This window comes from Anopheles marshallii, chromosome 3, assembly GCF_943734725.1.
Source record: "Anopheles marshallii chromosome 3, idAnoMarsDA_429_01, whole genome shotgun sequence".
Classification (NCBI taxonomy): domain Eukaryota; kingdom Metazoa; phylum Arthropoda; class Insecta; order Diptera; family Culicidae; genus Anopheles; species Anopheles marshallii.
The window spans coordinates 25,272,604-25,415,826 of NC_071327.1; the positions used below are offsets into that span (position 1 = coordinate 25,272,604).

General features: G+C 44.2%; 10 protein-coding genes and 1 pseudogene across 10 annotated transcripts; 8 read left to right on the plus strand and 3 right to left on the minus strand.

The window, feature by feature from the left end:
• The first annotated feature begins 17,588 nt into the window (after window positions 1–17,588).
• Window positions 17,589–48,460, plus strand: LOC128712402 (zinc finger protein 236). The gene is made up of 7 exons (XM_053807295.1): window positions 17,589–19,753; window positions 20,112–20,620; window positions 21,743–22,079; window positions 22,961–23,362; window positions 37,470–37,673; window positions 48,032–48,191; window positions 48,275–48,460. The coding sequence occupies exons 1-7, from the start codon at window positions 17,589–17,591 to the stop codon at window positions 48,458–48,460; spliced, it is 3,963 nt and encodes a 1,320-aa protein (XP_053663270.1).
• Window positions 48,461–49,114: 654 nt separating this feature from the next.
• Window positions 49,115–51,037, minus strand: LOC128714375 (RNA polymerase I-specific transcription initiation factor RRN3). Its single transcript, XM_053809249.1, has 3 exons — window positions 50,837–51,037; window positions 49,845–50,764; window positions 49,115–49,781 (listed from the first exon to the last, which is right to left on the minus strand). Exons 1-3 carry the CDS (start codon window positions 51,035–51,037, stop codon window positions 49,115–49,117), a joined length of 1,788 nt encoding a protein of 595 aa, XP_053665224.1.
• A 476-nt stretch (window positions 51,038–51,513) lies between these two features.
• LOC128712021 (probable cytosolic Fe-S cluster assembly factor AGAP009023) lies at window positions 51,514–53,240 on the plus strand. The gene is made up of 5 exons (XM_053806914.1): window positions 51,514–51,576; window positions 51,649–51,744; window positions 51,813–52,080; window positions 52,169–52,561; window positions 52,624–53,240. The coding sequence occupies exons 1-5, from the start codon at window positions 51,514–51,516 to the stop codon at window positions 53,238–53,240; spliced, it is 1,437 nt and encodes a 478-aa protein (XP_053662889.1).
• A 3,224-nt stretch (window positions 53,241–56,464) lies between these two features.
• Window positions 56,465–65,488, plus strand: LOC128712404 (probable chitinase 10). Its single transcript, XM_053807296.1, is given in 10 exon segments — window positions 56,465–56,573; window positions 57,669–57,811; window positions 57,890–58,092; window positions 58,157–58,668; window positions 58,742–61,653; window positions 61,717–61,902; window positions 61,977–62,256; window positions 62,330–63,324; window positions 63,391–64,004; window positions 64,075–65,488. Coding segments are annotated over 10 exon segments (7,368 nt in total).
• Window positions 65,489–66,900: 1,412 nt separating this feature from the next.
• On the plus strand, window positions 66,901–76,723 carry LOC128711703 (uncharacterized). Its single transcript, XM_053806585.1, has 6 exons — window positions 66,901–67,270; window positions 69,535–69,663; window positions 72,962–73,003; window positions 75,881–75,948; window positions 76,087–76,290; window positions 76,580–76,723. The coding sequence occupies exons 1-6, from the start codon at window positions 66,901–66,903 to the stop codon at window positions 76,721–76,723; spliced, it is 957 nt and encodes a 318-aa protein (XP_053662560.1).
• A 2,990-nt stretch (window positions 76,724–79,713) lies between these two features.
• Window positions 79,714–81,414, minus strand: LOC128713424 (uncharacterized). Its single transcript, XM_053808284.1, has 4 exons — window positions 81,376–81,414; window positions 80,987–81,277; window positions 80,640–80,762; window positions 79,714–80,565 (listed from the first exon to the last, which is right to left on the minus strand). The coding sequence occupies exons 1-4, from the start codon at window positions 81,412–81,414 to the stop codon at window positions 79,714–79,716; spliced, it is 1,305 nt and encodes a 434-aa protein (XP_053664259.1).
• A 312-nt stretch (window positions 81,415–81,726) lies between these two features.
• LOC128711926 (ATP-dependent Clp protease proteolytic subunit, mitochondrial) lies at window positions 81,727–82,472 on the plus strand. Its single transcript, XM_053806818.1, has 2 exons — window positions 81,727–81,768; window positions 81,837–82,472. The coding sequence occupies exons 1-2, from the start codon at window positions 81,727–81,729 to the stop codon at window positions 82,470–82,472; spliced, it is 678 nt and encodes a 225-aa protein (XP_053662793.1).
• A 556-nt stretch (window positions 82,473–83,028) lies between these two features.
• Window positions 83,029–83,824, plus strand: LOC128714405 (uncharacterized). The gene is made up of 4 exons (XM_053809280.1): window positions 83,029–83,106; window positions 83,185–83,349; window positions 83,418–83,579; window positions 83,651–83,824. The coding sequence occupies exons 1-4, from the start codon at window positions 83,029–83,031 to the stop codon at window positions 83,822–83,824; spliced, it is 579 nt and encodes a 192-aa protein (XP_053665255.1).
• Window positions 83,825–87,962: 4,138 nt separating this feature from the next.
• LOC128712405 (uncharacterized) lies at window positions 87,963–88,500 on the plus strand (annotated as a pseudogene).
• Window positions 88,501–90,601: 2,101 nt separating this feature from the next.
• LOC128711195 (protein limb expression 1 homolog) lies at window positions 90,602–92,025 on the minus strand. Its single transcript, XM_053806061.1, has 4 exons — window positions 91,953–92,025; window positions 91,580–91,743; window positions 91,081–91,274; window positions 90,602–90,968 (listed from the first exon to the last, which is right to left on the minus strand). Exons 1-4 carry the CDS (start codon window positions 92,023–92,025, stop codon window positions 90,602–90,604), a joined length of 798 nt encoding a protein of 265 aa, XP_053662036.1.
• A 44,088-nt stretch (window positions 92,026–136,113) lies between these two features.
• Window positions 136,114–141,020, plus strand: LOC128712406 (ionotropic receptor 75a-like). Its single transcript, XM_053807297.1, has 14 exons — window positions 136,114–136,419; window positions 136,489–136,622; window positions 136,703–136,873; window positions 136,951–137,398; window positions 137,523–137,729; window positions 137,808–137,893; window positions 137,965–138,104; window positions 138,253–138,271; window positions 139,386–139,565; window positions 139,643–139,777; window positions 139,839–140,268; window positions 140,594–140,676; window positions 140,737–140,876; window positions 140,935–141,020. Exons 1-14 carry the CDS (start codon window positions 136,114–136,116, stop codon window positions 141,018–141,020), a joined length of 2,565 nt encoding a protein of 854 aa, XP_053663272.1.
• Window positions 141,021–143,223: the final 2,203 nt, after the last annotated feature.

Sequence of the window (143,223 nt, forward strand, 5' to 3'; positions counted from 1 at the left end):
ATGAACCTTTACACGACCAATCACCAGCGACATTATCTCCGTTTCACCCATCGCTGATTGCATCAAGCTTGGCAAAACTTGTGCTCCATTAATATATTATGGATAATTTTCCCTACCAAAAACAAAGACGCCCAGCCAAGATTAAGCTCAGCTCAATTTCGCATCATGTCGTAACTTCTCTTACCACTCTTCGAATGACACCAATGGAAATGACATTCACGTTCTAACATCTTGCAGCTACTTACGGCATGTACTACGTATTTTTGGTCTCGTCTTAATGGGGCACCGAAAATGCGCACGAGTAGTAGATCACTTCCACTCAAGTACAGATATGATACTTTTATGTAAATACACGCCAATCCTTTTTACCCTTCAACGTTTATCGGCGCTGCCGAACGTTCAGTGCTTTATTTGCTTTGCCGTGGTACGTCGAAAGGCTGAGTCGTGGCGGAGATGTGCTCTGAATGATAATGGTAGAATCAGGAAAATTTAATTTACGGAATTAAAATCAATAATTTTTCTCGCTTGTGCATTGTTTGGAAAGAATGGTTCGGATTGTCGTTAGAAGTTATGTGCCTTTGTTTATAGGTTTTTTTTTCATCTTGAGTAAACAAAGAAGTGTATGAACTTTGGATAAAGACAATATTGTATCCGATACACAAAGAAGCGAGAGTGTTTGTAATACTTTGGCTATGTTTGGTCTTCTTTATTTGTTGTTTAATGTAATTTAGACAAGTTAAACCATGATTTTCAAGAGTTGCTAATAAATATATGTTTTTGTCGTAATATGTTTTTGTCATAAATTTTTATATTGAATTTGATCACTGGTAACTGTATGGATTTTATAGAACTTCATTTTTTATTTAATTTTAAACAATTTCCGTATTAAAATTCAAATCTTACTCCAACAGCAACTGTTGTACAATTAATTACATAATTAATTTCGCTGTTAATTTAACCTTATTTTTAAACTTGGCATATTAACAAATAGTTAATACACAAAAAATAATTTTAACGCAAGTCTATTTATAAAGCAACAATATAGATATGTATTTTTAATGAATATTTTACTACATCATCTCGGGCAACCATTGCCGAATTGCGAAACCTGCCTGTCAATTCGTCAGTCTCTCGTCAGGGCCAACCGTCGCCATTCGAATGCTACACCACTACCACAGCATCCTTAGCGCCCGTTTATACGCTGCCACACGGAAAAAGGGACTTACCAGCATCACCGAAACATCTACCATCGCACAACATTCCGTTCGGTGTGCGCGCCACACAAGGATATAAGGGCCGCTGTTCAGCAGAAAATTCCTTACACAAACATATCACGCAAACAGTCTCAATCGCAATCGTCATCCTTCGCTCATCATCTATACGTTTTTTTCCTTTCCTACAGAGCTCAGGGTTTTTTCATTCGTCCTTCGGTGCGCTTTCTTTTTCGGTATGTACAATTTCGCCTCGATGCGCTCCGTAGTGCTATCTTGTTCTCTCCTTTTTGTTCGACGTCAAATACTCCGCTAAGTTGATGAAGAAAATGCGCACACATACACACACACAAAGTCTACGGTCGACACAATTGGTGCTGTTTCGCCGGGGCAGTGCCATTTCATCTTTCCTACGGATTGCTTCCATCACTCTTGGGCTTCCATCCATCCACATTCACAATGCCCCGGTGTCACGGAGTGTGGCAACATCATCATCCCTTTGCTCTAATCTCGCTCGCGCTTGTGCTCTCATGGCCATGCCATCTCGGTGGAAAACCCTCGCAACAGCCCTTCGGGCATATCAACATATCAACGTGACGAATGCCAGAAGCGCTTCCATCTGGCGTTTCTAGCCATTTTCCCCCGATTTTGTGTCCTGTTTTTTCCCCCAACCAGCAGGACAGCTCTTCCTTCGCACTCGCGCACACGTTCACCCCTAAATCTTCTCGAACCTCGAATCTCTTCATCCCTCGGTGGGAATAAACGGTAAAGGTGATTTTTATACAGCTTCCGTGCTGTCAACTGGCAAGTGTGCGTGTGTGAGCACCGTGGTAAGACACACGGACGTAGGATGAAGAAGAAAACGACAACAGCAACACACAAAAAAAATACCCTCACCGACGTGAAAAACGACGGCTGTCATAGGGAAAAAGTTTAGCGCAAAGAGTTCAGAAATGATGCTGTTTTTTTTGTCCGCACGTGTTTCGTACTTTTGCTTGCCACACTTGCCATGCAGAATGGCGACAAATCCTGTCCTGCAACTTTGGGAATCGCTATCGAGCTCAAGGTATTCGGCGTCCTACTCGTGCTGATTTGTATTTCCGGTTCTCTGGTTTCTACCCCATTTCCATCAGCATGCCACTTGCTTGCCAAGATGGATTTGATGAGAAACGTTTGGCTCTAAGTTCTTTTGTCACTAGAATGGTAGTTCAGTGGCAACAAGGATAAAAAACGGAGCACGAATTTGCAAAAGAGATCTACGCAAAAAAAACCTACGAATAGGAGGACATTGCACTGCCGAGGAGTGATGAACCAAAAATGGTGAAGCGTGATGCCAACGTCGAGGACATTGTCCTGACAACCTTTTGCCTCTTGGGGGAGGTGGATATTCGGAGTTTAAACTTGGGATGGGTCGGAGCACGTGACAAAAAGCGAAGAGGATTTCTGAAGAAGCGAAGCAAAAACACAACACAAACACTGCCACATTGGGTTGAAATCTTTGCCATTGCTGACGATGATAATGGTGATCATCGGGGCTGTCTGAAAAGTAGCAAAATGGAGTTAAAGAAAAAAACTAACATTAAACTAAACAAACACAACACGGTGGTGCGTGCAGATGCCTTTATCCTTTCACCATGTTTTTTATGTGTGCATTTGAATCGTGTTTTTGTGTTCAAAAATCTGGAAATGATGTCTGGAAACTTGTGTATTTTATTTATTTTTGCGTAATGTTTCTCAAACATTTTTTGGTTGAATTTCATTTTTAAAATTAGTTAAATATAATTCAATATCTTAAAATTTTGAACTGATTCTGCCACAGTTAATTTATACAGTTCCAGCTCCATCCTGCGAGGTGGATTATCTGACTAAAATCCCGACGAGTAAATCCTCAACAACCAAAAGAAGGACACTCAAAGCTACGTCCCTGGTCCAGGACCAACAAACAGGAACATTATCATTTCAAAAGTATCTACCCCAAAACAGGACGAAAATCGATCCACTCGCCCAGGCTTCCCGGGAAGATTGAGACGAAGTCCGCAAATCCGAATTCGAAACACTGCCCAAAGCGTACGTGTCAGTTCGGAAGAAATAAGTTAGACGGAGCCGAACGGAAAGACGCGCGATGCGAGTGACGACAGTGTAAGGCAGTTTGGAAGTTCCTCAAATGGAGTTGAAGCATCGACGAAGAAAACCGGACCGAGACACTTTGAGGGGTAAATAGTACATTTCGTCTATTTTCAGACATAATTCAAACTCCGAGACAGGCCGAATGTAATAAATCTGTCAGAAAATGTTCCCCTCTGCACCGCCAGGTCACCACCACCCCTTTCCGGGTGCCCATTCGATCCGCCGGTTTCCCCCTCGCATCGACATCATTCACGGAACGGTTCGCTTCGCGTCCCTGTGGCCTTTCGACGGTGCAGGATTCGACACCGAGTCCTGGTGCGATTTCAGCAGGGGCCAACTGGTTTGGACTGCTACGTCAATACGATTCCATTTTCTCTTTCGCTTTTATCACCGCGTTAAGGTCGGTCCGGCACTTTCTTTTCCTTTCGCCGTGTGCATCTATCAAACCGTCCCGTATTGGCCATGATCCCGGCACTGCACTGTTTCCTCCTTCTTTTCTATCATCTCCTTCTGTTAGATTCTTTTGAGACGCTGTGTCTTTCAAACTCGCGGAAAAGCTCACTTTCCGGAGCAGTAGCAGCCGGAATTGCATCACAGTTCACTGAACGCTTTTGTTATTAGACACATCAGTAAATTATGTGCCAACGCCGTGCCGGTTGGCCGCCATGCGGTTTGATGCGAAATGTGTTTCAAATGTGTTCGCCGAACGGGCGAACTGGCGGGGCGGGCGGGGAAAAGGGGGACTCCCGGACGTCGCAGGATGCGGTGGGCTCAAGGTTTTCCCTTACCCGAGAACGCATAACAATCTCTAAGGAGCAAGTGTTGTGTGCGCGCCGGAACCGAACGGGGGATAAGATGAAAATAAAATTCTTCAAGTCCATCGGGAGCGATGTGGAGTGTACGCGGAGCGCGAGCCATTGCACAGTTGAAATGGCATTGATAATGTGGTTTGGGCTAAGCAAAGACGGAAACCGTTCGATCCGATTTGTTCTTCGTCGCATTCCGTGGCCCGCTGGAGCTGCTCCGAGGTGATCGATTTATGCCGCTGCACGGTGAAAACTTTCTTACCTTTTTTTTTGTTGCTTCAATTCGCTTCAACTGCGCAGCGGAAGATTGAACGTCCGTGCGAGAGTAATTAAGGAGAAAGATGCGCAAAGAGCCAAAATGGTGGTGACATAAATTTTAAAACCGACGTGGCACCGATAGGTATTCTTGCACGGCCAGCACGAAAAGTGGCAGCCTTTGGTATGGAATGCATTCTTCTTGCATTATCCACCGAATGGACACCTTAGGAACGCTGGCAAAATTTTCGCCAAAGTTTATGGAACATTAACTGGGCCCATCCCTGGACCGGTCGGTCGCAGCCGAAAACTAAAACGGGTTGTTTGAATGATGGGAGCTTTAAAACATTTGGTGAAACATATTCCATTATTTTATCACTTTACTTCTTACCCGTGATAAATTGTAATTGTTTAATTGGCGCGTAATATTCAAATGTTCAATTAACATCCTTCAGAAAAAGTAAAACTATCGTCGCATTCTAAATATTTGTACTTCAATTTAATTATTGTTTCACAAACTAAGACTAAATTATAAAACTGCATTGTTCGTAAATGATGTATCCAACTGTATCACTGCAAAAGTTTTGCAACCCAAAAATGATTTAAATTATTGTCCTGTCTAGATGTCCCAGAATTGGACCACCAAAAACCCGATGGGAGTGGAAAATTTATATTCGCCATATTTTGTTGGTCCTTTCCATTTTTTGTTTGCCACGGACAGTGTTGGTGGGTCCCAAGGCATCCATCCCATTCCTCATAGAACGCCAGCAAATATTCTCACACGCACGCACAACTTATTCAAAAACACTCGCACGGTGTTCTGAAATCTTCATCGAGCGCAACCCGTATCAACCCGATTCCGGTTTGCTGTGTGCTTCCTGCAATGTGAACCCATCGTACTGTAACGGCATCCAATCAAACGGAACTCGTTATCGTAGATAACATAGTCGTAACATAAATATGAAAGGAAGGATACCACCCCAAGAGCCCCCCACCTGTTTCTTCCACCTCCTCCACAAGCGACCTCCGTCTCGCAACTGGGTATGTGGCACACATTTTCCATCTATTTTCCATCACTCTCGCCGGTCGCTATCTTGCCGGTGCCATATTCGACATTGAAGGAAAAACGTTTTCTCCATCATGTCGACTCTGTCCTTCAGTTCTGGGGGGAGAAGGGGGAGGAGGTTTGCTTTTTTGTTGCTATTCTTACTCTTCCTTTTGTTCGAGTACAATCCTTTCATGTGGCGTGTTTTTCTTACACCCCAAACGCCTCATAAGGCGTTCCGACAAAAGGTCCTGTTTGTGCCCGTCCCGTCACATTTCAAACAGTGGAATATTTCCAATCGACCATCGGCACCATCCCATCCCGGGGGTTCCGGCAATGCAGCTGAAGCAGCGAGTGGTTACCATCAGTTGTGTCAGTATGAACCCAGCCACCGCACATACACACACCATCGTGGGACGCAAACAGAAAGACAGAGATGTACAGTCGTGCATATGGACACTCATAGTCGTAACATAACTCGATCGTGATCGGATGCCTCGACGAACGCTTTGTTTTGCAGCATCCGTGCGGCAATAACACGTACAAGACTTATGAGGGTTATCTTAAGTTATTGTTTATATTTACTAGCATCTCATTTCTTCTCCGTGGATGATATTGAAGCATAAATGTGCTGCTCGTTACGCTCGCTTTTTCCCCATGTGCGCTCGAGATTCATTCACACAGTTGAGCAATTTCGGATGATGTGTATTGAAAAGTTTCTGTAAATGGTGTGTGCTTTGTTGTGGTACATAACAGTAAAACTTGCTTATATTTCTATGTACCACTTCGAAGAAAGGATGTACGAATTTCAATGTCGTCGAAAATTCTTCCCTTTTTTTTTAAATTCGGAAACAACAATCTTGTAAGCTTTTCCGAATTTCTTGCTCTCACCATCAACATTAATCGCAAATCAATGTTTTCCAATCAACCCTTACGGGGATACATGGTCTCAATTCATAATACATTTCATCTCCATGATTTTCTTGATAACTTTTCAACCACCACGTCGATACATTTGCCCACCTATCGAGACTACAGAGGTGAATCAAACCGTTCCACCTACATCCTTAACCACACATTATTCACCGACATTCGTCCTTTACGCCGTTGCCAAATCTACACCGATAGTGGTTCATTCCGCTTTCCCAAACGTACGCTTTGACGAGCTTCCGTCTATATTTTCACGCCTTGATTGGCAGCAGATATGGAATCTTCCAATTTGTTTCCCAGCAAAACGATCGCACGGGACGCCGTTGGCCCACCGCAACGATTCCTGCCTTGGTTGCTCCGAGCGCCGATGAAATCAGAAGCATATCACATCGACAAGAAAAATACGGTTACGATTATGGAAATAGATGAAACGAAGATAGACACAGCGAACGCCACAAAATGGCCAAATCGTGTCGGCAAAGACATTGAGCCGTTGTGCAGCCCCCAACTGGAATGGCCTCCCACTGATTTTTGGGGCAAAGCCTACACGTTTCAAATATTTTTGATCAGCTTTTCCATCAAAATAAAATGGAACTCAATTCTATCGTTTACGAAGCGAACGAAACGGTTTTTAGGGGCGAGTTTTTCTTCCTGTCCGCTCATCTTTTTCCTACGTTTAAACATTGCGCGGCCAGGAATCGATAAAAAGAAAAACAATTTCCAAACGTGACTGAGCGTTTGCTATTTACCGATTTATAGTGTCGATCCGGAAAACGAACGAAGTGACATCGTAGACATTTTTTTTTCGGGCCTAATTTTGTGTTTGGTTCCGATTTGATGGTTGCTCTCAGACTTCCAGGGCCGCTTGACCCGGGATGTTCAACTTCAGTTCCAAAAAGCGTTCGTCTTGCATTTCGTCCAAACACATTTTTTCTCATTACGGATAGTGTGGTTCGTATCGATTTTGGACCATCATTTGGTTCGTCATCATCATTTCGTTGGCCTAATAAATATTAGTGTCCACCCAAAACCCACATCAAACTGGCACTTGGATGTCCCCGGACGCGATAAGCAACCATCGTGAATTGTTGTCATTGGTGGTGTTGCTCTGTCAGTCTGCCACCAAATTTTTGCACCTTCGCCGATTGATAGCCCTACTCGGATATAACTTGCCTGAGCCTGAGGGAAAACTTCGTTTTCAATCAAGCAAATGTTTCTTATTTCTCGCGCCCAAATCCATCCTATTCCCGGTTGTAATCATGGCACAAGGTTCGGTGTAATATTCATCACCGCTTGTAAGGTTTTGTTTTGTTTAGACGAACACAATTTTTCTTGATTGCTGTGTACGAAGCTGCGTCTTACGGTAAGTGTTTCCAGCTCGTCTATGGCCGTCCTTGGATGAACCAAAAAGTCCCATTATGGCGGTGGTGACATCTTTGCAGATCGCACACACGGTAATATGTGCGACTCAACGACTATTTGTGTTCCATCCAATCAACACAATGTACGATGTTTACCATCCCGTTTATCGTTACACACAGCCCGTGCACCGCATGCATCCGTCAGGCGTCATATGGCGGACGAAAGTTCCAAATAACACGCTGACTGTTGGGCTGTGTCATTTGTGCTATGTTTTGTCGCTAGATGAATATTTGACCCTGGCGATAAAGATACATATATATGCTTGATTGCAGGATAATACAACGCATGAAATATAATTTGCTGGGATGGATGTCTTATCTGGGAATTTCGTGCTCCGTTAGCTGATGATTCGATTTGTTTATATAGAAGTACTATATTTTAATCAAAACTTCTTTCGTTATTTTGTCACATATTTTTGAACCAATGTAAAATTTGGGTTCCAGGAATACCTGGTAAAAAAATCATATCATTATGTCGACGAATAACATAATTACAGCCAATTCAAGCAACGTTTTGTAAATTGATACTCAGTATTTTTCGTAGACCTGAGAGATCCGAATGACTTGAATATTTTCATACAAATTGCTAGTACTTGTCGTACGGTTTTAGTTCTAAATAATTTCCTCTAGATTCCTATGTAAAATGAGGACAACATTTTGTCCATATATCTCCTATTTGTGATAAACTTAATGTTGAAAATTCGCTTAGAGAAATATTATTTTTAAACATGTTCATTCCAAAGCATAGAAATTTCTTGAACTTCCATGTTTTTTTCCATGTATCTTTGAGCTTCTGAATGTATATTCAGCCTGAAAACTTTTACCCAAAATCTTTTATTTTGATACCCCTTTCCATTTTTGTTAGTAAAACTCAACTTAAAATACAATTAAATAGTTCTGTATTTCGGTTCTTTTGCTAATTAGAAACAATGTAGCTAGCGGCATCTTGCGGTGGGTATCGAAAGCTCATCCACCATCTTCAGGCTCATAAATCTTCCGAATCCCCGTTATCCCTGACAGCCCGGTATACTATCCCTTCATCCCTTTCATAATCTTCCTACGTGGAAAGATTCTTTTTTTGCACATTACTCACACCGAGTCCTCGTCTGAACCCGGGCGTCTAACTCGACGGACCTGTTACGACCCCGTCAAAAACGAACCGTACTTGATCAATCCGAGAGAATCAACCTCGAAACATGACGCCCAGCTTCCGAAATGCGAAAATCCATCGGTTACATGTACACGCATCAAAAAGCCAGTGTTGCGATAGCGGCTAGGGTGGTTTTTTGTTCATCCTGTTGTGAGTTATGCGTTTTATGTATGTTTCATTTCGGGGATGGTAGAAAGTCGAAGCGAGATAGATAGAGAAAAAGAGGAGCGACAGGACAGGACAGGATGGTGACGAGACCATGGAACGTGAGGCTGTGGTTGGAAAATTCAAGATAGTAATAAGAGAAACATGCAGCCAAAACATTCAACCCGAAGTTATGGCAAGATGGAAAGTAACACGGGCCATTAAAAATATGACATACGGTGAATGGCGCCATAAAACCAGCGGAAAGATGGCAAACGGTGGTGGCCCGGGTGCTGATGTACGCTTCGGTGTGATAACAGAAATCTAATGAGCATCATTTCTTATTTATTTCGCCCGACAAGGTTTGACTTTGTTTTGACAGTGTGATGAGATAGCCAGTTTAACTATTCAGGATTGTGTTGTAAAATTTGCTACAAAATGTTCGCGTTTTCCAGATTTTAATACGGAAAGATGACACTTTTTAGTGAAAGTGAAATCAATTTAATGTAATTTCATCGCAATTACTGTTTGAACCACACGTCTTATCCCTCAACTATGTGGCAATTTAGTAATATAAATGTATATTGTTTTCAGTCAGTCAAATTTTCCACAACAATATGATGGGTAGAAATACGTAACAATAAATTACCTTTCGTTGAATGTGTGGCTGTGTAGCAGTTTTCCGCATCGTCTCCGGAAAATACGGCTGATGAGAAATTCCCCCGAGAAGCATCATTTACACAAATCCAGCCTGTGGGGAGAAAAATAGGGAAAACTCCACTGCCAGGAAAATCAAACAAATGAAAGCAAATCGCAAACGTATTTCGTTTCGGTGCGGCCCTCATCACATCCTGCGAGTAGAATGAAATAGCAAAACGGAGAAAAAAAAGTACAGATCTCCCAACTCATTTCACTGCCAAAAGCTAGAAAGAGTCCGATTGATATTGAGCTAGTGTTTGTATAAAGGGACGAATAGCGTTTTGTGCTGTGTGTCCTGTGTGCTGCTGTCCTACGGTATGCCGAGCCCGATGGACTGATAGCAGTCAGCGGCGATAGCGATGGTGAGGCTTTTTGTTGCTCCTGCCGGCGCATGCCATCGCTTTGACGAGCAACGGACAGAATCGAAGACAGGCCGAGCTGGTAAAGGTATGTACGTTTCCTGCGCACCAGCACCATCAAAAGCGCCCCAGCTACGTGGAGAAATTTGAAGCACGAAGGGTTGTGTAGCGCTATAGGAAACAAGCGCCGGAAAAAGGGAACGAAAGATTTGGCACCGGAGCGAACCAGAGCGAATAAGGACGACTCTGCCGTAAAGGTGCGTAATGACGTTCGCCGTCAAGTCGACGGAGCGCATCCTGACATCGATTAGACATAAACGTGTCACTGTGAAGGCTGGCACGGACGCCTTTTTTGACGTGCCGCAGGGCTTCCGGCGCACCAGCCCGCCCCCACCGCCTTGTTGCCATTGAGGCTGAAATTAACGCAAAGGCGAACAACGAAGCGCACAGACACACCGAAAAAAGGGAGTTCGAGTTCGAGTTCGAGATACAACTACAGATATAGTTTCCGGTACGGTACCGAGAGGCGAAGGCTCTCGATTCAAAGACGACCGGTGACGACGCGCACGATGAGGACAGCGATACACTGACTGCTTATGTACTACTTTTGAAAACGCGACCGAAAAACCGTTGGCAGAGAGGGACATTTGATAAGATGCCAAAAGCTGTGAGGTTGTGAAACGGGCAGAAAGACGGACCAGCGGGGAAAACTGTTGGGAAAACTTTTGAACACTTGCGCGAACCCACACACACACACACCCAGAAACACATTACGCGGCGCAAGGACTTTGATCGAATGAAATGGATTTTCTTAAATTTTCTTCTATTTTGCTTACAAGTTTTATCAAATTTGGCTGAGTTATTTTTTGTGTGCTTTCATTTTTGAACATGTTCTTTCTCGACACCGTGCAGCGTAAACTCCATTAGTTTCAAGCACAGCAAAAAGTAGCATTACGGGATGGTGGAGAAGTGATGTAAAATTTTCACGCAAGCCAAAATGGATCGTTCCGACGGTTTCGGTTTGATTGAAAGTTGGTACAGATGGAAGGCTGCCATGCAAAAGGTTAACGGTTCCGTGAACCACTTACCGGGGGGTTTCCCGTTTTCGTGTCGAATGAGAGTTTGAATGATGTTAACGCACGTCATCTTCTATTAGCATAAATTCCACAGCACTACTCGGACTATAATTTAAACTTTTCTCTATTGATGATAGTTTGCTTGTTTAGTTTTTATTAACCATCTCAAGAGGAATATTTCACAAAACTTTGAAAACAACTGATTTAAAATGTTTTTTCAGACTTTTAAAACATTTTGATGAAGTTTTATGGGAGACAACCTTTTTCAGTTTTAGCTATTCAGCATAAACGGTACCATCAAACAATAACAGCAAGGGATGATTTTTTATATGAACGTGCTGTATTTTCATTTCCTTGATTATTTCACGAAACACCCAACGATTGCAGAAAGAACCAACGATCCCATTTTCCTGTTTGGCTCATGAAAATATTTGGCAAAACGATTGATGAATCCCACGGGTGCCAAAATTATTCATTACTCCCGATATTATATCGTCAATTTGTCAGTACCGGTGTGTCATATGCTGTTCGTACACTATCCGCTTAGCATGGCCAAAAATCCTTTTCGATACAGTGGCATCTCTTGGCGAATGTAACGCTAGCTACACGCCCGACATGCACACTGCCGCAACAAAGATATGCGAAGGGATGCAAAGGAGGACAGCACAGGAAATAGGCAGTTCTCCGGTGTTTTGATTTAAATCTGCCGTTAAATGGCGTAAATTGGTTGGCTCATACCGGCACGAAACGACAGAACTTCACTGTGCATTGCAAGCGAACCTTGCGAACCGTTGAAGGGATGACTATGTTTGAGGAACAGTGCGTTTAGCAAACGACGATGAGTGTCCACTTCTCCAGAGATTTGGTTATTCTTCCTGGCAAGTTTAGGACAATGGCACGCACTATGTGCTTCATCAATGGTCAAAATATCGTGCTTGGATCTTGCAATGATTTTATGTAATGAAGATTTAAGATGCGTTTTGGAAACATTTTTTTTGAGACAAAGTTTAGGAGTTCTATTATGTCCAGTTGAAACCAGTTTGTTATTTTAAAATGGTGAAGCTTGATAAAAACCACATTTACACGTCTTGTAAAAATTTATGTTAAATTTGTCGGTTTAAAATTGTACTTTTATTGTAAATGTTCATTCAATATTTAATATTCCAATAAAATTAAATAGAGAAAGCTGTAGCTCCGACAGAGCTATAGTTCCCTCATCAAAATGTGTTAAACGTTCGCCTGTAGTTCATATTTTGCCCGACGCATCTTGTTGCTTAAAAGCCTGAACATCCTCTCAGTAATGTTCTACTTAACACTTGTTCACGTGCTTCGCGTACCGTTTCGGCATAGCCCACACCACAAATAATGCGCCAAGTGTATCCGGACGCATAAACAATCAGCTCGCTAGTGTACGCAAATATCTTTCAAACTAACCAGCAGAGCCTTACCGTACGCGGTCCGGTTGTCCGCCAATGGCAAACCATAGCCAAAGTGAGAACCGAGTAGGACAGACCTGAAGTCAATCTCAACCAATGAGTGTGTGTGTTAGTGTGTAGACCGGTAACAGGCGTTAGAGCAATATGCAATTGCTTCACATCGTCTCATCATGCCCACTGTAGACCCGTGTGTACACCACCCACGTTGACCAACGTTCGCATCAGCTTCGAAAGCTCGTGAGACCGTTCCGCAATGAGCAGGAGGAAGCATTTATCTTCGGCTAAACACGCTAATACGACGACAAAACATACATGTCCTTCCGGCCTTGAAGCGTACCACCATCGGGCAGGTATGATGGTAGTATCGTTTTCGACTTGCGTGAACCGTATACGGTAGGCGCACCGTGTGCGAACAGTACCTAATGTTCGAAGCTGTTGGAGAAAATCGCTTGAACTTTCGCTGCTCCAAAGCCTCCAACTCCATGGTTTTGGCCTCGGTCAGTAATTTTTGGAGAACGAGCGGAACAGTCATTTTTGGCGCTAGAGCTCGCACCGTTTGCACCGTACGACGGGGTTCGCGCATTCCGTCGCGCTACGGGCATTACGTGTGCACGTTACGGCTTGCGGTATTTGTGGCTAATAACCGCAGGAATTTGAAGCGCGAAACGTTAAATCAGAGCGAGTTATGAGAGTACTTTAAATGGCAATTGTTATATCCTGTATTTATTGGGTACCTTCACCGGGTGCCCAGGCTGTCAGAAAAGGTGTTGCGTTGTTATTTTTTTAAATTATTCATACCTTGACTTTGAACTACAGATTTGAATATACTAAACCGGGAACAGTGAGTTTGTTAAGCCTTCGAAATTAATATAAACAGCAATCGAAGTTTACTTGAGCAATTTCGCTATATAACACCCAATTTTACCCTTACAGCGCCATCTGTGAACTAGTTGGCACACTGGTATACTTATCTGTGAAATAGCTGGTACAGCTGGGTTTTTTTTTCCTAAAGAATATCTCCAGGTCCATGTTCCAGTCGCAGGAAATGGTTTGTTCTATTCTCGCGCTATCACGCATGAACGTTTCTCCCGTCGATAAGAAACGCACAATGGTTACAACCTTGAATGCTGTATGCTGATGACTTCGTCCCTTGGGTCAATTAGGTTCGAACCGGCCAATCTGGAACCTGGTACCGGTCAGGATTCGCCATACAACCGGCGAGATTCGTGGTTATCAAGACAAGTCCTTGGTTGTAAGTAGCGTGTACGGGTGCAACTATTCCTATTGGTTTGGAGCGAATGAAAACTTCCTGTCCATGAGTGCTTGACGCAAGGTCCGGTATCGTCAAGTTAGTTAGACCAACAACGATATCAGTTCTCCAGTGGCATCCCCCATCCTTTCACCTAACCGGCACACCCCCACCCAACCTTTCGGACGCACATGCCGCACAAGATTGTCAACCGAACGCCGGACACTATTTGCGGAAAATAGCGTAGAAACGTCCAGCACGGTTCGCCAGAGCGCATGTTAGCCAAAGTTTTACTACCCAGTCCTGTCCGGAAAGAGTCCCTGGGACGAAATTTAAGAGACCTCAGGGACAATTTTATTGTTTTCAATATCCTGCAAATCAGGACCTGCATCCTGTGTGTGAGTGTGACCGCTCGTGTCTAGCAGAACGCACCATTGCCAACTCCAACGAGTTGGACACAAACGTGTTGGAGGCGTGCAGATTTTGAAAGATTTTTAATCTCATTTTAATCACCAGTTCAGAGACTGATTGATTGTTGATTAATGCATTTACTTTATGTTAGCAAACCGTTACAAGTTCTAACAGTGTGGCTGCATGTAATCAACATTTTGCAATAAAAAGTATCAATTTTTTTAGCGCTTGTTTTGCATAGAATTGTTTCATTGCCATGGAAAAAAAGAACTTGGTAAACTAATAAATTCAACTCTATTGAGGACTTTTTCTAACATTGTTTAGGTCCTTTTGACTGATTCTTTTCACTTACCCATACAAAGTGGCTGAATGTCGAAAGTGTTCCAATTTTCTGGCACATTAAGCGTAGCCATTTTTCTTCCACATTCCACCGACGTATTGTGCTGTGTTAACAACAGCTCAGACGCCGTAATACTGAAGCCACAATTGTAAAACATTATGCATGCAGAGATCTTTTCGGTGCAAAACTTTGTGCCGAAAAGCAGTTAAAAGCGTGTGTAGAATTGCACCAGTCCTTCCGCTTCTACGACTTAATCATGAGTTATTAACAGCTTATGAAATTTATGATCTTTTACAATCTTTTACCCACTCCACTGGAACCGTTCGCAGCAGCGGCAGTAGAACATACTGCTAAATTATCACGGTCGTGTTGTGTTCCGACCATTTCCCGACCAGCATCATACCAGCGGCGTTTGCTTGGCCGTTACTATTTGCATGATGAATTTTCACTCATGAAACCATTCGGCACTCGGGCGGGGATGTGTTTTTGCGTCATTTGTAGTTTTTGATATGTTTGCTGGAGATGCAACGAAATGGTTTGGCCTGACTCAATAGGAAAATTACATTCCCGAAACCATTATTGGGCAAGCAAAAGAGATCATCATCCGAAACGGCCGATATGCCGATCGTACATTTGTTCGTTCATTACCGACAAAATGGACTCTCGGAACAGTAGTTTGATCGAGTGTGGAGCTACCAACCTCCATCACCGTAACCTCGCTAGCGTAATTAGATATATTTATTAATGTTTCTGCAGGAGTGTAGCTTTCGTGGTACAGTTCCCAACTCCCTGGTAAACGGGGCTCGGAAAGTTACACGCTCCGGCTGTTCGGAGCGCATAAAACTCTGGCGTGCTGGACCTAAGAGACTTGGCCGGTCCGAATGTTGCGCCCCGTGGAAGAAAACTTCCATGCACGATGTCGTTCACTGATGAGGGATGGCCATTTCTCGCTCTCGACGCTCGTCTCGCTGCCAGCCACTCCGCCAGGGGACGACTGATGCGACCTTACACAAAGACAACCGAACGAAATGGAAAACGTGCAAACGGCCGGTCTCTGGCTGACCCGAAAAGAGTTACTACCGATGTTTCAATGTAACCTGTTTGATAACAGTAGTACGCGGTTAGATATCATTAGACGTAAAATATGTTCTTAAAAATCTTGCGCGATTAGTTGTCGAACTTCTTGAGGGTTCTTTTATTTTATGTTGGAAAGGTATCTCTATAAAAGTATTGAAGGTTATTTTCTGAGTAATTCTATTTGTGACTTCTAAGAGCTTTGCTTATCATTAAGCGAAAACTGTGTACACCACTGTACACCCCATGATATGGGATGGTAAGTTTTGCCTATAGGTTTCGGTTGGTCATGTCTATGTGTACATAAATTTGTGTAATAACCATGTGATATATCAAACAGAATTTATTCCAACAATTAGACAACAACTTTGCCCATTCATCAAAATAAGGATTTCAGTTTTATGACCGTAACAAGCTCTAGATGGCAGTATAATCATCCTCCTCAGGGATCATAACATTCAGCAAAGCTTCCTCCGAGTCGCTCAGCCGGGTGCGGCAGGTGGTCAGTCCTGAAGGTGGTTGCTCTTTGCACCGTACATATAGACAACCGGAGGAATGTTACGAAAGGCCCTACTCCCTCCCACCGAACAGCTAGCCGATATGGCAGTATGTTAAAAGATATCGCCTGTACGGCACTGTCCCTTCCAGTAGTGGTCACAGCGCCACACGTGAACGTTTCCTACTGTTCCGGGTGAACAATGTTTTAGCGTGTAACCGGTGGCTTCTTTGTCAGTTACCGCCCCGGAGACCCCGGTAGCTCCCGTACAATCCTTTAATGTGTTAGTCCTTTTGTTGTTCTGCCATAACCGTGCATGTCCCGGTCGCGCTACAGTAAGTGCTGGAATGTGTGGAGCCTCCAGAGGAACAATTCCTTCCTGTGTCTAAAATTTTCGAACCCGGTCAGCTCAGCCGGGTAATGGATTCGTTTCCCCATAAGTGTTCCAGCAGCGGGCACTGCCACAGTCCCCTTAATTCTTCTCGCTCATAATCACCCCACTGCCGGCACTACCACCCCGGGATAAGCGGGGCACTGAACCACTCGGGCTGCCATCGATTCAACTTCTATCCTATCATCTTCTACCGTCATCGTCATGTTTTCTCAACCCGGACGGAGACTGATATTTTATCTCTGTAAAACAACGAACCGAACTTGTCCGAAATGCAGTGACGTTGTTCGGTGAAACTGGTGAAGTATTTTGTAGCATGAAGCTGGCCAATGTTTCCCCCAAGAAAACATGCAGTGAGAGGGGTAGGGATCAGAGCCGTGCGCTGTGCGACGAGGGGAGACAATAAATGTTTTCACATGATATATTTATCAGAAAGTTCTTTATCACCTTCTCGGGAGCTACATATATACACACACACACATTAGCTTCGATGCAGAATGATTCGCCCGGGCATTGTGACCCTCACGAGGGACTTGTTCTACAAACCGTTCCAAACCGCACATCGGATGCACATCGTTCGTTTCTTCATCATAATGAACCTCCTTTTCCACCCATGTTGCTATGCAAAGCGACCGTAATGGCGTAGGACACACCTATGATGCATCTCTCAAGGTACCACGGTGCGATCCGTTGGACCGATGGTCGTCGTCGTCGCCGTCGTCGTTCGACTGTCACCATGCACCATGGTCGACCACGGTGAACCTGATCCGTACGAACCCCTTGCGGGCACTCGGGACCGCTTCTTAAATGTTCGCTTATGTCTAAAGTTTGATTTACTTCCTGTTTTCGCAGGTCGTGGCTCGTAACGCTGTGCCGTGTCAAAGGCGCGACCGCAAACTTCACAGCACGCATCCAGTACCGTCGCTACCCGTTATTACACCGCGAACGCACCGATCCACTGCGGCAGTATGCTCAACGAAGAGGACACCGAGCTGGATGACACTCATCTCTGCATTAAGTGTGGCAGTACCGTGGAGGGAATTGAAAATTACATCAAGCACCGTAAGGTAAATTGCACACAGCCGGCCAAATCTTCAGGTGGCACCGGTGAGGCCGGGTCCGGTGCGATTGGCAATGCCGATCAACCGACCGTAACACTGCGCGTTGAAGCGGCATCGGCGGCGGAACCGGCGCCCTATGGGACGTTTGACTTTACCGAAACAATCAAGGAACCGGAGCACCATAAGAAAGTGCCGAGCTATGACTATCATAACTACGAGCTGGAACCTCATCATCATCATGACCATCATCACCACACTGACCCGGACCATCATCGGTCGGATGGTTCGAAAGCGACCGACTACAAGAATGAAGTGAATTACGAGTACGAGCTGGGAGCGGATCTGTTCTTTTCGTCGCTTGAGCTGCAGAGCAGCAGCAAGCAGAAGACAACAGCCACCACCCTACCGAGTGCCGCCCAGTCCAGCGGTGTCACACCCGGGATGATCGGTGGTGGTTGCAGTCCTGCAGCAAAGATAGCCCTGTCGCAGTCTAGACCGAAGACCCGCAAATACACCACATCCCTCGTCACGCAGCTCGAATCAGATCAGCAGCCACAGCACCATCCGCTACCGGACGACTGGCTGGCGACACCGAACGAGTCCGATAAGCTTATGAAAGCTGTCAGCGATATCAGTGGCCACAAAAAGGTGGAACTGTATCCGATATTCCATCAGGAATCTCCCGACCCGTCGGACGACGACAGCGAGGACGAAGACGACTATAATGCGCCACCGCGCACCCATACCGGCGGCAAGTGGAAACCGGAAAATCGTCCATCACCGAACGTACTGCGCAGTACGTCCCACTGGCGCCACTGGCCACCGGAGTCACCGCTGGACAAATCCATCGAACACGACGAGGAAGACGATAGCTTCAAGAGCTTCTCGCCACCGCCCGGCCACACCAAGGGGAAGTGGGTGCCCGGCTCCAAGATTGCGCGCCTCGAGTACAAACCAACCCACGAGCCGGTGAAAAGCTACGAGGACAATTACTGGTGCAGTATTTGCAACCGCCGGCTGGCCTCTCGGTTTGTGTACGAGCGACATCTTAAATCAAATCTGCACCTTAAACGGGCCCAGGAGGAATTTGAGCTGGAACGTGCCATCAAGCCGCCGCTCTACGCTAATGAACTATCGAAGCAGCTAACGGACCAGCCGGGCACCGAGCGCATCAGTTCCGTGGTGCGAACGGCTGAGCAAGTGACCAACACGGGTCAATTAACGAAGTCACCGGAAAAGGTGAAACGCAAACGCAAATGCTACTACACCAAGTGTGTCGTCTGTCAGACGCGTCTGCCGACGCATCTGCTCGGGAAGCACTTGATATCCCGTTACCATTACCGTCGGATGCTGAACCACCCGGAGCAGTGCTTTGACGTAGTGCTGAAAAATATGCACCGCATCGTGCTACAGTCTCCGTTCCAGTGTCAACCGTGCCGGTTTTACGCAAATAATGAGCACTACTTTATGGACCATTGGCGCTCGCCGGACCACGAGGCCCGGGTGGCGTCGAGCGGTAAGTTTTGGTGCAGTTTCTGCAAGTTTGAGTGTGAGGGAAACTTTCAGATGACCGAACACCTGCTCGGTGCGAACCATCGTGAAGTGATCGCGGTCATCAATCGTTCGGTACCGATCATCATCCGCAAGATCACACGCATCCGGTGTAATGCCTGCGAGCAGGAGTTTCGCTACAACGCCGAGCTGCGGCACCATCAGCGACACTGTACGGTGGTCAGCGACGAAGCAATTGCGGCGGTCCGGGCAAAGGTACAGAACACCTTCCCCTGCGAGCTATGCGGTGCAACCTTCCCGAACAGGATGCGATTGCTGCAGCATGGTCAGAAACTGCACAGGTTGGCAAACTATTACTGCTCAATTTGTGAGTGTTCGTTCGAAACGGCCCACGAATCGATGCAACATCGTCGTACCTCGAGGCACAAGATTATGTCAGCAAGAAAAAATCGAAAATCGAACCTGGTGCCGAAGATGTGCTCCGTTTGTAAGGAAAAATTACCGGATGTGCTGGAGCTGAAGCAACACATTGCCACCAATCATCCGGATGTGAAGTATAGGTAAGGAAGTGGACGGAAAATTAATTTAATGGGATTTGGAAATTGGAAAACGATTGATACATTAATATTTCGTGCAGTAGTTTGATCTTCAATTCAACTTGTTAAGATACCCCAATATGTCACAATATTTTTGAGATGTAAGAAATGTTTCATTTAAAGACTTCATGCCAAACATTCCGAACGTTCGTTCATAGTTTAATGTCTACCGATATATCTCAGATACTTCTCTAGAATGACCAATTTCTCGGCTCATTTCCTAAACTCTTCACCAAAACTCCAACGTACATATTTTTTCCGTTCCTTCCTTCCCAATTCCACAACCATTCACTCATCTATTAATTTCTCCCTGTTCTTTCAGCTGTCCTCAATGTGGCGAATGTTTCGTCCTGGCACAAGAACTCGGCAGACACGTACGTGACAAAAATTGTACATTTTTCAATTCCTCCTCCGCGCTAGAACCACCGGGATCGTCCTCGGCGTTCTTTGTGCCGTACCCGACAACGGAAGTGCTCTCGATACCGGCACCGTCCACATCCACGTCGACACCGCCGCCGACGACGACGACGACGACGACACATCAGCTCGCTGGTGCACTCCCGGCGATAGTCCCACAGGCGGAAACTTCACCATCGTCATCATCAGCAACCCGGCCGCATCTTTCGAGCACAAATTCAATTATCTCAAATGATTCAATTAAAGTAAATATGAATGATCGTAAACTAGGCAAGGAGACACATCTGTATTCTTCCACGGTGGCACCGTTTTTGGAGACGTCGACGGACCGGGAATCGGATGCCGAACCCGAATCGTCCACGGATGATGCGGATGTACCCGGGCCAACGGGCCCAGCTGATCAGCCCCGAAAAGGTTGGTGTACATATTTCACCAGTTTTTATTTTCCCGTCCCCTCCCTAGGAGCCTCCGCCAATGCGTTTTGAACACCCACTTATCATGGAAATCAGCTTTATTGGGAGGCGCTGGCGCTCAGACTGGGTTTTAAGGGGTGAGGCTGGAGAAAGAACAACTTTTCCTGTTAAATCTGGCCTCTGTGACCCGATGCTAACCCGTTTCGCTTTGAGGACACACGTTTGGATGACTAATCCGTTGCATCTGGCCGCTAGTAAAGAGCGGTGATGGGCAGCTAAATAATTGTACTGTCAAAAGTTTGGTGCAACGACGCAACGAGTTGTGGGTCAGGGTTGAGATCTGCAAAGTTATTCGAAGTGAAACGAGGGTTTTTGTTTTCATTTAAATTACACAAAACGAAATATTGTCCGTCTATGCACGTGGCTAAATATGATCAGAATTTTTGTTTGTACTAAGGCCTGAATATCGTCAGAATAGTTTGATCAAAAACATGAGCAGAAATACGAGGCACAGGCCACTGTAGTTAACACTGTATGTTTGAGCATTGACAAATCTTTTTCTTCAATTCTCAAGATTTTAAAATAAACAAAACCATTACATCGAGAAATGACAGAGTAAATGTGGATTCATATTAATCAATTTTGTTTATTGGTAACCGAGAATTCTCAAAAACCCATCGATTGATTAACTTTTAACACGTTTCTTTTGACAAAATATAACCAGATCTTTACTTTGAAATCGTTAAAGTCACATAATTTATAGAAAATGTTTTATTTGATGTGATGTAATGTGTTTTTTCTCAGCTATTTCTAGGGGTAGGGTATAAATACTGCCTTTAGCTGACAGTACTGACGTAATTTCAAACTGACAAAATTTCATACAAACGGACGTAATTTCAAATTATGGATCACTCAAAATTTAACACACTACCCTAATATATTTATACATGATTCTTGCCCTACAATGTTGGAACCGAATTGATCTGTTTTCACGGAACAAATCACGCACCACGGCTAATACCTTTTCCCCGCGCCATCTTTATTTCTTTTCATGACCATCACGATGGAAAACGGTGAAATCTCATCAAATCACGTCACAATTGGCTGCCCGCTGTACAAACAGTTGATATGATGGAAAATTATTCACACACCAACGTGCAACCGTGTGCCACCGAGCCGTCTGCGACCACATCGACCTATCGGATTAAATTGGAATCGTTCAGTTCGGCACTTTCGGGCGGTACTGGGACGGTCCACCTACCGTCACAATCGCCGGCGGCATCAAATACGGATTGCGATAATATTGTTGCCGCACGGAGCCCGCAAGCGTCAGCAGAAATCTTTTTCGCCATGGCTAATAATGCGTCCGAAAATAATACTGTTTACGTTGATGAAATTGTTGGCACCATCGGCGAGGACGGTTCGGTCGTTTGCTGGCAGTGTAAAATATGCCCATTCAGGTATTTGTTACGGGCACTCACACACACACGCACAGACTGCCTGTGTGCCCTGTGTGAAAAACCCAACTACTCCCCCGTTCTGGTTCATCGTTAAGTCGCCCCCCGCAGCAGCATCATCATGGCCCGACGCAACGGTTTTGGAGAGGAAAATTTGAACCGGGCTCACAGCTCAGTTTGGAAAATGTATTTTGGAAGCACGCAGCTTTCTAGGGAAAACCTCTGCTCAGCTTCCTGATTATGGCTTAGTGTTCTGTTCGTTGTTCTTTTGCCTGCCTTTTTTTTATTCTGGTTCATGCCCATGGACGCTAGACATTGGGGTCCGGAGAGCCATCCGAACCGCCTCGGTGATTGTCCTTTCGGTGTACCAAATGAGCCGGATGGGTATCCGGAGTGTGTTTACCTGTTTGCTTATTTGTTGCTGTCCTTGCTAATTTTCCATTTTCCATCCAGTCCCTCACCGATACGATTCCCACACAATTTCCCACCATCCCCCGTGCACCGCGCAAACCCGTCACGATCGCTGGTGTTTGTGCGTTTTAGATGTGCGAACATTTCCATTCCAGTACCCACCCTCTCTGTATGTGTGTGGGTGTGTGTGTGTACATATCGGTCGGCAGGATCGAGGAAACTTAAAACATTCACACGCACCCCCTCACACTGACCAATTCCGTCGGACAGTTCGATGCAGGGGCAGCATGACCAAGGACCAGTGCGGGAGGGGTTGGAAGGGGTGGGGAGGGAGGGTGTGTAAATGGCGCTTTTTCAACCTTCATTAAAATTTTCTCATTTCATTTATTTCGTCCCTTTCCCCTCATCACACGCCTGCCGTTCTGTTTTATATGTACTTGGGGGTGAAAAAAAACCTCACACACAAACCCCAGAACCTCATCGCAAGCCGAATTTCTGTTTCACGAAATTTTGCACTCATCAAAGTTGGATGACAAAGCAAAGTCATCCCCATCGGGGTTGGGTCGGTGTCCCAAAATCACCTGCCCGCTGTGTGGGAAAGCATTCTCCAAGGCGTCCCTACGCTGCCACCTGCGCCAGCACACCGACGAACGGTTGTTCCCGTGCCCGCACTGTCCGATGGCATTTACGCGCAAGGCCAATCTCAAAAATCACATTGATAACATTCACCGCCAGCGCGAGCGGAAGCACCATAGTGGGGTGATGGGCACGAGTGAAGGAAACCGTTCGACCGACGATGCCAGTCCGACGGCCACCGAAGCAGGACCATCCCGCAGGGCTATCTGTACTAGTTGCGGCAAATCGTTCGCCAATCGGTGAGTATAGTGTTTCGTTGTAATTGTTGTTGGCCTGTATGCTCTTGGGCGCTCCGGTATCCCTCGTGCCTCCCAGTGCCGAACCGGACGCATTCTGATCTAATTTATGACCCGCTGGGAAATATCGAAATAGTTAAATATTTAGCAACTTTTTTCTCTGATCCTGCGCGATTTTCATATTGTTTGGTTCTAATGTTTGCTGGACAGCATGGGTATAGGTCGCCGTCGGAATGTGGTGCTTTTCAGTGAATCTACCTCCCGGGATGCTAATGTGTTCCGCCAGCGTGTCGTTGTCTTGAGATAGGTGAATTTATAGAAAACGTTCTTCCTGTTTCTGGTCCGAAACAACCCAGCTCTTCCGATGCCGCTTCGGCTAAGCATTTATGAAATTAATTCGCCATCAATTAGGCTGGCCCTGCTACTGTAGGCTGGCGAAACATTGCCGTTAAGTCGGTATAAAAATGTAAATAAAATCTCATCCCATACAACACGGCCTTATTAAACTTGGTACCAGCAAACTCTCGACGAGCCAGGGCAAGACATCTTCCCAACCAATAAAATGATACCCCTTTTCTGCGTGGTACGTAGATTCGGCGAAATATGATATCACCCTTGTAAATGCATATTTTGTCCTGGAAAATGATGCCTGGCGGAAAGGATGAATAGCCCGAGACCCGGAGACGACTCCGAACCCTCGAAAGTGGGTGCAATTAAGTCTCAGATGGGATGCGAAAATGACACCACCTTCCGTCACTAAGGGACAGACAGGGCTTATATCCCCCGGTAAACCACCACGGAGGGAGTTCCCTGGGCAGCACATGTTCCGTTTGACAAATGTTTACATAAGCAGGGCGCGATGGTGATGGCGCCTTCGGAATAATTATGTGGAGAGGGTGGAAAAGAAGTGTAAGGACGATAAAACTGATAACTTTATGTGACCAACGCCCGACACTGTGACGGTTGACGATGACGTTGGTTTTTGGGTTAGTTGAAGAACCAGGAACTGTGCTGACATTGAGCCAACCAGCAAACCACCCTCTATACCGAACGCGTGAAGATAACAGCTACTCCTGTGGGTATGGGCATTCAGTCAGCCGACAAAACACACACAACTGGTGTCACAAATTCAGTCGGTAGTCGCTCCAACTCCGCACAACACCGGGAACTCCGGGGCATGTAAATTCTTGCAGAAACTCTGGATGTCTCCCGTGCTAAACATGCCTTCCATTGTGCAAACATCACATCGCTCCTCACACTTTCGATGTATATAATTAAATATTTTTATATCCTTGCACCGTACTTTATGAGCGTTTAGATAAGCCGTCTCTGTTGAAGAGCGGAGGGCGGCCGCTTGCCGGGTCGCTTGGGATGTTTTATAGCAACACATCCCATCTGCATTGGTGCCCATCTCATGTTTTCCAATGGGAAAATGGCCAGAAAACCACATACACACAAGATGCATGTCGTCGTGTGACAGATTCCGTCGTCCTCCGGTAGGTAAAACTCAACCTTGAATGACAGTGCTGTCGTCTGTTTACGATGCTTCTTAAAAGCTAACAGTAGTGCGGTCACAAAACCCGACAACCTTACAGCTCCGCCTTGAAGCATGATGGGTCAGGTGCGAGTACTACAGCGCCAAGATTCGGACGGTCAACCCGTACCGTTTCTGCGGGGTCGTCCTTCCAGAATTTCAACGAGATAATTCAGCAATTATAGCCTCCCTCCCGAAATGGTGCATAAGGAGAGACAAACGTAAAGCAAATGAGCTGGATTGGTCCTACTTTTTCCTGTTTTGACCATTCCGACCATTCCTATAGAAACGCTAGAAATGGAGGTTTTTGGGCTGGAGATGGGAACCTAATTCATGAATCCGGACATCAAGATCACTTAACCGTGTGAGGATTTTCCGACCACGCTCGCTCCTACGATACGGCTCCACGTATTGGCGTAACGGTCCGTTGAATCGGTCGACATAAGAACAAATCGGTTAAAGATTCATTGTGGATGGTGTACCGGGTTGTGGATGTTCACCCTGTCGATTACAGGGTCCCCCACCCATGGTACAAGAGGCATAAAGACTCTACAGCTAATCCGTGTCGCATTGCACGGAACGACACTACAACAGGAGGAGAAAAAAAATCCCGCTAGCGTAAAGCAATGAGCAAAAGCAAAACGATGCCTGACCAGGTACGGTTGCCGCTTGCCAGAAGCGCATCTTTCGCGCCCATTATTGCACACCCGGCCACATTAACGTACCGGAGGTTCGCGATTAGTGACCGGTCGTGATTGGTAACTGCGAGCGGGTAAATGGGCATATCGGGGACAGTCAAATGAACCAGAAAAGTCCACCTCAATCTACACACACAGACACACACGCAGCCACACAGTGTGGAGCGATAAAATGCAAAGTTAATTACAGAAATCCTAACGTAATTTGTGAAAATAGCTACTTGACTTGATAGATTTATACGTAGCAACAAAACATAGGAAAACGAAAACAAAAAACGCACACATACTCATACCGGGGTTTCTCGGCTCTTCGGTTCTTTGGTTCCATCTTTGTTCCAACAATTTAAGGGATGCTGATTTTTTTGTTTTCGTTGCCTGCTTTGGAGCAGTGTTCTTGCGCCGTACGAGCAAGTGCCTCACACGGGCGGCTTAGTGAATATAGTACCAATTAATGTCATGTGTAATCTAAAGACGAAACAAACAAATAAGGTACACCGCTGCTATCGGTAATTGGCGTTACCATCGACATCGTTTTGTTGTGAACCAGTTAAGCACGACCGTGCTGTAGCGAATGTAAGCGCATTTTCACGAAAACTCGGTCTTTTCGGTGTGTGTGTGTGTGTTCTGCTGATTCAATTGTCATTATCATTTATAAATGTGTGTTTTTTTCATTCTAATTACCAAACAAATATAATGAGCAAAACGAAAGTCCATGCGCACGGAAATAATCCTTAACGTTAAAACACTATAAAATACTACTTAAGTACATCACCAGTTTACCCGGGACTTGGTTGGGAATGCAGATAAATTTCCAACACCCCAGAAAAAAAACGTGCTGCCTTCCATTTCGGGTCGTTTTGGGTCGACACCGTCCAATGCTCACACTAACCAGGCGAAACTATGGCGCGAATGTCCTTGTCATTTGTGACTGCCCCAAAAACCGATGACGACAGTGACGCCGAAAGCACCGTGGATTACACCATTACACCGAAGTTCATCACGCGAGGCCCCTTCTTAATTGGTGCGATGTTACCGAGTGGACAAATAACTCCGCTCCGTTTACACACAGCGGCCCGGTGTGGCCCCAATTGGCACATAAACATGGCATGCACATAAACTGATGGGCGACCCGACCAACCACTTTTAGCCGGTCGTTTCCAAACCCATTTCCAAGCGCCCGGCACACTAAACAGGGCGCATCATTTTTGTGTGACGCAGCTACGGGTACGCACTCGTCGGCATAAACTTCCCCGACACACTCTGGGACGATGGTAGTGGCCAGACTTTCGTTCCGGACGATACGAGCGCGCACGGCAAAACCATAACATCGTAACAGATGGGATATGCCCGGCTCGGGCACTTAGCCACGTACGCCACGGACAGTGGATGTACGGTATTAATATGACAAGCCTCGGCGTAATATACACGGTCCCGGGCACATATATTTAGAAACGGCCTTGTACCGTTGTCAATATGGTTAGTTTTAAGATTTACTATTCACTTTCCCACATTTTCCCGCGAGAGCTAATCGTGTACCGTAAGTACATGCACGGGACTTTGCGAGGTTCATCAAATTGTGCCATAATTGTACATTACCACACGCTTCCGGGTAGTTCCCGCTGCCCATTATGGGTGATACGCTTATTCGAAGCTGGAGGTTGGAAGTTTCAGTGAGATTAAAATGAAATTTATAAGAGTGCAGAGTGGTTCTGCCTAAATCTGTTAAGGTCTTGTATTTGCGAGCACCCATCAACCCAAATGTTGGAGTTCACGTCAGGGGACTATTACTTCACAGTGTTCTGAATGATACCAGCAAATTTAACGAACAAATTTCTGGCAACACATGCCTCGCTGCCAATGTACACTTTCCGCCAACAAGGTAATTTACCTCTTCTGCATCTTGCGTACAGCGCACGCGATGAGAAGATTTAATTACGTATTCATACACCGTCCCGTTTTCACGCGCTTTTCACCCCGTGGAGAAAGGATCCATTCCTTTCCCAGCCCAGAAATAATATTGTCGAAACGCCATGCGAGCCACGACCGGAACTCGTTGCCCGGTCCCCAAAAAAAGGGGATAATTCGATTGAGTTTTGATGATTTGCCTGTGCAGTATGCAAAACCGTGCAACCCGTAAAGTTTCACCCTGTTGTGGCTGGCTAGAATTCTACCAAATGGTACACAGCACATAATGGTAGGAAATGAGCTTAAGTCCCTAGAAACATTTCGAGGTAATTTATGAGTAGAACACCGCCACTGAAAAGGGATCTTTGCGGATGAGAGTAACAGGAAAAAATAATACCGGCCACACACGTTCGCAAAAGTCGTGCTACAGCAAACCGCCTAGTGTGGACATCCTTCGCCACTCTTCGCCACTCTGTCTCAAGGCTCAATAGGTAGGCGAGAGAACGGTTTACAACATCCCTGCACCGACGACGACGACGACGACAACAACAAAGTGGAGGCCTCGTTTCGCAGCCTGAACAGATCCAGCAGTAACCGCTACAATGCCAATTCATCTAAATACCGATGCTCGTTTTACATTACCGGCCGGCGAAAATACTACAAATATACTTTTGTCCCCGTAATGGGGACCGCCGCGCCGCCTACCAGTGTCAGGTTGCACTGTCCGGCATCTCGGATTCCGGTCGCACATCCGGGAACACATGTACGAAAAAGATTAAAATTATTTCCAGAGGACAAACCTCGGAATAATGGAGGAGTTCTTACCTTGCGATCCCGACTGCCCCGATTCCGGATCGTCACCACTTTACCAATGTGCGCTCGCTGCGCTAACAGCTTTCCGTTCGTATTTCCTATGTATCAGACCCTTCCGGTGGCGAAACAATCCGGCTTCGCTGTTGACCCGCGCCGAATACCCCATTAAGCATAAGTATAAATCTAAATAGCAAATAAATTATGAAGATTTTCGTTTTATTTGCTCGCTTTTTTTTTCGGTGAAATTGTAGACTCCCGGTTTTGTACTGTGCCACAATGTACAATGGACAAAACAGGCAAAACAATGCGGACGCAGGGCTAGCGAAGACATTGCGGCAATAATGGTGTGTGTGGAGAAGAAGGAAATGTACACTACTTTTGGGTGTTTGTTCGCTTACCTTTGTGTTGTGGCTGAATGTTGGTGGTACCAATGTTCGATCAGGTGGAAAAGGTCTGTGTGAGGATTTTTTTATTGATAATTCATTCATTTGACATTTTTCAAGCTTTTGAAGATTAACTATTGATTTAATTAAAGGAAATTTTAAATTTAGTAATTACTTCTACAACTCTTTATATTAGTTCTCCAAATCTATTAAATTAGGAGCTTCTTCAATTCTTCGATTCTATCAACGATTCAATCCAACTCTTTGTATACTGTGTCCGGTCATTCAAGCATTTGAAGTTAATATTTTAATCAAATTACACTTCAAGAATCATTTCCTTCATCAGACAAAGCAACAACTAAAATTGCATGTGGTTTTTTTTTACGATCGTCCCGTAACACAATTAACATCCCGTTGTAACAGGAAATTAGGTGCAAAAAAACACATCCATAGTGTGGGTACTAAAACTCAAAATGCCACCTCCAATGTCCTTTCCCACATATATTGTTGTTTGGATTGTTTTGTTTTTGTGTATATTTTCCTGCCTGTATGGATAATGTTTGTCGCCTGTTTGCTTTGCTGTTATTTTTTTAACTCCCTCTCCCACTCCCAACTCTTCAGTAGTTTCTGGACGGGAAATTCTTTTCTCTATAATTACAGTGAGCAGACAATAAACAAGTTGTAGGCATGCCCATTTGCCTCGGTTGCCTCGCAACGGACATCTATGCGGAAAATAAAACACTTTACTATCGCTTTAGCTTTAGCTCTCCAACTGCCCCTCTGAACATCCCATCAACATCCTCTTCCAGCCCTCAACTCGCTAAGGGCCAGTGTTGTTGTGACTGGGGAAAAACTTTGGACCCTTCCGAAACCGTGTCTGTCCCAGGTTTGCCCACAAAAACCTCAACGCTTTGTACTGTCGGACATATAAACCCACCGCTGCCGTAACGAGTACGGCACTTTGTTTTATTTTCCCCGAGGTTTCCGTTGAATATTTGCAATATAATCCCCCATCGAAGGCGGCAAGAGTGTATCGAGCGCCGCGTGTCACCTTTATCCTACGTAAACGGGACCGGTTTCAACCAACCCAAAAATGACCAAAAATGATTCCAAGACCCATTATACGGTGGACAGGCTTAAGGTTTTTGGTCAAGCATACGTATATGTGTGTGTATATCGGTTTGGTAAATCGTTCGCCATGTCTTCCCCATCTTGCCACGTACAACGATCTCCAGCGCAGGTGAACGAAACATAAGGGTTAACGGTTCGAGAAAAGTCATCCACGGAATGCAAGAATCCATCCGAAAGATCAGACATGTGGATTTAAATGCATCCTTTTTTTGTGTGTCCCATTATGATCCTTTTCCTTGGCCTGGACACGGAGCAGACATGAAAGTGTCGCTGGAATGTTGGACATACAGTACGCCAGGTGAAACATTTTTGGTCAACCAAATAGCGAAGCATTTCTGTTCAATCCAAAACAGATTAAATAGCAAAATAGACCGCGGTTTGCAAAAGGATTCGCTCGCCACATTTGCTATAAACTCTCATTTTGTTTTCATCCAAACAAAAAACCGCTTCAGCACGTTGGATATTCCTTAGAACGCTTAGCCCTCAGGTTAGGGAATGTGTTTCGTGTAAAGGAAAATCTGTCTGCAAATGGTACCGTCCGCAATGCATTCCTTCCACAAGCATGATGTGATTGGTCATTTGATGTCCAGCAGTTTTAAGCACCAGAGAAGTTGATAATGGCGAGAAATTCGTTTACTCTGCGCTCAAATGTTGCAACCAAACCGTCAAAAACGATCGAACCGTAGCCATATCTATTACTTTTAATTTCTTTCGTCCGAATACACTCATCTTGCTGTCTGTATTTATTTCTTTTTATTATCTTCTCTTGAAAAAAAAATCTGCGCCCGGAATCCCGGAACTCGCGTCTTAGAGGATTTGGGAACTTTTTTATTGGCACCGTTCGGGACTATCATGGTTGGCTTGTTTTATGGCGCACTTTACCTTCATTCAAAGGTAGCAGTAAATGGTGCACATATCTACAACGCTTACAAACGGCAACGGGAACCGGGCACCGGGTAAAGTGCTGTGCAATTATTTCTAGGTCCAAACGCGATGTCACAAAAAGGGAAAAGGCATTTTGCAGACCACCGGCCTTGCATCCATTGTGCGGGTTTTGCTGCCGCGCCATTTTGATAGGCGAAAAAATATTCCTTATTTCGGTTGACCAGAACATAAATGTCTATAAATATTTGCTCCACCAAAATCCAACCTATTCGTAGGTCATCTCGGTTGTCTTGGCTATTTGTGGGAGCCTCAGCACTAGTCCTTTCTTTTGCAGGTGATAATAATATATTTTCTACAGTGGACGACACCGGCTTCAATTTTTATCGTAGGAGCGAAGGAACAAAAAAAAAACAGCAGCGTACTCACCTTTCTGCAAACACAGTCCGAAAGTCGAAAGGGATCCGTTAAGACTATTGCGAATTCCAGAAATTCGAGAGAAATCCAGCAGCATGGTATTCGTTGCTCACCAGCATAGTAGCAGACCGGCCCCGGCTTGCGTAAACGGACGATCGCTGTTTTATGAACTGCCCGGCCCGAAGCCAAGACTGCATTTTGTACTTTATGGCGCACTTTGTCGGCGGCCTCGCAACGATTGAATACTTTTATCTACCCGTGCAACGGTACCGTTACATGATTTACGATCATGGGCGTCTAAACATCCTTCTCTGCGGGCGGTGGTCAAAGATCCCCAGTTTAGACCCGACTTTTCCGAAATAGATTTCTTCCTTTGCCAAAGGGTGTGAAAAATGTGACCGCATACAGATACAACGAGAGAGAGAAAAAAAACCGTAGCAAACCTCCATCGAAAGTGCAGAAGTATTTTAACGTGCATTCCTGCTACGTACACGTCCGAATCGTTTGACGTTTCCTTCGTTGGACGTTTGTGAATTGAGGTTCCTTCGTTGAAATCCTTTTACATTAAAAAAAAAAACTCCCGGCATATCGTCCGTTCTCTCACACGGTGCGTGTGTGTGTCTGCCCGAAAGGTCTGATGTGCGATGAGACCATAAATTCCATCTCGCATATCATCGTACCGCACACGACGCATCGCGGGAACGGGAGTTTGAGCTTTATCGAAAAACGATTTATAAACGACAATCCACCGAGAATCCGTTCGACGGGTGGCCCAAAAGCACTAGCTGAAATGATGACGATCCCATCTACAAACTGTGCCGATCGCCGAAGGAAGGGTTCTCCCATCGCAGACTAAACTACCTTTATAAATCTTCCCGATATCCTGGCCAAACGTGCCAACACTTGCCCATGCCCGAAAAACGCATCACATCTTTCCAAAACATTGGTGCAGCCGTCTGTCAGCGGTGCCAAACATCCTTGACTTTGTCTCACTCACCAAAAGCACCTCCAACCGGCTGGGAAGGTTTGTCACCATGATGATGATGATGGTGGCACTCCAACGAGTCGGAAACGAGCCACCATGCACGGAACATGGCGTTCGCTCGAATGCGGCCCGTGTGCGCCATTCCTTGTCGGAAGTGGTAATGAAGTGTGCACGGAAGTATTTACCACGCTCGGTGTGTGGTCGTGGTGCGCATTTCCGAGTGATTGGCGCTCGGTTCGATGATCTATGGTAAAAGTGTGTCCCCATTCACGGGGGAAACAAATCATTCTTATCGTTACCTTGCCAAAGAAATGGCATCGCAATGTAAGCACCACACAGCCCAACAGTCGTGGTCCGCTGGGGTTTGGAGTTTGAATCGTTGGGGGATTTTATGGTGGAACGATCGCTATTGATGTCTGATTTTGACATCGTGAGGTTGATTTAAGACACCCGCTTGATGGTGCTTCGTTGCGACGCGATAACGATTGATTAAGGGTACCATGGTACTACTGCGAACCGTTGTCAATAGGATTCGTCAGTAGGAGTGTACCAGTAGACTTGTTACACAGGCAACTTTGTGCGGTTGCCGACACGGTTTGTTGCGGGAAATGGTTTTTTGAATGTGATGTTTGTGTACATTACAGTTTTACCACCCTCAAGCAGATATGTGAATTTGTTACAATCTATTACATCACTATATGAGTACATGTTTTGTAGAGAGAAAAACTTTTGCTAATTGATTAAACAATGTATTATCAACTTTTAAATGTTTATTCGTATTTTAGGACAAGATTTATATTTAAAAAAAAGAGACAGAGTCACGTACACTTTTAAATATTGTTTCGCCTAATCACGGATTCTTCGATGTTATGAAACATATACTCATTTGTAAATTCGTAAACTAGCTTGAAGTCAACTTTGACTATTGCAGGTATAACTTTGAATAGCTGCCCTGAAATCTCTGATAATTACTTCTGTGCGCAAATCAGGTACCCGAAATTAATGTTTGTGCATTTGGATTTTTCGTATTTATTTAATCACAAGTTTTATGTTCAAATTGGTGTTATAATTCTACTTGATATCAAACAATTTACAACACGCTCACTTTATCCTTCTCCTGAGATGCGTCTCAACAATGGCTTGGCACCCTCGCAAAGCCAAAACCGTTCTCTGCCCACACCTTTGCCGTGTATGCTACCGGGGATAATGAAACACCGTGCCTCGCTACATGGATTTACAACGTTCTTATTGCGTACACGCCTGTTCCGAACATTCCGCATTTGACTTTGCTGATGTACGCGCGAACATACTACCTATTTACATATCCTTTTGTTGGAGGCGTGAAATATTCGTCCCAAAATCATTCTTTCATAATTTTTACAGATCAAGGTTAATTTTATAAGACAAAAGGGGGTTGCGCCGTAACGTTTACACAACGGATTCATTTCGCATCTCTCTTACCTTACCGCACCCCAATCCCAACACCCCACCGTGAAGTGGAAAAGTTAGCGAAAAATTAAGGATCACAAGAAGAGTAACTTTACCTACGGATTGGGAAAGCTCTGGGTGCGGATTCTGCAAGACAGTGGAAGATTCGCAACCACACGAAGTGCCATAAATATGAAAAACAAACACACGTGAAGCCGGCAGCTCGCAAGGATTAATGGAAATGAAAATCGTAAAATGCGCCACCACCTGGCGCATCCATGGACTCCCCCCGGCACACCAAACGCCGCCGCCCAAGCACCAATGCATGCCACCGCCAGCCGAGATGAGTTAATGGGCGCCCTCAAGTTCCTAACCATCGTAAAGAAGTGTTACTTTTGTTTGTTGTAGCTGTAGCTACAACTACCGCTCACGTGTGCTACGATGAATTCGAGGAGTTCAGGGAGTTCATCGGGTGGTACTTCTTCACGTACGATTTTCTTACGACTTTTCATCTCCAACTCTCCGACACCGCGCCCATTTGCACTTGGTTGCTGGTAGTTTCTCTTCTCTACCGGTTAATTACCGGTGCTATTGTCTTTTGAATTTTAAAACGCTCCTTTTGCCACGTTTCTCACCTTTTCTCACTTATGCTGTCTGCTTGTACCTCTGCATGTTAAAAGACACATTTTGGCGCTTCCGAGTACTTTCGGCAAGTAGCAAAAAGGAAAAACTCACACCTTTTACCGAGCTGGGGACCGTTCCATTTCACATTCAGCGCGTAGATACGAACCATATCTCATGGTTTTTGCATGTATTTACACCATTATGCATCGCTTTGAACCTCACGATGAATACCTAATGTTGCGGAGTTGGCAATTTGCTAAGTGTTTTCTTAAGAAAGGCACCGCAACGGGTCCGTTCGGTCAAACTCGGGAAATGGCCAAGCGGAATAGGTTAGCAAATTACGGTGCAGCACATTTGGCGTAATTGATTGTGGGGACAAACTGTACCAAACGGTTGCACCCGGTGCATAAGAAGTAGAGATGCAGTTTGGTTAATAGCACGAGCGGTTCGCAAAATAGTTTGCCTTCGCTGTGCACGGTTATTGAAAATTATGCTCGATCAAAGATGACATTTTCATTACAATTTGTAGTCGTGTTTTTTTTTCGTTTTGTACGGCAACCATGGTAAAAGTGTTTCCTCCATTCAAAGTAATCGTCATCCATTAACCGTCATTCGATGGGAAATTAGGATCGGACCGAAAGTGCAAACCAGTCCATCGTCGTAAAGTATTCTTAACGCGACAGAAAAAGAACCTTCGCGAAAAAGTGTCATCACACGACAAAAACGAACAAACATGAGCACTGCAGCAAAGTTGGGAAAATGAAAAAAAACACCACGACCAAAAAAAAACACCTCAGGTCCATGAAGCACAAAACACTTCTGCCGAGTTCTACTGCAGTTGATGAGTTTGAGTGTAAGTGAACCAAAAAAAACACACACAACCCTATACAGTTCTCTTCTGGGATGGCATCACCAACTTTCCCGAAATGGCACCGCATTCTTGCCAGAGTTTCGATATCTGCTTCGCTTTGCTGATGCAGCAGCTGATGCCTGGTGATGAGAAAACTGCAAGGATCATTTCACCGACACCGAAGACAGGCGGTGACGAACGCCCTACACTCTCTACACGTAACGATTTCGATGCATCAGCCAATTGCAACCCCATCGGATTGGGAAGCCCCCCATCCAAACTCTCGTGGTCGCTCGTGGTCTGCACAGTGAATTGGTAATGCTCCGGAGTGCACTGGTGGAAAATGGTGAGAAAAACTCATCAAGCATGGACGGTAGGACGAAAGGAGCCGAAAAAAAAAATGGACGAAGAGACCGTTCTTTCCAACCGAGAAGTTGTTCAGTGCAGTGCGCCAGTGAACAATCGGCCAGGATGCAAATTGGCCATCGAACACTTGACAGTGAGCGCTGCAAATTCACTCGTTCTCTCGACGGGACCCGCCCGAACCCCGGGCAGCTATCATTCTGGCGGAAATGCACCGCACGGCCATAAGAAAAACTACACTTGATTATAATAATAAACATAAAAATTTATCGCATCATCCATTTCAGTCCAGCGACAGGGGGGGTGAGAAAAGGCGGGGAAGGAAAAGGACAACAAAGGAAATGAACCAAAAAGATGAGCTTCGGGACAGCATGCTGCCTCGTCCTTGAGGAAGCCATAAAAGGAAGGCACCGCTGTGAAAAGCGACCGGAAAAAATATATATATCTCTTTCCCGAACGCAACTCAAACGAACGGAACGAACGGATCTCCAAGATGTCATTTGCATTTCGAACGTAAAATGTCACATCATGCAAAGCAAGGAAGCGATCGTCTAGTACGGCGACCAGTCTATTTGATGGGAATCGTCGCGATAGAGCAACCGAGCGGTCCCCGGAGGTTGACGAGCCGGGGGGAAACAGTTTTCGAAGGAAAAACCGACGGCCACCCGTGTGGCCCGGCTTATAGATATATATGATAATTGCATTCCGCTTTTGGGATGAATGGTTTTTAGTGCACGATAGTCGTAAGTTTGAGTTTTGCATACGAGGACACACGGATCGGTACTGACCGCTTTCTTTGTTCGGAGCAGTCAGAAAATTCACTGCAAAAGTATTGCCGACTGCCGACCGACGATATGGGCCACCGTGAACTCTCGCACATAACAATCACTGGCAGAAGGAAGATAATGTATAGTTTAATATAAATTTTGTTAGAATGAACGAATGGTGTAACGGGCATTTATAATTATTTTCCCATTTCATGCCATTCTTGATATGTTGTCGCTTGCTATTGTCAGAATTTGGTTTTAGTATATACCCACCTGCCTCAGTGAAGATCGCATCGAGGATTCGCGGACTCGATGAATTCCGGATCACTATTTGGTGATGAGTAATCGTGATACTCTCTCAGAAGTTTTGAATCAGAACTCTAATATATCTGCTAGTTGCTCAATGGAATCTATCCTGGAGAAAGGGACAATTCGTTACTGTCAGGGTACTTCAGATACTAGTATATTAAACGTCGAAGATCTATTACCAATCTATTATCGTTACCCCAGCGGTGAATCTGTCGGTACGCGGAGTAGACGGCCGTCTACGGACCTGCCGTGTGGACCTCTAAAAAAGCTTGAACCACCACTGCGTTACCCGCCCAAAAAATTCGCTTCTATGCGTTCGGTCTCAACACCAACTTACTGGAAATGTGTTCTTTGTGTGATCAAACTTTTTCTCTTACCCAACGCATCTTAGCAAACCTAACGAAGGCGTTTAATCGCGAACGTCTTATAATACTTAATGCGAAGGTTGAGCAGATTGCAATTCCTTTCGGCTTGATTAATCCTGCATCTACTCAATATGAAGTATTAGGTCAATACCAATTGCTGGAACCTTTAACTGCCTTCAACATCAACGACCTCGTTTATTTCTACACGATTGCCATCAGATTATACTGAACTTCAGAAACAGATTGGATGTTGTGTATGAACAACTCTACATTCATGTTTACTACAAGACATTGAGACTTGCTTTATGAAATTCATTCAAAGAATGCTTAGCTTAGCTTAGAATGCTGGCTGTTTTAATTCGTCCTGTTTGTAGTTTGATTATATTATGTTTCATAAAATTCCGATTTGTTGAGAAATATAATTTTATTTATTAATGAAAGTGCACAAGTTCACTACATGATGAGCCTAATTGATGCATTGGAAATAGATGCTGATAAACATGAATAATAATACAGGTAATTCAGGGGAAAAACCAAACATATGTGCCCCTGAGACTGTCCGAACCATTTCAACACCTTGGAATCCGCAGTGATTGATCGTTCCCACAGACGTTTGGTTGCAGCGCACACACTAATACGCCTTTCTCCCTCCACAGTCACATCATGCTGCAACATACCCGCGTCCATCATGACCAACGATCCGTCAAGGAGTTTTCCTGCCAGCACGAAGGATGTCACTATCTGGCCCGTTCCGCTGCCGATGCCCGGCGCCACTTGGTGTCCCATACGAGCGAACGAAACTTTGCCTGTGGTGATGATGGCTGTGACTATCGGGGGAAATCTCTCGCCCAGTTGCGTAGGTGAGTAAAGCCGAATTTTTGGTGCTATCGTAATTAAGCAATAATTTCAGACATAATTAGGCTACATCTTGAAAGTATCCGGCATGCAAGACGATGACGGATGGTTGTTTGTTGGGCATTGGTTTTTTTTTTCCTCCCGCTTTTTCATATCATTTTGATTAATAAATTACCATTCGCTGGGGAAATAGGGCCGAATTGTTCGCAAGAAAGCTATCAATTAATTTGTACATCCCGTTTCGGTGGCATGATGTACGGCTGCCGGTGGGATTATCTCATCAATATCTGCAAATCCTGCGGCTGGTTCGCGGTAATGTGTGCTAGCTACGGATGGGATTTAAGTACATTAGCATTATCGGGCATTGCGTGCATTTTTCTCGCACTCCACTGCCACTACGCGGTGAATCGCTATCGGACCGGTGTATTAGCATTGAATTCAAAGTATTGTGTGTTAACGCATGCTTCCATAAATGGAGAATCACGCCTAGAACCTTACATCAGATAGATTACGTACGTACGTACATATGTCCTGCACTTTCATCGAAGGTTCCGTTGAAGAAGAATTTTCTTGTAACCGACAACAACAACAGCGCTAAGGCGGCTGAACACGCAGTAAACATAATGCGACAAAAAATGCCTCTACATAAATGCATAACATGTTACCCCGTGCGCCCTATCTCGCGGGAATGGGAAGATAATTTATCAAGGATGGGATACCATTTCGTTTTCGTCCTCCGGCCGCGTCAAGCGTCTTCGGACGCGCGTAACAAGCGTGCCGATAAACGATCTGCATGAATCTTACGCATGAAGGATTTCCACCTTTGTTGCCGAGTGCTCACTGGTAACGCTCGACGTACTGCTCTGCATTATGCGTTTTCGTCGAAGCTAAAAATATTTCCGCAGTTAAAACAGACACTGCTCCCAACGTAAGCTTTGCGAAACAAAACAAAAACCGTGCAATCGCCACACCAAACAAAACTACAAGGCAATGGAGAATAATTAAATTAAATTAATACCGCATTCCTTTGATATCGAAGCACTTTTTTATTGTTTTTAATTTTCAATCTTACACATGGTCACTACCGTCGCTGCTACCGACGGAGTTGCACCGCCACCTACAGTCCGATCCGTCCGTTTCGTCATATTAAGATCGGCCTTACGCACCCGGGGTACATGGGAAGGTTTTTCCCCGATCCGAGGATATCAGCTGCCCGGGCCCGCCAGGGACATAAATAAGCGGTGGAATGGCAGACGAGTGAGAATGACGTGCTTGGCCCACAATCTTCTCACAAGCCCATGCATCGGGGTTGCGGAAAAGATGCGTTGGTTAAAGGATATCGAAATAATTGGACACACGAGTATCGAGCTGGGTGAGCTGTGCTTGTGTGCGTGTGGGGAGTGTCGTGCATCGATCGCGGTGTGGGATATTGGATGGAAATTGACGTGTGCACGGGTGCAATTTCTGTCCGGGAACGTACGTAAATTCAATAGACGCGAATACCTGATCACTGATCGGTATATTTTTGTGTTTTCTTTTCTCTTTCTGCTGCACCGAAGCATGCAATTTAGTGGTCTTTTGAAACATGCCTTCTGGTATTTGACGGAGAATGGTTAGAAAAAACTTACTTCTGAAGGAAAAAAATCTTACAAATGTGTAAAATTAAGAACATCACATATGTAATTATGGATATGTTATGTAAGATATGATTGAAATAATAACGAAAAGCGCTCATTGGAGGGATGAAAACGAATATTTGAGAGGATTTAATTCTACTACAACAGATTTTGAACCGCAAGGACCTATAATTTGGAGACCAATAATGTACTTAAAATAATCATTTTATAACAGTTTGATACATAGACGTTACCAATTAATGTAATTTTACATCAACATCTGACAAAGAGACGCCCATCGCACATCGATGTCGCATCAAAACCACCAACAAAAATGAAGCTTCTGCTCCATGTCATCTGACGAACCGAAAACGATGCAACAACATGAATTCTGCAAATCCAAAGAAAACGCCCAGGAATGTACATTGTGTCAAATGCAATCGGTACTGCATCTCACTGCAACGGTAGCAGCCACTGCATCGCAAAGGAGGGCGGTTTCTAGCGAAACTAACAATACGAGGACATGCTGATGGGGCGAAAGGCACGCAAAAGATTATACATGCCACGGTTTTAGCGATCTCGATGATGGGACCAAAGGGAGTCAAAAAGCAAATCCGAATAATTCGACGCCGTGTGAGTCACTAAACAATCGAACCAGCAGAAGGATCGGGGAAATGAATGTGCACAAAAAAACGGCAACCTTCTTGAGCGCAATTCTTTTTCCAACAAGAATGCACCTTATCGCCGTATAGGGAAAGGATTGTGTAAGAAACCATTGAACCTTTGTTCAATGAGGACAAAAAAGCTGTCTGTCATGCTCTTAATATTGTCAAAATCTAGATCAAATAAGATATCGTACGGGCAGACAGAGGCAATGTCACGACTCCAGTAGTTTGGTTTCATTGTACATTTGTTTAGCGCTTAACAATCAATTTCTGCTCATGATTCAATCAATCGAGAAAAAGTGGCATTCCGATGGATGTCCCTTAGGCGTATGTCCAAGTGTTAATCTCTCTCTTTTCTTGGCCTTTTAGGTCATGTCTGCCATTTCTGGCTAACTAGACTTATTTTACTACGTAGCAGTATAGTCAGTCTTTGCTACGGGAGATTGTTCCGGAAGGAATTTTGAACCGGCCCGTTCGTGTGAAGACCGGCGCCGCTACCATCATGCCAACGGATGGCCCCAGTTAAAAATATTTGAATGTATTGCACTTTTAAAAATATTTGAATGTATTGCAGCAATTATTATCTTTGAATTATATTACCAATAATGCCAATTCTTGAAGTCCACAATACCAATTCAAGCTTATTGAGAAGTAAGTCCAGTCTGTCATCCCTATAAGAATGAATAGAAAGACATTTAATTCGAATGAATGAAATTATTTGGAGCTCATGGGCAGCTACACTTTATGCAAAATGCGTCAAACTGATAGATTAAATGTCGAATAGAAGATCAATTCTTTCATCCATTGAAGAATCTATAGGAAAACTTGAAATTTGCAGTGTCTTAGAATTGAGATACAGTTAAACGCCAGAAATTAACTCATCGGCATCCATCCCTTACACTGATAAACACTGATTGCTTTAATTCCGAGTAGATGATCAACTGATTTTGGTCTCCAATTTTACAACATGTGATTAGTCAATATCGCCGTCTAGACTATTTCAGAGACTGTTAAGTTTAGTTAATTAATAAAATCAAGCAAAGCAATTGGTTCGATCGTCAAACGTTAAACAAAGCATACTGAACCATAGCATACCCATCATTACATTTATTATCCCTTTGAACTTAATACCATTTTAATCACATATGCAACGTAAAACATTATGTCACTTGTCAAAATATTCTCCATTAAACAGTGCATTGTCTTTCCGGATCACCATTTAAAGCCGGCGTTATCATTTACCTTAAACATTGTATGAAAACACGGGTCGCTTTATACACCTTAACCGGCCGGCTACACTATTTCATGAATAATGCATAATTATTGCACGGTCTGCCATCATGGTGTATCATAAATTAAGTTACTCTTCTTTACACGCTTGCAAAAAACAATACGATTGTGGGTCGACTCCCGAACCACCACTAACGCCACTTATACCTTTTACATTGCTCCCCCCCTCAAGTCACCCAAGTTATTCCCGCCCGTGATTCCTACTTCATCAAGATCAACTCGCCGAATCGGTCACGAATTTATCAACCATTTCGATATAAATTCTTTCTCGCTCCAAAACATCGAACCGGAAGCGTTTCACCCTCGCCAGGAATGTGCATGTACGGTTAATATTCCACCAAGCCAGCCCATTGTTTGGCGCGACGGTGAGTTTTGCACCAGTTTTTCGTCGCTGTTGCATCCCCGGGACACCAGCCTGTTAATCGGTTGCATATGCATATTTTCGTGTATCTTGTGGTACATCATCTACTGCTGCTGTTTCTGCTTTCTTTTGCTTGCCAGCTAGTAAGTACCAAGCGGCTAGTTATTTTTATTAAGCGTAAACGGGGCCCCGCGAACGTTAGTACCCACAGTACGATTCCATAATCTGCCAGTTGCAAAACTCGGCATGGTTCGGACAATTCTACACTACTTCTCGGGGCCTTTTTTTCGCAAGAACGCCCAAGCGGAAAAAAAAGAATTCCAACCAGCATTCGAACGAAATGGTACGGGCGGACGTTGAACGCAGAAAGGGCACTTTTTCCCTACGCTCAGATAATTCTTTATGTTATTATTTCATTTTATTATCATTTGCATTATTATGCATTCCCCCCCTGGCAGGGATGCAAATGCATAATAATGCATAATGGGCAGTATGCGAAGGCAGTAGCGGCGGAGTACTGCCTACATTACGTGGATGACGATGTTAATGACGCTGTTGGATGTGTCATCAATATCTTGCGCGGAAGCGCAACCACACCAGGAGATCCCTGGGTGGGTAAACAGATTTTACAGCCAGCCGGCTACGCCGTCGTGTCCTTCTACGGTGTCCGGGATGGCCGGTACAGTAACACCGCTGCATTGCAGACGATCAGCACAACTCGACCGGGGCTCGAGGTGCAGTCTTAATCAAAACAGACAATCCTCACGATACGCACATTAAGAAGCTGTGCTCGGTTAGTTTGGCTCCGTTTTTGCCAAGCAGAAGAAAGAGATCCCATTTACATGAGCTTTTTCCTGTAGCACAACGGGCAATGATAACCCGCACCCAGCTTCACAGCAGCACCAAACGATCGGACGATGGAACCGCGCGGGAAATGTTGTGCAAACCGAACACAAAAGACAATAGTGTGAAGGAAATGAGGATCAGGAAAAACTGTGCCCACCAGCCACGCCCGTCGTCCAGCCGGAGCGAATGAACCATCATCCCCGAAGCAGCATCCGACAATCCGGAACGATTTGTTTACTTCCGTAACGTCCGACTGCAATGGATTAGCTTCGGCACCGCGCATTTCCGTTTGGTGCGCACACCGATTGGTGGGGCACTGCCGTTATGGTTATGACGAACGGCGACGACGACGTTCCCAGCTGCACAAATGGGTTTATTAGACCACCGGCAACCGACCGAATCCGGCCAATCCGGCCAACTATGCAGTGTGTAAATAGGAAGCAATACGGCGATGACTGCAAACTGTGCTTCCGACTGCCGTTGCCACACGTTCGTTGGGGAACTTTTGACCTTCCCAGCTACTACACCAACGCGAAGCGTGTATTTCTTTTTCTTTGGGTCCCTTAACCCTCCACCCCGCTTGGTTCAGCGACCCCCAACGAAGCTCATCGTTATTGCGCATAAAAGTGTCTTCATATATTTCGTGGTTATGGCTGATTTACACTGCGTTCGGGGTAGTTTTTTTCCGTTGTCTAACAACACAGCACATTAGGGCAAAAGGATGGGGCAACGTTCGCCGATTGAGTTGCTTTCAAATTGTTCAATATCATCTAATCAAACCATCTCATATAAAGAGGCAGTTTGGTTAATAGTTGAGTAGGCACCTTGCAGTATGAAGTCGTATAGAATAATCCTTGTGCAGTCGTTACAGCGTACATGAAACGATGTGATAGACGAGTTCTAATTTCTTTATTCTGTGGGTATGGTATCGCATATCACTTCCACTGAACACATACAATACACTGAAGGTCTTGGATAGAACCTTTTCTGGTCTAACCGATTGTAACTAAGACTTCCAGCTATCAACGGATTTCTAGAGTTCAGAATAATAGATTTTCGATTATATTGCATTATAATATCCAAAAATTAAACATCAGTTAACGTCTTCTGAAAATTATTATCAAGAAAAAACTAAAACGTTGCTGCTGATATTCAGTGGTTCATTGTGGGCTTCCACATGATTTTATTTCATTTTTTTAATAAACGTAGAGTTCTGGCAGGACTGGCCATCTAGCCAATAGGTACTTTTAAAAGTCAAGCAAAGTTAGAATTTGAAGACCAATATTCACTAAGAACACTTTTAAAAGGTAGTAGACGTATAAAATATTTAAAATATCATAGAATTGATTAGAAAACTCATATTCATGAAGGACAGGTATTTTATTTCCTGAACCACAACTTCAATTAATCAAAAACTGTGACAAGTGAAAAAGTTGGTGGGATATTTAAAAAAATTGTCCATTATGAGCTACTTTAGTGGAAAACTTCAATGATTTAAGTAAAATTCAATGGATTAGTAATTAGTTTTTGCTTCTCTATTTATAATGTTTGGTTCAATATAATCTTGAAATATTGCAATTAAATCACATGCACCTTCATAGCAAAATACATAAATAGTCTCGAGCGAATCTTCGTGGATCGCGCACTATTTCTTATCGTACTGATTATTCTGTTACGCAGGTTAAATTACATCATTAGGTCTTGTGACTTAGAAGAAGATAACTAAAGAAAACATATATAACTAGTAGAACATTTTATTAATGGAATACAAATATATTCGATATAGAAATCTTGATATTAACGATGTTTATAAGGTTTGGGCATATCAACAGAAGGAGAAAAGATTTAGACACTCAAAATTATCACAAATTTTGGAGAAGTTTTTTTATCAGTTCCTTAAATAAATGTATACATTCGCTTCCACCCTGAGTTCCTCTACCTCATGTAGTATCCTTTCCGTATCTTACAATTAACGTTCGGTGTGATCGGAATATTTCCTACCATTTTCTACCCAATACATTCGCAAACTGTGGAATGGCTGTTGACAGTTGTGACCGCAAACAAACCTTCATAAGAAGCAAAAAATAAACGCTGCTACACATATTGAAGTAATGTTCTTTTTTTTCACCCCGTCTTCTTCCATTGTGTCGATCCGAGTGGCGATCGACCATCGCTGATCGGTGGCTTCGCATTCTGAAACATAATACCAAAAATGCGAGCAAATCAAGCCCTGCCCCAAGTACATTCGACGTACTACTGCAGCAGTAGAAGCACATCTACTCAGCCCAACATTTTGCACCCAGTCGCTTCCTGCTGTCACATGCAAAAACCACACAACACCACCAACGGCTTCCGAAGCGAATGTCGCTTTGAATCCGAATGCCGATTGTCGCATAGTGATCGCAATTTACATAAACCGCCATCGTACGGGACGCGCAGAAAAATGCCGCCCTACCGCCGCTAGGCACTGGCCTTTCTCACTCTTCCAGCGGTAATGTTTGCTGGGTTTGCACGTGCGCTGCACTGGTGGAGATGTGAGAACAAAAATGTAACGATACACACAAACACACAACTGTCCCCTTTTTTGTAGGGACGCAGGACGAAGAACGATCGATGCACGCCATCGTAACCCGCCACCGATCGCGAACATGCGCTTCTTCTCACCTATTTCGCGCGTATGTTTCGCTCGCCCGTCGAGGGCTCTCCGTTACCGGTGCTGTGTTTGGTGCATATTTACACTCTCCACCCCCAGCCCCAAGGGCGCGCTTTCCAATCATCCGTCCACTCCCTCGGCGAGCGAATATTTCACTGCACAACAGAAACCGGGACTGATATTCGATCAAGATGTGCGCTCCATGCCGGGACAGCGAAACACGATCGAATTCGGATTCGGAAACGGAGGTGGAGGGAGTTGAAAATCAAATCGCTCGTTTCTCGCTGCATGGTGCTTTGTTGCCTTGATCCTTGGGGTCTGGTTTCGGTTGGCACTCTTGGGCGCACGGTATGCGTAACCGTTTTCGATCGACCGGTCGGCGTCGGACCGGGAGTTTGGACTGCACCGTCGCATTGTATTGTAATACGATAGGACAGGCACAGGCTGTAAGTGGAGTGAAATTGTTACAGTTTAAAGCTGATCTGCTTGTCGCAATCGTGCTTTATAGCGCATAAGCGATCTGCCCGTGTGATTGAGAGCTACTGCACAGTACTCGGTACGGGTTAAACAATGAAACGAATTTAATCTTAAGATGTCTATCGTGTTTGAACGCTGTACGGGAGTTAGTGCTGAGTTATGTTCGGGCAGGGATATCAGTTGAGGTACTCGGGTCCGCTAATGTGGCTTTCATTTACCACCCAAAAGTTACCCTCATCAAGAAGGGAAACATTGTTGCAAGAAGTTCATTCATTTCCACGAAAATTAGTATCAAACTTTGCCTTAATTAACTGCAAAATATTACAACTGTACTAATACTGTTGAAGGACGGAATTAAACTATAATTTTTCGATTTGAAATTTGATGTAAACAATTCGAGCTTCAGGACATTATCTCGCTAGCGCTTCGGCAGTGTTATCCAGGTTTTTGATACTTAAATAAAATATTTGTTAATAGAATTACTAATGTTCAGATTAGCAAGTTTCAATATTTATATACAGCATTTATGTCTCGCAGGTAATCACTGGTTTAGATATTCAGAAATAATTAGAAACTGAACAACTGTTTTGCCTTAGGCTTCTATCGGTCTCATCCTGGAAGGTGTTAGGACGATATAGCAAAATATCCCAAGGACTTTGGAAACCATATATTTTTGCATCTTGTGATCGCCAGAAATTGAGTCTTAGACATAACTTCAAAGTATTAGGAAAATTTTGGAGAGCATCAGACATAATGTTAAAGCAGCATTCTTTAATACTCCGGAGTTGTCCAAATTCACCGGATAGAGTTTGTTTGATAATATTTGCCTAGCTCCATCATATTTAATCTGATCGGGGTTTCCCAATTTCCAATTCATCGCTTTCAATACTAGATAGTTTTATTATGTTACACAATGTCTGATCTAAACTGAACTAAATTGTCTATATCCGTGACTAAACTCTTATAGCAAATTGGAATATCAAATAGTGTATTCAAAGTTTAACCAAAGGGAAAGCAATCTCTATGAAGCCCTCAGGATTTTCAATATATCTTCATACTGTCTGTTACAAATCTTTTTGAATTATTCAAACGTTTACTTCCAGATTATTTTCATGTCACTCTACTTTTTGTAAACGAACATAACGTTCGTACAACCAACGCTATCTAAACAGTAATGCAATTAGCTGCTGTTAAATGCAACTTATTGATGGATTACCTATCACTTTTAATGTTACTCTTAATAAATAACAAATTAAAAGCAATCGTATTGGCACGTCTCATTGCAATGCACCCGCTGCACTGCAGCATAAATGTGTTAAACAGAGAAAATAAAGCACCGGGCTGTGGCTTCATGATCGCGTTCCCATGGTTACCTTCGGCGCATTGAAGGCACAGAAGAAACAAACCTTCGGCGAGCGCTAGTGTTTGCTCGCCGTACCGATCACCGGCATAATTTCTCATTCGATAAACTGTTGTTGTGAATCACCGCCGCAGCAACCGCGCGCCCGGTAATCGTAGCCATTTTTGCCGAAGTGAAAAACCTTAATACATATTATTATCGACACGATATCATCAACGTGTGTATAATTTATATGATCACATTGCAACCGTTTTTTTATTGTTGTTGCTGCTGTTGCTGCTTTTACCCTTTTTTTTTAGTGATGGTTAAGCAGCCCTTGTTTTGTGTTTCTTATAACGACGAACCCCTTTTTCCAAGGACCTCCGCCGTTGGAGCGTCTGCTTGATTCGGGCTCGACGCGTGCGCCCTCGATCTGGATACTTCATGGGTTCGAGCGGGATCGGCTTACCCGGATCGGCACATTACTTGTTGCTGTAGCAGCAGGCCTTTAATAAGTCACGATTTCTTCATTTTACGGCAGTCCAATTTGGAGAGACCGATCACATCGAACGATTCTGGACACTGGTTTGTCTGTGTACGGTTGGCATGGCCGACCGTGGAATCGACGAAATCTTCGGCCATTTTCTCCGTACATTTTTTTCCCTTGTCTTCTTCACCCCGTTCCATTTGTTCAAACCGTCCAGTACACGGTTGATCATTATGCTTATGCTGCGTGCAACGATGAATATGCCCCATAGGAATAAAAACCGGGCACACCGGAGACGATCCATCGACCGATGCTGGACAATGTTCGATGGACAATTAAAGTGCACCAGATTTTTTCCTTCCGTCGTACACTTTCGCCACAACCTGAGGCCGAGTTGTGACTTATCAAGTGAATTTATTGTTTAGCTCTCGACCGGGACGGGGAAGCGGAATCGAACGCATTACCATTTAATGTGTCAACTACCCATATTTGAAGTTGCATGAAAAAGAAGGAACCCCTCCGTTCTACACGTCTCCTTTAATTGATGTCCGAACCCGACTCGAGCGATCGTTATTTGCCGATAAATGTGAGGTTGATTTTTATTTTCGTTTTATTTTTTTCGCCCGCAGACATGCTCTTCTTCGCCACGAGGATATGGAGAAGAAACACAAATGTGGCCAGTGTGACTTTGCAACGCGAATTCCTGGACACCTTAAACGTCATCTGTTGGTGCACTCCGGTAGCAAACCGTACTCCTGTCCACACTGTGATTATTCCTGTAATAACATTGTACGTAATGAAGTAGAGTTTTTTTTTTTATTGGAAAATAATTTCTTCGATTTACATGCTGCTTTTCCATGTCTCTTTTTTAGGAAAATCTACGAAAGCATGTTATTTCTACTTCGAAACATAAGGGGAAATTTTTGTACGAATGTAAAGTCTGCTCAAAGGATGGAATCACCATGTATGGGACCAATTTTCAGAAAGAATTCAAAGAGCATATGCAGAGTTGTCACAAGCTATCATCCGATGAAGTAAAAGCTGCGGCCACAATTTAGGTTAAATAATTTGTAATCAAACATCAAGCCGATTTAAGGTGTTGGAGAATAAATCTTTTCAGTTTTTTACACACGAAAAAAATTAAATAATATGGTGTTTTAATAAAGACACTTAATCTAATCAGTTGTGCATCACAGTTTTGGAAAGGATATCCAAAGCGCAAATTCCTTCCAGAAAAAAATGTTCGTTAGCGCCAACATGCATATGGTGGTGTGTTTTCAAACCAAGATACCAATAGAATGACTGTCGCTATAAAAGTTGTAAGCCAACTGCTAACGCAACTTGCATGCAGTGTAATCCAAACACACCAAACCGTGCCCTTGATCATGTTCTATGGGGCGATTGAATGTGGGCACATTTGGCATAAAGTTATTGTGAATATTCAAACTTTTATTTGAAAAATTCAGGCAGGCCAATACCAAAGCCAGCTAAAAATGAATTTCTAGAATCTGCTTGTTGTTTGCTAATATTACATCATCCATTTTACTATTCAGAAAGTTTCCTTCAAACAACACAAACGCAAAACTCTCGACATTAGGATACGCTGAAAATGTTGTTAAAGGATGCAAATATTTATTTATTAAACGCATTTAAAAAGCATAAATAGATAAATCAATTGCACGTATACCACGCTAGAGCAGGGTATTAGCAATTCAACTATGAAATCCCGGTGAAGTTCCGTACGAGTATGTGAACTCTACGCCTACGTCCACACCGTGTCCGTGGACATGCTTGTGACGCTTGCTTTCCGGTATGAAATCGTCTATATCCTCCGACACCGAGTCATACCGTTTGCGACCCTTCCCATTGCTGATGCTCGTCTCGCCACCATCCTCCTCGTCTATTTCGTGCGCTTGATACTGCAGGTAGAACGGTTCGATTCGTTTGCCAGACTTTTTCAGCATGTACGGATCGAACGGGAAGAACGTGTCGAGGCAGTCTTCCGGCAGTTGCGTATTGTTCTTGTACACGGTGGCCAGTTTGCGACGTGCGTTCCGTTCCAGTATGGTGTGACAGTACGCCAGCTGATAGGCACGAGTTATGCCGGCGAATGCGGTCGCCACCGTGGGCAAACAGACGCGTAATGGATTCAGCTGGCAGGTGACGATTGCCGAAAGGTGAAGTGATTGCAGGAAAGAAAGATTCTTCGAGCTTGAGGTAAGATGGTTAGCCCGGAACGCTACCACGTAGAAAATAGCCTGGCATACGGAGTAAAATACAAGATGTGCCTTCAACGATTGATTATAGTGCATTGAATCGCACCGTTGTATATAGTTCTGCACCCAGTGCGACATTTCCAGCAGCATCGACTTAAGGTAGCTGTGGGAAAGAGAAACAAAAAGCGTTAATGGTCGATCGAGTTTTTGCCATAACTTCACTTACTTTAAAGGGACAAATTTCGCTCTGGCCAGCATGCTTGCTATGTACCCGACCGATGTCTGCCGTACGGCCGGGGATTTGTTCAAGTTGTTCACATTCTTCCAAAGCGAACTGATGAAATGTTCTGTGTACGAGAGTTTAAAGCTGCATATGTAAAACATGATGAATTGGCCATGATCCGTATTGTGAGCGGGCAGAATGTGAGTCTCGAACTGGTTGAGAATGATCTTAAACAATCGATCACCCTGACCATCCACCTTCACCGTCTGCTCGATGTAGGCGAGCACAACTTCCATAAACTGATCCAGCGTATCAGCGACCGGATGCTTCATGGTGTCCTTATCATCGCCCTCGGTTTCGGTCATCTCAAACATCATTTCATCGTCCGGATATTCCGATTCTTCGATAACGCTACGCGGCACACTCACGTCCAGCTGCAGCAGACGGTAGAACACAATGTCCAGTAACTCATCACAGTAGATCGACGCGTATTCCGTCATCCGCAGCAAATTGTGCAGATAGCCAATCACCTCACAGGTCGGACGCTTGTAGTACGGGAAGCTCTTGCGCAGCTGCGTTAGTACCACGTCGAAGATCATCGGTATCACATTTTTCAGTCTCATTATCAGATCATGCAGAGTTCCCATTTGCCGTTCTTGTTCCTCTTCTTCCGCACTACCCGGCGACGACGCCAACGTCTTCTCCGAGATGAACAGTTTGACCAGCTTTGATATTGTCATTGTGCAATAGTTCTTCTGCACGATCGATAGTTCCAGCACGAACTCTTTATACGCCTCTTGAGCCTCTTCGGAGCGGTTTAACCAGCGTGAGGATAGCAAATGCTCTACCAACTTCCCGAAGTATGGTTTCATCAAAGGAACGGCTTGCTTAGCTTCTAGATACATGTCCTTAAATTTATCATCCTGCAAAGAAAAAGGGCAACACCATTAGTAGGAGCACTGGAGTACATCGATCGGTCGCAACCAGTTTCTTACCGCTGGATCTTCTTCACGCAGTTTCTCTAAAATTTCTTCGTACCCCGTTAACCGGTTATGATCCAACACTTCCTGCAATGCCGATTCGATTGACAACTCAGCAAACCGGACCTTGTTTCGGGACGGAGTGCCATTTCCGTTCGCCGGTGATTGTGGTTTGAGAATGGACGAAATCCGGAGTTTTTCGGTGAGTGTAGACATCTTTGCATATTTGGTTCGTTTCTGCACCGTTTCAGGGGGTTTCCTCCAAGCAGGAAACTACGACCACTTCAAGGTTGTGTATTACGCAGTATCGTACCGGATTGATGCTTTCGACACGCAGTCAGGCACAGTAAAACCAGATCCCGACACTTGTATCACAGCAAAGCCCCGCGAGAAATGCGAACTTCAACGAAATTTCACCCGTACTTACAGGTTATTACGAAATTTCACAACTTTACAAGCACCAGCCGGGTGGATGTAGCACGTTTTTACCACGACACGACTCATTTCTTGACACACGGATGATACCGCAATACCAGCTTCGTGCAGTTCGCGAATGGATATTTTTCGAGCTGTTTCTTGTGCTGCTCGATTTGGCGAACGTCAAACGGACCGCAGCTGCTGTCAACACAACAAATCACCTGTTTTTGTTTACGTTCGATTCTGATCATCGCTCTACAAGATTTTTTTTCGCAATGTCGCGTTTTAGCAGCGCTCTTCAGCTTACAGATTTGGATGATTTCATCACTCCTTCCCAGGTAAACAAAGCGTTGAGGCTTCCACGGAATAAAAAAGAACGTCACTGCAACGAATCTTTATTTTCCTTACAGGAATGTATCAAGCCCGTGAAAATTGAAACGAGCAAAAGCAAAACGGGAGCGAAGATAACGATACAAGATGATGGTTCATACGTGCAGGAATCTACGGTAAAACATTTTAACCTTCTGTTGGAACCATGTCAATGGCAATTAAAAGCTGTGATTTCTTTATGCAGAGTGGTATTCAAAAGCTGGAGAAGGTGGAAATCACGCTGGCCGATTGTTTGGCCTGTTCCGGTTGCATCACGTCAGCGGAGGGTGTTCTGATTTCCCAGCAAAGCCAGGAAGAGTTACTCCGTGTGATGAACGCGAACAATATGGCCAAGCTAAACAATCAACGAGATGAGATCAAATTTGTCGTTTTTACCGTTTCGCAACAACCGATCATATCGCTGGCACGAAAATATAATCTTACACCGGAAGACACGTTCGAACATATCTCGGGTAAGATAAGCCGACCGTGTTGTGACAACGCTTTCAATAGAGTGTATCAGTTTGAAATATTTTATTCATTTTCGTTTTTGTTTTGCAGGATACTTTAAAAAACTGGGAGCAGATATGGTAATAGATACGAAAATAGCAGATGATTTAGCTCTGATTGAGTGTCGCAACGAGTTCGTCGAACGTTACAACACCAACCGCAAAACGCTCCCCATGCTTGCCTCATCGTGCCCGGGATGGGTTTGCTATGCGGAGAAGACGCATGGAAACTTCATTCTCCCGTATATCGCAACCACTCGTTCGCCCCAACAGATAATGGGCGTATTGATAAAGCAATATTTGGCCAAGTTGATGCAAACTACTGGCGACAGAATTTACCACGTTACCGTAATGCCTTGCTACGATAAAAAGCTTGAAGCATCACGCGAAGACTTCTTCAGTGAGGTGGAAAACAGTCATGATGTGGATTGTGTCATCACTTCTAGTGAGTATGCAAAAAGGGGGATCTGTGTATGGGATGGTTAATTGTTTAATTACATTTTCCAGTTGAAATCGAACAAATGCTAAACAGTCTCGGTTTGCAAACGCTTCAGCTTGTGGACAAAGCACCTATCGATTGGCCATGGCCTTCCGCCAGACCACTTGCCTTTGTATGGGGCCACGAATCGTCCGGATCGGGAGGCTACAGTGAACATATTTTAAAGTACGCAGCAAGAAAACTGTTCAACGTCCAGCTGGACAGCGTCGTGTTTAAGCCGCTACGTAACAACGACATGCGCGAAGCGGTGTTAGAACAGAACGGACAAGTGCTGTTGCGCTTTGCCATTGCGAACGGTTTTCGTAACATCCAGAACATGGTACAGAAGTTGAAAAGAGGCAAAAGTACCTACGATTACGTAGAAATAATGGCGTGCCCATCCGGGTGCTTGAACGGTGGTGCCCAAATTCGTCCGGAAGAGGGCAGAAATGCTCGCGAACTGACGGCGGAACTGGAACAGATGTACCGTTCGTTGCCACAATCCAACCCGGAGAACGAAAGCGTCGAAACCATGTACGCGACATTCTTCGACAGTGATGGAGATTTGAACAAACGGCAAAGTTTGCTGCACACGAGCTATCATCAGATTGAAAAAATCAACTCAGCTTTGAACATAAAATGGTAAAAAGCCAGATACTGGGTACCATTCCAGCCGCATATTGTTAACGATGTGTAGATATGCATATACATGATGTTGTACGGGAACGTCCTCTTATAAGGGAAGGCCGACTAAACGAGATAAATAAACAAAACAGCTATCCCGGTAGCGATCAGCAGAAGCTGCTAGACTACGAAGAAAGTCATAACAAGCATAAACCGGTTCCGGTGGGAAGACGAGACTGGAGCAATGATTGCCATTGCGTGTTGGTAGGTACTGTGGGCGAGCGTCGCTTTGTGGAAGCACGAGATCCGAACACACCCCGAAACGAAAGAACACGATTCTGCAAACGGGTTTCCCTTTAGTACTAGGCTCCTGATCTTGACATTCAATCTCGACTGGCTATCAATGCGTGGCAGTGCAAGTTCATTCCATTAGCCGGTACTTTGTAGAAGATATAAAGAATCTCATCCGTACCGTCTGGGCCTTCTGGTGTTTCTGCTATATCTGGAGCCGGGCCCAAGTCATTGACGAAACAATGCGAATTGTGTGTGTGTGTTTTTTATTACCATTTCATGTACTGTAACCAAGTGTACGATACAATGGATAAGCATTATAAATATTAATTGATGCCCACCAATGCAAGGTAGCGAGCAAATGTGAGAATAACGCGCAAAACCATTAAATGGCAGAAAACCCAGAACATCATCCCCCCTCCCCCCATCGGGAAGAAAGGTCTATGACATTTGCTCAAACAAACCAATGTATGATTGTTTTGCACTCCATTGACCGTGTACCGCACGAAATGAACGAATTTTCGGATGCCATTCGTTGGTTGATCTTGTTTAGCTGTTTCTTTTTTATTATTGATCTTCACTTAGTGGTGCCGACCGTCCGTTAAAACTGGTTTCACGTCTCGCAAATGCAAAGACCACCGGTGCAAATATTTCGTTTGACATTTCGGTAATTCGTTTTTGTTCTTTTGGCTTCGTTGTATATCGTCCCGTAATGATTGAAGAATGAAGGAATAAGAATAAAATTCATTAATCTCCAAAATATTGCAGACAAAAGGCAAAGGGTTGACAACGAAATGTCGACAGTCATGCGTGTGTTTAAACATTTACTGGGCGTCTCCATGGTGTGCTTGGGAAGATGTCTTCAAATTGTCGCCGATGTCCAAAATCGTAGCTGTAATTATATCATTTCAATGGTCTGGTATGCATTTTTACCACATGAAACATCCAGTCAATGACCCCACATGAACAGCTGTAACATGAGCTTGCTCATTAATTCCGTTCGGATTAAGTTTCCGTTCGATGAATCCTCTATTCTGGCAAATGGCGATGGTGATGATGCCGATGTCTTCCAAACTCCAATTTTATTGGACAAACAAGCAAAAAAAAAACAGAGGTGTCACTGCATCGTCTGTGGCGAAAGATACGTTCAACCTTTTGCTCTTACACACGCACAAGTTCTCGCGTATGGGATGGAAGATTCGTACGAAATTCTAATTTGCATAAGACAGATTAAGTTGCGTTCGATAGCAAACGGACCGCGGGAAGCGCTTTATTTGTTTCTGGAACCGTTCAAAAGCAACGGTAAATTTGGTGCTGGACGAAAGAATGTATTTACCAATTTGCGTAACATTATTCAGAATTCCTCCCAGGAAAAATAAAGACATGGACGCCGTGGCTGGCGAATTCGGGAAGCTGTACAGCACCTACGCAGGAGTGCCCCAGAGCACAATCCCCCAAGCGCCGATCAAACCAGTTTCGGTGACGGTTGCGTGCGTTCGGTTTTGCAGTAATTCGGACGGCCGGAGCAATCAGCGGCACTTGAATGCCATATGGTATCGTGACGATCGTAGGTTGCAAACGCCGGTTGTGATCGTGCCCGAAGGATTCGCACCGCGCGCTCCTTGCGTTCCTGTGGCGTAATATGTGGCTGTGGCGCACCGCTGAAGATCAAGGGCGACCAACAGCCTTTCTGCGATCTGGGATATACGAATACCGGTTCGATCGGTCCCTGGCTGCATGCAAAACTGGCCCAGAGCCATTGCCCAGCCGGATGAATTAGAGCACTTTACGAATACCAGCAGTACAAGCGAATCTGTGCATGTGAACTTCCTCTGTGTGAATCTTGGAGGGCAGTATCATTCGTTTTTGCTGGTGAGAAGAGTATCCGAAACCTTCCGCGTACCTTGCGTTATAAACCTCAACGCGCGAAGACTGCCAATCGGAGTAGCATCATACAAGATTTTACTCATGTGCCTAACCCAATGTCAACGATGGGCGGCACAAGAAAGCACGTGGATCTAATATCTCTTGAGGTGCGGTTAATATTCTACACCGATACCGGTGACTACTAGATGGCCGATAAACAACCGGGTTGAGGAGGTGCGCACAGTTAAAAGATTAATATCAGCAACTTCCGTTGCAATTAACCCGTCACGCAATGAAGGATGTTGGAGTTGAATGGCCCGAAGAAGATCTGTTTGTCTGAGTATATTTGCAGTATATTACAACAGCCAGCTAAAAAGCATCCACATCGAGCCTCCTTGGTGGATAGGGCGTGCGGATTCTTTTTATCGTACTCATAATCAACCCCTAACAAAAAGGAAGACAACGAAAAGGTAAGAACAGTTGCCACAGAACAAGTTCTGCCACCCGCTCGTCTGCATCACCCAACGCGCTGGGCGTTGGAACACTGGAAAGGTATAAAAGAAGGAGTTCGGGATGAATAAGAATTAGTCGGATCGCTGGCGTCTTGGACGGCGGTACGGTACGCTAAAGGATAGTGCGTGAAGTGTAGTGAACGACAGTGCGAAACATCGGCGTTGAACAAGTGCGGATTTCTTCTGGTGCCATTGGGAAAGTGTGTGCATAGTTTAAAAGGTTAGTGTAAAATATATGAAAGTGAACAAAGAAAAAAAAAATAGATTTGAATATAATGCGATGTGTGAGAAAAAACGGTGTCCGAATATCCAAAGGCTGTGGAGCTGTGTGTGAAATTAATATGCATACAACATAATGCAACACCAGCTAACCGTTGCATTGAACCCCGCACCGATCATCGTTGATCGGTCAAGATCGATGAATGTGAAAAGTGCAACAAACAATCAAAGCCACTCCGTAGCTGCTTGAAGATACTTCGCCATACAGTTGAATTGCTCGAAAGTTTGAAAGTGCGTTTAATAAAGGTTTTTGGTTCCACACAAAATTGTGCCTCCGCATACGATCGATCAGATCGACATGCAACCTGTGCAAAAAGGTGTGACCAAGTTCCAGAAACACAACCATGTGAAAGTATGCCCCCAGAACGTGCTGATGTGCTGGGCAACAAAATTGCGTGGACAACGACGTACGAAACCCGTTACACACTGCCTAAGTGACCTCGATTCCCGCGAAGAATAGGAACGGAAAGGAGCCGGAGAAGAATTATTTATTTCACCCTTCACGGAGTGACTACCCGCATAGCAAAGTTATCAATATGAAGGACTATTCTGAAGTGATTATAGTTTTGGTATTTCAGCAAACAAAAGATCTGTAAAATATAATTCGTTTCGTTCTACATTCGTTCCGTTGACTTCAAAGTTACTATTGTACAGTGAAGAGTTGTCAAATATTGCTTGTTTTAAGTGTTGGTGGTCACTCAGTATATCTTCCACGAAAGCTTGTTCTAAAATTATTTGACCTACAATAACGATGTGTACCAAACCCGAAGGCTACTTACCCGACACGGCAAAACCCTGACCATTCCCCAAAAAATATCATCCTCATGGTTGATTTGAACGTGCCAGTGCTACGAGCTCAGAATCAATAATTATCGCAAACGGAGGTGACTCCCCTACACCCCCGCAGCCAGTGGCATTGTACATCCAAACGTAGTGATCATTGATGCGTACAGTGGTGCGCCAACATAGTGCTCATATCGATCGTTTTTGCATCGTCAGATCATCGAAGGTACAGCCTCCAGCTAGAGATTTGAACGCGGATGAATGAGCAATGGAGTTGGAGCGAATGTATTACATCTGCGCAATGCCGCCCATGCCTGAGTGTTCTCGACCGATCGTTCTTTCGCCGTTTATTGCCATTGCTCGGCATTTTGCTGTAGGTCGGGGGCCTACATGTGCTAGCGGTACCGTGTGTAGCCGTGGACTTGAATCATAGCTTGCGTAGTATTTTCTTATGCTCGCCAGTTCTTTGCTCTCGCGGGATGTTGAAGTTGAATGGGCACGTGTTGGGCCGAGAACTGGTTTTTGTGTCGGCGACGCCAATCATCACTTTTAGCACCCATTGTGGGCCAATGACATAGACCTTGAAACAATTTTTTTCTCTTCTGTTTGGTGCATACAGCTTTGCAGTCGGCATGAAGTGAGGGTGACCCATTTTTGGAACGGTTTTTTTTATATTTTTTTTGGGACCTATTGAGCATTCGGTTCATTGATTTGTTGAGTTGTTTATGATCTCCTTGGCAATTCAACGTCCCCTTCCTTTTGTTCCAACGTTAAAGTTTTCTTTCTGTTATTGTTTCTCCATTTAGATCCGATGCTTCGTTGAGGTGAAAGCATCAGAATGAGTCTTCTGCCATATAAAGGGGTTAGTATGGGGGCTACGTGCAGCGAAAGTACAAACAGACATATGACGGTTGCACACCAATGCGTTCCATTCTTTCAGCTGACCATTGTTGGTGCCTGGTTGGTACTAACGGCGACTGCCATAAGAATCGAACGTCCGGAACCGGTCAGCTTCGTACGAAGTAGCGTAGAACAAATTCCACCGCACGGCTTTGAGAAACAGGTGGCCGACGCAGAGAGTGATGACTTTGGAAGTAAATCTTTACCACTACGGTCCGCTGTCGAGAGTGTTCCAGCGATACTGTAAGTAGTTCTGCTTGTGTCTTCCACGAAGATCCCCATTCTAACGTAGATATGTTGATTTTAGCGTCGATGAGCGGCTACCACTGCGTGATGCCGTTGAATTCCGCATCCTCGATATGGATCACGAAATAGAGGACAGAGTCAGCCAGGTGAAGAGCGTGGTGAAGAGCAAACAAAAAATCAAACTGGTCCCGATTGACACGAAAGATGTGGAAAGTTTCCGAGTGTTTTCCTTCCAGGATAAATATGCGGCCTATGTTTTACCATCACAACCCGCCAACAAACCGATGCCGTATCGGGCGGGATCTCCCTATCAGCAGCTACTGAGCAGCAAGGATGTGACGGTGGTACAGAATAATTATAGTAAAATTTTAGCCCTCCAGAAAGCGGCAGCAAACGAGTATAAAGTGCTGTGCCACATGACCAACTGGGGGTTTTATCGCAAGGGTGAAGCACAGTTTGTCCCCGAAAATCTGGACCCTAGTCTGTGTACGCACATCATATATTCGTTTGCCACCTTGGACCCATCCACGCTAATGATGAAAGAGTTCGATAGTTGGGCCGACTTGGACAACAGTAAGTGGAGTATTTTCCTTTAAAATGTTAGATAAGTCTCTTAAACCGTTTGTTTGTTTTACTTTACTCACAGATATGTACTACCGCACGGTAGCTGCTGCTGGTGATGTACCTGTATTGCTAGGTTTAGGTGGATGGACCGATTCGGTGGGCAACAAATATTCGGAGATGGTGGGATCTTCGGCTAATCGCCGAAACTTCATAACCAATGCGATCGTTTTCCTCAAAAAGCATGGCTTTTCCGGTTTGCACATGGATTGGAACTATCCCGTGTGCTGGCAGAGCGACTGTTCGAAGGGTTCCGATAGTGATAAGATCAACTTTAGTAAGCTAATCCAAGAAATAAGGGCAGCCTTTAACCCGGAAAATCTGCTGATAAGTACCAGCATTTCGGGATACAAGGAGGTATTGATGGTTTCGTACGATATTGCCGACCTTACCAAGTACGTCGACTTTATGGCCGTTATGTCGTACGATTATCACGGCTCTTGGGAAGAACAAACGGGACATGTGAGTCCGTTGTACGGTAGTTCTTACGATAAATATCCGCAGTACAACACCGATTACACAATGCAGCTATTGGTGAAGATGGGTGCCGATAAGAGTAAGCTCATCGTAGGTGTTCCATTCTATGGGCAAACGTTCACGTTAGCACAAACTACCAGAGCCACACCCGGCGAAGGTAGTCCTACGATTGGGCCCGGAACTGCTGGTGATGACACGAGACAACCGGGCATGTTGGCTTACTATGAAATTTGTCAGCGTGTGCGCAAACAGAAGTGGAAAGTGGGTAGAGATGCCAACATGAAGTCTGGCCCATACGCCACCAACGGTGATCAGTGGGTTGGGTACGATGATCCTATATCGGTCACAGCTAAAGCACGGTACGTGATGAAATCTGGCTTCGGCGGTATCGCAGCATGGACTGTCGATTTGGACGATTATCAAAATCGCTGTTGCGAGGAACGATTCCCTGTGCTGCGAGCCATTAACAGAGCGCTGGGGCGACTGGATTCGCCTGTCCCATCAGGAATGGATTGTTCGCGACCTGATCAACCGGTTACTCCGTCACCTGCCGAAATGACATTTAGTCCGGATGGTGGAGTACAGAGTACAACGTCAACACCGGCCCATTCACATACCACCTGGCCATCGTGGTCACCAGAAAGTACATCAACGACAAGAAGAACGACTACTACAATGCCTACTACTTCTTCCACAACTACAACTACTAGCACGACTACTACAACTACTACTACCCCAAGAACAACACGAAGAACTACTACTCCATCGACTACTACATACAGCCCTCCATCGACAACTGTCGGAACGACCATCCCCGTACCAGGTCTCGTAATGCCAGAGCTCAGCAATGCAGAAAGTTGCGAAGGCAACCAATACAAGGCGCATCCGACGAACTGTAACTCTTATTACCGTTGCGTTCTGTCCGAGTTCAAACAGCAGTTCTGTGCCGGCGGTCTGCACTGGAATGATGCGGCAAAGCTGTGCGATTGGCCTGCATCAGCAAAGTGCGAGATGGACGTGGGATCTCCAGAACCGATTACAACATCTACAACGGCAAGACCCACGAGAACATCCTCAAGACGGACGACCACCACTACCAGCACTACCGAAGAAATGGTAACGTCTCGCCCGACGCGTCGGAAGACTACGGTGGCTTCAAATACTCCAAGCCCAACAAGACCTCCCAAAAAACCTGCTACTACTACCAAAAAACCCGTAAGCCGTCCGACGGAAACTTGCAACAATGGAGAGTACTACCCACACAAGAGCTGTGACAGCTTCTACATCTGTGTGAACGAAAAGAAGGTGGCCCAACAGTGCGGCCCGGGACTGTACTGGAGCCAAACGGATAAGAGCTGCGATTGGGAAGACAACGTGAATTGTGTGAGCAATGAACAGTATTTCCGTTTGCTAACGTCCTTTGGTGCGCCCAAGTTGCTCTCGGAGGATGACCCTTGCGATGGCAATTCGCACGTTCCATTTCCGGGTGACTGTAACCAGTATTTGGTGTGTAATTGGGGCCGCCTCGAGTCTGCTAGCTGTGCCGATGGGCTTCACTGGAACCAGCAGTTGAAAATTTGCGATTGGCCAGCAAGTGCTAAATGCTCGCAAGGTGGCGTACCGGAGAGTACGGAAAACATCTCCGACGAGAACAACGCGTGGCAGGGTCCGGGTCAGGACATTGATGGTCCACAATACGTTGTGTCAACTACTGAGAAACGCACCACTACGACGCGTACCACAACGGCCGCTCCAGCTACACGTCCGCCAATGTTGGAACCTCTTTCGGGGTATTACAAAATGGTTTGCTACTTTACCAACTGGGCTTGGTACAGGAAGGGCTACGGAAAGTACACGCCGGATCACATCCGTACCGATCTCTGTACGCACATTGTGTACGGATTCGCGGTGCTAGACTACTCCTCACTCACGATAAAAACGCACGACTCATGGGCAGATATTGATAACAAATTCTACACCCGCGTAGTGGCCGCAAAAGAGAAGGGCGTTAAGGTGACGCTTGCCATCGGTGGTTGGAATGATTCGGCGGGAGATAAATACAGCCGGTTGGTACGCAGTGCCGCCGCAAGGTCGAAGTTTGTGGAGCACGTGATCGGCTTTCTGGAGAAGTATGGATTCGAAGGTTTGGATCTCGATTGGGAATATCCCGTGTGTTGGCAGGTGGACTGCAAGAAAGGATTTGCCGACGAGAAGGAAGGATTTACGGAACTGGTGCGGGAGCTGTCGGAAGCATTTAAGCCCCGTGGATGGTTACTGTCGGCTGCCGTATCACCAAGCAAAACTGTGATCGACGCTGGATATGATGTTGCTGCGCTGGCTAAATACTTCGACTGGATTGCCGTAATGACTTACGATTTCCACGGACAGTGGGACAAACAAACTGGACATGTAGCACCACTGTACTACCATCCGGAGGATGAGATTGATTTCTTCAATGCGGTAAGTCAATGATCAGGAAGATCAGATTGTTTCAGCTTCTAATGATGGTTTTGCTTTCCGTAGAACTATTCGATCAACTATTGGATCGAAAAGGGAGCACCATCGCGGAAGATTGTCATGGGTATGCCACTGTACGGGCAGTCGTTCCAACTAGCTGACACCAAGAAAAATGGCCTAAATGCCAAGGCCCCTGGTCCTGGCCAGGCAGGAGAATTCACCAAAGCGGCAGGATTCTTAGCCTACTACGAGGTAAAGGCTGTGGTGGAATAAGTAAAGTGAAATCATTTAACCACCCTTAATGATCTGTTTGCACCTTGCTTTAGATCTGTGATCGTATACAAAACAAAGGATGGACAGTGGTCCAAGATGAGCTGCAAAGAATGGGACCGTATGCGTACAAGGGCAATCAGTGGGTATCGTTCGACGACAAAGAAACCCTGCTGAGGAAGGTACAATTTATACGAGCGATGGATCTGGGAGGAGGAATGGTTTGGGCACTCGATTTGGACGACTTTAAGGATCGCTGTGGACAGGGAAGTCATCCATTACTAACTGCCATTCGAGAGGGACTTCGAGATCCACCCACAAGTGCCGATGTACTCCGTAAGAAGCAACATAATCCATCCTTGTAGGAAAAAATAAGTATAACTCAAATTGTTCGTTTCTATTTTCCTAGCACCGATTGTACATCAATCTTCAGAAAACGAGAGTTCTGCCTCAGGAATGGAAACGAATGCCGGCATTTCGTCCCCGGAGAAACAACAACCCGGCGCAACCGACAGTTCAGAAGTGGACGATAACTCGGTTGAGTCGGACGAATATAAAGTTGTTTGCTACTTCACGAACTGGGCTTGGTATAGGCAAGGCAATGGCAAATATCTTCCTGAAGATATTGATTCCGAGTTGTGCACGCACATTGTGTATGGATTCGCTGTTCTGGATCGGGAGGGTTTAACAATTAAGCCGCACGATTCCTGGGCAGACATTGATAATCGTTTCTACGAGAGAGTGGTGGAGCTTAAAAAGAAAGGCAAAAAAGTAACGGTTGCGATTGGTGGATGGAACGATTCGGCCGGCGATAAGTATAGCCGGCTGGTGCGAAGTGCACAGGCCCGGAAGCGCTTTATAGAAAATGTGATGCAATTCATTGCGAAGTATAACTTTGACGGGCTGGACTTGGACTGGGAGTATCCCGTGTGCTGGCAGGTGGATTGCAAGAAGGGATATGCTGATGAAAAGGAAGGCTTTTCCAGCTTGGTGAAAGAGCTGGCGACGGCCTTTACACCGCACGGCTATTTGCTATCCTCGGCAGTATCACCAAGCAAGAAGGTGATTGATGCGGGATATGACGTACGTACGCTGTCCGATTACATGGACTGGATCGCTGTGATGACGTACGATTATCACGGACAGTGGGACAAACAGACGGGCCACGTTGCACCGATGTATGAGCATTCGGATGATTTCGATAAAACATTCAACGCCAACTTCACGATCCACTACTGGATCGAGCAAGGTGCGGATCCCCGTAAGTTGGTCATGGGTATGCCTATGTACGGCCAGTCATTCTCGCTCGCGGATGTCAACGATAATGGGCTGAACGCAAAAACTTATGGAGGTGGAGAAGCCGGCGATCAAACACGTGCTAGAGGATTCTTGTCATATTACGAAGTAAGACATCGTTTTGTGAGGCAGCAATTCGTCAGAAGATACTAATCAGTTTGATGTTCTTTACAGATTTGCGCTAACATTCAGCAGAAAAACTGGAACGTAGTGCGTGACCGAAAGGGACGTATGGGTCCTTACGCTTACAAAGGCGATCAGTGGGTTTCGTTCGACGACCAGTACATGATACGCCATAAGAGCGAGTTTATCAAGGCAATGGGTCTTGGAGGTGCTATGATATGGGCCCTCGATTTGGACGATTTCCGAAACCTTTGTGGATGTGAAGAATACCCCTTGCTGCGTACGATCAACCGTGTATTGCGGAACTATCCTGGCCCAGGGCCCAAATGTACGCTAGGAGCGGGTAAACCATCAAGTCCAAGTGATCGTCCAACTACTGCCATGATGTCCCCAACGACTACGAGGAAGCCCACAACTACATCCAGAACAACAACGACGGCTAGGACTACGACTACGATGCCGACGAAGGCAGCATCAACTACTCGGAAAACGACCCGTCGAACGACTACTAGACCGTCCACTACCAGCAGACCGTCAACACCATCGATTGACGATCTCGATTACAATCAATCAAATAGTGATTGCGATGGACGATTGTTTGTTCCGCATGAAACGGATTGCTCCAAATATTACATTTGTCAGCATGGCAAGCGTTATGAGCAAAGGTAAGCTAGTTGGCATCATTCAATCATTGCTGAACTATTAACTAATTCCGGGACACTTCACTTTTCCTAGATGTCCAGCAAACACGCTCTGGAATAATGGGTACTGTGACTGGGAGGAGAATACTAATTGTAAAAACAAGCAACGCCCAATAACCTCCACGATCTCCAGCGTTACGACGGATGATGACCGGATGTCTTCAACTAGTCGCCCAGCAACAGCACCAACTACCCGGCGTACTACTACATCAACTCGGCGCCCGACCGAAAGACCCACAACAACTATCGCCACCACTACGGCTAAACCATCACCTCCAACGAATGAGCTAGGTCCTGGAAGTGGTGACTACAAAGTGGTGTGCTATTTCACAAACTGGGCATGGTACAGACAGGGAGATGGAAAGTACACCCCCGACGATATCGATAGCACGTTGTGCACCCACATCGTGTACGGCTTTGCCGTGCTTGATCGTGAAAGCTTGCAGATCAAAACGCACGATTCATGGGCCGACATAGACAATCGGTTTTACGAGCGAGTCGTGGAGCACAAACGCAAAGGAACGAAGGTGACACTGGCGCTGGGCGGGTGGAACGATTCGCTCGGCGATAAGTACAGCAAGCTGGTACGAGATGCCGCAGCTAGAGCTCGGTTCGTAAAGCACGCGGTAGAGTTCATTGAAAAGTACGATTTCGATGGGTTGGACCTCGACTGGGAGTACCCCGTTTGTTGGCAGGTCGATTGCCAAAAGGGTTATCCGGACGAAAAAGAGGGCTTTGCGAAGTTGGTGCAGGAGCTCGCTGTTGAGTTCCGGCCGCGTAGTTGGTTGCTTTCTGCAGCCGTTTCTCCAAGCAAAATGGTTATTGATGCCGGTTACGAAGTCCCAGTGCTGGCGGAGTACTTCGACTGGATTGCGGTCATGACTTACGATTTCCACGGCAACTGGGACAAACAAACCGGGCACGTTGCACCGCTGTACTACTATCCTGGTGATACGTACGATTACTTCAATGCCAACTTCTCCATCAACTACTGGATCGAAAAGGGAGCACCATCGCGAAAGTTGGTCATGGGTATGCCATTGTATGGACAATCGTTTTCACTTGCCGATGCTCGCCGGAATGGGCTTAACGAGAAGTCTTACGGGCCGGGCGAGGCAGGAGAATTTACGCGTGCCGGTGGATTCTTGTCGTTTTACGAAATATGTGACAAGGTAAACCGCCAGGGTTGGTCCGTTCAGCGCGATCCCGAAGGACGGATAGGCCCGTACGCATACAGCGGCAATCAATGGGTTTCGTATGATGATGTGGACGAGATCCGGAGAAAATCGCAATTTGTCAAACAAATGAACCTTGGCGGTGGAATGGTATGGGCTTTGGATCTGGATGATTTTAGAGGAAGATGTGGATGCGGTACGCATCCGTTATTGCGTACCATGAATTTGGAACTTGGGCGAATCAGTACACAAGCGCCAGAAAATTGTACTTAGAGCGTGCATGTGTGAAGCTAACGTAAGTCTAATGAATGGAGAGAAATTATGTGTGAAACATGCTACTAACCGAGTGAATAAAATTCAGTGTAAAGTTGTACACAACTGACGACAGAGTTATTGCCATAGTAATTTTTAAAAGCTTGCGGAACAAAATATTTAGAAAAGTTATTCTAACAACCGCTTTGTGGTCTTGGCCTGCTGCTTACTTACTTGCTTATTCGGCGCTACAACCGCTTCGCGGTCTTGGTCTGCTGTAGGAGTCCTCTAAACCGCTCACAGTCGAGCGCCATCGTCTGCCAATCCCGGCCTCTCTGAGGCTCGCATCAATGACTTCACTTCATCTCAATTCAGACTTACCGCGCTTTCTCTATCCATAAGGACCATACGACCTAAAGGTACTTCAGGGGCTGGGTCCTGCGGTATCGTTCTCATGACGTAAACAATCCACCGGAGCCCGGTGAGTCTAATCCGTTGTACGTCAGTAAGTTCGCCGTACTGCTCATACTGCTCGTCATTGTAGCGGCTTCTATATTGTCCTTCCAAACATACGGGGCCAAAAATCCTTCTGAGGACCTATCTCTCGAGCTCGGCTCGGCTCGTCTAACTCATCTAACACAGTTTTAAGTAATCCCTCTTAGCACTACCGATCGACCACTATTTGGTCTGTCTTCTATTTATAAACTACGCTCCTTTTTATATAAAATAAAATTGTACAAAATAATTTGTAATTGCTTGATAAATCATATGTCGTGCACAATGACCTTAAGCGCGTCAAGCGTTCATCAGCTGTCAACGGATGAATGGAAACTCAATTTAAACTTTTTAGATTTGTACATTTTTATCTAACTTTAAACACATCATTAGCACACTTCCCATCCATAAACACGCATCTTTGCTGAAAGGGAGTTGGAATTCATGCAATATCACGAAAAAAGCTTAATTTTGCATTTTCAACCCTCAATATCAATCTGGCCTGACATGTTTGCTGGTTGCGAACTGTCAAACTGCACGCAATGAGCCGAGCCTGCTGTACGCTGCTTGCGTCGCCTTATTTTGTTTCTTGTCTTGTCATTTGTTGTTATTCCTTCCCACGTTCAGACTCCGTTGCGTTTTCGGGCTGATAAGAGTGGTTCGGGAAAGTCGAACGAGTTTTCTCTCACCGTACAGCTTTCTTGGAGGGAAATCCGAGAACCCAGCAGCACCTGCACAGCGGTTGTCACCAACTGTGGGGGAGTGTGGTTTCGACAAAGTGTGAAACGAATTTGACGAACACCGTACCACACAGCTAGACGAGTGAGCGATATTCGTGTGCGCTGATAAGAGAGTGATTTTGGGCAGTGTGAAACCAATTTCCTTTCCGTGCACAGCTTCCGGATAATTCCGTTGCGGTAACCGAGGAGTTGGTGCAGATGTGTGCGAACGTGTCGTGTTTGGTGCGCGTTACCAGTATGATGTCACGGTGTGCGAAACGTTGTACGCCTCGAATGCCACGGATTAGTCACCGGATACGTGGTGGGATGGTATGCACCGCTTCCTACAGCACGGACGCCCTACACCGCCAGCAGCCTGCACGAATCGGTGGAAGAAATGGATACAACGATGCAACGAGCTTCTTCGCGGGAAGTGGTACCCGGTCGCGGTCGTATACGCAGGCAGCCTCAACCCTAACCCGGGAACAGCTGCACGATCTGGTGTACAGGTTAAATGAGGATGAAAGAGAATTGCTCATGAACACGCTGAAGCAGTTCGAGTCCAACAAAGTGAAGGCAAAGTTTGAAGGTGAAATTTAACACTTGAGCTCCCGCGCGCTGCAGCCGCCTAGAAACACTTTATCCCCTTTTCATTTTCCGAATATCTCGATGTGTGTGTTCTCCACTCCCGTTTTCCACTTTACCGACACAAAACCTAACAAAGCCACGGAATCGAGCGTTAGGGAAATGGGAAAGCCAGAATTTGCCTGCCCGCAAGACGTAGTGGGTGGCCCAAAGTTGCCAGAATTGCTCCTCTCAGCAAATGCAAAAATAGAACGCCAATTTTACAGCTGTACGGGGACGTTACGCTCAGTGCGCCCAGTAGAAACGATTAAATGTAAACAAAGATGTTGATTTCATTGTAGAAATGAGCCCCCGTCTGTTTGGTGCGTTGATATCGCGCGCAGTACAGTACGACGCTCATCCACCAAAAGCAACAAGTTCTGGCTTTCCTTCCCAATTCGCACGTTGTGTGCTACTCTCACAATCGTACCGATTACATCCGCAGTTAAAGAATGGATCAGAAAAAGCCAGTTGATGCGCAACTTCATCCGCAGAAAGGATGGAGTAGGACCAAATTATTATTTATGTTAGTTATTCGGAATCATTCTTCATCTGTGCCCGTCCCGTTTGGGTTGAAATGATGTAATCAATCTTCCAGAACTAGATTCAATACCCATAATCCCTCTCCCACTCAATGTCAAGCCAACATCACCTGTATCGTCCGTAAAAAAGCTGATACGGATAACAAAGTACCCACTGTCAACACCTTTATCTATTATCCCAGTACTTCTTCACACGTTTACCACACGCCTCTTATCAACGTTTGCCTCTATCGGGGACAGTGTAATTGTCTCTGCGGCAGTTGTTGCACGTAACCGCTCGTTATCTACAGGGAATGTGTTATCTTCTTCTCGTAGTAGGATATCCTTGTACAATCAGCTGCGCACTATTCGCACACACTATCTATCGCCTATCTCTACCCACTCTACTCTTGCTCTACTATCATTCTAAGCAATTGATGTGACTTTAATTTAAATGTTATCGATAAGTGCTAATCGTTCGTATTATTTCTAGTACTTGTACCTTTTTTTTTTGCTTCTAATTAGATGTACATTTCTTAAGCGTTATTTATATGTGATTTCTCGTTTTTTTTCTGTTGGGGGTAATTGTAAATTACGGTCGAGTGATTTTTATTTTACCAGCCTTCCGTAGTGGGTTATGTAATGTGATATTTAATGGCAAAACAGGATCATTTGCCTTGTGCCAAATATGTAAATATATAGGTCACATTATGCTTTCACTGCTAGGTACTCGCTATCGTTAGATTCGATTCTATATAGGCATTATTATGTAGTGTTTTAGGGAGGAAAAATGAGTAACAGTTTAATTTTTTGAGACAGCTCAGCTTTTGTTGATTGTAGTGTGGGGTAAATCTGATTTATGTTCATAAAACAGAATAACGCTTTAAGCGAATGAATGAATTACTCTGAATCGCTGTTTAGAGCTTCATTGTTCCATAAACAATGATGATGTTACGAATGTAGAACTTGAATGTTGATAAACTATCTTAAATACTGGTAGCGTTCGAGTACTTGGGTTATGTCTTCTTTATCTAAATGTTTCATTCAGAAGTTAAAAAAAAGAAGAATTAGAATTCACGAATCTTCGGGGATTCTTGAATATTTTGAGAATTTTCCAATCTTTGAAGATTCACGAATATGTTGAGAATCTGTTCAACGTTTAACTCAACACCACACTAATTTATTGCATAACTTATAGTAAAAAGGGTACAACAAGAAAGGGAGACAATTTTATTTCATGTTGATTCTAATGCCTCAACGATCCATTAGCCACGAGAGCTTACCAACGTACACAGTAATATGGCAATGGCCACTGGAAATGGCAAATTCTATTTTAGTCGAACGATACGCTCATTCATAACTTATAACACGCTAGACACAATTCCTCGGTCTAGGGTTTAGGGCTAGAGCAAAAGATGAAGCACACTCCGCACAAGATCGTTGTAAAACAGGTGGTAACGTTGTAATCACGCAAGCTGCCTCTAGGTCACATTATATCCTTATGCCAGGTGGCATTTGGCTAGTATCGCTGTGTGTAAGTGTGTGTTTGCGTCCGTGTGGTAGTCAACGTTCCCCCGACCGTCATTAGTTGCCCGGTCCCCGAGCACCAATAAACCGTGTGCGATTCCTCACTCCCCCCCACCGTAACGACAGCAGTATGAGAAATGGCTGAATTACTATATTCAAAATCCTACCCCCTACAACATAGGGCAGTTGGCAGCAACCGTTTGGCGAAGTAGATTCGGTCGTCCAGCAAAACTAAAACCTGCCCTGGGAGATGTAGATCCTACCGGTTCCTACTGCGCGGTGCCGGAAGATTGGCTGCAAAAAAAGTTCGGTATGCTTTGTGTATGTTACTTTATTATTGGTTTTCGTGTTAGTTGGTTTGGTTTTTGGTTACGTTGTACTTAGTGACTGCTAGGCTAAGCAGGTGGAATGGGGGTGGTTTTTTTTTGTTGGTTGTGGGAATGGCAGTGGAATAGGAAGGTCGAGTACGTGTACTCGTGCGCTTCATTCATAACCTTTTGCTCCGATTTGCTTACTCTACTAACCTTTTGCTAAACTCCATCATGTTATTAGCTAACGCTTAACCTACAAGAGAAAACATTTTGCGGATAAATGAACCTTTAGAATGCTTAGAACGTTTAAGGGGAGCGTTTACATTCCAGTAAAAGGTTAACCGACAAACGAAAGTGCACTGGATTAGTTTTCATTCATTCTTCATGCAACACGCAACAAGTCGCTCTAAGCTACATGTTCCTGTTTATTCAAACTCTTGTTCTATAATGTTTAAAATTGTATGCTGCGCTTATATTACTCTTTTAAAGGGAGATATACACTCGGAAGCTCGAAAAAAGATTGTATTTGGAAAAGGAAAAGTACCTCTAATATTGAAAAGTATCATTACCATTGAAATCTAATAATTTAAAAATATTTTTAATGAAGTTATTTTATTCTCATTTTTAAAAATCTTAATCAATAAAAGTATTAAATTTAGCAATTAATTTATGATTTACAGTTTGTTGCGTTTGTCTATAAAAACAAAGAGATATTAATTTTAAAATAAATAAATTACATGAAGCAAACTTATGTAAAGAATATCTGGTGAGTGAAAGTCAATCGGTGCTCAGGCCTGCGAGAAATTCTGGGTATCGATTTGCAAAGCCGTTGTTTTCAAGACAAATGCGTTTCGATGAACTCGAATACTCCTTCGGGTGTATTCTTCATTATTTGGCGATTTATTGATTTAAATTCCAGCTATACGAGATATTCCTGAAGCTCCAATGTTCGAGACAATTCCATGTAAAAATGTTCAAATGTGTCGCACATGCTGACTGTATATCTCCCCTTTGTAACAGGTTTTTATATTATCATACAATACAAAAATTTATGACAGCATTTTTGCAACCTCAAATTACGTGCAAATCGGTTTTTTAATTAAAATTGAATAACCCTAACCGTACCACAAGTAGGATTATGTATTTTTTGAAGAATATTTAATGTACAAATTTATTATACTTAAAATAATTAGTATTATTATTAGGGTTTCATTACGTTCCTACGTTATTTGGTGGTACGATTAGAGTTGATCATGTTTTTTTTAGTACTTAATGAACAAATCATGCTTATTACCGGAAAACTTTGTACTATTTCGTAGTCCGATATTGTTACATTTTTGTTTATTTTAAAATCTTTCTCCTTATATGCCTTAGACGTAAATTAAGTCAGAGTTGGTATGGAAATGGTGCATATAAGTAAACGGTTTTCGGTAGGTCAGCTCTGTTCCTATACGTAAAAACACACGGTCGAAATTACATGTATGAATGTGTGGAGGTAGCGTTTATGTAATAGGTAGGAAGCAGTTTTGGCAACAGCAAAAAAGTGCCCTCGGATTGAACGGCCCTGGGTACCGGGAGAACTAATTTCATGTTGCAACCCGTTGTAGTATGATTCGTGCTCGTTTTGTGTAAATATTGATTTTGCATTATGTGGACTGTTTTCGTTGCACGCCTAACCGATACCGGGCATAGACACACGTGTGCCACCCATTTCGCTATGCTGTCGAACGCTAAATCGATTTAATTTGCATTCCAGGGCGATGCAATGTGTGGAAATCCTTGTATTAGTAGCATAAATAATTACGTGTAAATTGGTAGTAAATACGATATTAGTTCTGTAGTTTGATGTAAGCAGGAAGTTCTTTAAAGGAAACGTGTTGGAAAAGTCGTTCGGGGTATAATTTTGCTTTAAGGAGTCCGTGATTTCTTCAACGTTATGTGCATGATTTATGACATTATTTTAAGGCGCATGATTCAGCAACCGGATAGGATGGACCGTGATTGCGAAGGAGCGAAATGAAATCCTAAATGGAAAACTCCACGTTTCTCGGGGGTTGGCATCAATTAATCTTGTTGGGTTTAGTTTACATCAAACGTGTCCCAAGCACAGGTAGCGCACAATGTTGTCCTGATGTTGTCTGATCTTGGGCAAAGATTAGCGCACGCGTCCAACACGGATGGGATAGACTTATTTATCTTACCGAAGGATCAGTAACCTTGATTATACTAATCAACCAATCCTGCATTAATCAACGATGGTGGAATACCGAAAGCGTTATCGTGCTACGTGCGCATCATACACCATGTGGCACCACCGGGAAGTACCGAAACGTTGGAAGTAACTCTGCACTCCTGATGAAACATTGATTTAGGTAGAAAAGGGACAATCCTCAACCAACCCCTCCCGCACACTGGTGGACGCTATTGGTGGATGGTGAAAATTGGAACGTAGCAGATTCTATGCGCCTTTGCGTCACTATTATCTATTGATTGCATGACTTCCCTTATCGACGTGTGAGATTGTTTGGTTTTTTATTTGTTTTGTTTTTGTTATTACTGTTTGCTTTTATTAAAAGTACAGACACACTAACAGGCTAACAAGACTGAGAGCATGTGACCGTCGCTTTCGTGATCGAATGTAATTTAGGACCATCGGTGGATGATTGCTTCATAAATTGGCATGACACGCATGACCGTGCGCCTAGGACAATTATATAAATTGTGTTAGAAAAAAAAGCAACGATGTATACTGATAATGTTAAGTGCGTAATGGCTAACACTCCCACCCACACTACCCACTTAATGTGCATGAAACATCCTAACATAATCGTGACTGGGAAGCGAGAAACTAAGCACACCACATTGCCCAGAAGCATTGCAAAACACGGCCAGAAAACAACCCAATGTCTGGTTTCGAATGATTTAATTTCATACCTTTTTGTGTGTCTTGTGGTGCTGCTGCAGCAATTGGGCGAGAACCCCCAGTGCCGGGGCCAGCTTTTGATGTTAAATTATGCATGGAACGAATTTAATTCTGGTCGCTTTCTGTCTATCTCTCTGCGAAGGCTACAATTTTCCATTTTTCCCTCTCTGTTTGTTGTTCATACTCCAACCATGCAATGCTTTAACACATCTTTATTAGATCGTTTCGAGTGTATGTAGTGTTATATAGAAGGAAAAGCGGTGGGTTTTGGGGCCAACATTAACATTGCGTTGTGCAAAATTGTGTGTTTATATTGTTTTTTTTTCTTGGTTGTATTTCAATTAATCGATACCTTTTTCATGCCTACATCACAGCCGAAACCGTACCAGTGCCCGCCACATCGGACCTCATGAAACGTAAGTACACGTTCTTACAAAATCCGTGCTGAAGCAATGGAGACGCATGGTGCTTCACGCTGTAACAATTATTTCCCTTCACGCGTAAGTTTAATATTAAATTGTTTTCTGTTTGCTTTGGTGGGTGCATTTGAATGCCAACAATAAAAGTCAAATAAATTGTGGATGTCCGCTGCTATTTTACGGGTAGCGAAACTTTTCCATTTACTCATGCCGCAAGATGGTTTTTTTTTTACTCGTCCTGTAAAACATTTCCTCAACGGTGACACGTGTAGCACCATTTGTGCGAAAGAACAAGCAAATAATTGTTCTTCACCAGTTCCTTTTTATTGCCCAGCACACAATCGCAATGCTATTGTGCCTGCCCGGAAGGACTGGCCATGGCAGTCCTGGGTTGTCCCTTTGTGTACGGAATGCTTGACAGTTGAATGAAATAAAAATGGTTGCGATTTCATTTGATGAAAATGAGCTTTTGAGCTGCTTGGTGGGCAAAAGGAGGATTTGTTTTTTTTTTTGCAAGTAAATGTGCAAAATCGTTTTGAGGGGTGGAGTATTTGTAAGTACTATTGCCTCGCAGGTTGAGGAATAAAATATTTTATTAATAAAATTATCTTTAAAGTTCGCATACGAAGTCATTTCAGCAATGCTGGAAAGATGATTGTTACGATTAATAAAACTTTAAACAGAAACCACACGGAAACCACCGTTGAATGGCTCACATTAAATCCGTTGCGAAATAGTGCCGGTGCGGAAACAGAAGGACGTTCTTTTTTTTTTTTTTGTTTGCAAATGCCAAGTTTATCCTTTTCAAACAGATAGCGGCGGTCACCAATTCCCGTCCCAGTAGTTTATACCGCCCATACCAATTTAGTGTTCGCACTGTCATGCCCCCAGTGTCGTGGTGTGCAACCATTTGTCGACCTGCGGGTCGGTCGTCAGCAGGAAACCTTTTCACTTACACACCTGAGCGTGTGTGTGTGTGTAATGGTGTTTGTGTGCATGTTGTGCTACCCACAGAAGGCTATCGTTTGATAAATTTTCCTTCCCGTCCAGCTACCGTGTGCCGTGTGTTCACGGTAGCGTTCTTGTACATGGATAGCACCGGAAAAAAAGCGCTTCCCACTCGTGATGGTAAGTGGGTGGAAAAGTGATGAGTGGAAACGGGCATAGAAAAATAGTACAGCAGTCATCAGCGAAAGAATTGTTGATTCGCATACGGTGTGAGTTTCGTCATTCCGAGGTACTGGCAGTGGCAGCTACTTGATGGATACTCCCTCGGCGAGTGAGAATATTGAAGCACCCGTTCCGCTAACCGAGAACCCTTGGCCGGAAAGGGATTTAACGCAGCAGTGGCACGGAGTGGAAGGAACGTTTTGGTTGATTGAGAAGCAACCGAATCAGATGTGCTAATTGAAGTGCTGATTGAAAGCAAGTGCATGAATGAGTTGATGTTGGGAAGGGTAAGGAGTCAAATGCGTACTAATCCTGTTGCTTAAATTACTTCAAAAGTACAGGCTAAAGTTTCACAATTTCCTCCATCATTTGCTTTGCGTTTGAAGCTTTGCCTGAATGTCCTTCAGGTATTATCAGGCTAGATTGAGTCATGGAGTGTTTGCATGAAATAGCAACAGTTTTAACGATACAGCTTACAGCGCCGGAATTGGTTTAGGACGTGTTTGCGCTACTGAATTTCATTCCCTATCCTCCGGAGCAGAAAAGGGTTACGATCGAAAATCGTTCCACAAAAGGTGAAAGTTTCCTTTGCCCAGAAACCGGTCCTCTCTCTTTGTAACATAATACTGGTTGGGGCACAGTGAGCTAACCAAAAAAAAAAAAATAATAAAACGGACCTCCCGCACCCATACAACAAAGTCAAATATGTCTGGCTGACAGTGAGGAATTTAAGGTTGGACTTTGGGTGTTTTGTGAACTTGCCCTACTGGAAACTAAACTGGACGCGAGCCGGTAACCCAAGCTGCATTATCCGGAAGTCACCCGAACCGGTTGGGGATTTCCATTTCAGATTCTTTGCTTTTTACGCACGATTCTTGATCCTCGGGGGAAACAATTTCCGGAGCGAAGAATAATATTTAACATCTTTGTGTTTGGATGCGTTTAACTGCTTTTCACTGACGCAAAATTTAATTTAAGTACATTCAACAAAAACCGTTTTTTTTGCTTGCAGTCGGATGGGCAAGATTTGTTATAACATTATAGACACCCATCCATCCTTTTTGAAGCAGAAGCAATTGTTGAATATTTCTAAGCCGGTGGAAATCGCTTCAAGATGGGATTCGATTTCAACCCGCAAATTGGTTCCAAAGCAATTAAATGACAACCAGTGCCGTTTTCTGGGCAAGTAATGGACGGATGGAACTTTGGTAAAATAAAACTCGTTAGAGCAAGGAAGATTTCTGCGTTGTCCTTTTGCTAATGAGATATGCTCGGAGCATCATTTCGCGTTGACGCTCTGTTTTTTTCCCCGTTTTCGGTTCGCGGTTGTTTGCCGTGTGTTAAATGTGACCCAGCGAACCGTTGAGTTTGTAAAGTGTTTAAAGTTTTAATGACGTACATTACCCAAACGCGCCATGGGGTTCTGAGGTTGGGGAGAACGGGAGGTAAGATGCTCCGGTATGCAAATTAGATGCTCATTAATTGATTTAATGCATAGCGACATTTGCATTTCTTATTATGATAAACGATGTGCACCTTGGAAGAGTTTTTGTTGTTGTGAAGAGTTGTTGAAAGGAAGCAATTTTAAAGGGAATTTATGAATAACACAATCATATTATAATGGCACAGGAGACTATTTCATTCTTATACCATAAATATTACCTGTTACAAACGGAGTGTTAAATATATTGTTTTCATTTACAGTCGGATTGGTGAATGCGCTTCCTTTCATTGGATTTGGTTTCCTCGATAACTTCACCATGATTATTGCGGTATGTATAATAAGTAATACGCATAAGCCTTCCGTCATACTACAGCTGTACCTCGTCTGTTATCTCCTGCTGTTTTCCATTGTCCGTTAAATAAAGACGAACTACTAATAGAAATGTTTATTCATTGACCGTTTACAGGGAGACTACATTGAGCATACGCTCGGATTATTTATGTGCATATCGACGATGGCAGCGGCAGCGCTAGGGAATACCATCAGCGACGTAATAGGCATCGGATCTGCATTTTACGTGGAGAAGCTTGCCGAAATGAGCGGCGTGAAACCACCGAAGCTTTCGCCCATCCAGCTGGAGATGAAAACCAGCCGAAGGGCGGCCAACTTGGTAAGGAGATGGCGGAGATACATTTTTATCGAGTTGGTAGTAGTAGCGCGGTGTATGATGGATGAGATGTTCTTGTCAATGGGAATTATTTATTGGATGAAATATTTTCGTTCCGTAAATTGGAGCTTCCAGCTTCCAAGTGCAATTTATTTACCATACACCTTTATTCGTTTTGTGCGTACTTCGATCATTCTTTTCCTCGAGTACAACAACACAATTCTTGTTGCCGTATTGCACGGTTTCATTTTAAACATTTTTGTTTCTTTTGCTTTCAATACGGTCTCTCCAGGGGCGCGTGCTTGGTATTACGATCGGCTGCCTGCTGGGAATGTGCCCTCTATTATTCATGAAGGAAGATAAGGATAAGGATAAGGACAAGGAAAAGGACAAAGCCAAGGCACCGAGCACGGTGGCGAACGTTGCCGTGGAGTAGGCCTCCCCTTGAGGTACATGGCTGCTGCAGACGTAACGCCTGTGTGGTTATAGGTCAATTTAGGATGGTCCCACGCGGAATGCACACCTATTCGTCTGCCGACCGAGTAACCGAAATCCGAAATTTAAATTAGACAGATCCCAGTTCGACACGAGGGTTAATATTTTACGTTGATTGATCGAAGGCGGGAGTTCGGAATTCGAATTACTGCGACGTACTCCACCTACCAATAATGCGAAAGCACATACATGTATACCAGTCCCAGAGCACATCGACGAAAAAAGAAAACGAGTTAGCATCGTAACGAAATAACGACCACACTACGGGCTGGATACGAGCGGTGTACATATATGTATTAACGTCGATCATGGGTTTCGATACGAAGTACCCATGAGCTCATCTGAACGAATGCACCTATCTCTCACATGTTTCAGCATCGGCGGTAGATTCGCGGTATGATTTATTGTTTCATTTCCACGAGTTGATGCAGCCAGCTATAATGTCGAAATTTATGCCTAGTTATTGATTAGCCACTATTGGTGCTACTGTTACTGCTATTGCTATTTATTAACGATTCTCTACAAAACAACGTATCGGTAATCGAATGTATGCAAAACTGACTGTAAGGAACGTAGGGGAGCGCCGTCGGCGTTGTTTGTGTTATAATTACAGTGAATGCACAAACTATGTTAATAACTATTTACTCTTAGAATTGTTACCTTCTTAGTTGAAGAACGTACTAGTAAGACTAGTCCATCTGGCAATGTGTTATCGCTTCTAATTATTGCACCAGCACGCTGCCATGAAAATAATTGTTCTTGTTTATAAAAGGCGATTTAAACTTACGCGAATTAAGAATTCAATGACACACGACACCAACCACTTCTATCGTACGAAAGCATCATCCTTGCGAAAAAGGAGATCTCCTACGCGAAAGGTTATTTTCCCGTATTGTGACGACACATTGACGAATGTTTCATTCAGAAGAACGCGAAGATCTTTGCTGGTGCAAAGAAATAATATAAAACAAAAACAAGGTTATTAATGTCACTAGAGTAGAATTGGTAGTAATTGGGTCCATTTAAAGAAAATGCAGGAAAATTTTATTAGATTAGAGTTATTACAATATTGGTATAGCTTTCTTGCAAATCAGAGACCAATTTCTTCAAATGTGTAAAAGTAGTAAACAGATATAATCGTGTACGTTGGTATTGATGAACGCTTACCCAAACTTTCTTTCCTAGTTGTTTCGCGGGCGTAAGCAAACGTCATCAGGCAGAATGATATTACATATATGGAAGATACCTCATTAATTTTGCTCTAAGTATTTACTTACCAATTTTCTGCCTATATGGTGACAGTTTAGCGAGCATATTCGAGTGGGAATGAGTTGCAGATGTACTTCCCTTAGGAATTTTGTTAATTAGTCATGTTCGGCTAAACAAACACGATCTATTACACCCCGTTTCATGCGATTCCTCAAATAAAAAGCTCCTCGTTTCCTCCTTTTTTCCACCAACTAATGACAAAGCACTTTACGAAGTAACGATTCTTAACCGAGTTCTTCCACATTCCCATTGAGCGCATTGGAAAAATAGGTTTTCAAGGTGCGTGCATAGTCCCTCCATGTTAAAGCACAATAATATTCTAAACTGATATTTCTATTACTCAAACCTAACCCCCTGGCCTTACACATTTACCAAAACAATTTAAAAACAAGTAAAACCCAACAGCGAAGCGTTGTGAATTGGCTGGCTGGCGGGCAGCAGAATGAAATGAAACTATTTTTCTAAACTTCTTCCATCTGGCCATGGACACGGCCACAGATAATGCGATAGCAGTAGAGGTGATGTTTTTTGTCCACGCGATAGCGCTTTCACAATACCTTGAATGGTCAATTTTCTAGTAATCAAAACACCTGGATACTGTCCTACGTCGTCTTTCACACTTACTCATATTGTCGATTAAATATACGGTACGAAGCGGATAGGAGGAAAATAAAACAAACTAACTATGAGCAACTAGCACAATGCATTTCATGAATAATATAACAAAATTATGTAGCTATTAGCGATAAACAATGAACGTGTTTGGTTTTTGCAAACCGGATCGGGCAACCGCTTGGAAAGGTTTTATAGCGAAAACGATCGTGAGAGAACGATTTAGGGGAACAGTTCTATAAATTACTGCAACAGAAGATTCTATTTGGCAGACAACAATGAGTTGCTTGTGAAATGCTTTGCAGATCAGCCAGTTCACTAGTAGTTCACAGAAAACCGCGTTTAACAAAATTATGCGACATAATAATGCTCAAATCAAAAGCCGATAAACAGTTCCGTACAGTGCGGTAGTAGATAGAATTGATGCTCGAGGTTCTCGTGCAACACTCGAATACACAATACAAATCGATAACCGATGTAATGACGAACAGCAATAGAAATAGCAAATATTGAACGAATGTGTACCAAATAAACAGTAATTCACTATCTCATCTAACGCACGATGCTTTTCTTCCAAAATGGAATATTCGCTGAAGAATTTTCCATTTGAATGGGTTTATTTTCTTTTTAATTTATTATAGTATTTAACTTTTCGGTAAACAAAACAACCGATTTTGTCTATTTTTCGGATAATAAAATTCATTCATCATCACGATTTACGTTTGAATAATTAACTTTATTTGCAAAAAAGCATTCAACAGATTAAATAATGTAGGAGAAAAGAAACAATCGGTAGTTTATATTTAATGTAAAATAAGAAAACTATAATAATTAGTTTTGCTTGAAATAATGTTAATCGTAAAAATCGGGAATGAAACGAATGAAAAGGTACATTTGATTTCTGAACAATTTTGAGTACCAATAGCTGAAATAGCTTGTACAGCTAAGCCATTGATTTGTTTAGTTTCCTTAAACGAAACAAATTCTATTACGTGTGTGGTTTCTGTGTGTTAGTCTATCTACTTCTAGAATCATTTCTTCGGGGGCTCATTACAAAAATTTCAATAGAGAACTGAAAACATCGTACGTCTTCTTGTAATGCTTATAGATACCATCGTAATTCTCGCGCTGTCCCTCTGGACACCATTTCTGACTGCCACCGATCAGTGGAATGAAGCAATCGTACGAACAATTTTGAGATCCAGCAGCGCCGTTAAGTTCCGCCATCGGGTCGCCATTTGATTCGAAATTCGTTTCTCGTTCCGGGTCGTGATTAGTCTCGTGCTCGGAATGAATAAAATCTATCTGTTGTACCACATTATTGCCTTCGGCTGGATCGAAAATGAAGCGTATGTTCCGATAACGGTACGGTGAGAAAACATTAACCTCCGGGTGATTTGTACTATGCCAATTACGTTCGAGTAGCGTATGTTGCTGTCCGGAAGCAAAAGACGCTTCACAGTCTTTGAGGGTTGCGTTTATCTGCGATGCGGCAAGGGTCCCATCCGAGATGCAGTCTTCCAGAGTGTTTGTATCGTCAACAGTAACGGAACTATCGATCATACTGTCGAGTCGGGTTTGATGAGATAGTGTGCAGTGGCTGGAAATGTTATTGCCTTCCAGATTGTTGGATACTCCTCGGTACAGCAAGTTTCCTGGGAGATGTAGATTGCTAGCTAAAAGGAAGGCTCCAGCAATGGTCATTACGCTGGCGGTATAGCTCAAGGCGAGCACGGTGCTATAGTGTATCAACTGTTTAGCCATCGCAAAGGAAGGTAGAAAGTTGATAAGCTCGGTGTAAGTTAACCAGCCACGGGTGAGACCTTGCCGCTTTGCTAGTACCTTTTCAACCGATTTTAATTTCTCAAAGAAATCTCGCTTGGAGACGTACGCATTCCAATTCTGAAACGGATCGAATTTAAATCATGAAGAAGCAAAAAAAAAAATCCACACATGCTGTTGTTTGTGACATTTACCAATGCATCCAAGAATTCTAGTTCCAATGTTTTCATTTGATCAGGAGTCATATTTCCATACTCGGCCCAGGCACTTAGATAGATGTCCTCATCGTAACCGCAGTAGAATTTGGTCGAGACCATCTGAAAATTCATTCCAAAACACGTTAAAAAGGCAGTTCCATAGCTTATCCGCGTGTTAATAAACACTCGATCAGGCGAAAGTAAAGCGTCTAAAGAGAAAATGGCAACTTTCTTTGCGTGAAGCAGTCAAGCGTGAAACATTCACAACGCAAAAAGCAACCCCAATACGACGTGTGCCCCTATCAATGCACTACGCAAGCAACTACAGGGAACTATGCACTTACCATTGATACTATAAATAATTCCGACGGTGTGATGCGGCGAACAAAGGTCGGATCGGTGGCGTTTAAACGATCGAGATAGATCATAGCCAGGATGAGTGAGCATGGCGTCACGGATAGATTGCCGACAGTCGCAAAGTTCAATCGACTGAGGGAATGGCCGCGATGCGTTTCGGAAAACACATCCGCTGCGTAGTCGGCCAGCGGTCGGCTGATTTTGGTGCAGCGCACCTTGGACGAACCATAGTAGAGCGTTTTCTTGATGCGATCGAGAAACTCCTCATGATCTATCACCTGCGGGGAATGGAAGCAAAACATGACCATAATTAGACAAATGGCAGGGTGGTACCGCCGTGTCGATGTGCATTCCGCAACATATTCGTCAGCTATACCTCCGTGTCGGTGATGTTGGGCTGTTCGTGTTCAATCATCTTGTGCCTTTTTACTGCTCACAACACCATCCGAATAGTGTTTCCTATATGCCAGGTACTGCGGAATTTTACCCCCAATAAAGCACAGTATTTTAGATTGAAAAATCACAAGAAACGCACGCTGCTACCACCGACACTTTGTCCCACTGGCTATGCGAGGTTACGACGAATCCGTTCCATTTGACAGCTGGCTCGTTTGACAGTCAGTGACCGTTGTCATCGGCCATGTTGAATGTGCGATTACGAAATTTTGTTTACAATTTAGCACTTGTTTTTCTACCGTCTGTGTTTATTATCGTAAGATCATCTACAATGAATAGAATAAAATCATTTATGCCGCTTTTATCTTCCGTAGTAAGTATCAGTGGATAGTTTGAGAACGTTTTCTGCCTATGCATTCACTCGTATTGTTTCTCTTTCAGCGCAATTTGCATACGACCAACAAATCATTCCTGAATCTTGTGCCAATCGTCGTGGAACAGACCGGCAGAGGCGAACGAGCGTATGATATATTTTCACGCCTACTAAAAGAGCGCATCATCTGCCTAATGGGCCCGATACATGACGATTTGAGTTCGTTGATAGTAGCGCAGCTTTTATTTCTACAGTCAGAAAATGGAACCAAACCGATCCACATGTACATCAATTCTCCCGGAGGAAGTGTCACTGCTGGGTTGGCTATTTACGACACGATGCAGTACGTGAAACCTCCGGTAGCTACATGGTGCGTAGGCCAAGCATGTTCGATGGGCTCGCTGCTGTTGGCCGCTGGAGCTCCTGGAATGCGCCACTCACTGCCGAATGCACGCATCATGATTCACCAACCGTCCGGCGGAGCTCAGGGCCAAGCGACTGACATTCAGATACAGGCGGAAGAGATCCTGAAGCTAAAGAAACAGCTGACCGAGATTTATGGCAAGCACACGAAGACGGCAGTGGATGTGCTGTACTCCAAAATGGAACGTGATACGTTCCTTAGCCCAGAGGAAGCCCAAACGCTGGGTATTATAGATACGGTGCTGGAGCATCCCCCATCGTCGACGGAAGCAACGTCGTAAAATATAAAAGTTACGCAGAAAGTTATGCATGATGTTTAATATTGGACTAAAGGGAAATAAAAGAGATCAAATATAGGAAAACATCTGCGATATTTAATTCCGATGATTGATGAAAAATGTGTTATTTCCTAAGATTTTTTTCCACGTTCCTTCAGCCTATTCATATGTTATTATGCCAGCCTATTCATATGTAATATGTTATTGAAATTTTGTTTCCATTTAAAATATTTAACAATAATCGTTTGGTGTACTTATAGCTCTTTTATGAATCACTGATTTAGACTAATATAATTTTGTTTTAATGAATGCTCCAAACGGGTAGTAAGGTTATCGTTAAAATGTGTGTTATCTATTCTATACCATCAATAGTAATCCCCTATGAACAAAAATAGAGGTAATGAAACGTGAAATTTAATTAATAAGATTACAAGCCTCACTGCCTCTCAGCTATGGTATTACCCCTTATGAAGCCCATTGATGCGAATTCTAGCGAATAACTAGTGAAGTAGTAATCAACTTCTGTTTAGTCTGCGCTAAACCTCACAACTTGATCATTATGCGCCCTTGTTGCGTGTGTTATATATTGGCTGTTGCCTTAGCAGTTGGTTTCCCACGCGCCAATGCAGTAGGAAGGGTAAGAATTCGTCACAAAATATGATAATTCTCACAGCGGGGATATAAAAGACCTTCTGTTCCCTTTCGCCGTTTGCAGAGAAATAAAGAACTCGTGATAGATAAAGCGAAAACGTGTCAAACTAACAAAACCGATTCGTTCTTGATCAAATTTACCGTTCCGGCTAACTTCTCGTCCAGCAACAACGTGGTGCGCTTTTACGGGAACTTTTCCGTACTGCAGGAAATTCGACCCCCACTGGAGGTAAACGGACAAAGCAATTGCGGAGCCCACATTTAATCTGATGTGTCGCATTTATTCTCATTTAACAGCTCACGCTCATTGCGTATCGCTGTACGCTTGATTTGCAAAACTGTCAACGATACAATGCACTGCAAGTGCCTAAAATTTGTTCCTTCCTGACGGACACTAATTCCTTCTGGTCTCCGTTTGTACGAAGCGTCGAACCGACTGTGAAATGTCCAATACAACCGGTACAACGATTGTGGTTGTGTTTGAACGGGCTTATTTCTAACAACATGTTTCAATCTGTATCGCCCTACAGGCAACGTACTTATTCAAGGATTCAGCGTTTGATTTGAGCTTCTTTACCAGCTTCCCGTTGGAGGGGTACACCTGGCAGGTCACGATGAAGTTGTACTCCACCGCGAGCACACCGAAGAAGGAGGTTTTCTGTTTTGCCGCTCAAGCGACTTTGAAGCGAGTTAGGAAAAATTAATTTGCTTCTTAATAATCAGGACACATAGAAGAATCTGTTCAAATTAATAGAAACATCAATAAAAATAGAAGAATGTAGCTTTTTTTTGTATCTATGGAGTTCTTAACCCGCAGGATTCTCTCAAGGAGTCCCCAAAACCGCCAACAATCGTGTGCCGTCGATTAACTATCTAATATCACGACCTTCTTGAGGGACGCATCAACGCCATCACTCCGTTTTAATTTGGACCAACCTCCTCTGTACATGTGGACGACCTCAACGAACTCTCGTCGTCTGGTCGTCCGGTGTCATTCTCATGACATGATCAATCCACTGGAGTATGGCAAGTCTAATTCGATGTACGGTAGTGAGTTCAGGCTGAACGATCGTAGAACACAGAGCATTTTCCTCTCGAACGCGGCTAAGAAGCTTTTGTCAAATTGGTACAGAGTCCATGTTTCAGACGTGTCTACCAAGTACTGCATAAGTTCTATGAACCAAGAAGGTTCCAATTTCGAACGACTTCTAAGGTGCGATCGCCTTCATGAACGTACGATCACCTGATAAGTTTATAGCACCAACGTATGAGCCTCTCATGGATGCGGGGTCGTAGACAAGCTTCCTACATGTATTACGATGTACATTATTCTTACATATTGTACAAACCTATCATGTCGAACTTGTAGAACAAACAGTTAAACACCCTCTCCATCCCATTCGTATCCCAAACTGCATCCACAAAACATGTGGCCCCCATGTTGAGCCTGTGCGAATTGGGAGTTGTACGCCGCAATTAAAAAGGAATGCTGTCAGAAATAGGCAGATATAGCCGGTAAAGGTGTTTTTTTTTAATTTGTTTCTCCCCCCCAAAAGAGTCTCCCTGATGAAAAACTAGTTTTGTATCCTGTGTGCCAAAATGAAAGCCAACCATTTTGATAGCATGAATATTCATCAAGAGAAAGGTTACAGTTTTTCCATACGTGTGCAAAACACGTTAAACGCGTTTACTGTTACAAAGGTGGCTGAACTCTCTGGTTCTCCCGCAAGCGTGCGTGACAGGATTGCTCAATTCGTCGTCCTGAAATGCATGTTTAAGGAGAGCATTTTTCCTAAAACGCATCCTCACATGTTGTTGAGTGAAACGGGAAAACACAAAAAATGGAGAACCCGTACACCAAAAATATTGCATTAAGTATTCTGCCGCGGAACGAAGGCTTTCCCCCCAAAACACCCCCTCTTCTACTCCTCCCCATCTGCTCACCACGTGTTTCGTAAGATCTTAAATGAAAAAGTTTGCTTTTGGGGACCAGCGGGAGAGCAAAAAAAAAACTTGAAATGTGTTAATGAGCTTTTCATCCAATAATAATGATGGCTTTTCCCACAGATCATTCAACGGAAATTCTGACCCAACCGCGCAGCGTTCCAAAGTAAGCAACCTGCATCTGCAGCGTGCGGTGCGCTCTGTTTTGCACTCCGCAAAGCCTTTTTTCGTAATGCTGTGGACTGTTTTTCTTCAGTTTCGGTTCCTCCTGAGATCCTCCCCATCTTCCGCTCCTCCCCCACTCCATCCCGGGTCGATACGAAGAAGGAAACAAAGACACACTTCCCTCGCTTCTTCGGTCACGTATTTTGTGGTGGCCGTGGCATGGCGGCCACACGGGTACGTCGGCCGCACAAATGTACGGGACGGCAGGTTCACAAATTGTGCGCGAGGTTCACTCGGCGAACTGTTTTACACTTGTCCGCGCTGTATAAGGACGTGAGCAAGCGGACGCTGCTGCAAACTTGTTGACGAAATTGACCATTTTGGAAGACAATTGAGATCAGCGAGGACGAGCCTCCCCTGCCCGGGGGCGGGTGGGTTTTGATGGGGGATGTTTAGGGGCCACGACCTCTTTGGTAATTAAACGTGATACATTTATTTATTTTAGCAAAATGACACTCGCTCACACCGGGAGGGGAATCGGACAATCGGACACGAACCAATTTTGTTGCTTTTTTGGGGTAGAGTGCACCAATCGCCGGTTATGCTGTTGGAGTACTTCATGTCTGCTAGTAGAGTCATTGAATCAAGCTCGGAATGTTACAGGGTTTTTAAAATAAAAATTATACTTATGAGATGAAAAATATTCATCAACATTTAAACTCATTCTAACAATAGATCTTATGTGTAATATCAGTAATCAGCTTACATTATTGGGGTGGGGGAAATATATTATACCACAAAACGGGACCAATTTGTAGCGTTCCAAGATGCCTCCAACACCAACCCTGCACTGCACCCAGCACTGGGCCATGCACCGTGGGCATCGATACCGTGCCGGAGACTTGGGGTTGTCGGCCGAAAGAAACGAACCCGAAAATGTAAAGAATAAAAATTAAAATTTTAAATTACGCCAAAGACTCCTTTTTGCTTCTGCGCGCGCGCGTCACAAACGCTTCTTCCCGCGTATAAAATGGGAAGGAAATTCCTGCGTGTGTGTGCACGATGGCGCGCGCGCTCGCTCCTTCTTCACCCTTTGCACAACACGGTTCGCATAGCGTGGCGGTCATCCATCGTGCTTGGCGAGCATGGGCGCTGAAAGGATGATTGGTGGCCGGTTGTAATGCGTCCCAGCGCCGAAGATGCGCGTTGCCACTGGCGGATGGCTAGTCAAAACGATAGCGAACGAGTGAAATGAGCGACAACTGAGGGACGGCAGGATAAAAACGGTGCTCGTTCGGTGTGTTGCATGATGCTGCAGCGCAAACGGCCACAACGCTTAAGGAGGTGCTTGTTATCGCTGTCGGGAGGGTGACCAGGTTGCGAGTGCGTTAGGAGTTGCAAGTAATGGCCAAATGGACAACCGTCCGTTTTTGTCGCACGTTTTGCTTGATGTTATATATTGGAAACATTTAAAACATTTCCAAAAACCATCGCTAGGCCTCCAGCTTGAGCGGACTGTTTTGCGTAATTTTCAGCACAAAAATAAGGTTAGCCGGGTCGGTTTTTTGTTTGCTCAAATACCTGAGTAATCATTGCAGATTGCAAGCGTTAGCATTTAGGGGGGAGGATTTGATAGGATGCATCAAACAAAAAGCCCAAACCGCAATGCGCACAAGAACATTCCCAGCTGTAGATAATTAAATAACATATATGAATGCTTGTGTGTTTATCGTTGGTCGATTGGATTGTTTTTTTTACCCGCCGGACAAGACGAAAATTGTAGAAGCTCCGAAATGACAAATGTCGGCACGTTTTACGTTTCTGACGACGACCTGCAGTAAGAAACGAGAGTTGTGCGTCGAGAGGGTCGCAGTGTTCTTTTTTTGGGAGCCAAATTTCTACACAATGCGCTAAGAGACGCGAGTGAAGACATTGAACGAACGGATTGTTGCCGGGAATGTGGAAGTGCTCAAAATGAACATTTAATGTGCTACCAAACGTTCGCTTTTCTCCTTCCCGTGTTTTTTGTACACCTACCTTACTGGGGTCACCCCTCTAGGAGCTGGTGCTGCTAAATCAAAAGACTTGCGAAGTGAGCTGATTGAATTTAATTGCAATCAGATGTAAAAGTGCAAACCTTCGCTACCGCTGCCGAATCTGTATCGTTTTGACGCCAAAGGAGGTTTCGGAAGTCGTTCATGTTGTTGTTTCGTAATTAATGCACTCAAGGTGGCGGTGTAAATGATTTGTGGAACGATCACTGCACGATCAGGCAGCAACAGCAATTAATTCGCCATTCGCCTCCAATGCTGTCGTTAAAGTACTGCATTCTTTTTTTTAACAGCGGTTGCTCTGTTGATCATCTTTCTAGAAAGTGTTGACGTGTTTGAATGGCCTGGCCAGAACCTGTCCAGAGATTCAGTTGGTTTGATGAGCAAAACAGATCACACTGTTCGATGGTTACGATTGTCAGATGGACATCGTTTTCCAAGAGTCCAACGAGTGGTACACCGATAAGAACAAACTGATCGCAAAACTCGTACCTGAACGATGGTGAGATAGATGAGCTTCCCTTTTGAAGTAACCAACACATAAGAGATCTTTTCATTAAAACAATTTAGTCCTCAGCGGACAGTCGTGAAGGGCCCCAATACGAAACTCCAAATCGTCGCCAAAAATTCACGAAGAGAAAAGATTCTGTGTCTATGTTTCAACACCATATGCTGATAGGATATGAACGTAACGCGACATTTGTGGTATTATTCTTATAACCGAGGTTTCGGCCAACTGTTCATTTGCCATCTTTATCTCTGTCCCATAGGTGTGAATATAGTTGAACGAAGTGCCTAACTCTAATTCTTCTCTAGTTTTAATGTAATTACTTCCCTTTTGAGTACCAATTCTTCATTGCTCAATCACTGCCAACACTGTATCCGGCCAACTTGTGAACGAAACGTTACTCCATAGCAATCAAGCGCCATTTGCATTGGTTTCTGCAAGCCATTGGTTGCTAGGCGATTTTGGTTGGTATTGCAATCGAAATATAATTGATTTCTATTGATACGCTATTGATCTCTAATGATTGACTATGAAGATAAAGCACATCGTTAGGCCAGTGCACGTGAAGATGTGTGTTTAGTACTCACCTTGTATGATATCGTTGCAGCACAAAGATGTGCTTATCGCATTTACAACGATCAGTACCTCGCTTACGCTGTTTGTATTGAGTAAAACAGCATTTAATCAGTGTAGAAATGTGTACAAATCTTAGACCGAGAAAGCCAACAACACTCAGCAAATTATGTTCGTATTAAAATTCATTTATTTGTCACGCTACAGGGAGCTCTTTACAATTTCCGTTTCTGTTTGTTGCGTTTGCGATTGTCTGCTGTAAACAAAATACATAACGGAGCATATTAGGTTGATTTAGTGTTGATCCTCGCTCTGTACTGTTAGTTTTGGGCAACAAAGTGTGCATTGGAGCGATAAAAGGCTGGCGGAATTGATGGAAGCAAAAAGTAAAGTAAAACCCTTTTAAAAAAAAACTCGCGCAACACATTCGGCGCAAGTTTCGTTGTACAATTATTGCAAGAAGGTTGCAACTGCTGCTGCTTGGAACTAATTTTAGCCGATTTTCACATCATGAACACAGATCGAATTGGTCAGTTGCGCCTAAAGTTATGTTAGTTTGTATCTTTTTATAGCTTTTGTTTTCTTAGTCCTTTTTACTGCCATGTACCATTTACTGGTTGAATGCCGTTTCGTTCTATTCGTGTTTGCCGCATTAAACATATAATATTAAATTTAGTTAAACATAAGAATCACAATTTCTTCGTTTAGATTTGTTTTATTAGAGTTTTAATTTCATTTTTTTGTGTTTTTCTTTTCTCTTTCTCTCTTTCTTCTCCTCTGTCGCTTCTTTTTAACACCGTCGACTTACACACGTTCCCTTTCAATTAAGATTAAAATTTGGCCGAAAGTTTTTGTGTTTTGTTTGTTTTGCTTTTCGCTCGAATAAAATAAAAAAAATTCCTTTACCTAGCCTTAGCCAACGTTCAGTTGTAAATAAAACCGCTTTTGTTTTGTCTTTTTTGTTTTGTTTAAATAAATAGCGTCATGACGAAAAAAATAATAATAAATTTTGCGTTTTTTGCACATTTTTACCTAATCTTGTCGAATTTATAAAATCACATTTTGTTTATTACTTGCAAAACATGCATATGATTAGCGCAATCAACAACAATGTTTTTCGTTTTTTTTCGTTTTGTTTCGTTTTAAAGGGAAAGAAGACAATAATATAAAAGCCAGTCTGCAAAGTGTACCTTGTAGGGGAGTATAATAATAAGAAAATAATAAACCGATCCAATTTGCGTTGCACAAAACGTATGAAAAGGTATAAAATTCGTTTACACATGCATTTCGTTCTCTTTCTCTCTCTCTCTCTCTCTCTCTCTCTCTCTCTCTCTCGCTCTCACACGCACACACCCGACCCACACATGCGCCGGTTTTTGTTTGTGTGCTGCTCTGTCCTTACAGTTCAACTAACTTATATGATCGGAAACGCTGTACCGATTGAAACGATTCCGCCGTTGTCCGTACTGACTCTATATATGATTGTGCTCACTGTTTATGTACAAGTCGCTAGAGAATGCTGCCGTTCATTGTAAATGTTCGAAAAAAATGGCTCGATTAGTTACAGTGGAAAGAATGGTGTATGAGAAGACATGAGGACATGGAACTCAACGGAGCACACACGTGCAAATGATCCGTTAGGAAAGTGTTAAAAAGAAAAATTATACTTTACGATTGATAAGAGATTTAAGAATCTTATTAGCCAAAGAGATGAGAACAAATAAAGTTTATGATGCTAGGAATGGATCGCCAATTCCAGCATGTCCTTAATGTAGCGCAACAATCGACTGTTGCATCTAGATACGTATGTGTTTTGTGATACGCGTCGATCACGCTGCAATGCCTAACAATTGTATGGTGGAGTCGCATCTAGCGTAGCACAGCTTATTGTGATACAAGATAAACGTTTGCCGTTCGAAACAATAAACGTAATCGATCGTGCAAAATAATAACAAATCGTATTAAGCAGCAGAATCGGCGTACAGGGCATTGCCTGTTTCGCACCACAGCGCGTCTGCTTGTGATTGGCAAATGTTATGTAAGCGAACGCCTAGCCGCGCCACTAAGCGACGCGGCCAGCCACTAATGAAGTTCATAAAATTAAACAAAAGCCTAACAAAAAAAAAAAAAAAGATTAATAATTATCTTGCTGCATGTTTGTTGCGCGACCGGCCGTCTACGTACGGGGGTGGGGAGGAAGGACGGGGATCAGAATCGATGGCTGCATCGCTCTCTCAGCTTCAACTGTTGATGTTGCTGCCACCGGTAAGCTGGTTGTGCGCCATTTGCAGGATGTCTTTCTTCTCCTTTGGGAACCGCAGTTCCCGTCCCGCCAAACGGGCAGTCTCTAGTTCTCTCTCGGCTATAGCCAGCTCCCGGCTGAGCAGGCCCGGATTTTCGTGCTCCCGCTCAATCCAGTCAAGCGCCATCTGTTGGCGCATCTCGTCGTCCAGAGATCGGTTAGAGTAGTGGGCGACCACCTCCTGTCGCGAGCATTGTCGTTCGCGCATCGCCTTGAGCGAACCGTTCCAGTGTAGCAGCTGGAACACGGTCATCAGCTCCTGGAACTCCAGCATGGTGCGACCTTTGTTGGTTTCCAGCATAAATCTAGGCGGGAGAGCGGATAAAAAAACGATTTTGCGACACCGTGTTAGATCAATGGTGAACAAGAACCAAATGAAGATGAGTATCATACGCGAGCAATTGTGATGAGAATTACCTGAATGCGCCTATGCCGGTATCGGGACCATCGTCCTCTTGGTTCTGTTCACCTTTGAAGGATGCGCGTGCTTCGGTGACGGCTTTCTCGATAAAATCATCACTGATACGCCGGGACGGGTGTTCGTTGAATACGGAATTCATTAAAGCTATCTTCGCGGAGCTTCGCCGAGCTTCTGCTTTCGTAGGGCAATTCTGTGAATTAAAGAAGAAAAGAACGATAAGTTCATCAAAAAAGTAACGAATTCCTGGCGATTTAAGTTGAACTAGAGTGTTCCTGAGGTAGATCTAGATTTTTTTTTTCACTGCCTGGAAGTTTGTAAGTTGAAATTGATCCCTTTCATTGCTTTCTTGACAGTCACTCAGCAAGCTTTTGTAATGCATAGTGCTTTCACAGTGCCAGTCGAGAATGTTTTGATCAGAATCATTTTTCGTTTACAAAAATCCCTGAGTTCTCCACAATTGTTTGTATAAGGAATTTCACAAAAATTCTACAATACCTGAAAACTTCCGAAACAGCTTCCACCGGGCAGGGTTACATAGCACACGTACGGTTGGCTGGTGGACGGTATGGATTCGTATATCACTAGAGCACCATTTTTAAGGTCGGCACCTCGCGCTGCTTTCATTTGCCAAAACTCCTGCAGTGCCTCCACGACGTTCACTGGAAGTAAGATAAGCAGATACGGAAACGAAACGATTAGCAAAACGTTTAGCAAAGCACTTAAGTGAATTTCTGTGTTTACATTGCGCCACGCTTTAAATAGAGCTGACCGATTGCGAATAAAAAAAACAAGAGGGATAGCGCCGAAACACATATCTAGCAATGAAGTGCTATAGAAAAGATAACTCAAAAGTTTGTCTAACGCTTACCACCATAATCGCCATCATCGTACAGTGCCGGAATGTGTGGAATGGACCAGATTGGTTCCTCCGGGTAGACCATCATTTTTGCAGTGGGTGAAAATGGTTTCCAATTTGTAACCCGAAAACCCCGAACCCTGGAACCCCGACCGACCAAAACCTGGCACAGGGGTGGACCAGAGACACGACCGACCAGCTCCGTTACGAGCTCTCGTGGGAGTAGTGAATGTTGACGGTTTTCGATGGTTTTTTTCCCCCCTGTGTACACGGTTGTCTCCTACACGTATGGTCAAGTTGGTATACGTTTCGGTTTCGGGGTGCCGAAGTCGATGATCTTTTGTGCTAATGTTCACCGCGCACGAGCCCAAGCTTGTTCCGATGTTTGGTATCCGGTGTACCGTTTCTGAATGTTGGGTTTATTTGTTCATTCAGAAGATGAACTTCTGCCGGGATCAACATCACACAAAATCGGCCAAAAATCAGGTGTTGTCGCTTGGTTGATTTTACGTTCGCGTAGGCACAATTATAAACACTTCCCAAACCGCTTGTTTCGCTATATCCTGGTGTGATGCGTATGTTTGAAACAGGGAGTTAAAATAAGGTTTAATAATTGCTGCTGTCATTCAATAAAACTCTCGACTCACTAGTTCAAAGTGAGCCACAGTGAGCATATTAGTGGAATATGAGCTAGATTTGTGGGTTGGAAAAAAAGTCTCAAGTGCGTGTTTTTCAGCCGAAGAAATTCCGAAACAAAGGCCTTAGTTCGGGGCCAAGATGCTATGGTTCTTGTTGGCGGAATAAGAATCATTCAGTGCGGACTTGTAAAAGCATGATGAGTGTTTTTGTTTCTCAAAAGGAAGGGAAGAATTATCTTCTTAGCACTTGAGTGGCCCCTAATTATGCTACCAAGTGCCCCGAAAGTTTCGTTGGTCGCTTCCGGTGTTTACTTAAAGCATTTTACAATGTTTTTTGTTGTTGTGTTGTTGTTTTCTTCCCTTCGCTCTTCCCTCGGGGCGCTCTCGGGGATTCCATTCTACTGTTGCTCCGTACGATTCCAAGCTAGTCATTCTACAGTTCAATCAAGCGCATCATAACAAAAGCAACAGTCTGTACCGAAAACCGTATCTTTTCGTGTCCTTTGCGTTACAGTTTCGTGGAGGGAGAAAGCATTGAGGATAATACCAATCTCGATCGATAGTGTTCGGCAGCTCGGTGGTGCTAGGCGGGCGAAAAGAACAACCACGCGGGGAGATGAATTAAAAGTGCCCAAAGCACCAGAAGCATCACAAGCAGCTTCCAAAAGAAACAAAGCGTACAAGCGAATCGTAGCTGAAATGCACAGATAAAAGCAGTTCAATCAAGTCGGAATATTTTATTGCTTTCCCAGATTTTATTTGCTCTTGGCTTCCACCCGGCTTCTCTCGTCCGGATCAACCGGACGTCGAACTACCCGCCACCGCCGGACCCTCGGTGCCGCGGTCGGTGTCTCGACCAAACGGCTCAACCGAGCAGCGTCCGAAACGGGAGAAACAGAGACAAGATGAATATTAATTTCCTTTAAAGTCGTAACAAATTCTGATGAAGTCAGTACCAGTCCAAAACCCGGGGAAGGAAAACGGTACATGGAAAGCGAAAAGCAGACGAGCCCGAAAAAGAGAAAGGAAATAGTAGGCAAAAGGCTTCCCCGCATGTCCCCCACCCGGACCCGGAGAAGAGCGAAAAAGAAGAAAAACAACAACAACAAAAACAGGACAAGAACGTGAGGAAATAAAAACATTAGAGGTAATTATTATTGTTTAATCAAGCGATGTGTTTTTAGTGCGACAGAAGTTGATCAATCTTTTTATCGCTAACGCGCACCACAGCACTGGCCGCGCGGTCGCTCGGAATCACGAAACCAATGAGTCTGGATGAGTTATTGAGGTTAAGCGTGTGGTGTTTTGCCTTTGATTTTCGATTTGACCGAATTAACGAGAAGCCACTCCGGGGGGAAACCAATGGCGTTATGTGATTTCTCAGGCCTTGTTTAGAGATGAAAAAAATCACACACACACACACACACACACACACACACACACACACACACACACCGGAGGAATACGTTTGCGCACGTTGCGTTGAGCTGTGAGCGGAGAGCGCAGCTATAAACAAAGAACTTGATCGAGTCGGTTTTGTAAGTGACGAACCCCACATTCGTCAACTGTGTTATGTTTTTTTTTTGTTTGTTGTTTTTCCGTCAAAACTTCACAGCACCCAAGATCATTGATAACGGTTTAGAAAATGTATAAACCACCAAAAAAAAAAACAACAACATTGTTTGCCGATCCGTAAGCAAGCGTTTTGTGTCCGATGTAGCCAGATTTGCTGCAGTGTTCAGCATTCTTCCGCCGACTAATTGAATTATATATATCGGCGGGTATTTACATAAATTAAATTCGCAAGAAAGAAATCTTCACTGGTTTGCGAACTCTGTGTCCGTGTGCGTGTGCATGGCGGTATGTGTATGTCGTCTTTTTTTTTGCTGCTTTCATATTTTCTCGTTCGAGTTCATTCTTTCACCAAACTCCACTCTTGTCCAGGGCGTTCGATATATACGCTTTCTTTCGCACCACCAGGTTGTGCAGGATGTGGAGTTTGGCGGCCGTGTGAGCCCAACTCTTGTCTCTCTTTCCATCTGTCACATCGCAACGATGCTTTCTTTCGCCAATCTTCTTTGCGGCCACTTCTTGGATGCTGTCCTCCGGTTGGTGGTGTTGCTGCCGCTGCCGCTAACGGCGTCTTGTGCGAGCCTTCGCGAAAGAGGCCGTAAAAATGGAACGGTTAAAATGTGAATCAGCAACAACACCAACCAGCTCCCAGCAGAACTCTCTCCTGCATGGGGAGATTTTCGCGAAACGCGCCCGATATACCCGATGACGGGTTCGCAACAGGGACCTTCCCCCATTTCCCTCAACCCTTCATCCCCTCTCCCCTCCTCCACCTATCAGCAATGGGTCGCGCACACCGGGCCGATCGCGCCTGTGCATGTGGGCGTGCGATTCGCGATCGCGTATTTGCTGCCGCTCGTTTCACTGCGGTTTTGCTGGCCGCTGTGTGTGTGTGCGTGTGTGTGTACTGCGCGTATGTATGTATACGTTGCAGGTGGGTTAGTGAGGGTAGAAATTTTATTTTCATGCAGATGGTCACTTTATTTTTATTGAATTCTTCTCTCGCGTTTCGCCTGCGCCTGCCCATCTCGGTTTGGACACTACGCGGCTTGTCGCCAGGTTACCCGTGGCTGGTTGCCCATGAAGGGTTTTTTTCCTGTGTGTGCTCTCTCTTCTTTATTTATTTGCAAGTATTAAACTGCTTTGCATAAGTGTTGTCCATCATGAAACAAGGCGCACCGAAAAGAACGAAAGAAAAAAAAACAAGCGAGACAGTGCGAACGGTGGAACGGTGTGTGGAGCGAGTAATCGAGTACGGAAAAGCACACTGCACACATCAAAAAGTCGCCTGGTTCATGTTTATAAAGTATGCTGGTACTCGCAGGAGTAGTCTTTTTTTTGTTGTGTGTTCTCTCTTTACCCTCTACCAATTGCATCGGCCGTGACTTCTTGCACTCACCGTCTCATGCATATATTATATTTAAAGGACGGCGGAGTTCAAAAACATTTTGTCATAAAAGAACGGTCAAACAGGTCATTACTGTTCCTTCTTGAAAGGTTAGTTTTCTTGCCATTGGATCAACGCTTTGAATGGTGTTCGCAAATCACTTCATTCCTGCAGGTGTTGGGCATATTCCCAATGTTGGGATATTGTCCAACGATCGATCGCACAATTCAGTATGCTTTACGCTTTATGTTTGTCACAGTATCTTCATTCACAACCCGTCTTTGCACTGGCTGGCGCGACATGTAATGCTCTCGGAAAGGTTCGTTTTGCGCTTACAGCAAACATCTTCTTGTCGAGCTAATCATTTGCGGCTGTCGTGCGTGTGAGTCACAGCAACAGCATTCATAAACTGTTATTATTACTTTTCGTAACAACAAAACAACAAAACCAATCACTCGATGGCCGTTGGTGGTAGACGCTTGCAATCGCACTCACAATTACACACTCGCAAAGAAAGTCTCACTGGTACAGAAAGTGCCCATTGAATATCACTCGTCCGGACGGGTTACTCATCATCGTCACCACTCCTGTCAACCCCCAAGGTGTGCACAACACTAACAGCCCGGATAGCCTCGGCAACAAAGGGTTTTCCCGTACCCAAAACCGCGCATAAGTAAACAAGATGAATGGAACGAACCGAAAACAACCAAAAAAACAACAACGCAGGAAAAATAAACACTAAGCCAACTAAGAATCACGCCGAAAATCGCGACGATCTTACACGTCAATGCTCCAACGATATAGTTAAAAGACTAAAGAACCTAAAAAGTGGAGAAACATAAAAGCATACGCTCGTGAAGCGGCCCGCAACTGAGCGAGCGCGGCCGGTTCTTGTGCTGGTGTGAATGCCTTGGACGATTGAGCATCGTATGTGCGGCGATGGCGCAGCGCCCTCGAGAAGCAGTCAGGCCTCTCGCGCAAAACACAGACAGCATTGTCTGTCGCGGTCGCACAACGGGCCGTTTGGCGTGTTTCGTGAACGTGTACCGATGGCGCTTTTCTCTTGGGATCGTTCGCGATCCCTCTTTCGTCGCTGCTGCTAGCTGATGTTAGGGGTGGATTGAGCGGTAGGGGTGAAAAGAAGGGCTCGGAGGGAGGGGGTTTTCTTGCGTCCGGTGGTAATCTTGTGTAAGGTTTGGGAACTTATGCGCACACCCATACAGAAGGGAAATTGAAATCTACGCTGGTTCATGCTTTACTTTTCTTTATTTCTCACAATCTCAACCCGAATCGACTTCCCTCAGATCGGTGGATCGGTGTGGGCACAATCGCTTCGCATGGTCTCGTTGTGTCTACACCACACATGTACGCACGCAGAGCAGAAAGATCTACACTGGTCTGAGGGTTTGTTTCAGGCGCTCTAAAGTACCGAACCCCGCACACCTGTGTGCGTGCGTGGAGCAGGTCCAGCCACGATCGTGAGATTGGTTAAGGGTTGAATGAGAGAGAGAGAGAGAAAGAGGGAGAGAAGCTATCATACATACTAAAGAGAAGCATATAAACAGAAGAGTAACGTGAGAAACACAGGGGCAGATTGAGAGACTACCAGCAACGGAGCATAAAACGGTTTCGATGTTTCACTGCAGAAGTGGTACTGCTGTTGCTGCTGTAGCTGATGCTGCTGGTGCTGCTGCAGCACAACACAATGATAAGGCGGTATTAGGGCCAACGAACGATGAGCAGATGAACTGATGAAAGGAGACATAAAATGTAGAGAAATTTTTGGTTCATTTAATGCTGCACCGTGTCCGTCGTCTCGCTGTGGTCGTAGGACGAAAGACTTAAGCAACGAACCCCCGAACGATTTGGGCTCACGGCAAACGGTGATTTATTCCTCTTTGGCACTGTAGCGCTCTTGTGCCGGAGAATGACTGAAGGCAGAGTGGCGTGTGTGTGTGAAAGGAAGGAAGAAAGTTCTGTTGGGTAGCGCTGTGAATGTGAATGATTAGAGTGACCGGGGGAGAGGGGCAAGGGGCACGAGGATCCCGTTGATGGGGCGATCCTCTCGGGAAGATCACAATGAAACGGACGGCCCTGCCGAACGGGGGCTTAAGCGGGCAACATAATGGGCAATATCGTTTGGAAAGAAGGCGTCTACGGTAGTGGCTATGAAATTAGCTACCGGAACAAATAAGAACGCTTAACGCAATGCAATTGCGTTATGGAATGGATGTGTTCTAACCAGAACTGTTGAATAGACAGAAAAATTGGAAATATCAAACGAGTTCATGGGTTATGGAAGTACATGTTGGAAGTTGTATTTTGGCAACATAAAAAGCTCTTTATTGTTATTTATGATATGAATTTCACTATGTATTTTAAAAGCATTTTGGAACTTTTTTTTTAAAGTACTTGGGCAATTCTTAAGGATTTTTTAGAATTTACCTCAAACTGTTTATAGTAAAAACCCTTGCTCGTTGAAGGTCGTCTAAGGAACTTTTATTTTAACATATCCATTATATCCTGAACGTCTAATCTTATGACTAGAAACAATGGAAATATCCGGTAAATCCAATCATCTTGATTATGGGCGTTTGGTTCACGCACCGAAACAGGAAACGGGACCGTAGGGGACAAAATCGGCGAACGTTAACGTCACACCATCGTCTTAAACCAGCTCGATTCAATCGATTGATGTACGGCTACCAATTTGAAAGTTTGTCAGCATATACAGAGACTCCATCCCATCCCTCCGTCCCGGAGGTTCCAGTAGCCCCAGCTAGGAGCAGTCAAGTCCCCGGCAACGCTGGCCGCTACGTCCGCGTGGGGTTCTTTCGGGTAAATTCCACCGGGTGTCTTGGGCGAAGACATTCCCCTTTAATCGTCGCTAATAGTACTGGTTATCGATGATATTTTGCACGTCTGCATTTCGCTCGCCTTCGTGTCGGACCACTCGGATGGGAAAAGGTTTCGCACTGGCGCACCGTGTGTGTTGTTGTGCAGCCGTCTCGCTTTGTCTTGCCGAACGCGGTGTGTCCAGCGGTTTTGGTTTTTCGTCGTGGGCCGATTTCTCGTGTCCCCACATATTTGCTATCCTCTCCAAAAAAAAAAACCTACCTTACTATCGGGTCCGAATATGCATTTTAGTTCACTGCCACACTCCTGGCGCTTTGCTCCAAGTTTTGCTCTCTTTCTCTACGTATCTTGCCGTCTTCAATTTCCATCTCATGCGCCTTCGCGCGGACCATCTCTTTGCCGTAAGATGAATATTTCATCAGAACGGCAAACCGTCTCTCGTTTCATGTTTTTGTATCTGTCGTTGTTTTTGCTTCTCGCTTGCACCACCAGCATCCGCTGCGTGTCCGGCTCAATGGAAAATACCGGAGAGAAGATGATTGCAAATCGGACGGGTCGGATCCTTGTGGGAACCGGTGGGGCGGACTGTGCAGAAGGCGTCGCGCGGTGCGGTGGGGACCTACTGGCGGAACTTGAGCGAAAAGCGACTAGAAAAAAATGAAGGAAACCAGAGAGGAAACCGCCGAAAAGGGATAGGAAGCGTGCAAAGATGGTTCCATTTGGACGGTGGTGCGAGCGAGTCGGGTATAACATATGAGACCTGGAGGCCCGTATACACACAAGGGTGGCGCGGTTGCACCAGCACTGCGCTTCCATTAATCTTGCTACAGGGCCAACGCGGTTCGTCGAACTATCGCCGGAGGGACCGTATCCACTGGACTTTCATCACTTTCAAACCTTCTTCACGCCAGCGTTACCTCCGGGACCAAAACAGCAGCAGCAGCAGCAGCAGCAGCAGCAGCAGCAGCGGCAACAATAATAGCAGCAAAGACAGTCGGATCGCGAATCAACAACCGAGAGCCTTGTGCCGGAGGCAGGAAGCAGGACACTCTCTCTACTCCATAACGCAGTTGCGCCAGTGTACGGTACTGTAAAGGGGGTATGCACACAAGTATTTTTAATACTGTGCAATTTACCTATAGCGCCTGCTTCAGCTGGCCCACAACACGCGTCTAACCCACCCGTCCGACACGTCCCCCTATCTCTACCCCTACCCACCTCTCCCTCCCCACTCTTCCTTCCTCTATGCACTCTCTGGGGAAGGATGGGAAGGGAAACGCACACATACACACAGGAACGATGAGAGACGCAGAGCAGAGAGGCGATCGAGCGATCGCGGGAAGGGATTTTCAATCGGGCTGCGAGGATCGTGGGAAAGGGGTACCGTGGCAAGTAGAAGGAGTCGCTCGCTGAATTGAAACCCATTTACGCTCCTTTGCGATGGGTTTCGCCCAAAAATTGCCCAAAATGAAAAGGAGACAACGGCTGTAATTATTGTGATCATTTCTGGTCTTTTTTGTGTGTCGATCATGTAAAAAAGAAACGCCAATGCCGACCGGGCTTGTCCAAAGGGACCGTCCGAACGGGTGGGGAAGCAAAGCGGAGGTATGACATTCTCAGGTCACTCCATGCTGCACACTGCACATCGTCAGCGTCAATCTTTGACCATGCGCGGTGCAATGTTTTGACTCGGTGTCGGTGTCGTTAAGGTAGTGCAACGGGCAGACGATTGCTAGGCAGCAGCGGAGCAACAATTCGGGGAAAATGATTTTGTAAAATTGTAACAAGATTGAGCGGAAAAGATCGACATGAAGGAAAAAAAAACAAGTGCGATACGACAAGATCGCATACGCATACATAATAATGATAAAGATGAAGTAAGTTAACATAATAGCATATGAGGAAACCGTTGTTGAACTTGTGGAAACATTGCAAATGTGGTTGAAGTTGGAAGGAATTGTTTGAGCTAGAGAGGTTTCTAGGGTGCATTACGTGCTGAGTCACTATATTATTTCATCAAAATTGTCTGATTTACACACACCAATCATGAAAGCTGTCCTAGAAAACATAATAATAGTAGAGTCTAAAAAAAGAAAATGGAGTAACGAATAGTAAGTTCACCGGATACCGCGTATTCTTGGTAGAAAGACACAGCAGCACACATTACTGCCGTTATCATTATAACTCCCTTTACCGCCACTTACAAACATGTACAAATTTCTTGGCCTTTTGTTTGACTTTTACTGCATGTTTGTTGAAGAAATATTAATTTCCTATTCCTTCTTGGGCCTTTTGGACCTGGCAGATATTGAAATCTACCGCTCCGAACTTCCCATTTACAATTCAACGCCGGCAAGAATCACGGTACCAACGCGCACCGAAGGACGTCGAGAATTCGTTCTGCGGTGGTACAACTGTTTGTTTATCTAATTATTGGTAGTATGTTAATGACGCCGAACGATCTGTGTGGGGCATCTTCTCGGGGAAATAATTCATTTGTGAAGAGAGCCCTTTTCACGTTGACCTTTTTCCTAGAAATTGAAATCAAACGCCAAAAGAACGCCAGCGGAGACCCTACAAGACGTTGGTAAATATAGTACGCATTCTCGCGGGCACCGTTTTTTCTCCTTTTGTGTCTTTGTGCGTTGTCTCCCAAGGTTTCGTGGAACCCGTTCCGTTGTACGTGAACGTGGAGAAAAGGCGTAGAACAAACAACACCAGCGCGCAGCCGTTACGGGTGTGAGCTAATTGATTGAGCCATCGTTAGATTAGTTCTCGTGAGATATGTGAAAGTAAATACGCTTCACTCCCTGCCGCTGCCCTTTTGCTGTGGTTTTTGTTTTGTTTTGTGTACATTTTTTGGAGATACTTTTTACTATAAACAGCTTTCGTACTACAGAAATTGTGAGTACATCCTGGCAATTTCTAAAGGTAATTGTTACATTGTTAAGTAATGTTGAAATCCTTTCAAAATCAGGTAGACATTGACATCTCCAGTAAAGAATAACTTAAACTAGTAGCTTAAACTTCAAAATAAATAAAAGGCATAGACGGCTTAAAACCTTCAATAGCCACAATTGGAGCAAAGAATATGGAAAACTTATCGTAGAGATATCCAATTTTGGTACTACCTACGGCAAGTGTATTCATTAGCAATTTGAAGTAACTGTTGCTCAAACACATGTGCATGCACACTGGGAAAACATGAACCACCATACGGACAACAGTTGCAAATATATGTTCGAGTGGTAGAGAATTGTCACCGTAACAGTGGTTTGCAAGCTCTCTAAGCCCAATACGTGAATTTAAATTCAAAGTCAATATTCGCGTCTTGACCGGCAGCTTTCAAACGGTCATGTCCACAGTGCATCAGCGATTCATTAATGATATCAACGGCATGTGTTACAACGGGTAAATTTTAATAGCCCCGCTTTGGCATGTGGAGGCCCACAGCGAATGGCCGCTAGGGTCGTGTTTCTGCTCTAAGCTGCCCGTAGTAGAAGCGAAAATAAAAAAACGAGCAAAAAGAAAAAAAAAAACGCGATCATGTTATATCTTTGTTCCAGTCCTATAACAGACCTAACCAGATGGATACGAAGTTTCCAAACGTGATCCACATTAATGACACCATCCTGTTTCTTTCTTTTCTCACCTGTGTGCCGCATGGGGCCAAGGGGGGTATGCTGTTTAGCGCACCCCTTGGATCTCGACGTGCGACCAAACACGCACACCAAGCCACGAACGAGTGCACGATTTTGCTGGTATGTGGAAGGATAGGCACATTCGAAGGTTTGCCAAATAGTAGATGCAAATGCGGTACCGCGCTCTGTGCAAACCATCGAATGGATATCACAACAAATCTAACTATGTTTAGTTTCGGAGCAAGGTCGGTAGGTTTTTAGTGATTGGAATAGTCTAATTAATGTGTATCTTCAAGGTTTCAAGGTTCCAATTTTCTCCAAATAAACACACAAATGTTGCACCGTGTTGCTTTAAGAGAAACATTCTGAACTGTTATTGAATTATTTTACTCAATATCTTCTTTATCGTGTTTCGAAGTCGAATAGTGAGTAAATATTCTTTCTTTACGGGAACTGGTATCAAATTCTAGAATCCCGGATGCCCAGCGATATAGTCTAAACATTTCAGAAACCGTAAAGCACATTTTTATAAGATTCTAGACCCAAGATCAACTAAACAGTTTCTTCCCAAATATTTCACCGTAAGGATCGTATGTACGAGTGTTAGTTTCTAAAATATCAGCAACTTGACCCGTCCAGATGTTAACTCTGACCAGGCGTGTTCTGTTGTCCAATCGTGCATTACCGTCCATACTATGTGCCCAGCTGTGTAAGACATATAATCGGTGTATAAGATACCGAGCTATCTGCGAAAAAATAACGGTTTGTATGCATACGTCCGAAACACCCTGTGCGCGCAATACAAAATTATACTAATTAGGATGTCTTAGACCCAAAGTTCAGACGGGTGGCGGATCGTCTCAGAAAGACCGACCATCCACCGAGGCTCGGTTTAACATCTGGCCGACAGAAACTGGCACCAAAACTGCTACCCTACACATGCGGCCCTGTATGCTTTTGCTTCGGGCGTGCAAGGCACGCGCATCTTAACTAGACACTTCACGCAAAAAAGGCTCCCAAACCACGTGCCCGAACATCACCCGGAGGGTGGGCAGACTGAATGCGTTAAGTTAATTTCATCTTCCACGCAGCAAAGGCGTTCATGTATTGCGCATTTGTCCGTTTGTTTTATTTTGCCTTCATTACCCGGATCGTGACGTGGGATGCGCCGAACCATCATGCTTTAACCCCGTGGACCACGCGCGGTAGCCCGCGGTACGGCAGCGAATACGGTACCGGACGCATATGTATGTGGATCAACGCGCCCGTCAACACGGGCGTCCATGTCCATCCGTCCTTGACTTTTTCGACCGGTCCGGTTTCGCCGCTGTGGCCATCGTTCAAGTGCATCACGTTTGCCTCGCAGACACGGACATGGGGTTGGTAAGAGCCGTACACGCCCGAGACGCTAATACACGCGAAAATTATAGCGGATGAAGAAACCGAAAAGTGTCGGATCGCTTTCAGTTTTTGCCGGGGATTACAAAAAAAAAACAAGGATGCAAACACGGATCTTAATCCCACTCGCGCACCCTCGACCGGACGGTTGTGTGTGCGAAGGAAGTGCAGTTGCATTTTGGGCGTCCGTTTTCGCTGGATGTGGAGTTGGCCACGTGCGCGGGAGTTAATGCTAGACGCCTTCGGAAACGTTTTGGTCATTCATGACTCAACCGTTTTAATCTTGTGGATTTATGCGATCTCCCTTACTCCGATGGTGGGATTGCAGCCGGGGCACCGCGAACATGAACCGATGCGTAAGAAAGGCGTATCGGTGCCCCGGAGATAAAGACTCGTTGAGCGGGTAAATTATTGCTTTTGAAGTGATGTTTCATGGAGATTGAGGCGAATTGCAGCTGGATGATGTACAAACGATCGTAATTGATTCTTCTGCCACAATTTTTGTTTGCGGAGCGCTACTCGCGGATTATGTCGTTTTGGCGCACACTGTCAATGTGTAGAACTTTCGTATAAAAAATGCTGCTTTTTGGTCAGATCTTCGTTAATTGAGCAAGAATTTCCATCGATCAGCTCAGAGTTCTAAAAAATTATAATACCAAAGGAGACATACAGTCACCATGATCGAAAAAATTCAAGATTTCTGGAATATCTGGTCAAAAATTCAATTTTCAATGCTTGAAGAAGTTTTTTAACAAAAATATGTTTCCACGATTTAACGGAGCATGCCCTGGGTAAGGCAAAAGACAAGAAGGAAATGTCTTGAGGAATTTGTACTCTCGGCAGTCAATATATGGCTTAGAGCCGTTATGATTATAATAAATAAATAAATAAAATGTTTCTAAAATTTCTTAAACTCATGAGAAAAAATTTTCATCTAACTAGCCAAATTTAATTCTTTTTGTTTTACAGACATTATACCTGATGACATTTCAGACGAAATTCCTTTTCAAAAAGAGATTTTCAATATCCAGTTCGCTAAGTACAAGATTTTAGTATCCTAATTTAAACTAATTTTAAATTCTTGGACCCATGTGTATTTTGACGAATCGTCAGTGGATATTGGTATCGCATATTTTAGGAACCTCCGAAGAAGAGTTTATAACTTGCACCAATCACTTGCTGTGTTTTTTTTTTAATTTTTGCCAAAGGCTTTAAAGACTTTCCTGAGAAAATCAACTTAAACCTATATTGGAGGTAGTTGTTCGTTGTAGACAACATCTAGCTAATTCCTCAAGGATATCTGTTTTGAGTTGTTGACTCTATCACTTAAGGTAGATATTGAAATTAGAAATAGACACAAAATTGTAAACAATACATCAACAGATCTGTTCGGAGCAGTAATGTGTGAAAAAGACCAAAACCCATTACGCTTCATGCAAAAGGACGGTTACGAGGTGATTTTCGCCGACAGAAGATACCAGGAGAAACAACACCGCGTAGCAGCATGTTTTTACTGTTTCCTTTCCATCCGTTCGATCTTTCCCGCAGCTTAATATTCGATCCGACAAGCCGTACGATGACACGAGCATAAGCCTTTTCTTTTCCCACTACATGGCACCACGCGTAGAACGGGGGAAAGAAGCATTGTCCATGTCCATGGCATATCCTGCAATGGTTTTAGAAGGCTTCAACGTGTGCCTTGGTCGTGGCCATGGGACGGGAGCAACCTCTCTCTAGCAACCGCCAATGCTCCTTTACCACCCCTTAACTCATTGTATTTTTTGTCGCTGTTTTGCTGTTGCCGCTCGTAGCTGACGGCCAAGACTTCAATCTGCTCATCAGCCTCGCAACACCCGGCACCAGACACAATGTGGTGCTTATGTTTCTGGCACAGAAATGCAATAAAAATTTGTAGTGACATAAAAGATGATCAGAGGTAAGAAACTGATAATTTTCCTGGCACAGTGCATGGCCGTTTTTTTGTGTTTTGTTTTTGTCTTTGCTCGGTACGGAGTACCGAGCCGTGTAGTGTGCTGCCTGAGAACAACCTAAACGGCGTTCTCCTTCATTCGGGACATTTGAATCGCATCGAGGGGTTTTTTCCCCCTGCATCTGAGACGGTGATCGCAGGGGTATCTGAGACGACGGCTGGCCAAGCCATGATTAAACTAGAGTGCGGCAGAAAACCACAGAATGAACCACCGATGGCTGATGCGTCGATGAATGCGTAATAGTTTCTCAGGACCGTCGGTCGCTGCTTGTGGCGGATACCATTGGCGGATCGGAGGTTAAGACACATGAAGTATAAAGCGTGATCGCGTTTTCCCTTCGCCGATGGCTCTCGAGAAAATCAATATCCAACCGATCCGGGCAAATGCATCCCAGGGATGTACTCTGATTTATTGGACTACCCGTGGTGTTGTAGATCGGTCGTAAAACTGGCCTACTCGCGTTAGTAATAATATGAATAGCAATAGTAAAACTATTAAAAAAAACCTCGTGCCTGCTTCTAGGCGGACCGTAGAATGGCTAGACGTTTGATACTGTCGACGACCACCGTTGCCGGTGCTTCGCGATGCATGTCGCGCAATAACATATCAAAATTAGCTGATTGCATATGTCTGTCAACGCTGCACCATTTGCCCGAAGGGTTAACTGCGTGGAAGCTCTGACAGAGCCGTTGTCGTTACATTTACGCTAGTCGGTCGGTATATCAATAGGTACAATATTAATTAAATTTGTAAGTGCACTTACACTTCGACCAATGGTTCGACCGCACGCAATCACGGACGGATCCGCTTCGGTGCTTGCGTGCGTCGAAACCCCTTCGGTCAGCATTAGCATTACGAGTGCTTTCTTCTGAGAAAGTTTATCAACCGTTCTTAAGCTGGAGTAAGGCTCGGTCGGATCGGGGCTAACCTGGGGCATGAGATGGGGTAAACAAATTATATCAAAAAGCGGGTGACACACGAAAGGTGTACGTTTATGTCTTTTTTTGTCTTGTTCTTTATTACTATCGCTCCTAGCTCACACTCGCCGATGAAGAACATCGTCCAGCAGCAGCAGCAGCTTCTTCGTGCTGGTTCACCGTGCTGAGAGCAAGGGAGCGATCGTTGTTTTATAATATGCATAATTTTATCATCATTACTATCAGCTGGTTACGGTGCACGGTATCAGGGTGTAATTGTCCATTCAATTTTTATACATATTATCAGTAATTTCGGTGTCCAGTGCCGGGGCCGCAACGAAAAGCCGGAAGCATTTTACTTTTGCTTTCCGCATATTTTTATCGGTTGTAAATATGTGCTTTTTTCGAACATTATCTCGAGAACAACCACAATCATTTGATGCACACTTACGAAGCTGCTCCCCAGTAAGGGCGTCCGGTAATTGGGAGTGGAGATGGGAAGTGCAAAAAGGAGTGGTAACAAATTTTAGTACCTTTAATAGTACATTACAGATGGATCCTTTTGTTTTTAATAGTTGCCACAAATTAATAACAAACATTTTAAACAAAAAAAAAACATACCACTAACAAACTCAGAAGTATCTCTGGGTGGATCAATAATGCAATAAGCATACAGATTGCTGGTGGATGTGATCACAACATGGTCACCGCAACGGCATCAGCAACGGGGATGTAAAAGTTTGTCAATCCAAAATTATCACCACATGTCCTTTAGATGATGCCTATTAACATTGCGTTTCCTACCTATTCTTGACCATCATGTCCGCACGGACACGGACAGTTGGGGTTGAATGGTTTATTCGGTGGAACGAAAATGTTAATGCATCACCTCGCTGCACCGCGTGCTTCTGCACTCTTGTCTCATTTCGCTACACTTCGTTGGATTGGAAACTGTGTGCTGCGAAGGTCTTTACCGTGACTTCACGGGCGAAGTAAAATATGACGAATATCATAAACAATCAATAATGGGACAACCGATTAAAATATTTGATGTAGTGTGCGCAAGCCGTACACGCAGAGAAAGAGAGATAGAGGGAGAGAGAAAAAAGGACTCGATTGTCCATATCTGGAGCTTTACAGATTCACCGTGCCGGTCACAGCATCTGGTCCCGAGCGATACGATCGACGATGACGGTGACAATCGGTGCGATCCTCTGCACCGGATCCAGGTGCAAAACCGACCCAGGCGGGGAGGCTGTGTAGTGCAACGACAACTTCGATTGCATCGCGTTGCAGCATAAGCGCACGCATATTTTCGTCGGGTTTTTGCGTACGCCGGCCACATCTCCACCCGGGGAACCCTGCTGAAGGAGCACCTTTAGCCGAAATCTTGATTGAACAGGGTAACGGTAAATCGAGAAGATAACTCACTATTTTACCTGCGGGTGCAAGCGCATGTGGCAAAGGTCCGTTGCAGATTTCGATACGGTGGACTAGAGGGTTTATCAGCAACAGCCCGCAAACCCCCCCGCAACTCCACGCATTTTCACAGCCCTGGCCAGGGGCAGGTTTAGTTCCACCGACACCGTATCTGGCGGTGTGTAGTGGAATCGTAACCGATTTTGTTTATTAAAATCTGGCGAAACCTTCACCGGCTTACAACAATTCGCACCGTTTGTGCGTGTATCATTCGTCGCCCTTTTTTCGTAGCGGGATAGCGGGTTGAAGGGCATGGGAAAAGGGATTTGGGACGAGATGTTTCATCTCGCACACAACAGCAAAGCCCAAGCCGGATGCGAAAATACCCCCTCCGAACCCGTGCGGTTGTGTTGTGATCCATGTTCGGGGCCCGGCGTTAAGTTATGAAGCAGTTCAAGGGGTAAGATATAAACCTCTCACAGCAGCTTTTGTTGGGAATGGGAAAGCGAGAGCACTTGGCAGAATAAGGTAACCACCCGAGATCCAAATGCAGAACGCCAAACGTGCCCGACATGATAATATGTGGAACGAATTCACACAATAAAAATGCTACTTTTCTGTTCCTTCCCCAGTGCGTGTGGGTAGATCAAGGTTCCGGGTTTGTTGGCGAATTTAGGTTAGTAAAATGATAAATTGTTTGCCCTGTTTTTTAATTTACTTTTTACAATTGAGGCTGGTATGGCTTACATTTAAAAGTTTAGAAAAAATTATATACAAATAGAACATTTCAGTTCTGAATGTTATCCAACAGAAACAGATCTAATCCGTAGTTAGGGAAAAAAGCACAGCAAACTGCAGTATGCAACACAGTTGTTGTTTGTAAAATAAATTTATAACCACCAGCAATAGATAAAAGCTGTATTAAAGAAAGGTATTTCTTCTATTTTCTGTTTGTTTTCTTGTGCTTGGCGTAAAGATATTTTAAATCATCACTTCTCTAACATATCGGACTTAATTTGAACTACAGCATGATTTTAAACTGTTCTATGATAAACATTTAGCAAGCCAAATCAGAAAGATTAATGTATAAAATGTAATGCTTAAGCGCTTTAGATATCACATTCACTTTTTGGGTTAATGATCTAGTAGGCCGAGGTCATTAAAATGAGGTTTTAAATATGTTGAAGAAGATTTTTGAGGTTTTAGGGTTAAAACTCACAATACACTATCTAACTATTTTAAAATGAATAAAAGATGTGTAAAGAAGTATATCGCCAATACTAAATGATTTTAAAATACATTATCCGCAAGTTATTTAAAATTTTCTTGCAACTTGTTAAATTCACGTAAAACGACGTCGGATGGATTGTATCCTTTCGGCGCATAACTCAAAGTTTTCAATTAAGTCAGCGAAAGTTAGTGGAAAAAATTGTAAACAGAATGCAATTAAGCACGGTGCTCCCCTTTTTTCCGATAAGCATCGTGCATTTGTCAGTGTTTTGAAAGCATACAAATGACCGCACATTTATTTCTGGCTGTCCACGCTAAACAGCCGGCCGCAGAAAGGCACACACGAAAACGAATGCCTCCGGTACTTGGCCAACCTCATTAGATCTGAAAGCTCATTTTGGCGATGGTACATAAATTCACCTTCAGATCGATGCCCGGCCGCTGCCAAAGAAATGCAAGAACTGTCGGTTCAGTCGTGCGTTTTTGACGAAACTTATCGTTAGACATCCTTTTAACGAAAGGACAACGCAATGCTGTGCTGATGAGAAATGTACGGCGTTGAATGATTCTCGAATAAAAAATTGACTCTTGACATTCCATTACGCTGGACGGTTACGCCGGGCTTAGCCCTCCTGGTTACTTTATTTTTCCGGCAATCTAAATTAATTACTGGGAGGACGTAGTAATCGGGGCCACTTGTTCGTTCCATCCGTTTGTGTCCGCGGCCGATCCAGTGAAGTGTTTGGCACCAATTTTGGCAGCCAGTTCGGTTTGGTGTTGGTGCTCGCAAACCACCAATGTGCGTAACGTGTACGATCGTGATGCTAATGCTTGCCACAACATATGATGTGATCATTGTACCGATGCACCGCAAAGCTGCATTCGGAACAATTCTACTCATTTCGGGAAACAAAAAAAATACACTGGGCGAGAAAAGATAAATAGATAGGAAGGCACCGTGTTTTGGGTCAGGAGCGGTATACACTGGCACCGGCGTCAAAAAGGTTTTTAATGCTGAAATTGTTCGAAATAATGATTGATGACTAAGCTTTCCAAAATAATGACTCGCAGATTTCTTTGTACCGATTCCGTTTGCATTTCGGCTTCGCATGGGTGCCGATTAACATCGCTGTTAACCCGAAAGCAGCGCCCGTGGATGGACGTGGAGAAGTAAGCCGGAGGAACACCGGAGACAATATGCTGGTCAATGCGGCGTTCGGAAGAAAGAAAGAAACCACCATCAACCCAAATTGCCAAGTGCAACAGTATCCTTGATGACGAGCGGCCTGTATCGATTATTTCCTGACGAAAAAGTAATTTTCACTCCGCGACAATGTGCTCTCCCAGGGTTCCGGTGGGTTCCCGTCGATTAAGGACGCGCCCGAATCGACATGGTGGGTTTTTGTGGTTATGGGTGGTGGTAATAATTTAGCTCCGAACGGGGTTGGTCTGTTTCCCCTACTCCCCTCGCCCTCACCCCCACCCTCCCTCCAAAAGCCTCTTTCTTGCGAACTACGGGAGTGACATGGTTCTCATTGTCAAAGTGCCTGTATCATGGTTTGAACAAACTATATGCGGCTGACAACCATTGCGTCCCTTCACGATCTCGCGGTCATCGGTGCACTTTTCGTCATGCTCATGCCAATGTACACTTTTTGTTGTTGTCGTAAAACTGTTATCTGAAAGTGCATTTACCCTTTCGGTTTGCATCTTGTCGTCTTTTCGGTTACAAATTAGCGGACGCTCTCGGAAGTATTCGGGAGTGGATTGGACGATGATGTATTGTGCTATTTGAAAAGATTTATTTAAAAATGATCTTTTTTTCTGGTGGTGTGAGCTTGAGCTTCCACCTTGCGGCTTGTCGATGAACGCTGGATGCACCATCGGGTATTGTAACGAACGGTAGATCCTACAAGTCGGTGGCCATTGTGGTGGCCGTGAATGAATAGCGGCTGAAATATTGCTTTTTTTTCGGAACCATCGGGTTCGTGAAAAGTGCAGCGCTGATGGCAAGTGCACCTTGCCAATGAAATGGCCGAATTGCTTCGCGGTAGCTAACGATGAGTTTCCAAAAATTATGAAAAGTAATCATTTGTAGCTGGATAATGGATTTCTTCCGCCATCCTTTCTCGCTAGCGTTGGAAGAGAGTACCGGTCCGACCGTATGGCTGATGGGCTCGGTCAAGGTATTACATGCCTTTTTCCGTATTGTAGATAAAGGATGAAGATCGCCAAAAATATGGCAACAATCGATTGCCGAATGCAGTGCCCCAAATATCGCTGTCATAATGAGTAATGATCGACGGCAGTGCATCATTGCCATCGACGTCAAATGCATTATTTTGACGATGCATTGATCGTAGGGATGATGTCAGATAGCGGTGGTCTGACGAAAGAGTCACTGACCGTAATTAACCCGATTCCACAACATTGTAATATGTTACGTGTTACGTGAGTTGAGGACGGATTTGTTACCAGTATATCCCATCGCGTCCCAACAAGGACCTTTAATTCTACAGCAAAATTAATTCTCCCCACATAGTAACGTATCTTACAACTATCGTTTCACTCACCTCTGCCATATCCTTGCGTGTGTTTGGCAAAACTATTTACAACCGCATCGACAGCCTCTTTCAACACCTGTTTGGCACGTGCATCCGGCGCCGACGGTACGGCCGGGGCCTGACTTTTCCCGTTCGGGACGAGCAGCTTCGGCGGCACACTGACGTTGGTCATATGTATTACACTATCGGTGGCGTTCGTTTGGGAGGAAGGATTTTTGTTCTTGCTGTTCAGGTTGTTGTTGTTGAGGGTGGACGAACCGTTCGGTGCACCGGCCACGTGCGGTTTCGTCCCGATCGCTGCGGTGGTTCCTTTCGATACGGTCACTGAAGTCACTAGGTCACTTTGATGCTGGTTCATGCTTGTACTGGTCGCCGGTGAGCTGACTTTGTGCATCACGGTGCGGGATACGACGTCAGATTGCGGCCTATCGACAACGTACTGTGCAGCAGGTACCGTACTAGACTAGGCATACTACTCTGCTGACCAATACCAACGCAACGGTGCGTCGCCGTCAATGGTTGTTCCGTAAGCCGATATTACGACACTACTGATATACGCTACACCTGTTGGTTAATTGCACATCACCGAGTCACGGGATAGTTGTGCGGGTCACACATAACTGAGCACGGGTGTTATTATACGGGTTCAGCCAAATCTTCATGTTTCACACTCGATGCATTGGGTACGGTTTGGAAACTGTCATCTTATCTGAAACAAAAGAAACAAGAAATGTGATAAAGAGCGACAAATGATTAAATTAAATATATAAAAAAAAATACATTTATCTAAAACTCAACTGAGTGAATAAAGTTAGCTTAAGGTCTGCCGTCTGCGTATATCAGAAATGTCTGGATTTAAAATAAATTTATCTACAACTAATTAAGTTACGAAAGTTAATGCACTTGAAATTATTACCAGCTACCGTACAATTTGCCATTGTTGAATTTAATAATTCTTTTGGGAGGAGTCATTCATATGAATGTTTAGCCAAGAGAAACTTTTAGGATTTCTCATTCAATTAGGTGTCATGAAGCCATGCCGGTTTCTTAATGAATCTTTTAGGATTCATGAATATGCTGGGGATTCATGAATCTTTAAGATTTCATACAAATTAATATTATCAAAACGCACTATTTGAGCAGCTTCGTTCAAAACATTACCAAAAAAGTGAATATCAATAACACTGAGCTTTTAAGTCTATATACTTTCTTAAGTGCAATGAAAGTCACAACTTAAAACTCAAGTGTAAAGTATTATGAGTATTATGAGCTACAAATTTCTTGTCAGACATTCCTCTAGCAACTTGAGGAATTAAGGAACCTGATTTGAGTGCTGCGGCGGTAGAGTAATGTCCCCTTCGTTTGCGTATTATCAATTTGATAACAGAACGTATGAGGTTGGGTTTAAAATTTGGCTTGCAATTTATAGCACGAGTGCGTGCATCGCAGAGAACGAGCATCCGTTATCCTTTCGCCTGTAAGCACTCGAGCGCAAAGGTGAGTTATCGTGTCGAACGATTTTCAGCGATGTCGCCAGTGAAAAATCGTGACTTACTACTGTGGCTGCGGTGCGCCGGGCCTTCGTGGTCTAGGTTTTACGCTCGCTCGACGACGGAGCGCGTCAAAAGCCTTCTGGACGAACACGTTTGTTTTAATCCTTATTTATGGATTTCCGTTTTCTAGCACTCGCAAAGGCGTTGATGTGCGGCTCCCGCACTTAATATTGAAGTTGATGCTGCTGCTCTGGCACCGCTGTCCTGGGTGCTTCCGTAAGCGGTGGCTCCTGTTCGGGGCCGTGATACGCAAAGGGGCCGTAACAGCACCATGACACACTGCCATTAGTGGGCTGTGACGAGCTGTTGGTTCGGTTCGCTGTGCAAAAAGGCCTTTTCGTATGCCTTTTTTTGCTCATTAAAAATATGATCAGGATCGCCTCATTAAGACTTCATTAGGTCCGATGATGGTAGGAGCAGGGCCGACCGACATTCCAAAGCCATCCCGACCTGTACGGGGCCGATTTCTAACGGGCGGCAGCCACGCTGCAAGAGCCGATCGTCCAGATTCGCGTGCACTAGCCATGGGAAGCCCCATCTGGGCAAAAGGGTTACTTGTTTCGGTCCGAGTAGTGGGAAGGGATTGCGTGTGAAAAAGAATTTGCGAGTAATCATCTGCCCGCCCGAGATGCGGTGGCAAGGTGGCCGTTCGGTCGTTCTCCACTAGGAACCGGGTACATCGAACCTGAAGCGTTTTGTTCGCGAGCCGCGCGGTGCTGTGGTGGCCGGGTGCGTTCAAATGGGCACAAACAGATTGCATGAATTAGACATGGCAACTGATGATATTCGCACTGGAGCGCTGTAAAACACCTCAGCAGTTTGACGCCACTGACGACAAACCGCAGACAGTCGCGCATACAACCCCCACAAAGCGGACCAGGCCTGTATCTTGGTTCCGGTTTTGTATTTTATTTCACTTTTTTGCGTTGTTTTTTTCCTCACCATGAGCATAAGCAGCGCTCGTATTTCACTAGCGATCGCGAATATGGTCACAATTTATGGGCAAAGGTGTTATCGTATCCGCGCCATGCGGATGGCATTCTTGTGCGGGCAGGATGGTTAAAACGCGGAAAGGTAAGAATGGCACAGTATCTTGCCGTATGTGAATTAAAATGAAATCAATCTTTCTATTCTCTGGTCTCACTTCATCAATTACTGTTGGCAGCTTGCCGGAGAGCGGAGTCATACGGTTTGACGTGAGTCAATCGCAACCGGTACAGTTGCAGACAGCGCAAATGTCACTGCCTGCAATGTGGACGATGCGGTAGTGCGAAGCCAAACGAACTAGTCCAGGTACTTCGGTGCAAATAATCACACCTGAAAAAACGGCACCGGTTCTGCAAGCTGGTCGCCCAGTGCCAACGCGGATGGGGTGGCGCGCTCGTCCGAGGGCCGGTTGCCGGTGAAGTGAAGAACACGGTCGCATATTTTAGCAGCCATGTTTGTGCCATATTTGATTCAAATGGAACTGTGACGAATTGTTGCGTATAGATTCCACATCGTCTAGCCCGTCGTCACCGTGGGCCACACGTACCAGGGCCGCGGACCAGAGTCGCGGTCGAAGTTGATAAATATGATTTTAAATGGAAAATTATAGCACACGAAGCTGGCCCCACTGAACCGCGAGCTTGACAGTGGTTCCACCTGATCCGGTGCGTATCATCTGATACGTGGTACGAAATCCAGTTGAAACCGCACTAAGCAGCGCTCCAGTGTGCGCTAACCCAGTGCGCCCAGATGGACGAAAAGGTTTCCAGCCGCGGTAGGTCCGATGAGCGATTCGCGCCTCGGATGGAAGGCGATCTATCCCCGGATCCGCATCCAGACGCTGGTAGCGACCAGTTGCGGTAGGAAATGCCCGAGCTCACCGTGTCTCATGTCTCAAGCACAGAATGAACAAATTACGTTTCCCCCGTTTCGCTGCCACACGCTGCCCCATGTGTTCGTGTGTTTCGCGCCATCCCGAAGAAGTGGTTGCGGTTTTCTGCGCCTCAACCGTTTCCCATCTCATCTTGCCGCAAACCGGTGCGTCCTGGCAGTACCAAATGCAGGAACTTTTGCACACTTTTTGTACTCTTGTTGATTCCCCGTTCACGGGACCGGACGCTTTCGGACGCGGATACGCGATTCCGTGGACCGTATGCGACAGAGAATGGAATGTAGAGTGTGTCATTGTTGAGATTATCTTCTTACGACTCCATCTATACTTTCGCTATTCCTCGCGTTTTGTATTCGGTCTATCAGGCGAATTTACAAGGACTCGAGTACGTTTTTACAGCTCTTTCATTGCAATACTCGATGCTTTTGTGGGGAAGAGATTGAATGCGACATGTTAGTTGTGTTGCTGATAGGGTAAGCGTCTCTGCTGGGTGTAACAGGAGCACGAGAAATTAACTTTTGAGCCTGTTAAGATACCTATTTCAGAAAAGTGTATTTCATGAATCCTTTCGTTTGTAGCTTCAAATGTCCAAAATTCTTAGGTATCAGAGTAAGAAGTAGCATTTAAAAACATTAAATTCACATTGACTAACTTCGCTTTTTATTCATACAACACATAGAGAAAATATCTGGGATGTTTTGAATAAAAATGAGTATTAAGACATCTCATCTGAACTTATCGTAATGCTACTGGATGTCAATTATTCGATGGCAGAAGCTGGGACAACCGAAATCATACAAAGACCTAACTACGTCTCTGTGACATGGTCTTTTCCACCTTAAATTCCAAAAATTCCACCAATAATTTCCACCTTAACCAAATATTTCCTAGTCACAGTTGGGATGAAACCAGTCAAAATTCCTCTATTGTGTATCGAGTTAGACGAGTTAGAAGAGGACTGGGAGGCTTAAACTGTAGTGTATCAATGACATTGAAACTTTCGCAAAAAAGATGACATTAACGAACGTTTTAAATCACTTCTGTAGCACGTCAAGCAATTGAAGGGAACGACAGAAGAGAGGCTTTGAACTCCAGAATCCAATTCAATTCATTAGGCATTCGTTCCAAAAGCCACGATGTTAAACTTTAAGCATTTTAATGATCTTTGAAGTCTCTCGTCTTGAAGTTACTGGGTGTCTTATATCATTGAACAATCTCAGGAACAAAACCCAAGCCGAGACGTCTCGAGAGTTATTGGATGTTTGAAGTTACTGGGATGTCCAACAATTCAAACTTTGCAGTATTATGAAGCCTATATTAATAGCAGTTGTTGCTCTATATACTAAGGTCAATGATTGTAATACATTCACTTATCACATATCACAGCTCCGTTTGCAATGTGTTTCATGCGGTTCGATTTCTCCTCATCATCTCAATGTCCAAACGCGTCTGGAAGAAATCCACCTTTGAAAGTGAGCGCTTGTGAATCTGGGTGCAATATCAGGGAAAGCCAACATTTGCATATTAAAGCGTGCTCTCAAACCTCTTTATGTCTTGCGTTGAATTATGAACGTCATTCAATGAAGCTATAAATTGCGAGCGAAAAACAAAAAAAAAAAAAACAATCAGGGGCACCCGGTGTCGGTAACCGAGATGCGTTGGGTCAAGTGGTGGAAAATTTATCAATACAACTGTACCACCGGTGGCCGGCGCATATCCGGTTCCTTCCGTTCAATGGAAAACACATTACTGTAATGTGTTTATAATTGAAAAGCAGATTAATAACAGGTAGTTTCATCTCGTTTGAACAATCCAACCTCATCCGGCACAACGGGCACCGGTGTATCCGATAGTCAATAGATCTGAAAGCTGGATGCTCCAATTGGCCTAATGGTTTTGTAGTGCACTGTACCTTTTCTTGCTGCGCTGCTTATACTGTGCAATCTGCCCAAGTGGCTACAGTTTAATTGCACGCGCATTGGTTTGGGGAGAGAAAGAGAGTGATCGGACACTGTGATTATCGTTGGCAGCTTGACGAACAAATCTTCATCACAGTGATGTGGATGTCTAATGTGTGCTTTCCAGCTTTATTTGCGTAAAATAGGAGTTTGAGTGTACAAATGCAAGTTTAATACTATTATTCATGAATTAAAAGCGTAGCTCCGGATGTATATAGACATACCCAACATTGGAAACGTTCCAATATCTTAAATCAATTTTGACAATGCAGTGTGGCAAGAAGCAGAAAGAAGCCTGTACCGAAAATTTACATACCATTCCCATTCGCCGCATGTACAACACAGATTATCTTCGAAATGTGATGCGACCGGGGAGCGATTTTATTGGATTCCGATCCAATTTACATTGTTTATGTCGCACTCGACTACCGTACGGGTTGGCTTGTGGCCGACCCGGCCGGTCAGTGGGCTTTAAATCAATTACCTGCGTTACCATGTTTAACTCTTGTTTATTACAATCGTTATTGTTTTGTATACATCACAATATTTTCGAGTAGCGAATAAAACGAAAACAAAAAAAAACATAAGAAGAAATCTCTCGAAAATGCAATATATTACACATATTTCGTCTCCAGGCTTTGGTACGAGAAGCGTGCGTGTGTCCGTTTTTGAGCAGCGTGAACCGCTCGCAAGACGCATTGTCATTCGGTTTTGAACGCCGGTCCGATCGGGTTGGGCGAATGTATGCGATACACTGCGTTTATCATATCCAAAACAAGTGGGCACTCGTTTTTGGACATGGTTTTGTCAGATCGGTACAAGACGATCGAAGCAAGATCGATGTCGATATCGAAACCCTCCACATCGTTATCCCACCACCCCCCCACCCATGATCCTCTTCACCATTTTTCCACCCATATGAGCATGGGTGTGTGTGTGTTGTGCTTCTTGGCTTGGATCTTTCTCGCATATTCCTTGTTTTTTTTCCCTCCCCCCGTACGACAACACCGCACACACACTCACACTGCTCGCACTTCCGGCAAATGCAACTAACCTGTGGCAACCCGCAAGCCAACACAAATGCCAACGGCTTCAAGAAAACCGATAACGACGCCGCCTTTCTGACCCCCATGTGCCCCGAGGTCCGTGTCCGCACACACGGCTGTTCCAATCACACAGGGCGGCGACACGGCACATTATGGAGCGTGATGGTGCATGATCGACGAAAAACGGTTACCAAAATTGTGATGCCGACGACCGATGGTGTAGTTGGTGGAACAGGAAGGTGGCGTACAGGAGGGAAAGGACAATGCGCATCTTTCCGCGACAACCGTCAGCTACTTTTCCGAAACTTGACGCGACATGGTGAACGATTTAAGGCGACCAGGGGGACAGATTTTTCCTCCACCCCAGCAAGGAAGTGGGGTGCCCGGTGGAACGGACGGTGGCGCAAGGGGTTGTGTGTGTGTGGGTTTTTTTTTTGTTCGGGGATGCAAGATGATTGCATGATGCGCACTTGTACGTGTACGTGTGCATATACAGGCGCATGACTATATATGCATGCATGTCAGAGGGCCGTTTTTTGCCCTCTTCTTAATATCATTTTTGATTCGTCCCTTCACGTTATGAACACGGGGAGTTGTCCCGTTTGTCTTGCACTTGCCCGAGCTCTGCCCGTCAACCATCGTCCTGCTCCGGCATGATGTGTGAGTGTGTATTTTGTTTTTTTTTTTCATAACAATAATTTATATAGAGTAGATCTGCAACGGTCGCTTTTTAATAATAATATATAAAAACATGTATAATACCGTCCCGGTTACCGGTCCCGGCGTTGCGCTGCGACCAGAGCAAAAAGGGCTTTTGTTCCATCGGTCGGTCGCCCGGGACTGCTTGTCCTGCGCTCGCCCGTACGCGCATTTCGCGTCCGAATCCAGAGCTTCCACTTGCGATGCTACTTTTTTTTTTGGTGCATTGTTTCGCAAAACCCAAGTTTGCCGCACCGATAGATGTGGCCGGCGAGAGATAAAGTTTCGCAGAAAGTTTCGCGAGATGCAGTTTTGCTGGCAGCAGCAACAAAACAGGCATGCAAGAAAGGGTTGCGGGAAGGGGAAGGGCAAAGCGTAATCTGGAGGAAACAGGCGGAATGTGCAGTGCGATGCGAAAACGCGGCGACATGAGAAGTGAAGCACTCGCGTCTGCTCCGTCCTTTAACATCATCACCCCGGCTGCGGCGTGTGCATACGTGTTGCATATATACACCGGCCCGCGATTGCTAACGGCAGCAATAGGCAGTCAAAAAGGCATACTGAAACAAACCCAAAAAAAAACGAGGTCGAAATCTGGCACAAGTTCAAGGAACCTGTAAACGCTCGTTTTTGATTTGCGACAAAGTATGTCGCCCGTCCCTCTTTTTAGAAGGGCGTGGGGAGGCCCTTGGACGGAAGATCTTGGCAGTGCATATTTTTCATCGTTTTACGTACACCGGAGAGCAAAACAGCGCGGTCCGATTCTCGTGGGATTGTTTGTTTGCTTTTCTACGTGAATTTCCTCCAAAATTCCCCTTTACTCCCTTCCCTACCACCACCCCCATTCCCCTGTCCTCACCCCGCCCCTTCCATGATTCTCATCTTTCTCCAAAATTTTCCGTGTCACTCTTCCGATTCGGAAACATACATCCATCGCCACGCGGGACATGGCCACCATCGGTAGCATAAGTGCGCGACATTCCCGGCCCTCCGATAGGAGGGCGCGTTTGGCGGTGTGGAGTGAGCCGAGAAGGTGAAGGGGATGGGGGGGGGGGGGGTCTTGAAGGTCTTGATCCTCTCGACCCCGTACCGCGCGTTCTGGCGTGCTTTGGAACTGCAGAAGCTGCGTCAAAAACCACCACCGCGTCCGCAAAGTTAGGCAGCGACACCACCGAAACGGGGCGGTTATTTGGCTGCGAGCGAGCGAGTTGAGTGAGCGATTTTCGGATGACCATTTATTTTCGACTTTTCTTCATCCCTTCCCCAGCAAAAAACCTGCCCGAATGGTACCGCCGCTCGCCGAATCGGTCGCCGGTGCGGAGCTTTTGTGATGCTCTTTGACTTGTACCTCCCGGTCCCGGCGGATGCCTGGTCGCCCGGGCCCAGCGCGCTGTGCTCTGCCAGATTGCCTTCGATCAAAAGGTTTCGCTTTGACTGGTCGCTGTCGTTCGTTGTCGTTGAATGTCGTACCGGTCGCGTTCTTTTTCGCGAGCGCGCGACTTCCACCGGCTGCGTGTGTATACTCTGTTTTTTTTTTGTTTTGTTGGATGCTGTTGTATGTTTCGCGATTACGTTTTTGGTCAATTTCGTCATTTTTGACCGGACATTCTCCTTTTCGTTGCGTTCTGTTAACCGTAGTTCTTGTATGTTTTATCTTTTTTGTGTTTTTTTTTGTTTCTTTGGGATTTTTTTTTGTGTTTTGTGTTTGGTCGCTGAATTTTTCTTCTGTTTTAGCTGCCGCGCGATGTGATTATGTGAGTGTTCCCGGGCGTGATTCTGTATTGAGGCCGCAGAAGTCTCCCCCCATGACCTCCCTAGTACTCCCTCTGACACCTCCACAAGCGTTTCCCTCTGCAGCCCATTTCTCTCACTCCCATATGTGGAAATCGGTGCATCGCGTCAAGTTTTCGGTGGATTGAGGTTTTATTTCAGCTTTTTTTTTTGTTTCGCTCTTCTGCGCACAGGCACAAGAAACACCCGAGCTAAAGACATCATCGTACATATCGTGCTTCCCTTCACCAACGCCGGGCTCGCCGGAAAGCTTATTTTATTGTGTGCCGTTGATGCTAAATCAAACATTTGGCGACACTCTAATCATCGTATGAATAATGTGACAACGGGTAACATAAAAGCAATCAAATAAATTCAACCATTTCGCCAAGTTCCTTTCCTGCGGATGAAGTGTTGAGTGCAAACAGTATACTATGTCCGGGGTTTTTTTGTGTGGTGCGGTTGTTGTTGTCATTCGTCAAAATAATTCGAAGCATTTTCGAACCCTGTACCGCCACAGTTAATGAACCAACTCAGAAATCAACTCTTGTTAAAATTGCAAAGTCCTAACCAATGGTTAGCAACGATTTGTATAAAGAAAGCAGAGAAATGTATTTGATCTTTGCTTGGATATAATGTCTTCTTTAGAAATATTTTTTTTGAAAATTTTGATATTTGAATAATAAGACTAAATACTATTGATAATACTTGAATTGTTGGTAATAGTCGGTAGGCGCCATTTGAAATTAAGAATACAATTGACAACAGGGCATTTCATTTCATCATGAAAAAAATATAAAAATTTATGAATTATTTGACCTTTACTGTACATTAATCTTATTGAAACTGAGCATAAGTTTATGATGTAATTACAATAGAAATATTTAATCACTTATGTACAAAATGTTGTCCACAAATTGTGTATGCCAAGGTCGTAAAAAAGCAAAAATTTTATCGAGAATATTGATATTAATTTGCAAACATATATTGGGTCTACAAGTAACTGTCCAGCGTTTTGCTGAAGTTGATGCCACTGGTGTCACATTACGGACAAGGATATTAGATCTCATGTGTTATTTTTATTGGTTTGGACACCTGTTAATAATATAGCATTTGATATTTTTTGTAATTTCTGTCGGACGTTCTTTTGACAACAGTAGTGGCTACTATTTAAGAGAAAAACGACGGAAACTTACTAATACTTTCAAAACTTTTATATTAAGATACTTTCAAAAGAACAAAACTTGACCTACGCAAAAAGAAATCCATAGAACGCTCATAAAATAGCTTTCAAATTGCTATTGCAAAACAATAAATTGTTAAAGATTTAGACAACAAACTCCATCTTGGAAAAAATAATTTAGCATCTTATCAACAACAGCTCCGCAAAAATGTATCGGATTCAAAAGCTGAGGCATACTTAGCTGCTGTGTATAATACGTAACTATAGCCCAGTCTAATATTCCGGTCAAACTCTAGTCTAGTTCTGTTATCGTTAACAACGCTACTGGCTAATGACAAATTCTACGGAGCGTTTAAATTAAACTTCAAACATACCTTGTGCATGACAGTTGCCGAAGAAAGAACACCAAAATGTTTCCAGCACTTTGCTCAAGATGTTCGTAAATTTACTATACTAATAAGCTCGCTATAAGAGTTCAGTCGCCCTGTTCCCGCGGTCGTAGCCGCGGAGGACGTTCAGTGTCCTGGACTGTCCACCGTCACACAGCCATTGCGCAACAATGTATCGTGATGATCGGTCGTCATCGGGTTTGAGTGCCTATTTAAAAGGTGGGTACGCAAGCTTCGAAAAAGATGAAATATACGACGAGGGCAATAGCGGGCAGGCACGGACGAGCAGGGCAGGGATGCTGCCTCCATACACTGTCTATAAATAAGTCAACGGATGAATTTAAATATATTAAAAAAGCGCCCCGTACTTAATAGCAGAGGTGCACCAGGGATTGCAAGCACTGTTGGTCATTTATGTAAGATGAGCACGGGAGCACAAACGCGAATCTCATGCGAAAAAAGTATGTATGAAACAAAAATAAAACCAAAAAAAACCGTACACATTGCGGGTAACCAACAACCGCCAATCGGCGGTACTATGGAAAGGAATAATTTACTCGAATGATCGTCCAGCAGCAGCAACAGTGCATACGCACCAGCGCGGGACACGGGCAGCCTCACCTACATGATCATAACCCATCAGAGTTCGGTGGGACCCAGTGCGCGACAACCGTCGCTACTATCGATGATGAGCCGAAGAACAAAGAAGCACAATTTATTTGTAATTATAGTTCAGCAGCTGCCTTGCCCACCCTTGGCCACGGTCTTTTGCCTCTGCGTGTCGCAGCGGCAAACTTCCTGTGCCTAGCCTTCTCACGTCCCCGCATCGACACACCTCGTCGGCGGAGGGTGAGTGACGTTCAGGTGAGCAGCACAGAAAAAGAACAAAACTTAGTAAAAATTTAACAAAAAAAAACGGAATAAAGTACGGGAGATTGAGCAGAAAAAAAGGGAGGAAGATACAAATAGGGGAACCGATGAACTCACGCTAAACAGCTGATGAAAGATTGCGTAAAACAGCGCCACATGCGGACCAGGGATGCACGGGTTATGATGCGAAACAAGCGCGTCCCCAAAGGTGCCCGGAGGCTTACATGTAGGAGCAGAGAATTTTTTTTTTACGAACCCATACGGAGTGTTTTGGTTGGTCGGATTGAAGTGCGACCTTAGCGTAGCCCACTAGAGGAATTGCTTGAATGGGTGACGGAGAGCGAAAGCGCAAAAGGTGACCGAAATGGTGAATGAAGGCGATATGGAAGTTATTAAAAGCACTAGATCGCTGAGAAGTGCTAAAGCAAGGCTTTAACCGGTAAACGAAATCGGTTCAGATGTGCTAAGCATATAGTTCCGAACAGTTGGTAGAAACAATTCGATCGTTAAATCAAACGCAAAGAATTTAATTGAACAACCAATACGTTGCAATATCAACGAGTAACATCGGTATATCTTCAAAATGGGAAGCTAAACCAATATCGGAAACAGGTAGCTTACCTTTCGATATTAAGAACTCGCTGATTTACATCTCTATGCTGTATAGTGCTATCTCGCTTTCGCAAAACCAAGACGAATCTCAACAATATCTCAACGAAAATTTAGTGATGGGAAGCGATTTTATTTTTATTTTCCATTACGTCTTCTGCCCAACATCTACGAAGCATAGTTTTGTTGCTGTTGTTAGTTTTGTTTTACTATTTCATTCTCATTCTCGTTCATTCACATCTCCGGGCTTCCGGCTCGGGAGCCACCTTTGCTCATATAATTTCGATACGAAGAATCGCCATGCCGTCGTTGTGTGAGTTTTCCCTTTTGGGTGATGTTTCGTGCCGTGCTATGGTGAGCTCAGTTAGTTTTAGGTTGAAGTTTATCTTCTTCAGAGTTACATTTTGATTCGTCATTTTTCTTGTGTCTTGCATGAGAAACAAACGGTTTGGTTTCAGTACGAAATAGATCACATCCGTACGGTGTGGTGTCAACTGTCACACGAATTCCAGGTTCCAACGGCATACTTGGCTGGTGGATTTATTTTGGCGAAAAGGTCATGATGCAACAGATGGAAGCATCGTTCATGTGCTCCCTTTGGAAGACCTTTCCTTGGTATTGTGCGGTAGTGCGAGTGAATTACACGATCAGATAATACTAACGAAAGATGCAGAAATTCAATTCATGAGATTGTTTCGTACTTAGCAAAGCAACAAGATGATAGTTTTGTTACATCAAAATTTCTATGTACACTTCCATAGCTCGATGGCTAGTTTACCAGCTGCAAGAGCTGCGAGATGCCACTATTTTCTACCGCAAATCGACCACCTCTATTACCACCTCTATATTCTACTGCCAGTTCGCTTATGTAATCGTCGTGGCTAACTTTCTCAACAAATTTCCAAGATTCAATTGAGTGATATGGTTCGCTTTACCACGTGGGCACGGTTTTCAAAAGCCACCGATCGCACATTGCTCCGAACGAAATCCGCTCGGTTACGATGACAGTGCGGGATCCTTCGCAATGCTATTTTACCCTTTTCGGCCTATCTTGTCTCGCCCTGCCCACCTGTTCCTCGACACAACCGGCACCAGGGGGGGGGGGGGGGGGGGGGGGGGGGGGGGTGGAAGACTCAAACATCGTGCGGGCGCATTAGAATTCATTACCAACCAGCGCTCAAATCCTCCATTTCCTTCTTGTATGTTTTGCGCTTACCGAACACATTCATTAGGCAGACCTTAAGACTCTCACACAACAATATCACAGGTAGTGCTGCTCATTGGGGGTTCACAAAAGCGGTGGGAAAAACTAAAGCCGGTGGAATAATTTATTGATTGATCGCTGCACGGGAAGTGGGAAGTGTAGTATGAGCTGGTGGATTGCCGCCACTGCCTTGGTTTCCTTTGGCGGAAAACGACAATGTCGGGCAAAAGGCAATCAAAAGATGGAGCAAACAGACGAAGAGGATAGGAAAAAAAACTGGAAGAGGATCTGGATAATTTACAAGTGTGCAGTGAATTTCCTTTATTCTTTACTTTAGCGCTACTTTGAATACCATCTGTCGAATGGCAGATGTGCGGCCGGTGTGTTGGAACATGTAAATGATGAAACATAGTACTGCTGTTTTACCGCATCAGCGATAATACCCCCGTTGCGATGCGGTACATCCCATACCACACAAACACACAGTTCGTGATTGTTCTACATACGTATTGCGTACCCTCGGATCATAATTAGCGTTTACGAACCACAAGCATTCCTGTTCAATAAAAATTCTACCGCGATCGTTCGCGTGTGATAACGAACTGCTCGAATATTTCGGTTAAATTAACACATATGTTCTCGATTCATCGCTCAACGCCTGTGTTCTTGCAGATCATTAGATAAAAAGAGGAAATCTTTTCGAGCTATCGTTAAAACCAGCGTTAATTGCTCAGTTTTTGAGTTGCGAGCTTGAATGCGGAGCTTTGAGCATAAATAACGCATTCAGATCTACAGGATCACCTCGTGGCTTGCTTCATACAATGCTCATTTCATTGTCCATCTCATACTGTACCACATTTAAAACAGTGAAGCCAACTTTGACACTGCTGAAGTGTTACATTTATCACTCGAGCCACTGTTACTGTTCCACACTCCTGAGATCCGAGTATGGAGATTATGCATTTCACGATTCACGGATTATCGTGTCGATAGTATTCGATATGATTGTGTGTATGTGTGTGTGTGTATGTTTGTGGTTGTCTCAAGCTTGATAGTGGAAAATTGATTGGTTTACTTCTTCTGCGTCGATATCTCCTTCTGACCATACAACATCTGATCACTCGAAACTGATCGAGCGAAACGAAACTACACATAGAAACACACGCAACCAAACTTCAGAAGATTGGTACAAATATTGCAAAAAAAGGGGGAAAGAGGTAGCCACAGCACAAGAAATAAACTACATCGATCTTTGCGAACTCCAGATGAAACAAGGCTTCGTTTAGCCAGGTTTGCCAAGATCGGCAGTTGCCGATATGTCCGATCGCTCTGGTGCGGATATGTTGTCTTCATGGAGCTGTCCCATCGTTCATTCAATGCTGCGATCAAGTCGAGCGCGTTGTCGAAACGGCTAGACGGGGCATAAACATTGCAGTTCGTGTGCAGCTAGCAGTAGTAGGTAAAACCAAACCATCGGTTGCTGCAGTTGCGAAACCAAACCAACAAGGCTGAAGCTGAGAGTACGCGCCAGGGAAAAGAAAATGAGAAATAAAAACCACACCACATCCTCCCGCGTACTGCAGCACAGTCAAGGACATTGATGGAGTGGGTTCCTTGTTGCATAGTTTGTTCACGTTAAGATGCGCCGGAAGAACTAAAACCCTTTCGATAACCCTGCGCGCTAGAAGGTGGTGGTAGAATTTAGGTTTTGATTGATAGTAAACTGTCCATCACGGTCCAGCTATCTGATATATGAATTTGTAGGAAGATTACTCCGTTTGCTGTTGAAGCAGGCGATAAGCTTAACGCACTGAAATAAACCATTCCCGGCGTTTTGCTGTATCTAGCCGCGTGTATCTTGAGTGCTGTGATTATAATTTATTCATCATTAATCGTGCACGCTGCTGCCCTAACGATAATTTGTTTCATTCACTGCTGCTGCTGTTGCTGCTGGTAAAACGCAACTGCTACATCTAATCGCAAAAATTTGTGATTTATGTAGCTGGTCAGTTTGTACGATAGCGTTTTTATCTCTGCGAGCTCGAGTTTTTATGGCATCGGTTCGCTGTTGTGAACGAATTTTATGTCACGCTTCTGTCCTGTTCGGCTGTTGAAGTCTCTCGATATAAATCGTTAAAACCATCATCAATTTTAGCGCGTGTCAGCGTATATTAATGTGCACAATCAAAACCGATTATTTTTATGCAAAGCATCGGGAACGCAAAGAGCAACGTGGGAACATAATGTTAAACATCTGCAAAATGTCTTCCAAATTGAATTATTCACCACCAAATTGACATATAAGAGCTATGTTGCGAGAATAGCGCTAGTCTGAACCTTTGCCAATGAATCGCATTTGACGTTGACCGTTTCGTCATCGATAAATACGAAAAAAGAAAAACGGCGAACAAAACACATCGTTTGTGCACGGAAAAGCCTGGCAAGCTAGGAGTGAGCGCCACGATCCGACCTGGTGCCGACGTTTTTCAACCATTATTCCACCGTATTCAATGGACATTATTTACGGTTTGTTTTGAAACCGATTCTTTACCGCCATGCACGTCATGACGGCGATTAGTCATCGTTGTTCTTCTTGTGCACTTGCTAACTATCGATGTTGTTACGGTATTGTACGCGCGGTTGGGTAGGTCGGTCGGTGTTGATTCCCCCCACCAAAGCGCAAACGAAACAACTGTTGCCAGCACCCATCGGGCAGATCCACACGATGGTACGAAAAATCGTCTCATTGCCCTCGAATTGAGCACAGATCAGCAGCAAACAAAAACGTCGGATGAACGGTGGAATAAAAGTGGTGTGTAACGAATTTACATGGGTAGCAATGGGTGCTAAGAGAGCACAGCCTTAGATCACCAAATAGATTGTTAATGAAGTAGCGGTTATGGCCAGGGAAGCTACCAGGTTATTTGCTTGGTTGCAGGTTAGAGACCGCCACCCGTGGAAAGAAGCGGGGAGCGCAACTGCCGTACAGCAGGAGTGGCCTTTTTAGAATTAACTTATTGGTAACATTTAAAGCCATTTTATAGATGATTTTCGAACTTATTTAAAACATTGAATTATTGCGACACGAAATTAAATTTTAATGATTTTAACATTAGAATGACTTAGTACTTACATGATACGATGTTCGAATAAGTGTGTTACACCTTTATCATACAGCTCGCCCTACTGCTTTTCTGTTACCTCAATTTAGGTTTGAGAATGTTTCAGGTACTATAACGGGTACGATTAAGCTTTTTGGGTGCATATAATACGCTTCCTACTTAACGAGAAATTTCTTCAAAATTTTGCACTTATTTCACAACACTAGTAGCACTCCAGCACTTTGGTTAAATATCGGAACTCACTATCACAACGATCAATCACAAACAATTGTTGGTGACACCGAAAGCTGTGTATTTATCTGTATCAAGAAATCGTTATCTTCACAATGTTTAATGACCTGCAATATTGAAAAGCAGGATGGTTGGATTTTTTGGTTTGTAAGTTCACATCGCGTATTTAAACACAAATTATCTGCCAAATGTTACATGAAATATGATACTAATTTTAATATGCCTTTTGAAGGTCTGGATGTCCATGTACTCGGGATTTAAAAAAAAAAAATCATCAAAATGCACGGTGTGTCGAAATGCACTTGGTAACATTCACAATTTATCCCGATGAAATTGAATCCATTTCTGCAAAGATGCACACCGTGTATGAATAAGATAACAAGAGTGATGAAAGCAACGACAGCGTTGACAACAGCTACCACGCAGATCACGGATGATGGACGCGTTTGGTATGGTGTTTCTCAAACACGCTTGCCGTAGTTAACGGAAGTCCGTGATCAGATCAAGTTTTATACAAAGTTTAGTATAACTTGTGAAACAGAAGTATGTTTCAAAAAAATTTCAAACTTTTTATAATTTATGCTTGTCACATTGATATGCAAAGTTATATAACTTGTTAAGTTTAATCGAAATAACAATAAAATAGACTTTAAATTCAGAAACGTATCCAAAGAGCAATATTTGCTTTCAACGACAATGTTCAATGAATGACTTCAAACTATTTCATGTAATGTACGTAAACGGTTTCCGAATGGTGTAATATTTTTATTCGATTAATGAAAACATCACTTCCACGGAGACGGAGAGTTGTTTTGAACTGTAATAAGCACTGCACTGCACTACGCACATTTAATGATTGTGACTGATGTCATATAAAACATAACCGAAAGTAGATTTTTGTGGTACGTGCATTATCCAAGCTACGCTCTAGCATTCACAGTTTTAATCACCAATCTATCACACACGGAATCTCCAACGAACAGGACAACAGGTTGTGAAGGAGTTTCTGCTTGAAAATATACACTGCCGCACAGGAAACGTTGGAGACAATGTAAAATAAGATTGTACAATTTACCACTCTTTACCACTAGAGCTGCGCAGCACATCAGTATTTCTAACACCGTAAACTATTTGCAGCCTGCACCTCACGAACTACACGTTCCGTATTCTCACCGCAAGATTTTTCTCCACGCAACCTCGACACTCTAGGGCAAGAGCTCGCGCAAACACCTCCTTACGCATCGACGGATTGAGACCAAATGAATGCATGAATCGCCGTGTTCATTTATGCGAATCAACAAACTTCACGGATGAAGGGTTACTCGGCACCTTTTTTGAAAATGTAGTTTTACGTTCCAAATATTGTTGCATTATGTACTTTTCACAATAGTTGCAGATTTGTTTGTATGAAAAACACATTTTTAGCACAATTAATTTATGTTTAGAGAAAAAATAGCTAAAAACTCCGAACATTAATATACAATCAGGTATTAAATACATTTTCACATTTGCGACCATGGAGAATAAGCAAAAATATGCAAAGAATTAATTTAAATAATTTAATTGTTGTAGTCGTAAAATAATAAATTAATTTTCCCCGTTATTCAATATTCCGTTCTTTAATACGATAAATGACTGTGGGATATCTAAAATAAGAAAAGGCCAAAAATGTAGTTGAAAAAGTAAGTTTTTAATGGTGGTGACTTTGAAACTATTCTAAAGTTTGAAAATAGTATTATCACTAACTATTTCTACAAAATACACTGTTATTAGGTCTATTTTTGATAGGCCATTTTTTTCAGAACTGCTGAATTGCGATTTTTGTAAGCTAAAATGCCGGATAATCAATTCATTAATTACAGTGTGTTATATGGCTTACCTAAGCATAACAAATTGTTTTCCTTGTTCATAATTATATAGCCAAAAAGGCTGGGCTGCATTATTAAAAAAAAACATATTATTCACAAAATTGACAACACAAAAAGAAATGAAATTCCCACGTTACAAAGTGGATTCCACAAATTTTTGTGGGGATTTTTAACGAAGAATGTATAGTTTGTAGTAAAATAGATTTTCTATTAATGTCATCTAACTTTCTTTATGTAATGGAGTCGCCTGGTAGTGAAAAATTCTTTGAATACTACTTCCAGGACGTATACAAAGTTGATAAGTTAATATTAAGGATTTAGCATATTTTTTCATAAATAGGATGAGGTATATAAGCACACATAAGTGATTTTAAAATGGAATTTTTTTTAAGTACCTTATAGTGTCTAGTCGATTCTCTCATATACTCGATATCCATTACTTTATACGTGACATGCATAACAAGGTAAGAACATTTCATTCAGCAATTTAGGAGAGATAGTTAAGAGAAGCTCACAGACATAACATAGGTTTAAAGTTATTTTTACCATTTATTAGGCTTTTTATCCATAATTTGGCATGTGAAACATTACACGCGGTGACTTTGATAATACATACTGCCATTGTAACTGTATTTTTTTTTAATAAAATGGACTATAAACAACAACAAAATATTGCAAACCGGTTGAATTGCTGTTGCCAGAAATATAAAAAAACCATGGTTCAAAATATGGTTTTGTCATGATTTCACATAAAAATGAATGATTTAATGGTACGGTTGCACAACATTGTCTCTAAGTGTATGTAAATCTGCTCACTAATTCATATTATTTGTTGTCACTGGCGATCATGCATGCGCGGCAGCACTTCTGGCCACTTTTTTGCATGCCCTGTATAATATATGAAAATAAATTATACAGAAAGTGTCAGACCAACTGATGGCAGCGAGGTATTCACATTTTCTCTTCTGCTTCCCAGACCCGTCCCTTATCACGGGAAGTTATGTTTCTCCCTTCAACACGGAACGGTTTACAATTTCCGTTCGCCTCACATTATCGTGCGCTTGCCAGACAATCAGGTTAACACTCGCTGTGTCGCTTCCTTTTCGCCTAGACGAGCTGATCGACGAGCTGAATCCTGCTAGCATAAAATATCTAAAACATGTCCATGGGTACGCGGTACGGTCGGGATATGATGATAAACTCACTACCGTTCATCGTCTTGCCCTTATTGCGGTGCCGGAATCGCATCTACCACCGCGCTCTCACCGATCGATATACACCCCCTTCCTAGGGTGCGTTGCCTCCTGTCCCGCCCGCCATCGCGCCCCACCCAGTCCGCACGATAAACATCAATTCTCAAACGCACCGATCGTTTATCTCCGCATGATGTTTATTCATAATCAATTAATTCAATCAGTGCGCAGGCGCAACTATTCACGGTAGACAGCCGAAGTTATTATGTTTAGGGATGGCGTTTTGCCCGGCGTATCGGGTCCTCGGGATGGATTGCTTTTCTGCTTTTTCCCAGTACTGGCAACCGACTATGAGTACTGCTTCGTCTGCGCCGGTTTCACTTTAGATACGCTGGGCCTATTCTCCCTAGAGGCAAATTCTTTAGAAAATTCGCCAAGAGCCTCATCGCACCATTCTGCTACCAAGCGTTGGCTGAATGATGATGATGATGCCGCGCGGTGGAACTGTGCTTCACTAGCAATCGATCGGGCAGAGAAGCAAAAAAAAAAACAGTAACACTTTACTAGCTGATGATGATGCCTGTTTGCTAGACTTGAATGCCATAGTGCAAAAAAAGGAGAAGAACACAAACCCGAGACACCAACGGCGTTGGTGGTGAGGACTTCATCGGACGACAGACGACGATCGGTCGGTCTCCACGGAATAAGTGATTAGTGTTGCACAATTGTGCACGGTCGGTTGTCATTCGGTTGACGGTGGCGGCAATGCAAGGTCTTTTTTTTTTGCTGCCCTCTACTGCAGCATAACCCGTCCATCCTTCATGCGCTTTGCTGCTTTTCTTCTGGCTCGCGGTACGCGCGGGCAGAACACATCACCGGGCCGATGGCAGCACCCACCATCGTACTGCTGATCGAATTGGACACGGTGAGGTTTCTGAGGTGAGTTTTTCCACCACTGGCACCCGACAAAAATGAACGTTGGAAGGCGCACGGTGTAGTTCGTACATCATCACCAAGCCGGCGCAGTCGGCCTGAGGTAGCCTGTGAAGGTGTAATTCTCCGTTTATTGTCACAATTATAATTTATGATAAAAAAGTTATAGCTTTTAATATTACAGTACTCGCCAAACGGAGCCATCCAGGAGCGACGTTCGGCGGCGCATGAGAGCCTCCGCAAACACCGATGATGATCGTTGCGCCTGATCGGTGCATACTCGTGGGGAGGGTGACGTTCGGTTGGAGCATTTATTTTTCCTCCACTTTCGTGATGAGATGTATTGCTGCATGATAGTTTGTTGTTGTTGCTGTTGGTTTTCTTTTCATCGCTTTACCTTTCGTTCTCGCTTCCCTGACATAAATTCTTCCATCGGTTCGCAGTGTGGCGGTGCTCCTTGCGGGTGTCGCTCGCTTGCGTTTAATAACTCACCCACCGTTCAATTGACCTATCATGATGTACCAGTCTCCGACCGTCAACACGGGGTTCGGGTTTTTGCATCGCTTTGCTTTCGTTTCCATCTCTCGTTTTTTTTTTGTCGCACTGTCTATCTTCTTCGAATGATAACATTAATGCTGCGTAAAATGATTGATTGCAATGATAAATTAAACATCGCCCCGCTCAGACAAACTATGCGAGATTGATAGAGTAGTCGAAGCACCGTAAGCAAATTGTTCATCCATCCGCGGTGTCGTCGTCTAGTAATCCTGGGAGTATTTGTGTGTGTGTGTGTTTTTTTTCTTTCCCAGTCAGACTGGACCAGGTGCATTTGCCTAGCGGCTGCACCGGAAATCGAGTCTTGCTGCCCGAGGCGAACGTGAACTAGACTAATGTGTCCGTATGGTTGGGTTATAGCTTTGCTCGCCATTTTGTCCGATAATCGATTGATGTTTCGTTCGCTTTATCGTAGCAGAATTGAGCTTAAGCATACCATTAATAACTTCTATATGTATGAAGAGTTTTTCTCGTAATCAAACACTATTCACAGTTATCAAAAGTTTTGTTTTCGTCCATCTTAATCCATCGGTGTACAAGTAAGTCTCGAGCATTTCGTCCAAAATTACTCAAGGGATCTTGAAGACTCTTCGGTCAAAGGATAGAAACATTTTCCCAACTTACCCCAATTTGTGATTCCCTACGAATAAAAGATGTTCATAGTGAAGAATGCAAGTAATTGACCGCATTTGACGACTTAGCGGATGAAAATTTGTTTTGGTATCGTTTGAAAAAATATACAGCTTCAATGAAACTACCAATGAAACTACCAATGAAATAAATATAACATACCAGATCTAGAACTCCTGCCCGCAGTGTGCCGATGATGCCAACTTTTGTAAGATCGTCATCGTCTCCGCATGATCCGGTATTATTGTTTAATGTGTAACAATTTGAAGTTGTGGCCGGTCAAGATATGAGAAGTTCGGTCTCGGAATGAAAAGGAAGATATCCTTCTCAAAAAATGTGAATGTATGCCTTTTGCTTGGTACAATATTCCGTTTCTTTAGACGTTCAATCCAATCACCGCATGATGGCACGTGCAGGAAAGAATGATACGAATGCGCCATCAGCCAAGATCATCCCCGGTGGCACTACACACTTGACACAAATACTTTAGCGCAAATGGAACGGTATTATAGCTCGTAAAGGAATGTTGGCGTAGGAAACTGTCGTGCCACCCGCATGGATGACGGCCCGTGATGGTAGGTTCGCAATGCTCCTGCTGCTGCTCGGCTATCAAACCCTTTTTTTCCACTCTCCGTTTCCTTTAATTTCATCGGCGTGTAAAGATTAGACCCGAAGGCAGAAGGTACCGCTTTCCGGAACGATGCCTTTTCCAGACACAATGCCAGTTATTTTCCGCGGCCCAGTGCACCCGTGCGAACTGGGAAAATCACTCTCCCATAACCGTATTGAGAATGCGTCTGCGGCTTCTCATTTACACTAAATCGTCTGGCCGTGCCCTACAATTCGCCGTCACTTTGGCCACCGTTACGCTACACGGTCCAGCCTGATGTCCGCCGAGGTTTTGATGCTGATATAGGGCTCCGGCTGGATTGTTCTTGGTCTTGGTGGTCTGTAATTTAACTTAGAAGATTTTTACCACCAGCATATTTTTTTTCCCCAACTGGTGGGATTCAAACTACTGGCAACCACAAAAAAAAAAGCGGAAAGAAAGCAACTCTTTGTGAGCGCTTAATGATTTGCCACAACATTATGAAGCATTCGTTTGATTGTTTTCTTTTTTAATAAAATGAGACAACCAATTATAAACAATACCATGCCCCGGTGATGCAAATTTTCGCTTATAAATGTTCGTACCTAGTTCTTACATCACATTACATTTGCATTTTTAATAGTGATCCACATACGCGGCAATGTTGCACCTCAATGTTCTTCTGCGGTTATCTTTTCCCCGCCCTGTCCCTGGGTCTATTGACTGCCATGTCAATCTTTTGCATATAATTATGTATAATGTCACATGGAAAAAAGTGGCCCCGCAACAGGCGAGCGTGGCATGTAGGTTTTTGCGTAAAACTTCATCCACGCTCCGGCAAACGATGAAACCAGCTAACAGCACTCGGTGTCCGGTGTTGACGTTGGGGTTTCCAGTACGTCCGCTTCTGGTTTCTCAAGGTGACTAGGGGTGTAAAATTGATCGAACGTCTCGCTTTTTCTCCTTCTCCCGAGCCAAGCAGGCAAAGCTGGCGTCAATGACATGAAGACTAGGTTTGAATGAAAACAAAGGATGTATAATAAAAATTATAATTTTATTATATTCACCACAAGGTGCATCCGCTGGCGTGCAAACTGCACATGTGCTTGTGGTTTCGAACGGTGGGCCCGATTAAACGGGAACGGACGAAACGGGCGGAGGAGGGTGCTGGAAATGGTCAAGGTTGATGGTAGCAAATTTCGAACGGCATATGTCGTTGTGTACGCGTGCGAAGATATACACCATCCGACCAACTGCATCAGTGTGGCTTGGTGCTCCAGATCCGGACCACCACGATTAACCCTACGAGCGGTACAATTTTAGAGCGAGTGACATACCAAGAGAAAAGACAAAAAATCTTGGACTGGTGGCGAAGGAAGATCACAAGTTCTTAACCAGGACTAGGTATCGATTACCCACATGGACCGGAAGGTCACGAGACGTTGTTGTTCCTTTTCGCTGCCGTATGCCATTCACAACGGCTCGAAAGGCTATTCCATCATTCGCGTGTACTATCATTATCCCATCCACAGCTGCATCTGAACGAATGTGACGAGATAGTATAGAGACTGGTTTCAAGACTGACTGACTGACTGACTGAATGAAAGGAAGATTTCGGTATTATGCAGTTCAATATTTATGATCAAACGTTTGGAACCATCAGAAGAATATTACAGCCCCATCCTTAAGCATATTGGAGTTTAATATTCTCCAGTTCGGTTCAATAAATTATCGTGTATGTTTAAGCTGTCAATCATCAATCATTCCTAAATAGAGCCCCATTTGCTGACATATTGTAGGACATGTAAGCAACAACAGGGGACCATTCTCAGTTGTCGGCCCAGTGACATCAAGTAACAATGTGTCCAATCGCGTTAATAGTAGCAACTTGTTTGAACATATTTGTGGTAGCTGCGAACCCAACCAATAGAGACCGTTTCGTAGCAGATTTCCTAACACTAAAACACTGCAAACATGCCATCATTTTCGACTGTTTCCCCAACGATGGGACGGCACTGGATCGGGCGTACGTTGCAAGGGCCGCCAATGCAAGAAGCATATCGATTCGCTACATCGACCTAACTTCAGACAACCGGCAGCACAATGTAACGACGATATTCACACCTCGTCTGTTCGCAAAGCTGTGTGCCGTGCTTGATTTCGCATGCCCGGGAGCACCGAAACTTCTCGCGGAGGTTATGGCGCGGATCCTATCGGCAGGCAATCTTCTCACCCTGGCCGATGATGCTTTATCTTTGTAGGTCTCCAGGCATCGCTACATGAACAACACCATCAGCTGGATGTTGCTATCACGAAATACAACCGGAACGGTGCTGCAACGGACGCTCTGGAACACGGCTGGAATTCAAATGAACTCGGATCTGATTACGGCTGTTGAAACGGTCGATCAAGGGGTGTTTAATGTGTTCGATATCTATTCGAAAGGGCGCCATCTTTGCAAAGATATCTACCAAACGTTGCTGGGCAGGTGGAGCAATGTAAGTGGCATACAGGTGACGGCAAACTATAGCGCGTACCGGATTCGGCAAAATTTTAACTTCCTGCAACTACGTGGAGTTACCGTGGTTTGTATCCAATGGTACTGGGATGTCGAATGGTCCAGTGTGTTCAATAGTTGCACTATTTTCCGCTAGATCGATCAAGCAAATGTCACATCTGAGCAGGTCGATCGTTTGCTGAGCGAACCCGGCCTTACCAAGGGTGTAGTGGCTTTCGTCAAGTATCATTACGCGCTGCTGGTTGTCTTGAGAGATTTCCACAACTTTACGTAAGTTACGTGCGGAAGCGAGTGCTTAACTATTAAACAGAACAGGACATAAAATAACATGATTGCGTTGCCTACCGTAGCATAAAATATCGTCCAACACGTGGTTGGGCAGGTCGACTACGGTCGGGCTACCGACTAGGGCTGCTGGGAGTAGTGCAGCGTCACGAAACAGACGTCGCCGCCACGGGTATCATCATGCGATTGAGCCGTCAGCCGGAACTAGACACGATCCACTACAGCTGGGCGTTTGAGTAGGGCGTCCAACGTGCCAACCGCCAGAACCGCAACCACAATCGCTAACTCAATCGAACCGCACTGTCTCTTGCAGAACTGGTTTCATCTACAAAATCACACCGGACATCGGGAGCAAATCGGAAGGAAACGGTTTCGTTGCTCCATTTTCGCCATCTGTTTGGGTTACCTTTCTGCTATCGCTGGCACTGTCGGTGGTGGTGCTCAAGTATCTGGCCCAGCTATCCGAACGTTGCCTTGACCACCACCGCGAGCGTACTCGGGCCACGATGGCTTACGTGCTGGACGTGATGTCGTGCGTCGCCCAGCAAGGTGTGCCGGACGTATCGCGCTTGGTGCCGTCGCGAGTCGCCGTCATAGTGCTGCTGGTCGCTAATTTGGTGCTGTACAACTACTACACCTCCACGGTGGTCAGTGGGCTGCTGAGTTCAAAGATGATTGGCCCGGAAAGCATCCCGCAAGTGATCGACAGCTCGCTCAAACTGTCCCTGACAGATACGGGCTATCATCGTATACTGCTCAGGGTGATCATAGTAGTGCGCAAGATCATACACAAAAGATTATGCGCGTGGATTCGACGCTACCCACGACGCGTTCGACTGTAAGGGCTAATGATTCGTTCGTTTTTATTCTCGACTTCTCTCCCAGGAACAAACATTGCCGTACAGTACACGCATGCATGAGCGGAAAGCTTTACCGCCACGATTACCGGACGATTTGCCGCTGTTTACGGATGTGGAACATGCGGTACCCTATCTCCGACGCGGCGGACACGTGCTGCACTGTGAACTGACAGAAGTTTATCCAACGATCGCCAATCAGTTCACCGCCAATGAAATATGCGAGCTGCGAACGGTACCGGCCATTTATCAACAACGCAGTTCCGATTCCGATTGATAAGCGCTCTCAACCAGACTGTCTTCTTCGTTGTAGGTGGAAGGATTGTACAAGTATGATATACGTGTGATGGGATTCGTGCTGCCAAAGCACAGCATGTACAGTGAGCTGTTCAAGATCACGTAAGCTAACAGTGTCACTGCTGGTTCCTTTGTTTTACCTTTTACTGACTGCCAAACAAAACCTTCCAAAGCCTAATGCGAGCACAGGAAACGGGCATCGTAAAGCGGATTTATAGGATCCACAAAATAGCAATGCCAATCTGCCAAGGAAGTGCAACGGTTTACTCGGTGGAACTGGCGGAGGTTTTGCTAGCGTTCATTATATTGGGAGGTTGTAAAAAAAAAACGCCAAAAGACGCCGTTTGTGCATAGCTGTCAAACGGACGCGAAGGCACCACGGCCACGATGCTAATGGTTTGGATTTGTGACCCGTTTCTTTATACTTCGTTTATTTTGTTTTCTCCCGCTTTTTGTTGCAGTCGGCATCACACTGTCGGGGTTAATTTATTTGGCGGAAAAACGAGAAAGCATTCGGCGGCGCACAATCGGACTCGGGAACCCGTTACAGCAGGAATACTAACACATTTTATCTTTAGTGTTTGCTTTAGATAAGATTTAGTAGTTAAATATTATGGCCCAAGCACAGCACAGGCGCACTGGCAACGAGTTTGAAGGAGGGCCGATTCAAATTGCTCCACGTCAACTTCTAATTATGATTGATAGGTTGAAACACTGATTGCACATTAATTATTGAGTATAATGATGTCCAAGTTGTTTGTTTTAAGCGAATGAGATTTTGAAATCATTTTCATTTCCTGTACGTTCGTCTAACTATACGGAATTGTAACTATTTGTCGGGAATATGTTAATATTTCTGCTAGTCTTAGTATTTTGTCTCCATCCGAGTCGAGCCTTCAGTTTAGACGAGCAAGTGTTGAAGGACGTTTTGTTATATCGCCATGCTAAACGTGTGTTTATAATGAGTTGCAACGAAGGTATGTTATAATGGCGCAGAAATTAATTTTAAAATAACCATGTGCTTTTTTTTCAGAAGTTTCTGTGCTAACGAAGGAGTTACTCAACACCGGAATATACGTTCATTCCATAAAACATACGTTGAATGAAACCTTTGCTACGGTATCATCTGCTTTGTCGACATCAACAGAATCGTCCACAATAATTGTTGATGTTGATAGTTGTGCTTTATTTCAAAACTATGATAACAACGTTAGTAACAAAAGAGTAGACTAAAGCAACGTAGTAAAGCATTATCTTCCAATATAGGGATTACCCGAGGAACTTTTTGATGGATCTCGTGCATGGATTTTTCTCGCAAACGAATTTAAGTTACAAAATCTTAGTCGAGGCGGGAAAAATATGCTTTGTCTGCGACTTGATTCTGATGTGCTGTGGATCCAGAAAGCTACAAACAATTCACTGTACCATCTTATAGGTTTGTATGGAAGTAGCAACAAACCTTGCGAATCGTTCCACACGACTACCCTTGGACATTGGAGACAGGATACAGGAATACACATCATTGCTGGATTTAGCAAAGTTAAGCCGAGGACGAATTTTCACCAACTTCAGCTTCGTGGTTTACTATTGGTAGGTGGTATATCATGCTGACCAGCAAACAGTCTGTATTTATGAAGTCTACACCGCAGCATTCTACACCGGTTAGCCATTTAGTAACAACAAAAATGGACGAAAATCCCACGCACGGAATGCTTGGTCATGAAAAGTTTCATTTTGCAGTATTGAATTATTTGCAACAGGTGCATAACTTTTCGTGAGTATTGAGAGTTCGTGTAAACGTCCTGTGCTTGATTAATATTACAATGATGTGACAAGCAATTCCTTTTTCAGGGTACAATATGAGCAATCGAATGAGGAACTCATGAAGATCCTCCCAAACTTTGACGTCATCGGTTCGGGAGTATTTCAAAGTTTACAACAGCAACCTCCAAGTGTTCAAATACTGCTTCAAGCCTGGATTTATAGGTGAGTGATTTCAATTGATTTAAAATTCAAAACCAACTATACCGCATCTCTATCACTCTAGGTTGGGTTTTGTATTTCGTCTTACACCCGAGCTTAATGGAGCGACGCTGGAGTCTAATTACTTTTCACCCTTTACCAAAACCACATGGTACAGTGCTGCTTCAATATTTGCTCTAGTACTCGTAGTGTTGCATGGTATGACCATTTTCCATAAGGAGCTTTCATCTTACGCACCGAATCACTACGTGATCGATATGATCGGGGCGATTGCTCAGCAAGGGACAACGCAAACATCGGCAAAGCTGTCAGTACGAATAGTGCTTATAGCAGTGTTGATGATGAATTTCCTTCTGTACAACTATTACTCGGCATCCATCGTCGGTGAGCTGCTCAGTAGCTCCAATCAGGGTCCGAAAACAATCGATCAACTAATCAAAGCTCCGCTCTCAGTAGTGTTCAATAATGATTCATACAATCGGGCACTTGCTATGGTACGTTTTTGCTATATTGAATTAAATTGCAATTAATAACAAAAACAATGCTTTATCAGCACTTTAATCAATTGCATACTACGGATGGTGCGCCTTTCGTTCGGACATACGAAGATCTTCCAACCGCAGTTCGGCTTCTGAAACAGAGTGAATTTGCTTTCCATTGCGAGCTCAATGAAGTTTTCCGTGAGATAGCTGACCATTTTGATGCAAAAGAAATCTGCGAACTACGCACGGTAAGTATGGGTCTGATTCTTGGTTTACTTTACAATTTAATTCTGAAAATCCTTGGGCAAAATCATGGACAACGCACCTGATCGATAAGATGGAAGGGCTGTACAGTGAGCTACGATTGATGAGCTTCGTGTTGCCGAAGAAGAGCATGTACACAGAACAGTTCAAATTAACGTGAGAATATGTGTTTCATAAATTTGGACTATTTTAATGTTTGTTATCTTACATTATCAGACTAACTAGAGCAACAGAGCTGGGAATAATTAGACGTCTTTTGCAAACGTACAATAACGATATGCCAACCTGTCAAGAAGGATCTTTGGTACATCCGGTTGTGTTGAGGGGTGTAGCTACACCTTTCATGGTACTGACCGGTAAAGTGACAGCTTCTGAAGCTGTAGTACAACTTATTCATTGACTCTTCCTTTACAGGTGGGTTTGTTGGTTCCATCGTGATGCTGGTACTGGAAAAGATCATCTACTTTATAGCAAACAATGGCCATACTATCATAAATTAGAAAGAATTTGAGGTGAATTACACATTAAGTTCACTATCACATCACTATGGCGGCAAGATTTTCCATCCATGGCACTAAACTACTTCAGCTGTTGCGTAGCGCGAGCTCCCTCTTACCAAAACCAGTTGTTGTGGGCTATGTCTGTTCCGTATTTAAAACTAGTTCAAAGTCTGCGTCGTAAAAAAATGTACCCGATCACACACTATCATTGTACTCTGAATCTGGCACGGTACACTTTGTGCATCGGGAGTAGTAGCTATTCTCATCGCCCGGTCATCAGCTGGATTGCCTGAACGACTAAGGTGCATTAAACGGTGGTCGCATCCGTCCGTTGCTAATTTCCAACTTTTTGCTGACACGACAAACACACACACACACATACGGAGGACAATAAAATCCGTCAGCTAACGGTTCTGGTAACCAGCTGGTTGCCGTCATCGTTCCCACCACGTTACATTTACAACGATCGAATCAGACACAACCATTGCGAGTAACCACTTGGCAAACATCAGTAGTTGTTAGCTTGACGTCGATACTAGGCGGAGAAAAACGCTGGCAATGCCATAAAAAGTGTAAAGTCGTAGCCAGCATACAAGCTTGTCCGAAGCCGCAACTATATTTAAAAGCGTTTAGATGATATGTTAAATGCTCACACGCGCAGCACGTTTTAATGGACTTTCACGGGTTTGCAATAGAAATGTTAAGTAAATTATTTGACTGTCTGGTTGTTCAATAAAGTGTGTGTGCAATGAGCAAGCAGGGGGCCCTGTTAACCCTCCGCAATGTACCAAGCCCGGTCAATCAAAACACTTTCCAGCTCGCCACCACCACCGATGGTACTATAATAGTCTTGTTGACCTGCGCAACGCTAGTCCCTGCGTATCCTGCGCGGGCGCTGCTGCCACAATTGATCCACCTCCACCGGGCCGTCACGATCCTACAGCAGAAGACCATCCCCACGCGCTTCTCACGTGCCTCCCACGTCCGCCAACGTAGCTTGGTTGCAGCACATTGGCTCATTAAAAATGCAATAACGCGTTGATGAGCAAAGTGCAGAAATGTTGACCAACCATGGCTTATAATTAGTCCACGGAGCGCACAGTCCAGCCGGATGCTCGTGGATGTTAGGTTAAACTAGGCCCAACCCATTCGCGCTGCCCAGAATGATCGTCGTGACCGAACCAAAGACGGTGCGCGGTAAGAACCCGTAGCCCATTTCTACCACCATATGTGCCATCTTCGATGTGCCTCAAAGCTTCTGCTTACCCGGTACCGAGCGATGGCAACCGTTACCGCTGGTTCGCTCGTAAAACTTTAGCTTAAAACTCGGCAAAAACGATGCACGGATTATGATGCGCTACAGCGCACCATGAAACCGCTATCGATCAAAAGCTATAATGTGTGGAGGACAGTAATAATATAATTGTAATAATCAACCGTAATAAAAGAACTGCAGTAAGTAAAACATAATAATAAAGTGAAGAGTTTAGGATCTTGTGGACGGCAGTGAACTGGGTTTCAGCATTCATCGTGCTCTTTGTCTAGCCATGATCATGATGCGTAACGTTCAAGTATTTCATTTACACCCGCGCCTAGTGCCCGTTCGAAGGCGAATAATGGTGGTAAACTAGTTTTGGTAGAACATTTGAACAAATGTTAAAACAAAGAAATTTTAATGAAAGAAATTGAAATTGTTTTGTGTTGTTTCGATTTGTTCTATGTTCAACCTATCCATATATTAATCATGTGGGAGTTGATCCTGGCGAAGTTGATGAAACGGCATCTCCACTCCTGCCGTTTTCTCAATGATATCAGCGCCTCAAATGAGAGCTTTGCCAAGGTATCTAATCAAAACTAGACTTGTTAGAATGACAATGATCAACATAACATAGCAGGTGATTGCGGATAAGAAACTTTAAGAGCTCGCTACCACCAATCATCTGCGCCTTCACCAATTGAATAGTTTTTCTATGATTCAATCTAGCGTTAGAGAGGGTCATCTACACCTCGAGGAAGGCAACGCTACGACTCTGCGAATAAATTGAAATTTACAAAGGTATGATAAATATATAGATAGTTAATCGCTCCTTTGAAATTGTACAAAAAAACATCACTAATCTTGGGTCAAGAATCAATTACGACAAGAAGATTAATATTGAGATGCCTGTTTGGGTGTTCGCTGCCGACATTCTATAGTCTGATG

What these genes read in the sequence shown, in the direction of transcription:
- LOC128712021 (XM_053806914.1), top strand. Translation starts at nt 51,514, where the DNA reads ATGTCGCGTTTTAGCAGCGCTCTTCAGCTTACAGATTTGGATGATTTC. An exon ending in CACGTTCGAACATATCTCGG is followed by an intron (nt 52,081 to 52,168) that starts GTAAGATAAGCC and finishes TTTGTTTTGCAG; the next exon opens with GATACTTTAAAAAACTGGGA. An exon ending in GGATTGTGTCATCACTTCTA is followed by an intron (nt 52,562 to 52,623) that starts GTGAGTATGCAA and finishes TACATTTTCCAG; the next exon opens with TTGAAATCGAACAAATGCTA.
- LOC128712406 (XM_053807297.1), top strand. Translation starts at nt 136,114, where the DNA reads ATGAACAACACCATCAGCTGGATGTTGCTATCACGAAATACAACCGGA. An exon ending in CTTCAAGCCTGGATTTATAG is followed by an intron (nt 139,778 to 139,838) that starts GTGAGTGATTTC and finishes CTATCACTCTAG; the next exon opens with GTTGGGTTTTGTATTTCGTC. An exon ending in ACCTTTCATGGTACTGACCG is followed by an intron (nt 140,877 to 140,934) that starts GTAAAGTGACAG and finishes CTTCCTTTACAG; the next exon opens with GTGGGTTTGTTGGTTCCATC.
- LOC128712402 (XM_053807295.1), top strand. Translation starts at nt 17,589, where the DNA reads ATGCTCAACGAAGAGGACACCGAGCTGGATGACACTCATCTCTGCATT. An exon ending in TCTCTCGCCCAGTTGCGTAG is followed by an intron (nt 37,674 to 48,031) that starts GTGAGTAAAGCC and finishes TTTCGCCCGCAG; the next exon opens with ACATGCTCTTCTTCGCCACG. An exon ending in ATTATTCCTGTAATAACATT is followed by an intron (nt 48,192 to 48,274) that starts GTACGTAATGAA and finishes TCTCTTTTTTAG; the next exon opens with GAAAATCTACGAAAGCATGT.
- LOC128713424 (XM_053808284.1), bottom strand. Translation starts at nt 81,414, where the DNA reads ATGATTGAACACGAACAGCCCAACATCACCGACACGGAG. An exon ending in CCAACATCACCGACACGGAG is followed by an intron (nt 81,278 to 81,375) that starts GTATAGCTGACG and finishes CATTCCCCGCAG; the next exon opens with GTGATAGATCATGAGGAGTT. An exon ending in TAGAATTCTTGGATGCATTG is followed by an intron (nt 80,566 to 80,639) that starts GTAAATGTCACA and finishes GATCCGTTTCAG; the next exon opens with AATTGGAATGCGTACGTCTC.
- LOC128714405 (XM_053809280.1), top strand. Translation starts at nt 83,029, where the DNA reads ATGCGCCCTTGTTGCGTGTGTTATATATTGGCTGTTGCCTTAGCAGTT. An exon ending in AAATTCGACCCCCACTGGAG is followed by an intron (nt 83,350 to 83,417) that starts GTAAACGGACAA and finishes CTCATTTAACAG; the next exon opens with CTCACGCTCATTGCGTATCG. An exon ending in TGAAATGTCCAATACAACCG is followed by an intron (nt 83,580 to 83,650) that starts GTACAACGATTG and finishes ATCGCCCTACAG; the next exon opens with GCAACGTACTTATTCAAGGA.
- LOC128714375 (XM_053809249.1), bottom strand. Translation starts at nt 51,037, where the DNA reads ATGTCTACACTCACCGAAAAACTCCGGATTTCGTCCATTCTCAAACCA. An exon ending in TGCGTGAAGAAGATCCAGCG is followed by an intron (nt 50,765 to 50,836) that starts GTAAGAAACTGG and finishes TTTTCTTTGCAG; the next exon opens with GATGATAAATTTAAGGACAT. An exon ending in GCGAAATTTGTCCCTTTAAA is followed by an intron (nt 49,782 to 49,844) that starts GTAAGTGAAGTT and finishes TCTTTCCCACAG; the next exon opens with CTACCTTAAGTCGATGCTGC.
- LOC128711926 (XM_053806818.1), top strand. Translation starts at nt 81,727, where the DNA reads ATGAATAGAATAAAATCATTTATGCCGCTTTTATCTTCCGTA. An exon ending in TGCCGCTTTTATCTTCCGTA is followed by an intron (nt 81,769 to 81,836) that starts GTAAGTATCAGT and finishes TTTCTCTTTCAG; the next exon opens with CGCAATTTGCATACGACCAA.
- LOC128711195 (XM_053806061.1), bottom strand. Translation starts at nt 92,025, where the DNA reads ATGGTCTACCCGGAGGAACCAATCTGGTCCATTCCACACATTCCGGCA. An exon ending in CGATGATGGCGATTATGGTG is followed by an intron (nt 91,744 to 91,952) that starts GTAAGCGTTAGA and finishes TCTTACTTCCAG; the next exon opens with TGAACGTCGTGGAGGCACTG. An exon ending in ACCGGCATAGGCGCATTCAG is followed by an intron (nt 90,969 to 91,080) that starts GTAATTCTCATC and finishes TCTCCCGCCTAG; the next exon opens with ATTTATGCTGGAAACCAACA.
- LOC128711703 (XM_053806585.1), top strand. Translation starts at nt 66,901, where the DNA reads ATGTGTGCGAACGTGTCGTGTTTGGTGCGCGTTACCAGTATGATGTCA. An exon ending in ACTTCACCATGATTATTGCG is followed by an intron (nt 75,949 to 76,086) that starts GTATGTATAATA and finishes GACCGTTTACAG; the next exon opens with GGAGACTACATTGAGCATAC. An exon ending in GCCGAAGGGCGGCCAACTTG is followed by an intron (nt 76,291 to 76,579) that starts GTAAGGAGATGG and finishes CGGTCTCTCCAG; the next exon opens with GGGCGCGTGCTTGGTATTAC.